Genomic DNA, 123130 nt, shown 5'->3' with positions numbered 1-123130 from the left:
TGAATAACCAACAAATCATAGAAGAAATCAAAAAAGAAATCAAAATATGAATAGAAATGAATGAAAATGAAAACACAACAACCCAAAACCTATGGGACACTGTAAAAGCAGTGCTAAGGGGAAGGTTCATAGCATTACAGGCTTACATCAAGAAACAAGAAAAAAGCCAAATAAATAACCTAACTCCACACCTAAAGCAATTAGAGAAAGAAGAAATGAAGAACCCCAGGGTTAGTAGAAGAAAAGAAATCTTAAATATTAGGGCAGAAATAAATGCAAAAGAAACTAAAGAGACCATAGCAAAAATCAACAAAACTAAAAGCTGGTTTTTTGAAAAAATAAACAAAATTGACAAACCATTAGCAAGACTCATTAAGAAACAAAGGGAGAAGAACCAAATTAACAAAATTAGAACAAAAATGGAGAGATCACAACAGACAACGCTGAAATACAAAGGATCATAAGAGACTACTACCAGCAGCTCTATGCCAATAAAATGGACAACTTGGATGAAATGGACAAGTTCTTAGAGAAGTATAACTTTCCAAAACTGAACCACGAAGAAATAGAAGATCTTAACAGAGCCATCACAAGCAAGGAAATCGAAACTGTAATCAGAAATCTTCCAGCAAACACAAGCCCAGGACCAGATGGCTTCACAGCTGAATTCTACCAAAAATTTAGAGAAGAGCTAACACCTATCTTACTCAAACTCTTCCAGAAAATTGCAGAAGAAGGTAAACTTCCAAACTCATTCTATGAGGCCACCATCACCCTAATTCCAAAACCAGACAAAGATGCCACAAAAAAAGAAAACTACAGGCCAATATCACTGATGAACATAGATGCAAAAATCCTTAACAAAATTCTAGCAAACAGAATCCAACAACATATTAAAAAGATCATACACCATGACCAAGTGGGCTTTATCCCAGGAATGCAAGGATTCTTTAATATATGCAAATCAATCAATGTAATACACCACATTAACAAATTGAAAGATAAAAACCATATGATTATCTCAAAAGATGCAGAGAAAGCCTTTGACAAAATTCAACACTCATTTATGATTAAAAGTCTCCAGAAAGCAGGAATAGAAGGAACTTGCCTCAACATAATAAAAGCTATATATGACAAACCCACAGCAAGCATCACCCTCAATGGTGAAAAATTGAAAGCATTTCCCCTGAAATCAGGAACAAGACAAGGGTGCCCACTCTCACCACTACTATTCAACATAGTTTTGGAAGTTTTGGCCTCAGCAATCAGAGCAGAAAAAGAAGTAAAAGGAATCCAGATAGGAAAAGAAGTGAAACTCTCGCTGTTTGCAGATGACATGATCCTCTACATAGAAAACCCTAAAGACTCTACCAGAAAATTACTAGAGCTAATCAATGAATATAGTAAAGTTGCAGGATATAAAATTAACACACAGAAACCCCTTGCATTCCTATACACTAACAATGAGAAAACAGAAAGAGAAATTAAGGAAACAATACCATTCACCATGGCAACAAAAAGAATAAAATACTTAGGAGTATATCTACCTAAAGAAATGAGAGACCTATACATAGAAAACTATAAAACAATGATGAAAGAAATCAAAGAAGACACAAACAGATGGAGAAACATACCATGTTCATGGATTGGAAGAATCAATATTGTCAAAATGGCTATTCTACCCAAAGCAATCTATAGATTCAATGCAATCCCTATCAAGCTACCAATGGTATTTTTCACAGAACTAGAACAAATAATTTCACAATTTGTATGGAAATACAAAAAACCTCAAATAGTCAAAGTAATCTTGAGAAAGAAGAATGGAACTGGAGTAATCAATCTGCCTGACTTCAGACTATACTACAAAGCCACAGTCATCTAGACAGTATGGTACTGGCACAAAGACAGAAATATAGATCAATGGAACAGAATAGAAAGCCCAGAGATAAATCCACGAACCTATGGTCACCTTATCTTCGACAAAGGAGGCAAGGATATACAATGGAAAAAAGATACCTCTTTAACAAGTGGTGCTGGGAAAACTAGTCAACCACTTGTAAAAGAATGAAACTAGAACACTTTCTAACACCATACACAGAAATAAACTCAAAATGGATTAAAGATCTAAATGTAAGACCAGAAACTATCAAACTCCTAGAGGAGAACATAGGCAAAACACTCTCTGACAGAAATCACAGCAGGATCCTCTGTGACCCACCTCCCAGAATATTGGAAATAAAAGCAAGAATAAACAAATGGGACCTAATGAAACTTAAAAGCTTTTTCACAACAAAGGAAACTATAAGTAAAGTGAAAAGACAGCCCTCAGATTGGGAGAAAATAATAGCAAACGAAGCAACAGACAAAGGATTAATCTCAAAAATATATAAGCAACTCCTGCAGCTCAATTCCAGAAAAATAAATGACCCAGTCAAAAATGGGCCAAAGAACTAAACAGACATTTCTCCAAAGAAGACATACAGATGGCTAACAAACACATGAAAAGATGCTCAACATCACTCATTATCAGAGAAATGCAAATCAAAACCACAATGAGGTACCATTATACGCCAGTCAGAATGGCTGCTATCCAAAAGTCTACAAGCAATAAATATGGGAGTGGGTGTGGAGAAAAGGGAACCCTCTTACACTGTTGGTGGGAATGCAAACTAGTACAGCCACTATGGAAAACAGGGTGGAGATTTCTTAAAAAACTGGAAATAGAACTGCCATATGACCCAGCAATCCCACATCTGGGCATACACACTGAGGAAACCAGATCTGAAAGAGACACGTGCACCCCAATGTTCACTGGAGCACTGTTTATAATAGCCAGGACATGGAAGCAACCTAGATGCCCATCAGCAGACGAATGGATAAGGAAGCTGTGGTACATATACACCATGGAATATTACTCAGCCATTAAAAAGAATTCATTTGAATCAGTTCTAATGAGGTGAATGAAACTGGAGCCCATTATACAGAGTGAAGTAAGCCAGAAAGATAAAGATCATTACAGCGTACTAACACATATATATGGAATTTAGAAAGATGGTAATGATAACCCTATATGCAAAACAGAAAAAGAGACACAGATGTACAGAACAGACTTTTGGACTCTGTGGGAGAAGGCGAGGGTGGGATGTTTCGAGAGAACAGCATGTATATTATCTATAGTGAACCAGATCACCAGCCCAGGTGGGATGCATGAGACAAGTGCTCGGGCCTGGTGCACTGGGAAGACCCAGAGGGATCGAGTGGAGAGGGAGGTGGGAGGGGGGATCGGGATGGGGAATACATGTAACTCCATGGCTGATTCATGTCAATGTATGACAAAACCCACTGCAATGTTGTGAAGTAATTAGCCTCCAACTAATAAAAATAAATGGAAAAAAAAAGGATTAAACCTGGTCATAGGGTCTGCATGGGGGCCCATTGTTAAAATGGCTCATTGTGCTACCTTGCAAACAAACGATAAAGTCACAGTGACCGGTGAAACTGACCACATTGCTTAAGCGACATCCTGTTTTTCCTTCTGGCACTTACTTTCTCAACATTATGCGACCACCCTGCCATGGGACACTTGAAGCTCTCTCGAGACTACATGATGGCCAGACTCCAGTTGCAGGCTAAACTAACCACCCCGCTTCAGGGGACCCGATTTCCCATCTACGGGGTTTAAGAGGGATCCATCAGAAGGGTGGGCTGCTGGTTCTTCTCAAGGACCATTCTCCCTTTCATTCTCTTTAATAAATTTCCTTTTCTTTGCCTGACTCCTGGGCTTGTTCTGTTTTTCTCCGCACTCTCCTTACAGTGGGGTGCCCTACATTGCAGGCACATTCTTTACCAACTGAGCCACCAGGGAAGCCCATGGTGTCAGGCACCTAGGGGCCCAAGTTCCCTTCTAAGCCACCTACTGCCTGGCCTCAGAGAAATGCTTAAGCTCTCCACCTTCCCATTTCCTCCCATGTATAATTTGCCTACTAAAAGAAATAATGAATTTTAATTAATTGGATGCATACAAAGCACCCATTACTGTGCCTGGCCTATTTTATACACTTGCAAATATTAATTCTTTTTAAAATTTTATTTTTGAAAAATCTAAATTAGTGAAAAAATCAACTATGTTCATAGACTGCAACACTCAGTATTATTAAGATGTCAGTTCTCACCAAGTTCATTGATAGATTCAATCCAATCTCAATCAAAATTTTATACAAACTGACAGGCTATTTCTAAAATTCAATGGAAATACAAAGAACCTAGAATAGCCAAAGCAATATATTAAAATAAGGGCAAAATTGGAAGACTTGCCTTACCTGGTTTCAAGACTTATTATAAAGCTCTATAAGCATGACAGCTTGGAGTTTATGAAAAAAGACACATAAAAATAAAACAGAATGGAACAGACTATCGATTCCAGAAACAGATTCCTATGCATATAGTCAACTGATTTTTAACAAAGGTGCTAAAACAATGTAAAGGGGGAAATTAAGCTTTTGCAATCAACATAGTGATATTATTGGCTCACAGCAATATATACTATACAATATATACTGATGGTGGTGGTTTAGTCTCTTAAGAGGTGTCTGACTCTTGTGACCACGTGAACCTTAGCCCTCCAGGCTCCTCTGCCAGTGGGATTTCCCAGGCAAGAATATTGGCACATTTGCCGTTTCCTTCAGGGGAATCTTCTCAACCTAGGGACCAAACCAGCACGTCTTGCATTGACAGGCTCTTTCTTTACTGCCAAGCCAGCAAGAACAGTACCGACGTCAAGTCTACAAGAAGACAGGAAATATTTACATATAGAGTCAAAAATTAAGGTCAGAATTTCTGGAAGCACGTCAGGAGCATATTAGAAAGGTTAATATCTAAGCAGTCTTCTTGCTTGTAACTGTTGTCATATTTTAAACTGTATTCCTGGCTTTGCTGTTGAGCACTTCTTACAAATAACAAATAGTAATATGCTTAATATATACATTATATAATTAATGTTTTATATATGTATCTAATTAATAGTTTATATGTATAAAATACAAAAATGTGCTAATCCAGTGGATGGTATTTCGAGAAAGAACATTTTGCAAGCAAAATAACTTCATAAATTGGTGATTTCAACATATTTATATGTAATACTATTGCTCTTGCTAGGAAATCCCAGTGTTACATGGTTTGAATATTATCTAATCGTGTTTGCTGCATTTTTCAGAGTTTGAATATTCACTAAAAGATACAGTTCTTTGTAAAACAGACCAAATATTTTCATAGTGAAAAAAGTAATTGAAAAAAAAAAAAAAAAGTAATTGAGCTTATAAATGCCCAATATGGGCTTATATAATGCCCAATCTGATAATACTTTTGGAAGCACTTTTAACCTCTGAACCAACATCAAACACAGAATAAGAGGAATTTTCTCTCACCTGGAACATTTGTCACAAAACAAAGATCAAATCTATTGGATAAGGCAGTTAATGTTCATGTGTTTTAAGTTGTCACTTGAAGACTAAGTTTTTAAATATTAATTTTTTTACCTTTTATCTATAAAAGTTATTTTTATTTAGAATTTATTTTTCATTAATGCTTACCTCTTTTAATGATTTTATTATGAAATATCTATAACAGGTAGCATACAGCTGAAATATACCATCTTGTCCAATATATTGGTTCATTGTAATAATAAAAGACACTTTTATTATTTTTTTTTAAACAGAAGGAAATCTCTGGAACTTTTAGTATAACTCTATCACAGTAAAATAGTTGCTTATTATCATAGTTACCATTATATTTTAAAAACATGTGAAAAAGGGTTATGAAAAATATAAAATAGGTTATTATTTCAGGAGTTGGTTTTTGCTCTTGTTATGTCTGAATGTCAAAGATTGATTTCTTTGGGGAATTTGGAAACACTACTGCAATAACCAGTGAATCCCCTATAGCCTTCTTGGTAACTGACACATGGAAAAGAGCTTTTTTCTCAACTTGATCTTCTTCTCAGAAATCCTGTCTGTTTCAGAGTAACTTAGGTCAGCTGAGAGCCTTAGGAAGCATGAGTGATAGTCATGCATAGTGACGTGGAGGTTGCTCAGTCGTGTCCAACTCTTTACAACCCCGTGGACTGTACGGCCCATGAATTCTCCAGGCCAGAGTACTGAAGTGGGTAGCTGTCCCCTTCTCCAGTGCATCTTCCCAACCCAGGGATCCAACCCAGGTCTCCCACCTTGTGGGTGGATTCTTTACCAGCTGAGCCACCAGGAAAGTCCAGGTCATGCATAGTCCATCCAAAATATTTCCTACTTTTCTATCTGCACTACTCATCTTATTTACCTCTTAGTTCCTTATCCTTTTTAAAATTAAAATGTTTATTTATACAATACATATATTCAAGTATATCTTGAGAATTCTAAATTCTAGTAAGAGTATTAGGTACTATGGATAGGAATATGAATAAAACATAGTTCCAGCTCTTAAAGATCTTACAGTCTAGAAGACAAATTTTTTTAATTGAGAAAAATTTAAATACCGAAAAGTACAAAAAAACACATTAATCTCAATATTCACAACCTCAAATGCAACAAATTTTACATTTCATTTCATTTCCAGTCTTTTTATCTAATGAGAAATAAAGCATTGTAAAATTAACAATCCCTCCCAAAATGGAACTTTTCTGTCATGAATGGGTATGAATCATCTCAATAGTTCACTTGTAATACTTTTATCAAATACATGTGCCCATAATAAACAGAAATAGCTTGTGCATGTTTTTGTCAATAATGGCATTGTTCTGTACGTAAGTCTTCAACATTCACCTCACCATTTTGGCTCTGAGTTATATGCATACAAGTTTATTTATTTTAGCAGTTTTATGGCAATTTATTAACTGTACCATAGCATTCTATCCATTTCCCTACTAATGGACATTTAGGTTATTTCCATCTTTTACCATTACAAAAATTTTACATTGAACATATATGAACCATTTCTTCACGTGTAAGAATTCCTCTAGGGTAAATATCCAGGAGTGGAATTGCTGGATTATAGGATATATACATTTTCAGTTTTACTAGATACTGCCAAATAACTCCCCAAAGTGGTTGTTCCAGATCATTTAATGAACATTAGATGGTGTACCTTCTATATGACAAACAGATTCCGGCACTGGGGATGCAGCAGTAAAAAAGACAAAATCTTCGGCCCTTATAGAGTTCACAATTCAGTGGCAAAGAGAGGCAACAAGTATAATAAGGAATTTATAGAGTGTTTTGAGTGCATGTGTGCTCGGTCACTTGAGTAGTGTCCAACTCTTTGCAACCCTATGGACTGTAGCCTGGCAGGCTCCTCTGTCCATGGGATTCTCCAGGCAAGAATACTGGAGTGGGTTGCCATGCACTCCTCCAAGGGATCTTCTCGACCCAGGGATCAAACTTGTGTCTCTGTCTCCTGCACTGACACACAGGTTCCTTACTACTAGCACCACCTGGGAAGCCCATAGAGTGTTTTAGAAGGTGATAAATATTGTCAGAGGAAAATCAAGCAGAGAATGGGGAGGGAAGAGTATTGAGAAGTTGCCGTTTTAAATTTGGTGGGGGTAGGCCCAACTGATGGAGAAGGATATGGCAACCCACTCCAGTATTCTTGCCTGGAGAGTCTCATGGACAGAGAAGCCTGGCAGGCTACAGTCCATGGGGTCGAAAGAGTCAGACACAACTTAGCAACTAAATCACCACCAGGCCTAATTGAGAAGTTAGCATTTTGGCAAAAACATGAAGGAGATCTGGTTTAAGTGCTCCGGTCAGAAGGAATAGCTAGTGCAGAGCAGGACCATGCCTGGTATGTTCGAGTAACCCCAAGGAGGCCAGTGTGTCTGCAGAGACATGAGCCACAGGGAAGAACGGTAGGAAATGAGACTAGTAACAGGGGCCAGGTTAAGCTGGACCTTGTAGGTCATCGTGAGAACTTTGTACTTCGGCTTTTACACAGAGTGAAATGAGAGCCTTTGGAGAGATTTGAATAGATGACTGGTATGATATGACCTGTGTTTTACAAGTGCATCCCTCTGATTGCCATGTCGAAAATACATCCCAAAAGGGTGAAGGTTGGAAGCAAAGGCCTCAGAGGATGACTCTTGGATCTTTGCTTAAATAACTATAAAGATGGAGTGGCCATCACTTGAGGTGAAGACTGCAGGATGAGCAGGTAGTTCATCAGTTCAGCAGAGAATCAGGAGTTCAGTTTTGAACATGTGTTTGAGATGTCAGTTAAGTGCTTTTCTTTCTTTTTTTTTCCATTTATTTTTTATTAGTTGGCGAATTACCTTACAATATTGTAGTGGTTTTTGTCATACATTGACATGAATCAGCCATGGATTTACATGTGTTCCCCACCCTGATCCCCCCTCCCACCTCCCTCTCCACCAGATCCCTCTGGGTCTTCCCAGTGCACCAGGCCCGAGCACTTGTCTCATGCATCCAACCTGGGCTGATGATCTGTTTCACCCTAGATAATATACATGTTTCGATGCTGTTCTCTCGAAACATCCCACCCTCGCCTTCTCCCACAGAGTCCAAAAGTCTGTTCTGTACATCTGTGTCTCTTTTTCTGTTTTGCTTTTCAAACTATCTGTTGGAGATAACGTGACTTGGTTTTGTTTCCATTTCTCTCACAGACTGATATTTCTGTGAAATACAATACAAATATATTCCTAGAAAATGGAATAAAGACACTTAGAGTACAAACCAATTTTTTTTTTCATATGTGATAAAAAGCAGTAACTCTATCAAAATGCTAGAAGGCTTTTAGGCAACTTCGATTTCAGTACTTCTTTTTTTGTAGATTGTTAACAAATATTTCCTGGACTGGTAACAAACATTTCCCGACTGATTATGATCTGAGGGTCACACTTTGGATAACCCTGTATTAGACATCCAAATGGAAATGTCTAGTAGAGAGTTGAATATTCACATCTACCTTCAACTGTCTGAACAGACACTGAACAGAGTTTCAAATTAATTTTGATTCAACAATCACCACTGAGTATATACCATGTTTTTTTTTAATTTTATATTGTATATGATTTTTTTTATTTTAATTGGAAGCTAATTACTTTACAATATTGTGGTGGTTTTGAGCATATGCCACATCTGAGGCACTATGTTGGCCTTTTTAATGGCAATGCTATGAGGAAGGGACAGATTAAGATCTGTGGGTAATCTGGACAGGGTAGTAATCTGGTATCCCTTTATACTAATATTCTTTAAAATTTTATCTTTACTATATATTTAGTGGGAATAGGGAAAAACTGATTTCTGCTAACAAACATGTATATGGTTTCTTTAAACTGAAAAAAAATGTATTAAACACAATTTTCTAAACTAGTTACTTCTGAATAGATTCTTATTGAGGACATACCTAACTGTTCAAAATTTAAATATGAAAACTGGCTAAACTCAGGAATGGGAACTTTACCCTTTTTTAAAAAACTTTGTGATTCATACCCTCATATGGCAAAAATATTAACATGATTTTGTTTCAAATCTGAAGCTACTTGGCTGAGAGAAGAATCAATTTTATCTCTCTCCTGGTATGTAAGAAGTCCCCTGTGGAAACCTGAACTAACTGACTGCCTATTTCCAATTCATACTGTGAAGAGTTATCTTTTTTGAAGAAAGCCATTTTCAGCAGCAGTGTGGGCGTTCTCACCCTTTATGTGACTTGGCTCCGAGGAAAGCATTTTTATCCCAGATTTTGCAGAAGTAAAACTAAGTTAGAGGAAGTTCGACAGCTTATCTGAGGTCATTTATCCAGAAAGTTACAAATTCAGGCTCCAACATAATTTTTTAGCTTTATTTAATGTATTATTTGAACGATCCATTTAAAAAAGTAAAATTTAAAGTACCTAGATAGCACTAATAAGTATACATGTAGAATTGGTTCCTGATGTCTGTTGATACTGTAGGACTATCACCTCTGTACAACTCTCTCACTCAGCAACTGTTTCTGGTGTAAAGAGTGGACCCTCACCTATACTCACAAGTAAGTCCACTTTGCTACCAATGGCTCTGTTCTCCTCCTCGACTCCTGCATTGGTCCCTCTGGAGACACAGGTTGCCCACAGCCTACAGACAGTCCATAGGCCCCTACCTTCCTTTGTGGGAAGTACCAACAGTCTTTTTTTTTTTTTCCATTTATTTTTATTAGTACCAACAGTTTTGATGGGAGTGAGGGCTGTGCTCTCTTTAGTCACCATTAGACTCAAGCCATTCTGTGCAGAAGTCATAAGAAAGCCCATCATCTCACTTTAGTGTTGTACATATTCTCATTTCTTATAGAAGTTTCAGTTCATTTTTTCCTCCTAGAATTGCCACAATTGGTCTTCTCCCCAGTAGATAAAGCTTTGTTCCCAGGCCAGATTTTTTTTTTTTTTTTTTTGGTCTTTTCTCATTTCTGAATCTGAGTACTCTTTTGGGATACTCCTCAGTTCCTCAGGTAATAGATTATGATAGTTTTCCCAAGCACTGTGCAAACGTGTTAGAATCCCAGCAACTTGGGGCTCAAGTAGAGACACTTCCCTCTCTCCCAGTCTTTCTCTCTCCCATGCATACTGATGCAGACAGACAGAATACTGGAGTGGATAGCCATTCCCATCTCCAGAGCATTTTCCTGACCCAGGGATGGAACCTGAGTCTCCCACATTACAGGTGGATTCTTTACCATCTGAACCACCACGGAAGCCCAACAAAACACATAATGACTCCTATTAAGGGTATTCAAGCTCTAGTTGCTGAACTAACTCTTAAGCAAAATTCTGAAAAGGGGCTTGAGGAAATCAAGCCTTAAAGTAACAATAACTTAACTCATATCTAATTTGTCAAAGTGAAAGTGAAACTGTTATTCACTCAGTCATGTCTGACTTTTTGAGACCTCATGGACTGTAGCCTGCCAGGCTCCTCTGTCCTCGACATTTTCCAGGCAAGAATACTAGAGTGGGTTGCCACTCCCTTCTCCAAGGGTTCTTCCCCTCCCAGGGATCGAACCTGGATCTCCCTCACTGTGGGGAGATTCTTTACTCTCTGAGCCACCAAGGGAATACCCCCTGTAAATCTAAAATCTGAAGTTATCAAGATGTCCTTAAACCATCAGAGAAGTATTTTTAGTAACAGCTTCTTGACTCATTACATTGTCACTCAACTAATAAGTTTAGTCGCTCAGTCATGTCTGACTCTTTATGATTCCATGAACTGTAGCCCTCCAGACTCCTCTGTCCATGGGATTCTCCAGGCAAGAATACTGGAGTGGGCTGCCATTTCCTTCTCCAAGTGATCTTCCCAACCCAGAGATCGAATCTGGATCTTCTGCATTGCAGGCAGCTTCTTTACCATCTGAGCCACCAGGGAAGCAACTAATTAAACTAATTTTTAAATATCTTCAAATTGCTGGCAAATTTCACTCAGCATCCCCTGGGAGAGAACAGAAGTGTTCACTAGTCACCATGGGGACTACACCCATGAAAGAACATTCATTTATAATTTGAATTTGTAACATGAAGAAATTACTAAACATTTTCCATTTGATTTCTAGCCTTCTTGGTATTGGGATCTATGACTCATTCCTCCAAATGAGCATCCCTTTGGGATGTCTGTAAAGATGACACAAAGGCTTGATGTGTCATCCAAATCACAAGGTTATAATATTTACTTCCTTAAATCTGACCGCAATGAAGTATGAATTTTTTTAAGAAAATAAAACTCTTTGGAAGAATACAAAGAAACTTTTGTTAGAGAGCTTTATCTAGATTTCATCTCAAGAATAATCAATTAAATGATTCAACATATATTAAATACCCATGTCAGATATTGTGCTAAACAACAGCAATATAATGGAATAAGACACCGTCCCAGCCCTAAAGTCTAACGGGGGAGATATCCATACAAACAAGCCATTGGCACACAATGTGATAGTTGCTATAAAGAAAAAACAGAAGAAGCAGTGACTAATTCTGTTGGGTGTCTGGGTGTCTTTCAGGGAATATAGTATTTAAGTTGGTCTTGAAAAATAGTTTACTGAATAATGCAGATGAAGGAAGGCATGAGAGGTTGAGTAGAGGTAGAAATGGATGCACAGTTATTAAAGGGCAAGGCGTGTTTAGGGAGCAGTCCAGGGCTCTGTATAACCAGAGCTCTGCCTCTCATCCTGGGGCACACAGACTGCCGGGCCTGTGCAGCGGTGTGCCAGGAGCTGTGGAAACCCCCAGGGTGAGCATGTCACAGCTGCCCAGGGCTTCTTTGAGTTTATTCAATCATATGTCCATTTTAGTTAATAGTGTGATTTGGGGCACTTTTCCCAGTTTATTGAAATGTAAGTGAATAAGGATTTTAGGCATATTAAAAAACAAAAGCAAGCATGAACACATTGTGGAGCAGAATGCTAAAACCTCATGAATTCTTTGTGTGAAACAAACATATCTCAGTTGCAGAAGTTCATTTCAAGCTGTAACCCCTCTACCTATCAGTCTGTGACCAAGCCCCAACCTTTATGGTTCCATGCCTCTCAGCTCTTAAAGGGGTTCAACCGGGAAAAAACTGCACTAAAATGTGGATTGAATTAAGGTGAGAGGCAGAAAGTGAGGTTAAAAACATAACTCATTATCCTCTGGATATCTTTAAGGTATCCTTCAGAACCTTATTTGTACAGGGTTTCATATGCCAGATTGAGAATATGTAAGCAGGGTGCTAACAGGATTGAATTTCTGTTTCAGAATACTCTGCAGCACCGTGGCAAATAAATTAGAGAGCAAGAGACAGAACAAGTCAACAGACCATTATTACCACCTAAAATAAGTTAGAGGCAGTGAAAAAGAAGAGATAGATTATTTGAGAGATAATTTAGAAAAGGAAAATGACAGGATTTACTGATATTGACTGTGGGAGGTAGGAGTCAGGGGTGACTCGGATTTCTTGCTTTGCAAACTAATAGACAGTAAAGAAGTAAAAAAATAAAGTTTCTGAAGATACCTGAAAGATATATGAAAGATAATAATTGATTTTTGCTTCTGCTAAAATGTGATGCCTCTGGTACAGTAATTATTCATTATCTTTATTCAGCAACCACTAAACACCATGAACTAAGCTAGATATACTTGGAAATATCCAAGAGGTAGTGGAAATTCAGGTCTGGAATTTAAGAGATGTGTTAGGCTTAGAGTATAAAAATGGAAGTCACTGATGTGTTTGGAGGGACGGTTGAAGCTAAGCAGCATGGTTATGATGCCACTAGGAGAGTGCAAAGAGTAGGAAAAGATTTTTCAGGACTGAGTCCAGGGGAGAACTAACCTTTCAGTGTGAGAAAGTGGAAGAGCCTGGGAAAAGGTTTTTGCAAAGTCACAATGATAAGACGTCCTCCTAGTTTTATTTTTTAATGACTGATTTAGTAAAATTTATTTGCATTTTGCAAAACATAAATTCTTCAGATACTTGAAAGAATGTACATGGTCTTCCTACACACCATATAAAGTATTTTGTTCAGGGTTACTAAATTTCAGATATGTTATGAATCTATAAGCTCTTGCCAAATATTTTCGTTTAATTGGGTGTAAAATAGTAATTTAGACCAATTACAAAAATCAATTGAATTACTTTATTAAATTCCGCCATCTTAGAAATTAGGCAGTTTTAATTATTTTTCTAAAGGAAGGGAGGGCGGGTAACAAATGAGCTTTACTGTAGGGATCCATAGGAGCCATAATTATAGATAAAATGAACCTTGGTGTTGCTGAGGGATTTAATTCACATCCCCTGGAGATTCGTACTTTCATTTTGGCTCACAGTCTGTACAAAAGTTATTTTGGCAAGAAGTAAATGTAAAACGTGAAAAGTTTCAGGACACCGCGAAACCCAATCAAGCCGTATTTTCTTTCCTTCAGACAGAAATCTAGGCAGGTTCGTTCCTAGGAGGGCCCCAGGTCGCAGCTGGGAGGCAGACCAGCAGCCCTAAATCTTCACATCGTCCTTCGTTCCCTGATGCTAGAGACGTCAGCCTAGAACGGTTCTCCTTTGGGTACGGCTGCCCTGGGCACAACGAGGCATGGATCAAGCCTGGCAGTCCTGGAGTCAGGCCAGGTTGCAGCTCTCAACACTTTCATACTGCACATCTCCTTCCTTACTGCTGGGAAACCTGCGGGGCTCCCTTCGGCTCCGGTTAGTGACGTCATCACCATAGCAACCAATCACAAATCTGCTCTGAAAGAGACCGGAGGGATCGGGCATTGTATTGGTGATGCCGTTTTGTCAATCTCAGCAGAGGACCAGCCTCTTTTCTCTTAGCAACGGGTGCGTCAGGGTAACAGTTTGCAGGAGGAACTAGACTTTGTGTTTTGGGGACTTGTTTTTCTGAGAGAGGAGAGTCAAACTCTCATCTCCAGCTCCCGAAGGAATTTTTTCTCCAGGGTATTGCGAAGAGGCTTCTTTTCCCTTCAGTTTATCAGTATCAGGTAAGGGAAGCTCTGAGTGGGAAAGGAGGTTTGGAAAATAAGTCAGTATTTTACTCACTCTTTCAAGGGCATTAGGAACAATCGCTGTGCCAGCGATGTACCAGACATGGTGAAGACTACATAAATCTACAAAACTTTCTCTGCTTTCAAAGAACTTCCAGTCTAGCCAGGGGACAAAAATAATAATGATAGAGCAGTTAACGACACTCTGAGAACTTTGAGGGCCGGTACCTGTACACAGATTTTATATTCCCAGTGCTTTCACATTGCCTGGAACATAGTAGACACCCAGTAATTACTGGATGGATAGATAGATGGATGAAAAGGAAAACAGCATGATCCTGGTATAGGAGATCAAAGAAGAAATGATTAATGTGGATTGAAGTGAATAGATGTCTTCAGGACTTAAGAAAGGGCTTTAGTAGATGGCATGAAGAAGGTAAATAGAGGAACATTAGCTCTTTGAAAGTAAGGGTCTTGTCTTATTCCTCTGTTGACTTCCAGAACCTGATTGATGTTCAATAATTTCTCTTTCCCCACGGTGTATTCTGAATGCTGAATGAATTACAGCAGTCCTTCCGGCAGCTCTGAGTTTGAGGCTCTTGGTTTTGCGGAAGCCTGGCATAATTAACTAGGCTGCAGCATGATTAGAAAGTATCAAGGAAAACAGGATTGTATTATCCTGAGTAAGAAAATTGCAGAGGCTTCAGAGAGAAGGTTGAATTGAGCCTTTGAGAATGAGTAAAATTTCAGCAAGCAGAGATGTGCATCATATGGAAGATGGGGGGTGGAGAGGGCAGGGCATTTTCACTCTCTGTTTAGAGAATGGATAGTAATTCTAGAGGCCAGAGAAGAACTAGAAGAATAGACGTAGTGAGGCTGACTGTGAAGGGTGTTAAAAGTGATGCTCAATCCAACTGCTGGGCACACACACCGAGGAAACCAGACCTGAAAGAGACACGTGTACCCAGTGTTCATCGCAGCACTGTTTATAATAGCCAGGACATGGAAGCAACCTAGATGCCCATCCACAGACGAATGGATAAGAAAGCTGTGGTACGTATACACAATGGAATATTACTCAGCCATTAAAAAGAATACATTTGAATCAGTTCTAATGAGGTGGATGAAACTGGAGCCTATTATACAGAGTGAAGTAAGCCAGAAAGGAAAAACACCAATACAGTATACTAATGCATATATATAGAATTTAGATAGATGGTAACAATAACCCAGTATGTGAGACAGCAAGAGAGACACAGATGTATTGAACAGTCTTTTGGACTCTGTGGGAGAGGGCGAGGGCAGGATGATATGGGAGAATGGCATTGAAACATGTAAGTTATCATATGTGAAATGAATTGCCAGTCCAGGTTTGATGCATGATACAGGATGCTCGGGGCTGGTACACTGGGATGACCCAGAGGGATGGGATGGGGAGGGAGTTGGGAGGGGGATTCAGGATGGGGAACACATGTACACCCATGGCGGATTCAAGTCAATGTATGGCAAAACCAATACAATGTTGTAAAGTAAAATAAATAAATAATTTAAACAAAATAAATAAATAAAAAGATTTAAAAAATAAATAAAAGTGACGCTTAAAGTTTGGACTCCCTCCTGTTTTGCTAAATCTGGTCTTCAGACGAGTGTAAGACTGCCTTATAGTAATTTTAAAAATGCGGAGTCCCAGGCTCACCCAGATCTTCAGAATCACAGTGGGAGTCCAGGAAACTTGCATTTCAAATGAATTATATTTCTATACTACTGGAGGAGAATTGGAGAAGGAAATGGCAACCCACTCCAGTATTCTTGCCTGGAAAATCCCATGGACGGAGGAGCCTGGTAGGCTACAGTCCATGGGGTTGCAAAGAGTCAGACACAACTGAGTGACTTCACTTTCACTGAAGGAGAATGCCTCTGTGGCTGATAGAAACCCACTTTATATTCCCTAGTATACAGGGAAGTGGCTTGTTAAGATCTGCATTTTAGAAAGAGCACACTGAAGGCTGCCCTGTGGGACTGTTCTGGTTGGAACAGAGGCGGGGAGTAAGTTAAATGTTCATAATCTACTTGGTCTAGTGGCAGGGTAGACCTGCCACTAGACAGGTCTAGTGGACAGAAAAAAAAAAATTGCATGTTTATTTTGACTAACCACTAACTGAAATGCATTCATTGGTAACAAACCACAGTAGTATTCACGGGACCTGTGACTTTGTTATCAAAAGATATTATACGCCTTTTCAAATAATATCATGGATGTTATATTATTTGTGCTCACCACTTCTTCAAAATTAAGGCAGTCATTAGAACCACTGCTAGGGCTTATTTAATATATTAATAAAGAAGCACATAAGTTATTATACCATAATTTTTAAAATAGTTTGATAACTGTATTTAAGTATAATGTATTCCTTGTAATCCCATGTTTTTGTTTGATGTATGGGCTTCACCAGGCTGCCAAAGGGGTTTATGGCACGAGACAGGGACTCCTGATATAGGAGGACTTTTTTTTTTTCATTTATTTTTATTAGTTGGAGGCCAATTACTTTACAATATTGTAGTGGGTTTTTGCCATACATTGATATGAATCAGCCATGGATTTACATGTGTTCCCCATCCTGAACACCCCTCCCACCTCCCTCCCCATCCCATCCCTCTGGGTCATCCCAGTGCACCAGCCCTGAGCACTTGTCTCATGAATCCAACCTGGACTGGTGATCTGTTTCACACTTGATAACACACATGTTTCAATGCTATTCTCTCAGATTTTCCCACCCTCGCCTTTTCCCATAGAGTCCAAAAGTCTGTTGTATTTATATGTGTCTCTTTTTCTGTCTTGCATATAGGGTTATCATTACCATCTTTCTAAATCCCATATATATGCGTTAGTATACTGTATTGGTGTTTATCTTTCTGGCTTACTTCGCTCTGTATAATGGGCTCCAGTTTCATCCATCTCATTAGAACTGGTTCAAATATATTCTTTTTAATGGCTGAGTAATATTCCATTGTGTATATGTACCATAGCTTTCTTATCCATTTGTCTGCTGATGGGCATCTAGGTTGCTTCCATGTCCTGGCAATTATAAACAGTGCTGCGATGAACTTGCAGCAGTTACCTTCCTGAAGTCTCATAGAAAAACAGTCCCAGGCAAGTCTTTAGTTTGGAACCAAGTCATGGACGGCTCTGAATGCAAAGCCCCTCATTATCAGTGGAGTACCATCACAGGTTTTGAACGTGAACAGTTGCACAGAGCATTTACCCAGTACAGTTGTCCCTCAGTATCTATGGCAGGGTTTTTTTTTTTTCCAGGCTCCCCCATAGATACCAAAATCCAAGGGTGCTTTTATAAAATGGTGTATTATTTGCAAAACCTAAGCACATCCTCCTGTATACTTTAAATCATCTCTAAATTACTTTTAATACCTAATATAATGTAAATAATAGTGCATGGCAAATTCAAGTTTTGCTTTTTGGAACTTTCTGGAATTTCTTTCCTCAATATTGTTGATCTGAGTTGGGTTGAATCCAAGATTGTGGAACGCGCAGCTGTGGAGGAGGGTCCACTGTACTCACTTCTTTTGTCACTCCCAATTGTCTTTTGCTGTCATTATGGAAGGTAGAAAATATGTCCTTTGGTACACTGGTAGCAAAAAGGCATTCTGGAATGAGTGAGTTAATTTACAAAGAAAATTGATAGTTTTAATATCAAAAATACTTAAATGGAATTCTTAAATATTTGTAAGTATTATCTTTCATAAATTGTTTTTAAATTCAATCATCTATGGTGGCTTTGAAAACCAATTGTAGTACATAATTGTACTGGGGTAGACATAACCTTTATTTTAAAAATAGATGAATATCTTTTCTGCTACTCTTAATCATGAAGAATTTACTTTTGTTGGGAACAGGAAGAATATGGTAAGCATTTCAGAGTAATTTTAATAAAGTGATATCTGTATTGAAAGTTTTTCGTGACCTTGAAGTAGTCAATTTAATGAGAGAATTTTGGAAAATATAATATGGCACATTCACTATACAAAATATGCTGTTAGTTTTATGAAAAAATTCAGTAAGACCTGCTGTAATTTAGGGCTTCCCAGGTGGCTCCGTGGTAAAGAACCCACCTGCCAATGCAGGAGATACAAGAGACCAGGATTCCCTTTCCTACCAAGGATGCAAGGGGTCAACAGACTAGCTAAAAATGTTTCCTAAGACCCTAACAGGCTTCTCTGGTGGCTCAGACAGTAAAGAATCTGCTTACAGTGCAGAAGACACGGGGTTCAGTTCCTGGTTCAGGAAAATCCCCTGGACAAGGAAACGGCAACCCACTCCAGTATTCTTGCCTGGAAAGTCCCAGGGACAGACGAGCCTGGAGGGCTACAGTCCATGGAGTCACAAAGAGTTGGACTTGACTGAGCGACTGAGCACACCCATGCACATTTAATAGCAACATTTGAAAAGAACTGGGCACATATAATTGATTTGATGTTTCTTGGGATGGTTTATGTTAAGCTGAGACCTATACATTCAAGTAGCACCTACTTGGAACCTGTGATTATTTTACTACATGTGGCAAAGAATAATTAAATTTGTAGGTAAAATTAAAATTGCTAGTCAGTTGACCTTAAAAGAGAGAGATCATCCTTTATTATTGAGGTGAGTCCAAGGAAATCACCAGGGTTCTTAAAAGTGGAAGGAGGAGGAGGAAGAGAAGGTCTGAATAATCTATGCGAGTAGGACTTAACCCACCATTGCTGGTTTTGAAGATTGAGAAAGAGGGCCCACAAGCCAAGGAATGCTGGGGTCCTCCAACAGTAGGAAAAGGCAAGGAGAATGAATTCTCCCCTAGAACCTCTAGAAAGGATGGAAATGTTGATTCATTTCCTTGTTGACACATTGATTTTGGCCAGTCTCTGAAACTACAGAACTGTGAGATAAATTTTTTTGTTTTAAGACACTAAGTTTCTGATAACTTTTAGCAGCAATAGAACACTAATACAGCATGCATACAGCTTATTCACAGAAAAAAAAAGAGTGAAACCATTAGTAATTCAGCCATGTCCACCCCATTGACAGTAGCCCGAGAGGCTCCTCTGTCCATGGGATTCTCCAGGCAAGAATATTGGAGTGGGTAGCTATTCCCTTCTCCAAGGGATCTTCCCAAGCATGGGTCTCCTGCTTTGCAAGCAGATTCTTTACCATCTGAGCCACCAGGGAAGTTATTCACAGTTTAGGCAAAAGCCTTCTTTTAGACTGGAATTACATAAGCTAAGAATAGAAGAAGGGAAGGAAGGACCAAGGAATCATTAACAATTTTTCTTGGTACATATACTGTGCCAGTTACAGAGGTCACAGTAATAGGAAATAAAATGAACCTCCATCCTCCCAGTATATAGTCTATTTCACATGCCCCAAATTGAACTCTCAATCTTCCCTTTCAAAACTATTCTTCCTGGGTAATCCCCATCTCAATAAACAGCATAGGCTTTCAGTTCTTGAGGCAAAACTCACTAAATTCATCCTTGATCTCTTTCTTTCTCTCAGAACCTGCTTCCAAGTCATCAGCAAATACTATGGGTTCTACAAAATCTATCCTGAAACCAGTCACTTTTTCCATCCCACTCTTACCTCCCTGATCTAAACTGTCCCCATCTCTTTCTTGGATAATTGACTGTCTTTTAATTGGATTCTCTACTTCAGTTCTTTCCTTGCTATGGTCTTGGCATCAGAGCAGCCACGGTGATTCTCAAAATGTGAGTCAAATCAAGTGAAGTAACTCCCCAGCTCAAAACCGTCCAAAGCTCCACACCTCATTCACAGTGAAACCCAAAGTCCTTCTCCATGACCTAGCCCTCTTGTGGTACATTATATAATTGCCCCCAACTATCACTCATTCCTAGGCAAGCATGCATTCTTACTCCCTTATCAGGGTTGACTGTGTGATTTGCTTGAGCCAATGGAATGTAAGCAGAAAAAAGGACAGTGTAGCAGTGCCAAGGAGAAGAGTTGGAAGCATTACTCGATTTTATTAGCTCTCACTTTTTCTTCTGCTGCAAAAGTAGTATGTGTCAAATAGGCACTGCTCCTTCAGCCTGTGTCCCAGAAAAAGACTTGATGCAACATCTCACCCACAGCCATAATACAGAACATGGGAAGAAAGAAACGTTTGCTGTTGCATGGGCCTTTGTTTCTACAGCAAAACTGACTGTTAATATAGCTCCGTTACCTTCCAACCAACTTCAGGTCCTCGTCTTCCCCTCAGTCTCTCTGCTCCAACCATCATGACCTTCTTATGTTTTCCTAAAGTTTCCCACGCAAACACTTGCCCCAGAACCATTACACCTACCATTCCCTCTGCCTGGAAATACCCTTTCTTCCCTAGATACCTGCATTTCTGGCTCCCTCCCTTCTCTTGGGACTTTGCTCCAATGTTACTTAAGTGAGTTACTTCCTGAGTTGCTTCCCTGAGTGCACCCCCTCTCCTCCTGCACTCCCCCTCTGCTTTTCTTTTTCTCCTTAATAGTTATCATCATTTGAGGTACTGATTATTTTGTTCCTTTGCTGATTCTTTCCCCGCTAGAACATAAGCTCTATCAGGGCAGGAGTTTTGCCTATTTTTTCACAGCTGTATTCCTAATACTTAGGAAAGCATCTGGCACATTATATTCACTCAGTAAATATTTGTGAAATAAATAGTGTGTGTGTGTGTGTGTGTGTGTGTGTGTGTGCACATGTCAGGTGAGTTTGGGTGACCTTCACAAGGTTTCTGTGTATTTTAAGTCAAATATAGCTGGGTTAGAATATAGAGATGGGTACATTGATAAGAATCTTCTGAGAAAAAGACTAGGTCCAAGATGTGAAATTATACTAAGGCTGGGAAGTAGGATGGAGGAGACTCAACAGACTGAAACAGTGAGTCAGAGCCATCCATTGCACAATAATTTGCCTAAGGCCACTAAGCTGGTAGAAGGGTCTGTTTTTAAACCCTGCTGGTCAGAATCCTGAAATCACATCTTACCCATCTAACAAGATGGGTCAGAGTTGATCATTGAGATGACAGGGATTTAGTGTCATGACAATGACCTTGGACATGTAATATCCTGTCAAAATTGTTGAGTAATTCCACAGAAAACTTTTGGAGGTATTCTCTGAGAGTGCAAATAAAGACACAGTGGTTACATGTACACATTCTAGGACAAAAGTACTGTTTAAATTTTGTTGTTGTTCAGTCTAAGTGGTGTCTGCACTTTGCAACCCCATAGACTGCAGCACGCCAGCCTTTACCATCTCCTAGAGTTTGCTCAGTCTCACATCCATTGAGTCAATGATGCCATCCAACGATCTCATCCTCTGTCACCCCTTTCTCCTCCTGCCCACAATCTTTCCCAGCATCAGAGTTTTCTCCCAATGAGTTGGCTCTTCGCATCAGGTGGCCAAAGTATTGGAGCTTCAGTTTTAACATCAGTCCTTCCAATGAATATTCAGGGTTGATTTCCTTTAGGATTAACTGGCTTTCTCTCCTTGCAGTTCAAGGGACTCTCAAGAGTCTTCTCCAAGACCACGATTGAAAAGTATCAAATCTTCAGTGCTCAGCCTTCTTTATGGTTCATCTCTTACATTCATACTTGACTATTGGAAAAAATCATAGCTTTGACTATATGGATCTTTGTCAGCAAAGTGACATCTCTGCTTTTTAATATGCTGTCTAGGTTTATTTATATTATTCAAAAATCATGCATATATACACATTGTGAGTCTGTGCCTGCCTATGGACTTTAAGCCTGTGTTTGTAGCTGGGACACCTGCCAAGCACAGGGCAGCACAGAGCAGCTTCGGGAAATGGAAACAGGGGCAGGAGGCAGGGGATCCAGTGTCCTCTTTTGTGCTTCCATGGCAGGGTCTGTGGCAGAAACCTTGAAGTGTCTCTTGCCAAAACTTCAGCTTCAGCTGAATGGCTCCCCTGGAATGGCAAGATCTCACTAGGAAGACTATTGTTGCAATAAACTTTTGGTCACAAAACACCCATCTGTGAAGATACATGTTGATTTGCTGTTGTTTAGTCACTAAGTCATGTCCAATTCTTGTGACCCCATGGACTGTAGCACCAGGATCCTCTGTCCTTGGAATCCTCCAAGCAAGAATACTACAGTGGGTTGACATTTCTTTCTCCAGGGTATCTTCCCCACCCAGAGATTGAATCTGTGTCTCCTGCACCGGCAGGCGATTCTTTACTAGTGAACCACTAGGGAAACCCACATGATGATTTAGGCAAAGACAAAACTTAGGAAATATATTCTTATGTTTATTAGATGATAATACTTATTGTTTAAAACTATAAATGATGCTAATGATATCCTCTCTTTACGCAGCTGAAAATCTGAGCCATGGCTCCAAAACCTCAAAAACGAAAGAGAGCTAAACATGCCAAAACCAAAATGCCATTACCTGGTAGGACTTTTTTTTCATTTATGGGATTTTTATGGATTTAGTATTTGTACATCTATAGGCAGCCAAAGCAATCATGGTATTATCTCTAAAACATGTTTTGCTGTCATAAAGTCAAACGCAAGTGGAATTCAAAATATGGGGATTTATTATTATTTTTATTCATATCATTATAATATCAACTAAATATCATGTAATAAATGACATAAATGTTATAGCAAATATATCATTATGAGATTATTCTGTGAGAAAGACAATTATTCAGTTTCTATTTGATTATTAATAAACAGCTTAAGTCTTCATTGTGTATTTGCTTTTGTGTTTTATGTTTTAAGACTTGGTAGAAGACTAAGATACATATCTGATTCAAAAATGTAAATTTAACATCATTTTATTATATTCTAGTTGGTGAAGAAGCAGAACCCTTGAATATGGAGAGCATGGGTAAGTGGAAATACAATTCAGAATCCATGTCCCCAGTTCTGCAACATTTTAATATGCAATAAGCAAGGGAGAATACTATAAATTGAGATGATTGAGCAAAATGTGCATATACTAAAAGTATATCATGTTATTTAGAATATAAAATAAAATTTTTGAAGAAAGATTAAAAGAGTAGAAGAGAGAATTTCAAACTGAACAGTCTCTTAAATTTCTAACATCCTATGATTATTGAGAGAAATTTTGTAACTATAGAGTGTGTTGTTTATTTTGTAACAATAAAGTTGCTTTTTTATAATGTTTTTCAAATTCTGGCTCATGGGCAACATATATCTGTACATCATGTTAGGGTTCTATTTTTTCAAGGAAAGAAGCTGATTTTTAAGCAAATAAACTAGAACTTAAACAACCAAACTGATGTTGTTCCTACTTTTACAGGCTAAATAATCTTATTCTAACAACTTTTATTTTTGTCGTTGTTGAAACTTTCTCTTAGAGTTTTCTTAGATGATGCAGTTCATGTTTAGAAACAGGGAAACACATATATTGTTGATTCACTAACACTGAACTCACAGCCAACAACACTGTAATTCAAGCCTGACTGATGTTTATCTAATAATACACGTGTTTTCTTATAAAGTACATCATAGCCTTCTTGCACTTAGGAACACTAGACAGCACTTTAGCTGTAAGCTCAGGGACCATTTTAAACAGGCAAATTATCAATACAAAGCACAAAAAATGTGGCACTACATCAACAGTAGAAAGAACACTGCAGTTTGAGAGCAAGTAGAAGATGGTAGAGCATCCTTGGCCACATGCACATTGGGTAACTCACATTTTTTGCCACCTTAAAGCATGTCCACTAGTGAATGTGAAAGTGCCACAACTATTGATCTTGGGTTACAAATGCATTTTAGAAAGTGAATTTGCAAGTACACAATTTGTGAATAATGAGGATGGAGCATATTTATTTGTTTGTGCATTTATATCCTACTCACACACACACCCATGCTGACTCGCCCTTGTGTGTGCACACGGCCTCTCACCCTCTCTCGTCTCTCTCCCTCCTACTCTTCTCTCCTGCATCTCTCCCTCTCTCTCTGTGTTTCTTTCTTGCACACACACAAGCTTCCGAGGGACAGCAACTCTTGTTTACCACTGTACCCCAATGCCTATCTTGATACAGAATAAACACTCAATAAATATTTGTTGATTGAGTGAATGAATAAATGGCTTTCCCTGTTCTTCCTTTCTAAATAGACCACCAGCACGACTACCCTCCTTAGTTCTATGTTCTATGTCTTACCCAGTTTTCTCCTAGGTAGCACCTGTCACCATTTGTCCTCATTTGTTTCTGAGTGTATTTATATACTGAACATCTGTGTCCCCCTCTAGATTGTATACCCTAACACCAGCACCATGGTTTTCACATAGTAGGTGCTCAGTAAATATTTTCTGACTAAATAATTAACTAGTAAGCAGATCCATGACTTAGCATGCATGCATGCATGTTTCTTTAAGGAAGAAAAAAGAGATTTCAGCATTTGGTAGCAAGAGTTGAGGGGTTTGATTTAGCATCCCTTTGTCCTACAACCTCTCTGTCTACTTTCTACTCCCAGACCCCCTTGCTGTGGGCTCCTGTAATTGCCAACCGTCACTCAAGGCTTGGGGCTGTCATGCTGCTTGAGAGTAGGATTCCCTTTCCTACCAAGGACCAAGGGATCAACAGACTAGCTAAAAAATGTCTCCTAAAGCTCTAACAGTCTTCCTTGGTGGCTCAGACAGTAAAGAATCTGCTTGCAGTGCAGGAGACACAGGTTCAGTCCCTGGGTGGGGAAGATGCCCTGAAGGAAATGACAAGCCACTCCAGTACTCTTGCCTGGAGAATCTCATGGACATAGGAGCTTGCCAGGCTACAATCCATGGGGTTGCAAGAGTTGGACACTACTTAACAACTAAATCACCACCACCAAGGCCCTCACAGGCAATGTCTGGAGGTTTCTACAGATGATGTGTGATTTTCCCACATAATTAACATTTATTGAGCTTTGTGTCAGGAATACTTCTCTCATACCCTTAGCCCTAGGAAGTTAGCGTTACTGTGGCATTAGAAGATGGAGGTGCTGTGACTCCCAAAAGTTAAGTAATTTACCCAAATTATGTGTCACCCTTTAATACAGGTTAGAGCGTCCATGGTATATTAATGGCATATGGCCACTGTAACAAGTCACCACAAACTTATCATTGTACAGTTTTGGAAATTAGGAACCTGAAATTGCTTTCCCTGGGGTAAAATCAGCTTGTCGGTAGGGCTGGTTCTTCTGGAGTCTCTGAAGGGATAGTCTGTTCTCTTGCCTTTCCCACCTAAAGGCTCCCAGTGTTAACTGACTCTCGGCCCCTTCCTCTGTCTTCAAAACCAGCAGCGTATCATCTTCTGATTTTTCTCTGACTTTGACCTCTGCCTCCCTGTCACTTCTCCTCCTTAATATTGACCCTCCAGGCTTCCTCTTATAAGGACCCTTGTGATTTCACGTGACCCACCTCAGAAACCAAATAACCTTCTCACCTCAAGAGCCTTAACTTAATCACACCTGCAAATCTCTTTTGTCACATAAGACAACATGTTCACAGGTTTCAGGAATTAGGATATGGCTGTCTTTGGGGGAAGCATTATTCTGTTTACCACAAGAGATTAATAGCACCGCTTTTGGAATTAGACAGATGTAGTTTGAGTCATGATTCTGCCACTTAATGACTGTGTGGCCACAAATGACTTCACCTTTTTGAGCTTCCTCCCCATCTGAAGAATGAGGTAGTGACACTCATCTCATGAGCGTGAGGCAGAAGGGAAATTAGGTAGTACATGCATGCTTTCTTACACAGGGCGGTCACAGAGAAGGTTTGCATTAACTGTTGTTACTATAACGGTAGGGAAATAGATTAATGAATGAGAATGAAGAGTCCAAAAATAAACTCACATATATATATGGTCAATTGATTTTCAACAAAAGTACAAAGGCAATTCAGTGGAGAAGAGAGTCTTTTCAATAAATAATTTTGGAACAACTGGATATCTACAGGCAAAGTGAACTTCAACCAATACTGCTCATCACATACAAAAATTATCTCAAGATGGATCATAGACCTAAATGTAAAACCAGATAGTATAACACTTCTGGAAGAACACATAGGAGAAAAATATTTGTGACCTTGGATTAGGCAAAAATTTCCTAGGAAAAAAACACCAAAAACTATAAATCCTAAGAAGTCTTTGCCTAACTGGTTTTTTCTTTTATGAAATTCTCGTCAGAATGAGCTAAAGGAATGAGCTCTTGCTATGTACAACAACATAAATGAATCTCAAAATAATCATGCTAAGCAAAAGAAGACAAACAAAAAGCATATAATGTGCATTTATAAATAGTCCATAAAAAACAAACTACTGATCCATAGAAATGCAAAGCAGATCACTGATTGCCTGGGAATGAGGAGGGGTGCTGGGACAAGGGGCAGAAAGAAATTTTTGTGTATTATGGTTGTGTTCTTTATCTCGATTGTGGTGATAGTTTCATGGGTCAATGCATATATTTATCAATTTGTACACTTTAAACATCTATGGTTTATTATTTATCAGTTATATATCAATAGAACAGTTTTTTAAAAGTAAACCAAAATGTTAAAAGAAAGATACAGATTAAAAAAAAGAAAGAAAGATATGGGTGAAATGCATCTGACTTCTGTAAATACTGGTTCAGTATGCAGGATTGGCCTGATTGCCGTGTGGCCTCTGATTTGCACTGCGCAGCCTGCATCCTTGTGCACATAGGATTCCGAGTGCATTGGCTGTGGAGAGCTTGAGTCTGTCTTGGGCCCCTGCTCTACCAAGCCACTAGGTGAACAACTCCACTCACGGCATCCTGCGCAGTGTATCTTTGTTACCTCCCTGCTCCACTCACGGCATCCCGCACGGTGTATCTTTGTTACCTCCCTGCTCCACTCACAGCATCCCGCGCGGTGTATCTTTGTTACCTCCCTGCTCCACTCACGGCATCCTGCGCAGTGTATCTTTGTTACCTTCCTGGCTGTGTGTGAAGGGGAGCAGGACCCTCACCTGTGCTCTGCTGTGTTCACACATTTGAGAGAAAGTACAGCATGCTAGATACAGTGCAGGGAATTTGGTTTGGAACCTAGGTCCCCTATTTCTAATTCCCAGCCCCTGACCTTGGATACTTTGCTTGTACTCTGAGGGCCTCAGTTTTCTCAGCTAAAAAATGCAGGCAGTTAGAGTAATAGTTTCAGAATGTTGTTATAAAGAGTAAATAAATTAATAATCTGTGTAATGTACTTGGAACAGTGCCTGGCAGTAGGTGCTTCCCAGAAGCTTCTATATAGTAGGCTGTTTTTCATTCACACTGTCATTCACTCACTGCACTGGCCTGGCAAAATGTCCAGCAGGTCATGCCCTCATGGAAGCACTTCTGACCTCTGCAAGTTTCAGGAGGCCCTGCAGGCCTGTTCCTCAGCTCCAGCATCTTTCTCACCCTCGGGACCAACCAATATCCCACTCTGCTAGAGGCGCAGTGGAGCCCAGAGCCCATCTCACCACAAATCACCAGAGCCTCATTGTTATACACTTAGAGTGCTGTCTTCAGTGCAGGCCTCAAAGCCTAAATAACAACAATTCTTTCATTAAATTTAGCCAGAGATCCTTGGGGTGGCCAGAAGTGTCAGACCTTGCTCTGTTTAGTTTGGCCGTTGTTCAGATAGGGCATGGAGTTACTGGACTATTTTAATTCTGTGTGGTCAACTGGCTACTAGTTGCCTACAGTTATTACTGATTGTAGATCCCAGCCAGAAACATGCTACTACTACTACTACTAGCTTCTAGATAAAGAATGTAAGATCCTATATTAAAGTTGCTTTGAAGAAGCCCAGTTAGTGACTTCCCTGGGGGTCCAGTGGCTAAGACTCTGCACTCCCGTGCAGAGGAGCCCGGGTTCAATCCCTGGTCAGGGTACTAGATCCCATATGCTGCAACTAAGACCCAGTGCAGCCAAATAAATATTTTTTTAATGCTCAGTTAGTGTGAAAGGATTATTTTTATGACAAATATCTAGCCAGTAGGATTTGAAGTATGTTTAGTGGGAGTGGGTGACATAGAACACCATCTTGGTCCCTGCCCTTCCAGTTTCTTGGATGGTAGGAAGCTTTCTGGTCTTTGTGAGCACCTCTGTTCATGAAGAACTGTCACCAGCCAGATCTAGCTCTGTGTGGGTCCCACAGTTCCACCTAGTGGTTTTCCATGGCAAAACTGCAAGAACTCACTATACATTGGACAATGCAAATTACAGCTAGCAGTATGGTTTTAAAGGATAACTTGTATGTGAATCAAGTCAACAGTTGTTTTTTGAGCACCTCCTGTATGCCGGGTGTTAGGATTAGTATTTTTCAGGAGATAAAAATGGGCAGTTTGTTTCTAATTTATCAACTTACATTCCAAATGTTTTCTTATTATGCCAACTGATTGTACTTTGCAATATATTTTCATATATAATCAGTGTTACACCTATAGAGACTAAAAACCCCCAATCACCTAATAATTATATCATTGAGCCACTAGGTTAGAAGTCAGTGTTTCTGTGGGAAAATAAGCTCACAATTCCTACTTGGAAGGCCACATGCACTTCTCCCCTCGATGATGCTCTTGTTGAGCAGTGGAGGGACCGTGTCAGACACCCAGATGTGGGGCCTGGAGAGGATAAGAGTGGGTTCTGGGACTCTGGGAGCATGTAGTTAGGGGACAGAGTTCTGGGGGTAAATGCAGAACTGAGACTGGGGTGGTATAAGCTAATGATGATAAAAAAAAAAAAAGGAAAATGAGAAGGAGGCTTGAGAGAGGAGATGGCAACAGGCAAAATGATACCTTGTCCCCTTCCATCCACTGTCCTAGGGCTTGGCGCTGCCCAGCGCTGACCTGGGGTGGGGGCAAAGGGACAAGAAGAAGAGGAGTGGAAGCCTCCTGAGCCTCCCCTCCTCCTCTTCTGAGGGCCGTTCTGGGATTGGGGAACCAGAGGAGGGAAAAGGGACTCCCTATCCCACCTTCCTCCTCACTGCCTGCTTACCAATATGACCTAATTGGCAAGTCGGTAGCTTTAAGATGTGAAGAACTGAATAACAAGTTTGACTGTGAAAAAGAGCCCTGGGGAGCAGAGGTACCTATTGAAGGGCGTACTAAGGGCAAACAGCACAGAGGTAGGAATGTGGGTAGGGAGGAAGCACTGATGGGCTGAGAAGGGCAAAGAGGGCCAGGCAGGTCTTCAGACTGGAGGGAAAGGCAGAAAGTCAGGGCTTGTGCTGATCAGCTGGTGGGCAGGGCTGCAGACTGTTGCAGGATTCTTTGCTGTACAGACAGAATTTTCTCTGTGAGGGGAAACGAGGTCACCTGGTGAGAGAGAGCCGCAGGTGAACAGTGAAGGAGGGGGTGTTGTAGGAAGGCAATACAGGTTTGTTAGAGCCTAAAAGGGCAATAATACCTTCAAACCAAAATTTCACTTTTAAAACCTATCCTAAGAAAAGAATTTGAAATGTGATAAAACTTTGTAAACTAGATATTTGCTTGTAGAGTTGCTTATAATCATTAGAAACAAATTAGAAAAATAAAAGTAATGCTTGCCAACAACAGTGATTAAAAACTATGCTACAGAATTATGCTAGTTTAAAATGATGCATTAGAAAAATTATATAATGTCATAGTAAAATTCTACTGGCATAATGATAAGTACGAAAGGTAGGATTTAGAATTTCATTTAAGATACAATTAATATGTATGGAGTGACTGGAAAGAAACAAACAATGAAGATAGGTTCTCTCTTGAGAGATAGTATTATGGGTAATTGTTATTTCTGCCTTTTTATCTTTTTGACATTTAAAAAATTTTATTTCATTTTGGAGTATAGTTGATTTACAATGTTGCGTTAGTTTCTTGTGTACAAAGAAGTGATTCAGTTACACACATACATATATCTATTCTTTTACAGATTTTCTCCCATTTAGGTTATTACAGAATATTGAGTAGTGTCCCCTGTGTTAATCAGTAGGTCCTTGTTTGTTATCTGTTTTAAACATAGTAGTGAGTATATGTCAATCCCAAACTCCCACTTTATCCCTCTCCCCCACCACGTTTCCCCTTCGGTTACCATGTTTCTTTTCTAAGTCTGTGAGTCTGTTTCTGTTTTATAAATAAATTCATTTGCTGACATTTTTTATAATGGACAAACTTACTTTTAAAACATGAACAATGATTTTAAAGTCTTTTAAATTTTAACCAAGACAGTTATTTAGAGCAAACAACTGCATATTTCCTAGTGTTTATATTTTAAATGGTTATATTTAATGTCTAAATTCACTTTGCCTTTCCCAGGTCATCCAGAAATTTATCCTTTAGTGCTAACTACCAAGACCCAGGAAATATTTAATTGCAGAGTAGATGAAGATGTCACAGAAGAACAACCTTACAAACTTATCAAAAAAGAAGATATTTTTGCAGACTTTGCGAACAGAGCGGCAGTATCTGATTTCTATCCAGTCAAAAAAATTGTTCAGGTCAGCGTGTCATCCGTCTTTATTTTTCAGCCTTACCGCAAGAGGTTCCTGATACATAATTGCAAAAGTTGGAGAGATTCTTGAGCTCAAATCTGGCATTTCCCATTACCCTGGGCAAATGCCACCTTGCCCATGTCTCTTTGGGAATCCTTCTCAATGACCCTTTGTGAAAAACAAACTCCTATCAATGACAGATTGTCTTATTCCACAACCAGAAAAGCTCGTTCTTGCCCAATTTTAACTAGAAAGGGAACCTACTCTATTTTCCCATACTGTTTTGATTGTAAACATTCATAAATTTTGTCCTAATTTGTTTGCAAACATGCTAGAGAGTACACCACCAGGTAAAAGGAATGCTTCTTTTTTTTCCTTGTTAGAAATAAAATTGCATGGTAAATTTCCCTGAACCCACTGTGGTTTTTATTTTTTTCCTTTCTTTCTTAAACTCTTTATTTTGCATTGGGTTATAGCCAATTAACAGTGTTGTGATAGTTTCTGGTGAACAGTGAAGGGACTCAGTCATACATATTATCCACCCATTGTGTTTCAAGAGCTTTTGTGAGTTAATAAAATAACTTTGCAATTTGGGGTTATTAACGATAGATTAGCACTCTGGTTATCTTCTATGATTGATTGATTAAAGAAATATTAATTTTGTGTCAATATCTGAATAAACTGAATGACTGCTGAACATTAACCTTCTCTTTTGATTATATTTTTGTAGGAATATCCTGGAGATGAGCTTCTCCTTGTTTACGATAGAGACTTCAAGTATGGACTTAACTTTTATCTTATTGGAACTGAAGAGGGCAAGGAAAACTATTTAAATGTAAGCACACCCTAAGTCAGTGCAACCTGTTGATTGTCAGAAAGAAGCACTACCTCTGGGGGTGGGGAGCAGACATGTTCGTGATTATTCTTGTCCGGCCCTGATTCCCTGGGACCTAGAGGAGGTGAGCAGTAAGTGTGGAGTGAGGTGGCTAAGACGTCTCCTTCTTTGCCCTTCACTTACCCAGTGAGAGTGGAAACAGCGAATCTGCTCTCAGCCATTCGTTGGCCTGTATTCCTGGTTCTTCTCCTGCCATCTCCCTGACTTCAGGTAAGTTACTGAACCTGTCACCTGCAAAATGGTGGTACCAGTAGAGCTGTCGTGAAGATTAAATAAGCCAAAACAGGAAAAGCCCTTTGTACAGTGCCTGACACAAAGCTGGGGCTTCAGACGTGTTTGCTATGATTATTCAAAAGCAAAAATTTGAAAGGACAACTTGGTCAGTGGGCAGTTGAAGGGAACTGGGTGTCAAAGATAAGCAAAAAATAAAAGAATGGTAGTTTCCAAGGAAAAGAAGTCAGTTCACCTTTGGGGTGTTGCATTCAAAGTGGTCATGAACGGTAACAAGTTGCCTTCCAATCTAGTATCCTCATGAGGAAATGTAGTCCAAGTGAGGGAAACTGAGGAGTTTGCATGGTTGCCCAGTAGCAAAAAAAATAAAGGAAAGCCATAGGGTTTTAAAATACCTAAGACTTTTTAAATTTGATATATTTGTTAGTCAACATTTTCAATTTCATTTTTATGGTTGTTTTTCTCTGTGTTTTAGTTTTTTATTATGGTGGAACGAAAGGTATACATGATGAAACAAATATCTACACAGAATTAATAAATGTTAATATTGATATTTTATCATATTTACTTTAAATTCTTTTGAAACAAAATATAACAGATAACATTTCACTCCCTCTTACATCCTTCTAAATTCAATTTTTCAAACATCTCTATAAGGAACTATTGTTCCAAGGTTGTTATCGTCTTTTGTTCATGGTTTCATACTGTCACCATGTATATATGTTCTACAGATAATATATCTTATTGCTTAAAATTTACACAAAATTATACTACTTGTTTTGCAGCTTGTTTTTCACTGAATTGTAAAACTCTAGGATCTATTCATTTTGACACATTTAGACATCATATACATTCAGATTGAGTTTGTTCATTCCAATTGTTTTATGAGATTTTGTTTTCTGATTATTCCACAGTGTATCAACCCTTGCCCTACTGACATTCATTTAATTGCCCACTTTTTTCACTGTTATGAATAAGGTAGCAATGACCATCTATATATCTATATCTGTATTTATATCCTTATCTGTTTCTCTCTGCTCCTCTTCCTTGTGCACATCTTGGTTTAAAAAAATTCACTCTTTATAATTTAGTGGATATCATGTTTATTCATACATGTAATCCTCTTATCAAAAAGCATTATTAAATCAGAGAAAATTAGTTTTTTATTTTATCAAGTTTTAACATTCCATACTCTTCAACACTTTTTTCTTATCACACACCTTGTTTTCTGGTAATACATTTTAGAATGCTATTTATTTTATTCCAGCCCCCAGAACTACCAGAAGAACAAGAAGAATATAAAGATCATATTCCTGAAGAAACATATATTTATAAGCCACCTATTTCTAAACCATGGGTTTCTTTGGGCAGTGAAAAAGAAATCGAAGAAGAATCAGTTAAGGAATCTACAAAACAGGTCAGCAGCTTGAATATGATCTCCAGTCATCACCTCCCTAGAGCTGAGCAACACTTATTCCTGAGGAATCCATATGCTTTGCTATGTTTGCTGTGGGGTTATGGTTTTTCTTTTGATAGAAGAATGGTCGTTGTCTTAGGTGGGTGTTATGGGTTGAACTGTATCTCCTCCTGAAAGATAAGTCCAAGTCCTACCCTCCAGAACTTCAGAAAGGAAATAAGGGGAGTTTTATCCAATATGGCAGGGGTCTTTGTAAGAAGATGGGGTTGTGAAGACAGAGACACCAGGAGAACACCATGGAAGATGGGGGCAGAGGTTGGAGTGATGGATCTGCCCCCAGGGAACACCTAGGATTGCTGGCCATGACAGCAGAAGCAAGGGAAGAGGCAGGGAACACATTTACCCACAGAGTCTTCAGAAGGAACCCACCTTCTAACAGCTCTTGTCCTTTTTTTTTAAGTCGGGGTATAGTTGCTTTACCATATTGCATTGGTTTCTGCTGTACAAGGAAATGAATCAGCTATATATACACACATCCATCCTTATTACTGACTTCTAGCCTCCACAAATGAGTGAGAATAAATTCCTGTTGTTTTAAGCCACCTAGTCTGTGGTATGTGATTACAGCAGCCCTAGGAAACTAGGGCATTCCCAGAGCAGCCCCTGCGAGGAGCAATTGTGTACAAGTGATTAAAGTGTCTCAGAAAAGAATGGGGGGAGCAGCAGAACAGAGACATGGCAGAAGCCCTGCAAGGGCACACTCTTAGGCAGAAGTCTAGCAGAGGGAAGGCTTCAGCCTGCACCCCTAGGGAACTCTGGAGTGTAAGTTACACCTCAAGAGTTGTCCCAAACAGAAGCAAAAGAGATGGGCTTACCTGTGTCTCCTACCGTCTGTCCCTGGTCAGGATATAAACTTCAGTCACTTCCTGTTCCTTGTACCATCAGGCAAAGTGGCCTGGTAGCCCTAGAGCATCCTCCGTGGAGGAGCAATAGGTGGCGGCTTTGGGAACCGAGAGCGCATGACCTGGAAAGGTGCACAGAAATTACATCCAAGAGGATGTGGGCAGAGCACCAGTGCTGTCGACCACACATCCGTTCTTCTCCAGAGACTTTTGTCTCCTTTACTGCTCACCTGTGTTGCAGATTACATACATGATTTCTCGAAAACGAAGTGAATTTGGCGCCCCCATTAAGTTCAGTGACCAGAACGCTTCCAGTGTGAAAGATGCCTATATCGAATGTACAGCCTACCCAGATAAAAATTTCACTCTTAAGCAACTTGAGAGAGATGTTGGCATGCAAGTAGTCCCCCAAATCAAGGAAACAAGTACTCAGACAAGATGGTAAGTATGAAATGAATATATATATATATTTTTTTCAAAAGCAACTATGGAAAAACCTAGCAGTATCTGATTATTGTGAGAGAGCTTTATAATAGAAACTAATTGAGAGTGATGCCACAGAGTAATCCAGCTTAAAAAAAAAACCTAATTATAATCACTGATGCTTTTTAAAAATCTTACTAGGAAAATGAAATACAAGTGTATATATGACTGTGTAAAGGGGTTTCCTCAGTGGTTCAGCAGTAAACAATGAGCCTGTAAAGCAGGAGACGCGAGTTCAATCCCTGGGTTAGGACGATCCCCTAGAGTAGGATATGGAAACCCACTCCAGTATTCTTGCCTAGAGAATCGCACGGACAGGGGACCCTGGCAGGCTACAGTCCATGGGCTTGCAAAGAGTCAGACACGACTAAAGCAACTTAGCACACACACAGGCTTATTTTTAGGATTAAAAAACTTTTATTTTGAAATAATTTTAGATCTATAGAAGATAAACCACAAACGTTGGATATGATTTTGAGACCTAGAGAAAGGGAAAACTGCCCAGAATTTTTTTTAATGACCTGAACAGTTCCAGGGGGTGGTATAAGCAGAGTTCCCAGAGGACTAGCCCAGGTTGGGTGGAAGGAGTAGCAGAGGCAGAAGACAAGCAGATTCTCTGTGGCAGGCGGGAAGGAATTTTTTCAAGTTCTGAAGCAAAGAAGAGGAAAGATTAGAGCTATTAAATAAATTGAGCCAGATTAATTTTTGAGAGTTCAGTACTGAAACTCCAACTAAAAATCTTTATTTATGTACTTTAAAAAAATTGGAATATATAGTGGAACTATATGTAACCTTATCCTGTATTTTCCAAGTCACCTGTAAATGTGTTATCATACTTTCATAATTTAAAAATTTTTAAATTAAAAAAAAATAATAAGATGAGCCAGGCAGTATGTATTGGAGTACAGAGGGGGAAAAAAGCCTGTAGTTGAGGAGACTAGCCAGAGTCTGTGTGTGTGTGTGTGTGTGTAAGTCACTTAGTCATATCTGACTCTTTGCGACCCTATGGACTGTAGCCTGCCAGGCAGGTCTGTCCATGGGATTCTCTAGGCAAGAATACTGGAGTGAGTTGCCATGCCTCCCTCCAGGGGATCTTCCTGACCCAGGGATCAAGCTCATGTCTCCTGCATTGCAGACAGATTCTTTACCCACTGAGCCACCTGAGAAGCCCAGAGAAGTCTTCTATAATTAAACCTGGTCACAGGTAAAATGTGACCAGCGTCTAAAATAAAGTGGTGGCAGTAAACCATGAAAGAGTGAAAAGGAGACATGTGTAAATACAAAATCCTAAAACTCCCATCATTAGAACCAACAAACAATTAGTTAATTTCTCTGCTTTATTTCTTCTTAACAACAAAACTTCACAGAAGTTTTCCACATTTTCTAATTCTACCTTCTCTTCTTCCATTCTGTCTTAAGCCCATTCTAGTCTTAATGAGATCACCAAAGACCTGCAATGGTCTGATTGCCTAATCCAGTTTTCAGATACCCTCTCTCTCCATTTCTCAGCAGTATGTAACATGGTTGACTGTCTCTTCTTCTTGGCTTATGAGCGATATTCAATGTGCTCTTTCTAACTCACGGGCAGCTCCTTCTCAGTCTCTTTTACTGGATCCTTGTCCTCCCAACTTCTAAACATTAAAGGACCCCCAAAGCTAACTCCTTTTGATGTTTTTTTCTAACTACACTTAATCCTTGGGTGAATTTTTTAAGTTAGAGCACATGTACGTAGATACCAGGGGTCAGGACAAGACATGAGTCAGAAGCCAGGGAGGCATATGGACAGACAGGCCAAACCAGAAGAGAGGAAGAGGGTTGGTAGACAGGACTGGTAGTCAAGTCTTGGCAGAGAATTAGGACATCAAAAATCATTGAACACTGACAAGTAAGGGTAAGACCAGAAGGAGAGTGGTGATTCATTAGTACAAAAGAAACTTGGATTTTGAGACAAAGTTCTTACTCAAGCCAGCTAGAGATTTCTGTTTACTCAGCCATAAAAAGGAATGAAATTGGGTCATTTGTAGAGATGTGAATGGACCTAGAATCTGTCATACAGAGTAAAATAAGTCAGAAATAGAAAAACAAATACTGTATATTAACGCATGTATGTGGAATCTAGAAAAATGGTACAGATGAACCTATTTCCAGAGCAGCAATAAAGATGCAGACATAGAAAATGGACTTGTGGACAGAGCTGGAGAGGGAAGGAAGGGAGGAGTTGGGAGATTAGGATTGACATATAGATACTACTATATGTAAAATAGATAAATAGTGGGACCTTGCTATAAAGTACAGGAAGCTCATCTTGGTGCCCTGTGATGACCTAGATGGGTGGGATGTGGGTGGAGTGAGAGGAGGTCCAAAAGGGAGGGGATATATGTATACATATAGCTGATTCACGTCATTGTACAGAGGAAACGAATGCAGCATTGTAAAATAATTATACTCCAAAAAAATAAAAAGAATGAGTCAGCCAGGGTAGACTCAGGAAGGAACTTATGACAGCAGGGACCCTAACCACAAGACTTTAGAGTTAGTAGGCTCTCCATGCATGTTGAGTGATTATGATGGACAGTTGTTTCTATGTAGATGGACAGAAAAAATGAGAAATAGCTGCAGATCTTGATCCACAAAGTGGAGTAAAGTGTGAGGGAATGAATCAAAAGGAATTCAAACAGTTCACATCCATGTAACTTGGGAGAATGCTGGTACCATTTACTAAGATCAGAAATTAGGTGGAAAAGATGGGATATATGATTGTGATGGAAGAAATAAAAAAAAAAATCAGAGATGAGGTTCAAAGATTAATGACTGTGAAAACAAATGTTTACAATGTTCTTACGACATACCAGGCATTCTTCTAAGTACTTTGCCCACACAACTCAGTTAATTCTCACAACTGCCATCTGAGGTAGACACTATTTTCATTTTACAAATAAAGAAACTAAAGCAAAGAGGGTAAAAACGAAAGCACAATGTTTAGAACATAATTTAAATTTTAAGCAGTAATGAATAGATTTGCTGAGAAACAACAAAACAAATCACATTTTAAAAAGTGAGAGTGACTCAGTCATGTTGCTACTTTGATGAAGCCACCAGGCGCCGCATAATTTCTTGCTTAATCCTACCCAGAGGGTACTAGTGTGGATAGAAACCAAAAGGTAAGGCTAAGATCTGAACCCAAGTCTCTGGTTCCAACACTAACATTCTTTCTTTCCATCAGCCTGTCTTCTGCTGTGGACACTGATCTAGGCAGGGAAAAAAGAAGTTACTGTTCAATTAAATATAAACAAAACTCTCTTTAGCACTCTTTTTGATTATTGTCCATTAGTATACTTGCCTTTCAGAGACATGTTACTGACGTTTGTTCAACAAACACAGATTAAATACAACCTAAATTTTTGGAGCACATAAAATGTGCTAGGCACTGTTTTAAAAGCTTTGCATCTATTAACACATTCAATCCTTACCATGACACTGTGAGCTAGGGGACATTAAGAACTTCAGTTAGAGATTAAAAAACAGACACAGAGAGGTTCAATATTGGGTTGGCAAGAAAGTTCATTCGGGTTTTTCCATATGATGTAACAGAAAAACCCAAACAAACTTTTCAGCCAACATGTAATTAATTAGCTCAGGGTCACATAGCTAGTAAATGACAGAACCCGGCTTCAAAGCCAGGCAGCCTGTCACCAGAGTCCACTCTCTTAAGGACGGTATCATATGATCTTTCTACAGCCCCATACCCTAAAATCAAGGAGCTCACCCAGTCTAGTGGGTGAAACTGACAAAGCCCAGAGGTATAATACAATGTATAATATCCAAGGGTAGAGGTGAATACTGAGAGCAAACTGGGTGGAATAACTTCTCCCAGAATCCTGCTGTTATTACTGCCAAAATGTAAATTATTTCTGGTTTTGTATATTTAGAGCAGAGTTTCTCAACCTCAACACCACTGTCTGGATAATTCTCTGTTGTGGGGTGTCGGGGGGGTGGGGTGCTGTCTGTACTCTCTAGGTGTTTAACAACATCTCTGGGCTCTATGCACGAGGTGCCAAAAGCACTTCCAGTTGTGACAACCAAAATTGTTTCCAGACATTACCAAATGTTCCTGGATTGAGAGGATGGGATAGGATCTCACTGGTTTAGAAACTCTGATTCAATGAAATGAAGAAAGAATGAAAAACAAATGTAACAAAATGTTAATAATTGAGGACAGACTTGTGGACACAGCATGGGAAGGAGAGAGTGGGACTAATTGAGAGAGTGGCACTGACATATATACACCAGCATGTGTGAAATAAATAGCTACTGGGAAGCTGCCATTAATACATAGTGTGGGGACCCAGCCTGACAGCTCTGTTATGACCTAGAGAGGCAGGATGGGGAGGCAGTGGGAGGGAGGGGATATATATATATATATATATATATATATACTTATGACTGATTCACATTGTTGTATGGCAAAAACCAGCACAACGTTGTGAAGCAATTATCTTCCAATTAAAAATTTTTAGAAATGTTAATAATTGATGAATCTGGGTGAAGAGTGTATGGGAATCTCTTATACCCTTCTTAAAAGTTTTCTGTAAGTTTAAAATGGTATCTAAATTTTTTTAAATAAAGAACTTGCTGATTACATCAGAGAGAAATTCACAAATACTTTGAATGGCAGCTGGTATCTAAGGTAAAGAAAAAATTCAATATATAGAATTTAAGTATAAAATAATATCCTAATATGGTCACAGAGAAATATCTTTGACCTGCCATGACTTATATTTGTCTTTGATCTAATTTTTGGTATTCGATTTCTTTTAATATATTAGGACATGTCCCAAAAATGCTACTACACAATATTATCCAAGAGAATTTTTGGAAGAAGAAAAAGAGGCATTGGGACAATCAAAGACTTTGACCGAGTTTCTTAACGGTGTGTGCACAAGGTAAAAATTGTATATTAAATTAAAAAACATAAAATGTGTTTGTTTACTTATAATAAGAGACCTTAAAAAACAACTCCATACCTGATGTACAGGTAGAAGGTGTGAAGTCACTTCTTAGACACCCATGAACATGTGATACTTTCTACAGATTCTGTCTTCTTTTCCCTTCTATTGCTAAGCAACATTCTAGACCTTCCAAGCTAGGGCCACACCAAACGGTGTGAACCTGGAAGGTATATACTGTCGAACATGTTTTCCTAAAGGCAAATTACCATTTATTTACCATAGTTTCTATTATTTAAGTCTCTTTCTTGATTTTTTATAGGATTACAAAGATGGGGATGTTGTAGATGTTGAGGATGATCATCACTATGATAGGAATTTACAAAAATTTATTTTAAATGAGAATCTTAATTCAGCTCAGATATAATTTTGGATGTGTCCTCCTTACCTCTAATTCCTCTGTTGCTGCACTCTTCTTGGCTCTGAAAGAGGAGTGTCTTCAGAATGCCCCCTTCACTCATACCAGGACCCTGGGCAGACCCTGAGGACTTCTAAACCAGAGAAGAAGTTTGAAGGTCTCATCAAGTTGATATCAGAGTTCAAATGAGTGGAGCCAACGGTGGGCAAGTCTGCCAGCTGTGCCAATAGGTTGGGTTCCATTTTTTCCCAAAATTAAAGATTTGGTAGACAAATTCATACATAGCCCAAGTTAATCTTTTTTATTTTTAAGGAAACATTTTAAGAGTAAATGTTTTGAAAATTCCAACAACTGTCAAGAAGTTGTTACCTAGAGAGAATCTGGTTCAAATTTTCGGTTATAATTATTCAGAAAGAGTTTATTAACTATTTGCCACTCACTCACAACAAGTATGCTATAGCTTTTCCTATGTGGACAATTAGAAAGAAACCAGAATATCTGAGGTTTCTTTTGCTTTCCACACAAAAATTCAGTAATTAATGAAAATTTTCCTAAGAACATTAAAAATGAGAACTGTCTATATACAATCAATTTTTGATGGAATATATGCTCCATAGCCAATTCTCAATTATCTTCACTGTGTATTATCTTTGGACTTGGACTTTTATTCTTCCCTTTCAGTTGCCATACTTATAAAGAGAGGGATAGTGAAGAGCTTCATAATTGCTTCCTTGAGATGTGGGATGGAGGAGCCAGAACTATAAGAAGAAAGAGGGGAAACTGGTACAGGAATTTTAACAGCCCTGGCCAAGAATAAAAAAGAAACCACATAACCATCACAGCCATGCTTCCCACTCTAGAACTGTTTTAAGGTTTGCTTAATTTTTAAAAATTAAAATAAACCTTGTTTTGTTCTGGAAGAGAACTCTATTAGAAATGAGTTCCTTCCTTCTCATAGAATTTTTGTCTAGAACAAACTAAAGCGAGCATTATTTGCAAAAGAAGAAAATGATCTGAGAGGAACGTGAGAAACTTCAAGGGAATTCAAAGCAACTGAGAAACATTCATCTTGAGGTTAAGAAAAAAAAACGATACCCATGGGCTTTCACTCAGACTACAAGCTTTGCAAGCCTCAAATTCATCATGCTCAGGAACCACACAGTACAGTGCAGGGAAATAAACAGGAAACCAGAGAAAAGATGTTGTCTTCACTTCTCCGTTGTGAATTACTTCCCAGTGCAGGCTGAAACAGAAAGAAATGATTTTGAAAATGCTATTAATAACAAATGCTTCTACTTGAAACTGAGTTTAAACCTTGAAGCTCTGGGTGTGAACCTGCCCTACACAGGGTAATTAAAACTTTATTGTGCATATGAACCACGTGGGCATCTTGTTAAAATGCAGGTTCTGACTCAGTAGATATGGGGTGGAGCTTGTCTCTCTGCATTTCTAGTAGCTCCAGGTCTTGCTGATGCTGCTGGTCCAAGGAAATGCATCTAGTTTGAAAGATGAAGTACAAAAAGAATTTAGCCCAGAATATTCAATTATGAAGTGAATGGTTGTTTTTTAGTTGCTAAATCCTGTCTGACTCTTTTGTGGGAACTATAGCCTGCCAGGCTCCTTTGTCCATGGGATTTCCCAGGCAAGAATATTGAAGTGAGTTACCATTTTCTTCTCCGGGATATCTTCTCAACCCAGGGATCAAACCCACATCTCCTGTGTTGGCCGGCGGATTCTTTACCAGTGTGCTACCAGGGAAGCCCTCAGTGAACAGGAATGAATGATTAATGACAAATGGTACCCTTGTTTAATGTGCTAGGAATATCTATTATGATACTTACTGCTTATATTTAATCATCTAACTAAAGGGTTTTTTTTCTTTAGGAAATTCATAATTGAAAATCACTCTTTCAACTTATTGTATTTATTTTAAAAAATCAAGTTATTTGGACTTTCAACCATTAGGGTGAAACCTCGGGTGGCATTCTAATTGTGGGAAAGCTCCTAGAGGCCTTGGGAGTGATCTGAGTTTTCAAGCCTAAGCACATAAAGCGACAGTAGACATTATAGCAACTTATAAAACAGGAACTTGTCAAGCTGAGTTTCTTAAACTAAGAAGAGGACTCAAATTGTTTTTCAAAGGAGCAATATTAGTACTTTTAACAGGATCATTTTTCATTTTTAGGGACTGTCTCATGCACTGTGGGAAGATTAGAAATAGAATTAAACACACTAGCACTTGCCAGACACTGTGACAGCTAAAACCACCACACAAACACACACATATACACACATTTCTAAACTCCAAATCTTCCCTTGAGAAACTCTTATTTGTTGTTTTGAATTATATATATAGTATAATTATTATATATACTAGTATTATAATTATGTATGATACAATAATTTTATACATGATCATTTGGTACTGAATATGGCTAAAAGAATTTGCTCTATCAACTGGAGTTTTCAAAAAGCAAATGAGATCAAGTTCAAAGTTGACATTTACTGAGAAGTTCACTGTGAAAAATAAAGGAAGAGGAAGCATGCTTGAGCAGGGAGAGCTTCAGACAAAGTCTCGGCCAACCCGACAGGGAGCTGCAGAGGAAGACGGCCTGTTGGAGGAGTCCCGCCTGGGGCAGAATCAGCCCTGGAGTCTGCAGCCGCCGTGGTCAGTATTGACCCACAGAGAGCATGGCCTTGGCCGGGAAGCTGAGGCAGAGTGTGATGCTGTTAGAGGCTATTGTGGGTTCCCCCGTTGGCTCAGTGTTAAGAATCTGCCTACCATGCCGGAGACGTGAGCTGGAGCCCTGGGTTGGGAAATCCCCTGGAGAAGGGCATGGCATCCACTTCAGTATTCTTGCCTGAGGAACCCATGGACAGAGGAGCCTGGTGGGCTACAGTCCATGGGGTTGTAAAGAGTCAGGCATGCCTGAAGCAACTGAGCATGCAGAGGCTGTCGGCTAACAGTATCCTGGCATTAGAAGTTCTGAGTAGCACACTGCCATGAATTTTTTTTCTCTTAAGTCATTTAATATTTCACACAGGGTTAATCATTAGTTACCATATACAACAGAGAACATTTTTTTCTTTCAGTATAAATGAAGCAGGAGGAGCTGCTGAAAGACGTATCATTGAATACTAAAATCCAACCTCTTAATTCTTCTTTTCTCTTTTACAAAATAGTGTGGAAATAGCCTTACAGCAAAATGAAATCATGAATACATTTATTCATGACTGGAAATGCCTGGCAGCAGAAGAAGGCACCTTTGGGGATAAGACAGATACCCACCTAAAAGAGTACCAGTCCTTTACTGACCTTCACAGCCTAACCGAGAAGATGATCACCTGCGTCTCCTGGCATCCTGTCATTTACGGTGAGGCAGAGTCTTGACTGGGATTCCCTCCTGGGATGACATCAGAATAACCAGTTGCTATTATATATAAAGTTGCAAACTGGCTCACTTTCAATAAGACAGTCTCTATTCCTGAGTGCCTGCACCTGCCAAGAGCTTTCTTCACCCTCTCTTCATCTCTCCTCCCAGCTACCTTTCAGGACCACACTGTGGTCTGTAGTTCATAAGGAGAGGACCAGAGCGCCCACGTTGCCCAGCTGGTGTAATGCCAAATCTGGACTTGACCAGGACTTGTTGGGCTCCTAAGGCTAGCTTCACTCCCTGCAACACTCCACCTCTCTGATTACTGGGCATAATAGGAGACACATCTTTAAAGCGCTCAGCAGCTAAGAGGGTAGGAATGTGCGAGGACGGAACGATGGACAGAGCCAGCCTTGCTCTCTTTCTTCCTCCTTCCCGCCCAGTGTTGGTCCTCTCCTCACAAAAACAAAGCTCTTTTGTTCTTACTAAGTCTTCAAAGTGCACCATTGATTTTATATCAACAGTCCATCTCAATTTGGACCAGCCACAGTCAAGTGCTAATAAGCAACAGTGGCTACTGGCAACCAGTGTACTATTAGACAGTACAGCTCTAACAATACTCTTGGTCTCCTGTAGAATATTTTTACAGAGGCTTCATTCAAATGGAAGTGAACAGTGACTATGTAGAAAAACAAAACCTACAAACACTTCTCTGTGCACAATGGCTGCAGACTTTAATTCCCAGTTGTGTTCCAAACAGGGCTAATAGCTGTGTCGGTGGCTGTACGGCTGTCCTTTGAAGAGAGGGTCCACTTTTCTGGTAAATTACTGCTGCAACCATCACTGATTCTTTTCTGGAGTTTCTCTGATCCCATACATCCTCAGGTAATAAAGGAGAGTCATCCATATGGTCTTTAGCAGTTTTAATTGCAAAACATTTTATAATCATTTAAGGTTGTAAACCCCTATAAAGCTAGGCTTTCTTCAGAATTTTTTGTCATTCAATTTGAGCAAAACTCAAGTTTACACTTAGATTATTGAAAAAGTTTTATTGAGAAAATCAACATATTATTTTAAAAAATATTATAAGAGAAATGGTCAATTGATTTTAAAAGAGTAAACCCTTTTATGGGCTTTATTTCAATACTAATTGTTCAAATGCAGACATTAGTTTCCCATGAACTTCGGCAATTCCAAGGATCACCAGGAGGAGGTGTAATGAGTAAAGATGCCTGTGTGGGAGAGGGTGGGGACCGTGGCTCTGGAGAGAACACAGCCCATCTGTGGAGACAGTACTCTTCAGCTGTTGCTGTCAAGTGGTCCCGCTTGTCGAGGGAATTCTGTGGGAGATCTCCCAAGTTTAAAATACCTCAACTAAAACTAAACCAAAACACACGGCAATCCAAATAAAATAGGCTGAAGGCTGGGTTTACCCGCCACAGTGTTCAGTTTCCAGTGTCTGCATAAGATGAGTTCTGTTTAGGGGGAGGGAGTTTAGAGTGTTAGATTAAGTTTTTCCAACATACTTAAATATATTAATATTTTGTTTCTATAAAGCATTGTATAACTAAAGTTTCCCTAATAAGCCTTCAGTTCAGTTCAGTTGCTCAGTTGTGTCCGACTCGTTGCGACCCCATGAACCGCAGCTCGCCAGGCCTCCCTGTCCGTCACCAACTCCCAGAGTTTACCCAAACTCATGTCCATTGAGTCGGTGATGCCATCCAGCCATCTCATCCTCTGTCCTCCCCTTCTCCTGCCTTCAATCTTTCTCAGCATCAGGGTCTTTTCAAATGAGTCAGCTCTTCACATGAGGTGGCCAGAGTAGTGGAGTTTCAGCTTCAACATCAGTCCTTCCAACGAACATCCAGGACTGATCTCCTTTAGGATGGATTGGTTGGATCTCCTTGCAGTCCAAGGGACTCTCAAGAGTCTTCTCCAACACCACAGTTCAAGAGCATCAATTCTTCAGCGCTCAGCTTTCTTTACAGTCCAACTCTCACGTCCATACATGACCACTGGAAAAACCATAGCCTTGACCAGACGGACCTTTGCTGACAAAGTAATGTCTGCTTTTTAATATGCTACCTAGGTTGGTCATAACTTTCCTTCCAAGGAGTAAGCGTCTTTTAATTTCCTGGCTGCAATCACCATCTACAGTGATTTTGGAGCCCCGAAAAATAAAGTCAGCCACTATTTTCACTGTTTCCCCATCTGTTTCCCATGAAGTGATGGGACCAGGTGCCATGATCTTAGTTTTCTGAATGTTGAGCTTAAATACAACTTTTTCACTCTCCTTTTTCACTTTGATCAAGAGGCCCTTTAGTTCTTCTTCACTTTCTGCCGTAAGGGTGGTGTCATCTGTGTATCTGAGGTTATTGATATTTCTCCTGGAAATCTTGATTCCAGGTTGTGCTTCATCCAGCCCAGCATTCTCATGACATATTCTGCATATAAGTTAAATAAGCAGGGTGACAATATACAGCTTTGATGTACTCCTTTTCCTATTTGGAACCAGTCTGTTCTTCCATGTCCTGTTCTAACTGTTGCTCCCTGACCTGCATACAGGTTTCTCAAGAGGTAGGTCAGGTGGTCTGGTATTCCCACTTCTTTCAGAATTTTGCAGCCTTATCCTCCCCTATTCCTTCTTCCTTCATCTAAATAAAGACAATTTCTACTGCTAGAGAGGGTAGATGCTTTAATTATTATAGATACTGAGATCAAAATGACCATTCTGTTGTTCTTCCTCCTTGGCCTGCTCACCACGAGAATGGTGCCATCTCTCACTGGGGTTTTTCAGTGAAACCCTCTCCAGTCCATGCCATGGAAGTGTGGCTGAACCTCCTGGCAAATAGGAAGAGCAAAGAAATGCTCTCCTTTCCTCTATTTTGAAGAATAGTTTTAAAAAAATATGCAAAATAATTTCCTAAAGATATAATGCAAGTGATTTTTGTCTTTGTTCTAATCAAAACTATAAGAAAGTATTAAACGATTTTATTTTCAAAAGTAGAGTTTTCTCTAGAATTCACAAAATACAAAATAAACCAAGATAATCCATCCCAGTTCCAATTTGAAATCTTTAGCTCAGTGCTGGTAAACCAGTGACCTTTGGAACCTATATTTTTGGTCATTAATGTTTAAAGAAGAATGATAACCATGCGAGTGTTGAGCTTGGTGGTGACACAGTAACACAGATGCTAACTATGGTTAGTATACCTATTTCCTTACACTGTTGTATTCCTTGCAGAGCTTCCTCCCTACCCCCGAGGCACTTGATTTTGTTTATGGGTTCTGTATTATTTTAAAATTTGAAATAATATCACCGGCAACTCCATCATCTTTTTTTGTTCACACGTTTTATTGTTGAGTGCTCATTCTGTGCCATGCTTGTATATACAGGTGGAAATAAATCATACAAATATCCTGACCTCCCATAGCTTGCTCTCCACACTTTTCAGAAACACTGATTTAATAGTCTTTTTATTTATTAAAAAAAAAAGTATAACACTGACCCATGGAGGGTAGAGGAGGGGAGACCAGGTCCCCTTAAGAACCCTGCTCTCATGTGCATGATCAACGTCCAGAATAAAATTCAGCAAAAGCAGCTTCTGCTCCAGAGGTAGAATTTTCAGCATGGACTCCATGTGCATGTTTTTATAAATAACTATAAAATTAGACCTTTGACTTTATTAATATTATTTTCTTGCTGTGATCATAATAGTTTTTCTCATTCTCTCTTGAATTTGGGGATTTACCTTAGTTAATGCTGGAAAGCCCCGATGACATCTTCTGCTTCCAGTTCTGTCCGACTGACCCTAATATCATTGCTGGCGGCTGCATAAATGGGCAGGTATATCTGGGGTTTTCTTTCAGCTTTTTATTAATTTATAGCATTCTGTTATACATTTTGACTGGTTATTTTTTTTTAACTTAAGGGTTCAATTCAGCAGAGGAAAGGCATGCCAATTGCATGTGAATCACCATACCAGGAACTGGGGTATAAAAATGTGGTAGACATGGCATCTGGGCTCAAGATGTCCACAGGGTAATCCAGTTATATGGTAACTGGAAGAAAACCAGGTCAGATCTATTTGTGTTGCTGAACTAGAACCATGCACTGTGTAAGATTCCAGGGAAGAACAAAGACCATAAGCATAATACCTCTTGGCCAGGAGGCCTCTTCTGAAATTTCCCTAGTGATAGGAGTTAGGGAATGATCCAGGATTTAAACAGAATTCTTTGAAAAAGTTACCTATATCACTGAATTTTTGTGTGTATAATTTGACACCTTTTTACAATTATGTAATTTGTATAAAACTTAGATTCTCTCTTCCAATTGCCTGTTTCTCCAACAAAACAAAACAAAAAGCTTATAGCTATTTTATGATCAAAGTTTAAGTTCTTTGTGATATAGTGAATTTGACCATTACAAGGGTATAATGATCTTTTATCGTGTGGCTAGGAAAGCTTTCTTCTGGTTGAAATGTAAATGACTGCATCATCCATGCTCACATATCCAGAACCAAAACATCCAAGTAAACTAATTTTCTTCCATGGTTTTGTTCAACAATAACTGGTGTTTATAATGAGGATCCAGAGCACATCCTCCAAGCCCCGCGAATACTGCCCTCTTTACTGATTGAGAAGGTGACACAACTTTTCAGAATATTTTTTTTTCAGAATATTTAAGAAAAGCAAATGATGAAAATGAAATCAGCCACAACTTTGTAACCCTGATATTTTAGTGTATAGGAATGACTTTTAATCATTGAAGATTATCCTAGCATTGCACATTCTACTTTATTCTGATTTTTCAAAAAATGACCATCAATGTATATGCAAATTCATAGCTGGCCATGCTGCTGCTACTGCTGTATAGTTGTTAAGTTGTGTTCAACTCTGCAACCCCATGGACTGTAGCCCACCAGGCTCCTCTGTCCATGGAATTCTCCAGGCAAGAATACTAGAGTAGGTAACCATTTCCTTCTTCAGGGGATCTTCCCAACCTAGGGATCAAACCCAGGTCTCCAGCTTGGCAGGTGGATTCTTTACTACTGAACCACCTGGGAAGCCCTGGAATTGACCATGATATTCAGTGAAATAGAAATCATCATTTCCTAGCCTTTCAGACAATTTTGGGTGTTTGTACTTAATTCTGGAGAACAGACTTTTCTCCTGGGTCTAAAGCAGTTCTCCCCACAATCAGTACCTTCCTCCAAACAAGGAAGAGCTGTTCCCAAAGCAGAGAGAATTGCATGATGTGTGTCTTGGATTAAAAAATTTTGGCATTCATTAACACAAGCACAAAAAAGAGCTAAAAATGCTTTTATAGAAAACAAAACTTCTTTATATTACCTTTAAATGTTGCTGACTTAGGATATAGGCTATTTTTTTTTATTATCCTCCCAAGGTGATTGATTTATCAGAGTGCATACAATACCAATAGACTTTTTTAAATGTTCAAGACTCAATTTGCTAATTCCTAAAAATATGTTATAATAACATTTATTTCTCTTTTAGATTGTCATGTGGGATATTACTGCACATGCAGATCGAATAGAAAATATCAAGGCAGGTGGTAGTAGAAGTAAAAAAGTCACTCTCAAGGTTAGTTTTTATAACTTTTCACCTGCAAGTTTATGCCATCAGAGTTTATCAAAAAGTATATGACAAGGTTGTCAAGCTAAACAAAGACTCAACAGAAAAAAAAAAGTATTATTTCCTGTCTTCACATCTGCTGCACACATTTTGAGTTGCTTTTATGTAGGCCCTTGAAACAATAGAGTGGGAAAGACTAGAGATCTCTTCAAGAAAATTAGAGGTACCAAGGGAACATTTCATGCAGAAATGGGCACAATAAAGGACAGAAATGGTATGGACCTAACAGAGGCAGGAGATTAAGAAGAGTTGGCAAGAATACACAGAACTTACAAAAAAGGTCTTCATGACCCAGATAATCACAATGGTGTGACCACTCACCTAGAGCCAGACATCCTGGAATGTGAAATCAAGTGGGCCTTAGAAAGCATCACTACGAACAAAGCTGGTGGAGGTGATGGAATTCCAGTTGAGCTATTTCAAATCCTAAAAGATGATGCTGTGAAAGTGCTGCACTCAATATGCCAGCAAATTTGGGAAACTCAGCAGTGGCCACAGGACTGGAAAAGGTCAGTTTTCATTCCAATCCCAAAGAAAAGCATTGCCAAAGAATGCTCAAACTACCGTACAATTGCACTCATCTCACACGCTAGTAAAGTAATGCTCAAAATTCTCCAAGCCAGGCTTCAACAGTACGTGAACCGTGAACTTCCAGATGTTCAAGCTGGATTTAGACAAGGCAGAGGAACCAGAGATCAAACTGCCAACATCCGTTGGATCATCAAAAAAGCAAGAGAGTTCTAGAAAAAATCTGCTTTACTGACTATGCCAAAGCCTTTGACTGTGTGGATTACAATAAACTGTGGAAAATTCTGAAGGAGATGGGAATACCAGACCACCAGACCTGCCTCCTGAGAAATCTGTATGCAGGTCAAGAAGTAACAGCTAGAATTGGACATGGAACAACAGACTGGTTCCAAATAGGGAAAGGAATACGTCAAGGCTGTATATTGTCACCCTGCTTATTTAACTTATATGCAGAATACATCATGAGAAATGCTGGGCTGGATGAAGCACAATCTGGAATCAAGATTTCCAGGAGAAATATCAGTAACCTCGACATGCAGATGATACCACCCTTATGGCAGAAAGCGAAGAAGAGCTAAAAAGCCTCTTGATGAATGTGAAAGAGGAGAGTGAAGAAGTTGGCTTAAAGCTCAATATTCAGAAAACTAAGATCATGGCATCCGGTCCCATCAGTTCAGTTCAGTCACTCAGTCGTGTCTGACTCTTTGTGACCCCATGAATTGCAGCACGCCAGGCCTCCCTGTCCATCACAAACTCCCGAGGTTTACTCAATTCCATGCCCATTGAGTCGGTGATGCCATCCAACCATCTCATCCTCTGTAATCCCCTTCTCCTCCTGCCCCCAATCCCTCCCAGCATCAGGGTCTTTTCCAATGAGTCAACTCTTCACATGAGGTGGCCAAAGTATTGAAGTTTCAACTTGAGCATCAGTCCTTCCAATGAACACCCAGGACTTATCTCTTTCAGGATGGACTGGTTGGATCTCCTTGCAGTCCAAGGGACTCTCAAGAGTCTTCTCATTTCATGGCAAATAGATGGGGAAACAATGGAAACAGTGACAGACTTAATTTTTGGGGGGTTCCAAAATCATTGCAGATGGTGATTACAGCCGTGAAATTAAAAAATGCTTACTTCTTGGAAGAAAAGTTATGACCAACCTAGATAGCATATTAAAAAGCAGAGACATTACTTTGTCAACAAAGGTCCCTCTAGTCAAGGCTATGGTTTTTCCAGTAGTCATGTATGGATGTGAGCTGCTGCTGCTGCTAAGTCGCATCAGTTGTGTCCGACTCTGTGCGACTCCATAGACAGCAGTCTACCAGGCTCCGCTGTCTCTGGGATTCTGCAGGCAAGAACACTGAAGTGGGTTGCCATTTCCTTCTCTGATATGGATGTGAGAGTTAGACTCTAAAGAAAGCTGAGCACAGAACAATTGATGTTTTTCAACTGTAGAGTTGGAAAAGACTCTTGAGAGTCCCTTGGACTGCAAGGAGATCCAGCCAGTCCATCCTAAAGGGAATCAGTCTTGAGTATTCATTGGAAGGACTGATGTTGAAGCTGAAACTCCAATACTTTGGCCACCTGATGCGAAGAACTGACTCACTGTAAGAGACCCTGATGTTGGGAAAGATTGAAGGTGGGAGGAGGAGGGGATGACAGAGGATTAGATGGTTGGATGGCATCACCAACTCTATGGACATGAGTTTGAGTAAGTTCCAGAAGCTGGTGATGGACAAGGAAGCCTGGCATGCTGCAGTTGATGGGTTGCAAAGAGTCAGACATGACTGAGCAACTGAACTGAACTGAGGCCCTTGATTAAAAACACCACACAACAGATTGTACTGTCTATCCCAGGAGTTCTTTTTTGTGGTCACTGTTGTTAAATAAAGGAGCCAAGGGGTTCTCTAAAGTGATGCTGTTGAAAAAGCACTGGAGAGAAACTCCACGTATCCAGGCTCTAGATCACAGTTTCACGAGTTTGGGTATGTTCCCCTAACCCCAAATACCCCCAAGCATTGATTTTCTTGCATATAAAATGAGTTACAATCCTTTCTGGTAATAATATGCTCTGACCTGTGAAGCCGTGGATTCTGCCAAGAGGTCTGGGAAGAGATGCCTTAGGTCCCAGCTCAGTACTCACCTACCATTTGTACATTCCCATCCCCAGTCCTTCAACCTGAGCATCATGGATCTCCAACCAAGAAACCATGGGATGTGGTCTTGTGTGCACTTAAAAAAAAATACTCCTTCAAAAATGGAGTCTCATTGGTTCTTTTGGGTATGGGTCAGTCATTCTTGTAAAAAGTTTAGAGGTAAAATCTTAGACTAAACTGAAGTGGAAAGAAGATAATCTAATTAGGGGCTTCCCAGGTAGGGCAGTGGTAAAGAACCCACCTGCCAATGCAGGAGATGCCAGAGATGATCCCTGGGTTGGAAAAATCTCCTGGAGTAGGAAATGGCAAACTGCTACAGTATTCTTTTGTGTGTGTGTATGTGCACTTTAAAACAACCCTTGATTATGCTCATGGATTCAGTGGGTAGGCTTTTAGAATGGGCTTAATGGGTTGGCTTGTTTATGTTCCACTCTCTTTGGTGCCTTATCTGGGGAGACTGGCATCTTGAAGAAGGGGGTTACTTGATAACTTGGGGTGGGATCATCCGAAGGCATGTTCACTCACTTACTTGAGGGGCGGGGCGATGCTGGCTTTTGACCCAGACTTCCCTAGGCAGTTGACTGGTCGAGGCGCACCTCCACATGGCGTGTCCTAGTGGTGTCTTCACATGACTACTTCAGGCTTTCTTCTAGAACATCACAGAGCATCACTTCCACTGCCCGCTCCAATATTTTTGCCTGGGAAAGCTCCCTGGGAACTGAAGCAGAAAAAGATAATCTAATTACCTAACTATATAATACAGAGAAATACTAATTTATGTTTTTCCTTGAACTGGTATTTCTTCAAATTATTGATTTTAATTGGAATGATACATCAAGTATGAGTTCCTTCATCAGCTCTCTGAAATTAGTACATAACTTTCATGTAACATTTTACAGCCTATGTTCCTCCTTGAACCAGAGAGTAATAAAGAAGAAATGTATATCAGACACTGTGCAGTTTCCTCAATAGAAAGTGGACATAGGAAAGTAATTACAGATATACATTGGCTGCCTGATACATTTGAGGTGAGTCTTGATGACTTCAAACTTTTCTCCTGCTGACTTGTAGGTTTTTGAACATTTTTATTCAAAGAGGATGTTTCAAGTAAACAATTTATCTGCATTTAAATTGTGAATTACCAGGAACTAAACATCACACCCTGTGTCACTGTTGACAAACCAAGATCTGACTTGGGGGTGAGAAGAAGGCCAGGGTTTCAACTTCCATGGTTTATAAGCCACTAAAAAATGTAGGTAGTGTCAACACTGATATAATACAATAGTGGAGAAAATGAAGGTTGTAAAAATAGAAACAAATATTTTACACCTTTGTGAATTTAAATTTTATGATTTTAGCTGTTTAGAGCAGACAACTCTGAAGATCTGTGACATGTGATAATGAGTCACTTTGCAAGGTGGTCTTGAATTGAGTGCATCGTGAGGCTGATAGGTGAAAACTCTAGACGCTTGTGCCGTGAGTGAGCCCGGCTGACTGCCCAGCATTTGTGCTGCAGTTTCACTTTGTAGTTCTGTGCTTTACCTGCAAAGTCTGGTGTTTGTGAATTTGAAAACTAATAAACCTCCCAAATGTTTCCCTCAAGGAACTAGGGGTCTACTATGTACTTTGAAAAATTAAAAGATAAGAATATTGAAGATTCTAAAAACTTAGAGTTAAGAAGGGTGATTAGCCCTTCAGGGTATTCAAGTGGATTATGCAAAAATACAATTACTTTTGAAAGTTCTAATGAGCCAAAATAAATACAATGAATTAGAATATCATAATCCTGGATTCTACAGTTTTCTAAGCTAAATAATATTGAAAGAAATTTAAAATATGCACATGTAAATTTTTAAATTAAAAAATAAAGAACAAGTAGCAAAATGAAGAAAAACATTTGCCCCAAATATGGTAAATAGAAATTTTCCAGTAAATAAGCTAAAGACATATACTGAAAAACAATTAGCAGATAAACAGGAAAATCATTCAGACTTTCTAATAATCAAAGAAATTAATCATAAAGCAAAACTAATGTATTATTTTGGACCTATTTAATTCTTACGTGAGACTTTCAATTATTATCTTGTGTTAGAAAGGATGAAATGGTGAAATCAATAAACTCTAACATTACTGGTAACAACATAAAAGTTTTAGAATACAATTAGCCAATGTGGTTCTTAAATCATTCACATTTTCAAAGTTTTTGACCATTAATACAAAATTTGGGAAATTTATACAAAGAAATAATCCAATTTGTGTCCAAAGATACACAGTCACATGCATATCTTGACAAATAATGTCAAAGTGTATCCATGAAAAAGATTGGAAAAGGATATAAGGTAGAACTATATTTGATTTTAAAAACTTCTATTTCCCAAACTTTCATAATATGATTTTGTTTTCCCAGTTATTAACGCATAAAGCGCCAGAGTAAGTGCGAGTCTGGAGTGTTGAGCTTCCTATAAGAGGGAAGCCTTATTGCTAAATCACTTCAGTCGTGTCCGACTCTATGAAACTCCATAGACGGCAGCCCACCAGGCTCCCCCATCCCTGGGATTCTCCAGGCAAGAACACTGGAGTGGGTTGCCATTTCCTTCTCCAATGCATGAAAGTGAAAAGTGACACACGCTCAGTCGTGTCCGACTCTTAGCGACCCCAGGGACTGCAGCCTACCAGGCTCCTCCGTCCATGGGATTTTCCAGGCAAGAGTGCTGGAGTGGGGTGCCATTGCCTTCTCCAGGAAGCCTTATTAGAGGGAAAGGAAACATGGGTTCCTGATTGTTTTTCAATCACAGTGGAAGGTAACAGCTGTAACTGAAGCTGACTGGGCTAAGGCCACAGCAGAGTCAGCAGGTGTCCAGGGTCCTCGCTCCTGTGACGCCAACAGGTCTTACCACTGCAGCCCCTGTATTCTTCTCCCACCCCTACTTTTACTGTTTATTTGCTGCTGGAACCCTCCACCTTTGCCGTTTTGCTCATCAGTTCTATTGGGTAGGTAGGGTATTGGTAAAAGTCATTTTTCCTGTTGACTTGAGAGTAGCGCTGTCATAGGTTGCCACAAAAAATCTTTCACCTCCTTTGAGAGCTGGCTGGTTGGAAACGTGGACCTTCAGGATTCTAAGGAGCCACTAACCCTCCTTGGACTCCTCTGTGTGCTAGCAGAGTTGTGCCACTAGTTACTGAAAGAATGTAGGTGCCCAGCATTCACTGCATGCTGTGTCTAATTTAACACCAAGCCTCTTATCTATTGATCTTACCTGCTTAACAATCTCATAAAAGCACCTATGTTCAGCTCCATAATTAGCAGTGAAAAACAGAATGCGTTTCTATTTTTCTATTACATTTTGCATTTCTAATGTATTTCTAATAATAATAGTAATGAGGTTATAGCACATTATCTATATATTAAAAACCAGAATGGTTTATGACTACATAGGTAAGTTTTAAAAGTGCAGTAACTGAAAAATCTTAGGATAGAAATTTATGTTCATACTAATTAAAACTAATTTTAAAATGTAAAAATGTTTCTGTGAAAAAGGACTGCAAAAGATGTATGTCAGAATTATACTTGATTTCAAAACCTTCCAGTTTCCAAATTCTGTGTTTGTTTTATGTTCTTTTAAAAAATGTTAAAGAAGAAAAAATTTTAACGTAAAAAGCTTTGAGAAAAAAGTCGTCACTGTTCTAGGTACACAGAACTTATTTCTAGCATTTTTAAAAATAGATTAACAGATTGGGAAATGTCTTTGAAAATCGAAGTGGAATATCCTGTCAACTTGTCACTTGTTCGGCAGACTGGTATGTCTTATTTTAATCATTACCTATTTGTTTTCAAACAATATATTTTTTATCTGATGCTTATAAGATTGTTGTGCTCTTCTGTTCCTTAAATAATCTTTGTTGCAGCAATTAAGCCTAATTAATTAGAGGACAGAATTTTACATTGTTGCTGGTATTAAAAAAATCTTTTTTTTAATATGGATATATTGTAAAAAGAAGAATGAACTAGATTTCATGGTTGGTAATACTGTATAAACATCCATAATTATTCTGGTTCTTCATAGTCCCATACTTGTACTTTTGCAATGTTTGTTTATATTCAATTTTATCTCACAATTATGAAGATGACAACATTTAATTGGGAAAGTTTCTTTTAGAAGGTGGAAGAGTCTTGCATCTTTTATTGTATATTTATTACAAGTATTTTTATAAATAAGTCAGTGACTATGTTGAAGAATGTTTATTTTTAAACTTGTATCCCTCAATTTATAAAATTAATAATGAAGTAGGACATATGAATGGGAATAGTATTATCTACATCCAGATACTAGCAAAACTTTACAATTCCAAATAGCTTTGACCCCCGTAGAAATCACAACACCTTAAGCTTTAGGCACTGATTGCAGCAGAAGCCGGAGAAGGCAATGGCAGCCCACTCCAGTGCTCTTGCCTGGAAAATCCCGTGGACGGAGGAGCCTGGTGGGCTGCAGTCCATGGGGTCGCTGAGGGTCGAACATGACTGAGCGACTTCACTTTCACTTTTCACTTTTATGCATTGGAGAAGGAAATAGCAACACACTCCAGCGTTCTTGCCTGGAGAATCCCAGGGACGGGGGAGCCTGGTGGGCTGCTGTCTACGGGGTCACACAGAGTCGGACATGACTGAAGTGACTTAGCAGCAGCAGAAGCAGCTGTGAAATGGCAGATGAAGGTATAAATAACTTTAATTAATTAATCCTTTGTGCATGTATTGGGTAAGTTTCTGTGATTACAAGAAACAGAAATTGACTATAGTTACCTTAAGTGGACAAAATTAATTTATTGGAAGTTTATGCCAATACTGTAATACATGCTTTAGCAGGTTAACTCTTTTTATATTGTCAATAACCCTGAAAAAATACTTACGGACTGAGGAAATGAGACTTTGAAGGAAATATATCATCTATCTATAGCTCACTATGTATATAGTGAATAGCCAGAATGAATGGCCAACCTCTTCCATCTGATGGGATTGGTCCAACCATTGTATCACTGTTCAGGATTCAGAGAAGAGATAAACCCAGAAATAAACCCATACATCTGTGATTAACTGATTTTCAACAAGGGTACCAAGGCAATTTAGTGGAGAAAAATAGTGTTTCAACAAATGGTGCTAGGACAAATAGCTATTCACGTGCAAAAGAATTACCTCACACTCTATACAAAATTAATTGAAAATGAAATAAAGAGCTAAATGTAAGAGTTAAAACTAAACAGCTCTTAGAAGAAAACATGGACACACATAAATATAAGTGTTTATGGCCTTGTATTAGGTAATGATTCCCTAGATATTACACCAACAAAGGAAGAGCAAATCAGAATCACTTTTGATTAGATACCACTTCACACACATTAGATAGCCAAAATAACAAGACCAAAAAATAGTAAGTGTTGTTGAGAATGGAGAGAAATTGGGATCTTCAAGACAAAAGAAATAATACATTTGGTGATGATGTAGAGAAATTGGAATTCTCAAAAATGATTCAGTTGTTTTGGAAAACAATCTTAACATTTCCTCAGAAGATTAAACATAGATGCAACCATGTAACTCAGCAATTCAAGTCCTTAATATATATCCAGGAGAGATGAAAACCTACACCCACACAAAACTTATCAACAAATGTTCATAGAAGGATTATTCATAATAGCAAAAAGGGGAAGTAACCCAGTTTCATTTATTCATTCGTCAGTCCATCAAATGATGAAGGGGTAAATAAAGTGTAGGATAGTTATACAATGGAATATTATTTGACAATAAAAAGGAATGATATACTGATATATACTACAACATGAATGACCTTCAAAAACATGCTAAGTGAAATAAGTCAGTCACAAAAGACTACATATTGTATGATTCCATTTATATGAAACGTCCAAAATAGACAAATTTGTAGAGACAGTGAGTAGATTAGTGGTTGCTCAGGGCTGGTGGGAGGGACTGAAGGAAATGGGGAATGACTGGTAATCTGTACACAAATTCTTGGGGGAGAGGTGATATGAAATCTTCTATTGGTAATGTTTTGCACAATTCAATGAATGTATTAAAAACCACTTAATTCTATACTTTAAGTGAAAGAAAGTGAAGTGAAAGTATTAGTCACTCAGTCGTGTCCAACTCCTTGCGACCCCATGGACTATAGCCCACTTTGGATTCTCCAGACAAGAATACTAGAGTGGGTTGCCATTCCCTTCTCCAGGGAATCTTCCCCACCCAGGGATCAAACCCACATCTCTTGCATTATAGGCAGATTCTTTACCACTGAGCCATCAGGGACGCACTTTAAGTGTACTATAAGTGGGTGGATTTTGTGGCATATGAGTTATATTTCAATAAAATTGTTAAGTTTTTTCAAAAAAGATTATATCACAAAAGATTGTCAGTTGCCAAATTCAATTGCCATGTATGATAATATTAGTCTCAATACTAGCAAAATCATTAAATAATCCTATAAACTTTATAATTCTCTAAAATATGAAATGCAAAATAGTCCCATTTCATTAAAATCTTAATTTTGGAGATATCACATATACCATAATCACAATGTTAATGTATAGCAGCGAGAATGGTAGTCTTGAGGTTATACCTTTTCTTTGTACTTAGTTAAAAAATAAACTGTAAACTTTTTTTAAAGCACAATATGCTTTTGGGATATCAGACCACAGAAAGCCGTAACCCCTCAACCACAGGCAGAGAAAAAGAAAGAAGAAAGTATTGAAATTCCTTTTGATATACCATCTACTTTTTTGCATCTAGATCTCAGCTGGAAACCTCTCTCAAAGGTAAGTAACATGGGATTTAGTCCATTTTATTTGCTTATATACACTATATAGTTTACATGCATAGATATACATATATTTATATTTATACATATACACACTTTAAAAGTAGAGCAGCTCAGATTAACACAGGACATTACAACTCATGTATTCATTCAACCGATAAATTCTTTCATTGAGAGGTATTATAATGTCTGTCTAGGTCAAGACAGAAATCACAGATGAATATTTGTTCATGTATAAGGAAGCAGCAACTTACCAATGTTTTTTTTAACAATTACTCATTATTACATAGCAGTTGCTTAAAAATTAGTGAGCTCTTAGGTTAGCCCAGAAAAGCTTATTTTAGCTGTCTTATAGCCAAAATTCTACATGTTTTACCCATCAACAGTAGAAGTGTATCACAACACCTATGATGAAATAAAACTGACGGTAGCTGAAAGAAGAATTAATTGTAGTTGTCTTCAATGGCAGAGCTTGAAGAAAAGTAATTTTAATTTAAGAAAAGTCGGGCCGTGAATGAGATGTATGTGAGAAATATGAATAAACTTCTGACATTGAAGGCTTTTTTTCTTTGAAATGTCTATTTCCAAATTTAATATTTTTATTTTCCTTTGATTTCATGCATTTGTTCCCAGTAGAAGGGAAAGCACAGAGGGGTGAGAATATTCATGAAGTAACTAGGATTAGAAATTAGAGGATTAGAAATTTTCTGGGCAGAATTTATAGATCTGTAGATAGTTTTAAAAGGAACAAGTAAACAAAATTCACCTGAGACTAGTTGTATAGCATGTGGACAAAATTTCTAATGGAGAAAAGTGGGGAGGGAGCCATGGGGGAAAACGTTGTGTGTGATGGTTTCCCATTCCGGAGCAGACCCGGGCCACTGCCGGAACTCAAGGGCTCGTATGTCCCTGAAGGGACTTGACAGTTCCAGTGAGGTGCAAGGTCCCTGCACAACTGTTCAGAGCTTTCTTTAACTGAAAGATTTAGGGAACAGGGAAACAGGCCATTATTTTATATTAAAACCAATAATAAGATATTATGAAATCGAAGACAAAACAGTTTGAGAAATTTAACAACATATGAGACTTTGGGGTTTGGAAATGAGCCCCCAGACAAGCTCCCCTCAGTAGCCTGGTTTTAGAAACTGTGGTTTAGGTGCTTTCTGTGGGGAAAAGCAACCAGACTCTGAGGAAGAATGGAGAAGGGAGGAAGAGAGGGAAGTAGGGACATAGCCATGTGGGGACAGAGAGAAAGGCAAGAATAAACCAGCCATGGACAGTTTAAGGACAGTTTAAGGATATATATATATAAGAGGGAAAGGCAAGAATAAACCAGCCATGGACAGTTTAAGGACAGTTTAAGGATATATATATATAAGAGGGAAAGGCAAGAATAAATCAGCCATGGACAGTTTAAGGACAGTTTAAGGATATATATATATATATAAGAGGGAAAGGCAAGAATAAATCAGCCATGGACAGTTTAAGGTAATAATCATTCGTATATGTTCTCTCAAAAGATAAGGCTGTCTAAAGGTGAAACAACTTTAGACCACTGCCCAACCAAGTTAAGCCTGAGCGAAGACAATCTCCTTTACAAAGCACAAGGTAACTGCCTTTGCTTATTATAAAGGCATTTAATAAGATTCCAGAGTTAGTGGTTTCTTATGTCTAAGGTGACTACTTGCTGGGATAGTCTAATTTGTTAAAACAATACAGAAAAGCCAGCCGTCCAGTATGGAATTTACAATGGCTGTGACAGTTACAGCAAGCACATTAAGACTGCCCCTATACACCAAAAGCCTTGGCAGAGCTCAGTTCAGCCCAGTTTCATAGTTATTGAGCACATTCATATATTTTTGAAAGCTCATTATACTAAAAAATTTAATGAAGATCACTTAATGAATATGTATGTGCTCAAAGAATAATTCTACAGAATGGAATGCATCTCAAGTCCAGCAAACTAAATTATGAAGTACTCAGAAACAAACTACCATTCTCAATCAGAATAGAAAAAATTAGTGTTTATACAGCACCATAATAAAACTGAGTAAAGAAAGAATAATTGATTTTTAAATATATCTCAACCTGTATGCCCTTTTGGAAGTAATTGAAGGGTATGCTTGTAAGCTGTCAAAACTTAAAGGTATGGATTAATATCCCACCTGTAGAGCAATGTATAATGAAAGTATACTGGAATCACTAGCATCTGAAGTATTTTCCAAACATTTGCCTTATCAAAAAGATTTACATTTATAAATTGTTCAGTGTTAAGTAATAAGACACAGAAGACAAACATATCAAATAACTAATATCAAGCTTGGGCAAAATTCACCTTGAAGGTGTATTTTTCATAGAAACAACCCAGTACCTCATGCTGAAAATAAAAAAATGGAATCACAGAATTTTTAGAGACATTTCAAAGCAATATTAACACATTGCATGTGTTTTATGTATCCGGGCCTCCTTCATTGCAGAGGGTGAGCAAGGAGAGCTCCGTCCTCCAGCTCTTCTCTGTATTCCATTCTTGGTTCCTATGTGTTGAATTCCAGCCATGGGTCAGATACTGTACTAAAATTACACATGCTTTTATTCATGTAACAGATATTTATGAAGTGTTTATTTTATGCTAGGCCCTGGGAGTGCAATGGTGAGTAAAATAGACACTAGTAATCAGAACAGTCCTACAAGCTGGGAGTTATCATTATCAATGTAAAATTAAGGAAACCAAGACTGTAACTTGTAAAAAGTTATTGATGTCCTAGTCTTATTTTTTTAACCTAATGAAAAAAAAGATGATCATCAGGGTATTAGTTCTTTTATCCAGTTTATAGTAAGGGTACGATTATGGCCTTTAAAGTGGGGGCTTTTTTTCCTTTTAACCACTTTATTGAGGTGTAGTCAACATACAATAAAATGCACGTGTTAAAATGTGCATAAAATCTGATATATTCTGAAATATTAAAAACCCGTGAAACCATCATTGTAATCAAGATAATGAGCTTAACCATCACTTCCAAAAGTTAACTCCTGTAGGGACTCTTTGCAATCCCTTCCTCCAGGACCTCTCCCACCTCCACTCCCAAGCCACCACCAATCTGCTTTACGTCACTAAGAGTTTGCATTTTCTAGAGTTTTATGTAAATCACACAGTTATACTTTTCGGGTCTGTCTTCTCACAATCAGCTCAGTAGTTGGGGATTCATCCATGTTGTTGTGCATATCAGTAGTTTATTCCTTTTTATTCCAGAGTAGTATTTCATTGCATGGATATACCACAGATGTTTATTCATTCCACTGTTGATGGGCATTTGGCTTGTTTTCAGCTAGGACATAAATAAAGCTTCTGTGAATGTTCATATACAAGTCTTTGTATGGACATATGCTTTCATTTGTCTTGGGTAAATATCTAGGAATGGACTGATTAGATCATATGGCAGATGTATGTTTAACTTTTAAATAAACCACCAGTGTTTTCCAAAGTACTTGTACCCTTTTACATTTCCCCCTGGCAGTATATGAGTTTCCTGTTCTCCTACATCCTCACAAACAGTTGGTGTGATTGGTCCTTTTAATTTAATCATTCTGAAATATGGTGTGTGTGTGTTCTTTGCCAACTCAGTTGTGTCCAACTCTTTGCAACCCCATGGTCTGTAGCCCGCTAGGCTCCTCTGCCCATGGAATTTTCCAGGCAAGAATACTAAAATATGTTATTGATATCTTAGTCTTTATCTTAAAGATGTTGACCATATTTTCATGTATTTATTTGCCACCTGTCTGTATACCTTCTCTGGGGAAGTGTCCAAACTGTCAATTTTTCAGTTGTATTGTTTGATTTCTTATTATTGAGCCTTATGAGTTCCTAATATAATCTGCAAACTAGTCCTTTATCAAATACATGATTTGCAAATATTTTCTCCCAGCCTGTGATTTATACTCTAATAACTTGTTGTTATTCTCCTAACATTTCCTTTGAAAAGCAGAAGTTTTTAATTTTAATAAAGCTAATTTATGCTCCTTCTTGACCCAAAGCAGAGGTCTTCTAAAGTGTACTTTTTAAAATGCATTATGAGATATGACTACTTACTTTAAAAAAAAAAAACAGATGAGTTGTAACTTTAACATTCAAGTGAGTATAATTTCTATTGATCCTTCATTTCTTTACATTAGACTTTCTTTCTGAAGATTGCCTAAATATGTTATCATCTCAGGAGACAGAAACCTTTTTTTCCTTAGAGAATAGCATATTTCATTTTAGTGTAGGCACAGCTAACAATAGGGAATGGGCACATAAAGCTCAATGTGGTAACAGCATTATTTAGAAATACTATCATCCTTTAACTCTTAAAGGATAATTTTCTCATTGTTATTATCTTCATATCTGTGTCTATTCAAAACATTTATTAAATTCCTATAAAGTGCCAGTGTCCAAGGATATATCTGTGCATAGACAAGTCCCTACTTTCAAGGAGCTTACATTCTGGTGGAACATACACTAAAATAAATGACAAATGCATATCTGCATCTGCTTAAGGAAGGGTCTATATAAAATAAAACTTGAATCATGCCCCAAATGCCATCAAACAGGAGCTTTATCAAATGAATGTTCTCTTTCCAGACAAAATCATTTTGTTGAGATTTTTTTGGTTGAGTCACTAAGTTGTGTCTGACTTATGATCCCATGAACTGCAGCCTACCAGGCTCTTCTATCCATGGGATTTTCCAGGCAAGAATACTGGAGTGGGTTGCCATTTCCTTCTCCAGGGGATCTTCCTGACCCAGGGATCAAACCCAGGTCTCCTGTGTTGTAGGCAGACTCCTCACCGACTGAGCCACCAGGGAAGCCCAAATCACTCAGTCGTGTTTGACTTTCAGATACCGTAGTTAGATCTCCAGCTCCTGACAGCTGACCAGTGACAGGAGGCAGGACACAGTCATAGTAGTGCCTTTAGAGGTAAGAGGCATGTGTTAGAAAGATCCAGGGGATCACCAAGTTAAGTCTTTCACTTGATCCCCTGGATCTGTCTAACACATACTTAGGGCCCTTGGGGATTTCTTAGAAAAAGGCATATTTGACTAAATCAGCTCAGAAAGGAGATATGGACATATGTTTTTAATTCTCACCTGAGACTATAGTTGGCCATGTCCTCTTACCTGTATTAAGTTGATATGTTAACAGAACCGTAAATCAGAAAAAGACTTAACTTTCACTTGGTGATCCCCTGGATCTTTCTAACATATGCCTCTTATCTCTAAAGGTATGACCATGTCCTGACTCCTGTCGCCGGTCACCTTTCAGGAGTTGGAGATCTAACTATGGTATTCTGAGATCTTCCTTGCACTCACTGCCGTCTATCCACCTACTCTGGCCAGATTTGGACCTGCCGCCTAGAACACACTCATAGGCTTCTCTGTCACATTTTGCTTGTTCTGTTAGGTTCACGCTGTTTTACCATCATTTTCCTGAGTACTCCTTCAGTTTGTGTCTGCTACTCTGTTGCCATCTGGTGGCCACGGGCCTGCCATGTTAGAGCCAGAAAAGTCAGTGCTCTTCTAAATAGTGACTTTTTGGTAAGGGTTTTTAATTTTTGCAATCAGTCTGAATCTCCTTTCTTAAAAAAAGAATTCTTTCTATGTTTCTTAAAACTTCTCTTGCTATTGTGAATGGGGATTCTTTTTTAAAATTATAATTTTGAATGTATATTAAGTATAAGACAATGCTGATTTCAAAGCAACTAACTTGCCTTAATCTTTTAGTTTATCTAGAGATTCTCTTGAATTTTCTTTGAAAGCAACTCTGTGAATCTTACTCACTTTGTCCTTTCTATCCATTTCTTTCATGGTAAATTTTTTCTAGTGTTCTTTTAACAAATAGTGATCTTCAGAGAGATTTTTTCAGGAGCCAATTTTATGAGCCCAATTGTTGTTATCTCCTCTTATCAAGAAAAGCACTAAAGTCCTTCATGGTGATGACAATTCCTCATGATACCAAAAGCTTCACAGGACTAGTAGAAACCTTCCGGAAAAATATGTGCTTAATTGCATATATTCCCTTTTCACCAAAATCACATATACAGTCACTTTTCCCCCCTGCCTCTTTGGGAGTAATTTTTCAGAGCTTTTTGAGGTGCTGTCTTTATATTCTTATAAGCAATAGGATGTGGATTTTGGAGGCTGGGTTTAAATCCAAAAGCCACAATTTATTATTTGAACAGATCTCTCTGTGCCTTTTCCCCCCCCATGTGTTTGAAAGGAGAGAGATTAAAATAAGGAGAGTAAATAATAGCAGTAACTACCTCCTAGAGTGCTATGAAGATAAAATGAGCTAATACATGTAAGCTGTAAGAACTGCCTATCACCAACTCACAGTCAGCATTAGCTACCATCTGTGAGACCTTGGGCAAGCTACTTAATCTCTCTGACCCTCAGTTTACTCACCCTTGAAGGAGGATTAACACTTCAGCACCTTGGGAGTTATTGTGATAATGGAATGATATGGTTTAGTGCACACAGCTTAGTGCCTGATATGTAGTCAGCACTCAGTAAATGTTAGCAACTATTAGCAACTGCTGATGGAAAATTCATGACCTATGTGGATGATTTGAATTCAATACATATTCAAGTTATTCCAGGCAAGTCTGAATAAATGCAGCTGATGATAACATTTTCCTCAGGCCTCATCCTCTTTGACCATCACACCAAACACTATTGACTAAGCCCGTCTTCTTGGAGCTCCCAGCTTGGATTCTGAGATTTTCCTGATCCCTCTTTAGTTTCCCTCCTCTGATCTTTTTCCTGGCTCCATCTCACCTGGCTGCCCTCCCATCAGGAATTTACCCCAAGTTGTAACTTCAGCTGTGTGTTTTCCCTGTTGCACACTCCCCTTTTGATAACATAGAGTACTCCTCACCTGTGCTGAGAATCCTTAAATCTTGTCTCTCACTGTCTCTTTATACTGAACCCACCCTACCCATACAGCATCAGTGCATCTGGAATAGAGCTCATCACATGCGTCATCCCTGCCTCTCTCCTCAGGCCCCATGCCCAGTCTCTCACAGAGGATAACTAAATCTGTCCACAATGCCTTTTCCTTTTCACACATTTCCCTTGCCTTTGCATTATCAGCAGTGACCCTTGGATGAGGCACTTGGTCCCTTTGTTAGACCAGGGGAGCCCTCCCTCAGGAAACATTTTTTTTTTTTGAGGGTATTAAATCTTTTATTGATTACACATGATAATGGATGATACACAAGCTTCATTCCCATCTATAACTTTAACTGGTACTATAATTCAATTTAGATATATTGCATAGGATTTGCCAACAATCATTAATAACCAAAAAAAAAAAAAAAAAACCCTCCATGACTTTGCTTGGGTGACCCTTTAAATGGTGAACTCCAGGTCACAACACAGTAACTGTCAGTTCAACTACACCAAGGTTCTGAAGACAATAGCTTCTTCACCAAAGCAGGTTGTAAATAAATTTCAAATGGAACCTGGCGTCACCCTGAAGGAATTCTAATTTCACACTGTTGGGGTAGTTTACCAAAATGGCTTCATAGTAGACTAACTTTACACAGCACATTAAAAAAAAAAAAAAAAAGAAAAGACATTTATTCTACATCATGATCAGACTGTTATATTTAGAAATCAACAGCATGGGTGCAAAAAAAAAAAAAATCTACATTAAAACCTTTCGTTTGAATGGTTTATACTTTCCACAGAACAGAAACTAAAATAACCTGCTATACAATTAGTCACAAGTACAGTCTTTGAGTTTTTGCCCATGAGTATTGTCTAAAACATGTCTTCTTTGTAGCAGCTAGGCCCTGCCACCACTGTGCTTGGCTGAGTTCACACATCTCTTGTAACCTGTAGCTTCCCTGTCACTTCTCTGGCTCTCCTCTCCTGCTAAGCTTTGTTTCCTGGCAGTAATTAAAACCTTCCGCCACTGCCATAGCTACTGCTGCTGCTGGAACCACCATAGCCACCTTGGTTTCGTGGTTTAGCAAAGTATTGGCCTCCACCACCATAGGGGCCAGAACTTCTGCCTCCAAAGTTTCCTCCTTTCATGGGTCCAAAATTTGAAGATTGTTGTAATTGTCAAAATCATTGTAGCTTCTGCCACCTCCAAAATTGCTTCCATCATTACCAAATCCATTATAACCATCCCCACTGCCGCCATATCCGCCACCACCACGGCTGCCACCAAAGCCACCTCGGTCACTGCAGTTTCCTCCACGACCAAAGTTGTCACTCCCACCCAACCCACCTCCGCGACCGCCACCGGTTTCCAGAACCACTTCGACCTCTCTGGCTGGATGAAGCTCTAGCCGAATCTTGCTTAGACAGGGCTTTTCTCACTTCACAGCTGTGGCCATTCACTGTGTGGTATTTCTGAATGACAGTCTTGTCTATGGAGTCGTGGTCATCAAAGGTTACAAAAGCCAAGCCTCTCTTTTTGCCACTGCCTTGGTCAGTCATGATTTCAATCACTTCAATTTTCCCATACTGTTCAAATAATCTCTCAGGTGATGTTCTTCAGTGTCTTCTTTAATGCCAGCAATAAAAACCTTTTTCACAGGTAAGTGGGCACCAGGTCTTTGAGAATGCTCTCTTAGGAAGGCCCTCTTTGGTTCCACAACTCTTCCATCCACCTTGTGTGGCCTTCCATTCACCTCCTCCGCCGCGGCGTATGTGACAAACCCGAAACCTCTGGAGCACTTAGTGTTGGGATCCCTCATTACCACACAGTCTGTGAGCGTTCCCCATTGCTCAGAATGGCTCCTCAGACCCTCATCAGTTGTTTCAAAGCTCAATCCTCTGATGAAGAGCTTCCGCAGCTGTTTCAGCTCTTTGGGAGACTCTGATTTAGACATGATGGCAGTGGAGCGGGGAAAGACTTCAATGATGCTTTCTCGGCAGCATCCATGGGCAGAAAGGAGTAACCTAACGAACGTATCTCAGGAAACATTTTTAAAGTACATATTCCCAATGAACATGTATTTATTTACAATGTATTTATGTATGTTCTACTCTGGTAATATATTTATGTACATTATTTTAAAAAGAGAAAAACAGACATAAAAATGAGAGTGAAGAATTTGAAATAAATATTTTAATGATTTTAATTTTATGTATTAAATAGATATGAAATGCCTTTTTTGCTCTTTCTAAATGCATTGTGAATAATATCTTTTAGTGAGAGCAATGTGGTTGAATGTGTCTAGTTATTTCTTGAAATGCTGATGACACTATGTAATATGGCTAAAGATTCCACGTTTGGCTTACTTTGGTACTTGTTTTTAATGTCTTACCCAGTATGAAAAGGATTGCTCAAAGTGTGCAGATCCCAAACGAAGGAAGTGTTGGTTGACTATGCTTACTAAGTCATGATGATTATCTTTTACTTTTGTCTGAAACTATGGCAAAGTGTTTTTGAAATGCAAAATGTATTTTTAGTATAGTTGAAGTTTTCTTCTCCTATTTAGTTTTCATTTATACTTTTGTTGGTTTTTCCATGGTTGATATAACCCAGAGGATATATTAAGGGTGTGTGTGATGAGTAAAGTATTGTGAGCTTACATTTCTTTATGATCTCTCCCAGAAATATAATATCACATTAAAAAATAAGTGATTTGGAAAAATTCTCAAGATATATCTTTAAGAGAATAGAAAAGAAGGATGAAAAGCTGGAAAACCCACTTAAAAAATAAATTGTCTACATATAATCACCAAAAAGTAATAGAGGAAAATAGACCAATATTTTAATAATGATACCTCTGGGAAATGTGATAATGAATGATTTTTGCTCTTTCATTCATGCTTTTCTCTCTTTTTGAAAGCTTCAATTAACATTTATTAATTTAAGATCTAAAAAAATGGCATTTATTAATTTTAGATTAATTAAAATTAATCAGATGCTTTTAAAAATATAAAAGTTACAGATGACATTTGAATTTCACCCCTTAGTTTAGCTGTGCTCTTACTGTTTGCATGGAGAGCTATGGTATAGTATAATCACTGATGTTCATAAACAATAAACCTGAAATAATCGGCCAGCATTAAATAATGTTCAACATGCTGTGTTTATGACAAACACAAATAACACATTAAATGGATTTAGTTTTTAGCAGTTAAAAAAATTGACATGTAAAAGGCTAACCTTGAATTATTTTTAAAAATTTCTATATGAGGCCAACTGTATAAAAATGATGTGAATTGCTCATTAGAGATTGTCAAGGGTGTTAATTCAAGGGAAATATCAATGATATCTCTTATTGAGAAAATTGAAGGGTGTTATATAACCTAGAGGATGTATTTTGTGTCCAGTATACTGTCAATAATTCTGAGATGATATAGATACTGTAGAAGTGGCTTTTGGACTGTGCCATGGAAACTTTTAGAGCCCCTGAAAAGTGGGCAGAGGAGTCTTCCCTTTCCCACCCAGGAAACACTTCAACCAGAGCAGTGTAGCTTTGATCAGGTTTACAGGCAAGAGATTCCATATAGACTTTGGCTTGAAAAAGGCATTCTATGCAAATCAAAACCACAATGAGGTACCATTACATGCCAGTCAGAATGGCTGCTGTCCAAAAGTCTACAAGCAGTAAATGCTGGAGAGGGTGTGGAGAAAAGGGAACCCTCTTACACTGTTGGTGGGAATGCAAACTAGTACAGCCGCTATGGAGAACAGTGTGGAGATTCCTTGAAAAACTGGAAATAGAACTGCCATATGACCCAGCAATCCTACTCCTGAGCATACAACCGAGGAAACCAGATCTGAAAGAGACACATGCACCCCAGTGTTCATCGCAGCACTGTTTATAATAGCCAGGACATGGAAGCAACCTAGATGCCCATCAGCAGATGAATGGATAAGGAAGCTGTGGTACATATACACAATGGAATATTACTCAGCCATTAAAAAGAACACATTTGAATCAGTTCTAATGAGATGGATAAAACTGGAGCCCATTATACAGAGTGAAGTAAGCCAGAAAGATAAATACCAATACAGTATACTAACGCATATATATGGAATTTAGAAAGATGGTAACGATAACCCTATATGCAAGACAGAAAAAGAGACGCAGATGTATAGAACAGACTTTTGGACCCTGTGGGAGAAGGTGAGGGTGGGATGATCTGAGAGAACAGCATCAAAACATGTATATTATCTAGGGTGAAACAGATCACCAGCCCAGGTTGGATGCATGAGACAAGTGCTCGGACCTGGTGCACTGGGAAGACCCAGAGGGATGGGATGGAGAGGGAGGTGGGAGGGGGGTTCAGGATGGGGAACACATGTAAATCCATGGTTGATTCATGTCAATGTATGGCGAAAACCACTACAATATTGTAAAGTAATTAGCCTCCAACTAATAAAATAAATGAAAAAAAAAAAAGAAAAAGGCATTCTACTGCTAAATTAGAAGTCTAAAAATTCTTGGACTTATGCCCACCACACTGGGGAGGAAGTAGGGTGGATATGTGTGACAAAGGGCAGAGAATATAAACTAATCATATTTTAGAAGATCTTTCAATGTAAATATGTGCTTCTTCTATCCAAATGTCTCTAAAAGAAAAAATATTAGCCCAGAGCAAAGCAGTGAAGGCAGGAGAAATGAACCCATACCAGAATCTGGAGAATGCATTGAGCAATATTCTCAAGCCAATAGATGACTTCTGCACCAAGTTCTTTGTGGGAACAGAGGTGAGTAGGAATTACCTGCTTCTAAAATTAGCATTTAAATTACATTTAAATGTATGATTATGGCCTCTATAGTATGTTTGTCTTATGAGGGGTTACAATACTTATTTTAGTCTTCTAACTTTTAGCTTACAATATTAATCCTGTTTTCATATTTTTATATGCCTGCTTACATTTAAAAGTTTTAACCTCAATGTCTCATAGATTCATATTTGAATAGTCTGTCAAGTTCTTAGATGTCTTTAAATTCATAAATGTGAGCAGTCAATAAAATTAGATATAACTTTTTACTAATAAAAGTCTATAAAATGAGGTATGACTTTTTAATAATAAAAGACTATAAAAGTAGGTATGACTCTTTTTACTAATAAATTATCAACTTGCAAATATTTATCAAACACCTATACTGTATGAAAAAACCATGCTAGGTGTTTCAGATTTACTAAGAAAATATATTGCTTTGTTAGGCCAGTACAATCTAGTATGAGAGTGAAAAACTCACTCAATTCAAAAGGTAAATAGCAACTGGACATAGTAACAATAATGACAAAATATGCATAAACATGAAATTTACCATCTTAACCATTTTTGTGTGTACCATTCAGTGGTACTAAGAACATTCATATCGTTGAGTAACTCTTACCACCATTCGTTTTGAGAACTATTTCATTATCCCAAATTAAAGTTTTGTCCCAGTTAAAGCAGTAACTGCATTCCCTACTGATTCCAGCTCCTGGCAACTACATTTCTACTTACTTTCTCAATGGATTTGACTATTTTAGTAGTCAAATGTAAGTGGAATCATATAATATTTGTCTCTGTGCACACCGAAGTTTTATAAGCCAGAGATGACAGCTTTAGAAAGAAAACCTTTAAGATGAACTATGGACGGAGTTTCCTGACATTGTAGAGGAGACAGGGATCAAGACCATCCCCAAGAAAAAGAAATGCAAGAAAGCAAAATGGCTGTCTGAGGAGGCCTTACAAATAGCTGTGAAAAGAAGAGAAGCAAAAAGAAAAGGAAAAAAGGAAAGATATAGCCATTTGAATGCAGAGTTCCAAAGAATAGGAGAGATAAGAAAGCCTTCCTCAGTGATCAATGCAAAGAAATAGAGGAAAACAATAGAATAGGAAAAACTAGAGATCTCTTCAAGAAAATCAGAGATACCAAGGGAACATTTCATGCAAAGATGGGATCAATAAAGGACAGAAATGGTATGGACCTAACAGAAGCAGAAAATATTAAGAAGAGGTAGCAAGAATACACAAAAGAACTGTACAAAAAAGATCTTCACAACCCAGATAATCACGATGGTGTGATCACTCACCTAGAGCCAGACATCCTGGAATGTGAAGTCAAGTGGGCCTTAGAAAGCATCACTACGAACAAAGCTAGTGGAGGTGATGGAATTCCAGTTGAGCTATTTCAAATCCTGAAAGATGATGCTGTGAAAGTGCTGCACTCAATATGCCAGCAAATTTGGAAAACTCAGCAGTGGCCACAGGACTGGAAAAGATCAGTTTTCATTCCAATCCGAAAGAAAGGCAATGCCAAAGAATGCTCAAACTACCACACAATTGCACTCACCTCACACGCTAGTAAAGTAATGCTTAAAATTCTCCATCCAGGCTTCAGTAATACATGAACCGTGAACTTCCAGATGTTCAAACTGGTTTTAGAAAAGGCAGAGGAACCAGAGATCAAATTGCCAACATCCACTGGGTCATTGAAAAAGCAAGACAGTTCCAGAAAAACATCTATTTCTGCTTTATTGACTATGCCAAAGCTTTTGACTGTGTGGATCACAATAAACTGTGGAAAATTCTGAAAGAGATGGGAATACCAGACCACCTGACCTACCTCTTGAGAAACCTGTATGCAGGTCAGGAAGCAACAGTTAGAACTGGACATGGAACAACAGACTGGTTCCAAATAGGAAAAGGATTACGTCAAGGCTGTATATTGTCACCCTGCTTATTTAACTTCTATGCAGAGTACATCATGAGAAACGCTGGCCTTGAAGAAGCACAAGCTGGAATCAAGATTGCCGGGAGAAATATCAATAACCTCAGATATGCAGATGACACCACCGTTATGGCAGAAAGTGAAGAAGAACTAAAGAGCCTCTTGATGAAAGTGAAGAGGAGGGTGAAAAAGTTGGCTTAAAGCTCAACATTCAGAAAACTAAGATCATGGCATCTGGTCCCATCACTTCATGGCAAATAGATGGGGAAACAGTGGAAACAGTGTCAAACTTTATTTTTGGGGGGCTACCAAATCACTGCAGATTGTGACTGCAGCCATGAAATTAAATTACTCCTTGGAAGGAAAGTTATGACCAACCTAGATAGCATATTAAAAAGCAGAGACATTACTTTGTCAATAAAGGTCCATCTAGTCAAGGCTATGGTTTTTCCAGTGGTCATGTATGGATGTGAGAGTTGGACTATAAAGAAAGCTGAGTGCAGAAGAATTGATGCTTTTGAACTGTGGTGTTGGAGAAGACTCTTGAGAGTCCCTTGGACTTCAAGGAGATCCAACCAGTCCATCCTAAAGGAAATCAACCCTGAGTATTCATTGGAAGGAGTGATGTTGAAGCTGAAACTCCAATAATTTGGCCATCTGATGTGGAGAGCTGACTCATTTGAAAAGACCCTGATGCTGGGAAAGATTGAGGGCAGGAGGAGAAGGGGACGACAGAGGATGAGATGGTTGGATGGCATCACTGACTCAATGGACATGAGTTTAGGTAAGCTCCAGGAGCTGGTGATGACAGGGAGGCTTGGCGTGCTGCAGTTCATGGAGTCACAAAGAGTCAGAATCAACTGAGCGACTGAACTGAACTCACTGAAAGCATGATACCCTTGGTTTTAACTCCTTTTCAGTGACTTCTTCATGATACAGGAAAAATCCAAACTTCTTACACCAAGGCCTGTATGTTCCTGTGTAAGTTGCCTCCTTTCTCTCTCTCTACCTCATCTGTATCAATTTCCTCACTCTGTCTGCTCTGATTTTTTTCTCTCTCTTTCCTGCCTTTCAGGTCCCTGCACTCCTTGGAATGAATGACATTCATCATTCAGCAGTTATTTATTGATCATTTAATATATGCTGGGCACTGTTCTTTGCCCAGGGAACATAGCAGTGAACAGAACAGCTAGAATTCCCTGCCCTCTAGGGGCTGACATTCCAGTGGGACACTCTTCTACCAGCCCTTGATGTGGCTGACTGATCCTTCTACTTTGGACAGAGAATTTAAGGGAGTTTAAGGGGGGCAGAGGGCTGAATCAGGAGGGAGTAGAACCTTGGAAGCAGAGAGGCCAGGTTGACGGTGATCTCTGGTGGGCCCACCCAGGGGTGAAGAGAGCCTGAGCAGTGGGGACAAGAATGTCACACAGGTGTAGGGGGAGTGGAAGTGTCAGAACTAAGTAACCAGATGGAGAGGGTTATGAAGGTTTCTAGCCAGGTAGCTGGTGATATAATGGGTGTATGTGTATGTGTGCTAAGTCACTTCAGTCCTATCCAACTCCTTGTGACCCTATGGACTGAAGCCCACCAGGTTCCTCTGTCCATGGGATTCTCCAGGCCAGAATACTGGAGTGGGTTGCCATGCCCTCCTCCAGAGGATGCCCACCGCCCCCGCCCGCCAGGAATCAAACTCATGTCTGCCTGTGTATCCTGATTTGCAGGTAGATTCTTCACCCACCGAACCACCTGGGAAGCCCAATATAGTGGGTTCTCAACAAATATTTATTAACTGGGTGCAAACTATTCCTTTGACTCAGTTCAATGTCAAAGTTCCTCATTTCAGCTATGAGAGCCAGGAAACTCTTAGAGGACTTTGGTAAAGGCTGAGGTCACATACGTAAAGCTCCTGACAACTCCAACAAGCACTGTCAGTTCAGTTAAGTTCAGTTCAGTTGCTCAGTTGTGTCTGACTCTTTGTGACCCCATGGACTGCAGCATGCCAGGTCTCCCTGTCCATCACCAACTCCCGGAGTTTAGTCAAACTCGTGTCCATTGAGTCGGTGATGCCATCCAGCCATCTCATCCTCCGTTGTCCCCTTCTCCTCCTGCCTTCAATCTTTCCCAGTATCAGGGTCTTTTCCAATGAGTCAGTTCTTTGAATTAGGTGGCCAAAGTATTGGAGTTTCAGCTTCAGCATCAGTCCTTCCAATGACTATTCAGGATTGATTTCCTTTAGGATGGACTGGTTGGATCTCTTTGCTGTCCAATGGACTCTCCAGAGTCTTCAACACCACAGTTTATGGTGTTGGAGTAAATCATAGCCCCAAGGGTGATGTGTACAGTAGACATATCCCAGGTGCCTGTTCCCTTAGATTGTGTACCAAGAGGGGAGGGAAGACTTGTGCTCAGACTCTGAATTTCCAGCACCAAACACAGTCCTTGTCTGTCAAGTGAGTTGACGTGGATGAATAAAAGCACAGATGAGTGAAAGAGTGGCCTCAATTGCTTGAGATTGCCCTACAGTTTGTATAAATCAAATGTTTTTCCATCTCCCCACCCTCACCTATAATCCCAATCCATCCCCTTCTCTGAGTCCTCTTAACTCACTTTTTGATATACCCTTCTCTGTGTTTTCCTCTTACTATTTGGTGAAAAAAAATGAGACTAGGAGATTATGTCTGGGTTTTGCATCTATAGGATAGTGGCATGAGACTAAATTTTTTCTCTAAACCTTTCCCCATCTCTGTCATTCACTGGTTCTCTCTGTCTTTCTCCTCTGAGTGGTAATTTCTGCCTTTTATTTACACCAGGTCCCTTTGTCTTCTCTTCTCCTTAAAATGGCCATAAATAGAAGTGGAATACATATTACTTGTTATGTTGTTTGGTTGGAACTCTGTTTCCTGTTCTCAGCATTCAAAGATGATGAGTACTATATGATGAATACATATTTCCTCTTTCTCTCTTATTGCACGATTATTTTGTAACATGCTGAGAACAAATCACTGAATAAACCAGATGAGATCCCTCCCCTTCTGGAGCTTTCCGTCCATTGGGACAATTTTCTGTTAACAACAGACTCTGGAAACCCAGCAGTTGGACTTTGTGTAGCTAGATTATCTTCATAATTGCCTGTGTTCTCCCAATCACTATGTGCAAATAAAACTCAACAAATTCATTTGTTTGTTTAATATAAAATCAAGTAATCATTTTTGAACCTTTCCCCATCACCCTCACTGCACCAAATTGTCATTTGATTAAATCAACCTGCTGCTTTGTGTTTGGTTTGCAATCAGTCTTAGCACATGAATGTGAGGTTTATTGTCTCTTAAGTTGTCAGTGTACTCATCGGGAACCTGTCGTGTTTTTAGGAAGGTGAAGTGATATACACAGATTGGAAAATGGAAAGAGACCCTGAAACTGGCCGATTTATGGGTAAGGTTTTTTTCTTCTTTGTTGTTTCTATGTTTCCTATAATTTTTCAATAATTCAATTCATTTATTTTTAATTGAAAGACAATTTTTAATTGAAAGATATTGGTCAACAACATTGTGTTGGTTTCTGCCAAACATCAACATGAATCAGCCATAGGTATACTTATGTCCCTTCCCTCTCAAACCTCTCTCCCACCTCCCTCCCATCCCTCTCATGTAGGTTGTTAAAGAGTCACACAGCAAATTCTCATTGGCTACCTGTTTTACATATGGAAATGTACATGTTTCCATGTTATTCTCTCCAAACATCCCACCCTCTTCTTCCTCCCCTCACCATGTCCATAAGTCTGTTCTCTATGTCTGTGTCTCCATTGCTGCTCTGCAAATAGGTTGATCAGTACTATCTTTCTAGATTCCATATATATGCATTAATATACAATATTTGTTTCTGACAGTTTCACTCTGTATAATATGTTCTAGGTTTATCCTATGAGTAAGTTTTGATGATTGCTCCATTATTAATAAGCTATTTCTTTTTTCCGAAGCACTGAGGAGCCCTGGCCTGCCTTACGGGAGGGAAGGCATGTGAGGTTCTGACCCTACACTTGCTATTAAAGTGAGGGCTTCAGATAAGCCACACCATTGTCACCTAGGAGCTTGTTAGAAAAACAGGATGCTACCCCAGGCCTACTGAATCTAAATACAGATTTTAATAAAATTCTCCAGGTGATTTGTTTCCACACCAGAATTTGAGGAGCACTAATCTGTTGGTGCTTAAATTATGGAGACGCTTGGACAATTCAATATTAAAACAACAATGCTGTTTCAATACTTCAACAACCCAGTAGCTCAGCAGTGTGGAAAACCTGAGTCAAGGTGAAATTATAAGCTAAATTCACCATGATCGTGAAGACCTCAGCACTGTAAGGGAGAAGTAACTCTAGGGGCTGGGACTAGTGTTGTCCATGTGTACCCCTGATCCTAGGCCTGGACTCTGGGCAGCTGAACAGAGGTATGAGGGTCACACCCAGGTATGAACAAGAATCAGAGTCAATGATTCAGGCTTCCCTGCTGGCTCAAGAATCCGCCTACCAAATGCAGGAGACGCAAGAGACTCGTTCAATCCCTGGGTTGGGAAGATCCCCTGGAGAAGGAAATGGCAACCCACTCCAGTATTCTTGCCTGGGAAATCCTATGGACCAAGGAGCATGGCAGGCTACAGTCCATGGGGTTGCAACGGTTGGACATGGCTTAGCGATTAAACCACCACCACTAATAAGCAAAGTTCCCCCATCAAAGTTCAGAGCCTTGGGGCACACTACAATTACAACCACTTGCTTTAATGCTTTGGATTTTATCATGGCATGAGCATACATTTGACCTACTTTTCAGAGTATGGAATAACCATGAGATAAGGAAGAGGCAGCTCCTGGAACCACATGAACCCTGTGGAGCAGTGAGAAGAAGCAATGAGGCTTGGTTTGCAGAAGGGAGTCTAGTCAGTCCTGTGGGTGGTTGGAGCAGGTGGACCTATGTGCGAGTGATTGAGGTCCAGAGGTCAGAGCTACTGCTTGCAGGGGACAGCTGTTGGGGCTCAGATCCCCACCTTAATCTTCACTTCTGAGTCTGGTTCTACAGGCTAGTGTCTGCCTTAGACCTGCGAAATCAGCTTCATCAGCATTGCCTCCAGGGCGGTCATTTTCATCTGGAAACAAAGGCATTCCTACTTTTCTTACAGAAGTCTCCTGCCTAGAGACCTAAATATGTGTTATTAATAAGAGTGGGGCATTGAGAGAGGATTGGATATGACTTAAAAAAGAGTCAAGTGCATGTAGAACCGAGACTGATTTCCCCTTTTCCAGTCATTTTCAAGTCCATGATTTAAGGTTGAATTCAACATTATATACTGAGTATAATATAACATAGTGAATTACATTCAACTACTTTTAGGCTGATTCTGTTTCTATTTATTTACTAATTCATGAATGTTAGTAGTGCATGTGCTGCAGGCCAGGCACACTAGTACATGATAACAGTCTCCTCCACACCCCTGGGATACAAGCTGAGGCAGTGACTCATTTTGTGACACCATGACTTGGTTGTACACAGATGGACATGGGTTCCTCCTGGTCTCAGATTTTCTTGGAGGCTTACCCTAAACTGCTTTTAAGGTAGCCCATGGCAAACAGGTTGAGCTATTTATTTTAAATGAATCATATTCCATCTACAGAGCCAGTGACAATAAACTTAAAAACCAAAAGCTTTATGTTTATACCTCTTTGATGTTTGTTCTTACTTTCATTCATTCATCACATCATTACTGAGAATCTACTATGTGCCAGGCATTAGGGATACAAAGATAAACAAGATAATCTCTCCCCCAAAGGAGATCGCTGATTTATTGGAAGTCAAGCACATAAACAAACGATGACATTACCCTGTCATTGGTGCTGTGGCTGGCAGCAAACACAGAGTGACATGGAATCCCACAAAGGGACCAACTGTCTTGGGTGGTTAAGAAAAGGCCCTACAGGGAGCTTAGGGGGAGAACAGATATATGTGTATGTATGGCTGGATCCCTTCACTGTTCACTAAAACTGTTGCAACACTGTTTGTTAACTGGCTATGCATGCTCAGTCACTTCAGTCGTGTCCGACTCTTGTGACCCCTTGGACCACAGCCTGCCAGGCTCCTCTGACCATGGAATTTTCCTGGCAAGAATACTAGAGTAGCTTGCCATTTCCTTCTACAGGGGAGCTTCCCAAGCTCCCAGGGATGAAACCCGCATCACCTGTATCTCCTGCATTGCAGGCAGATTCTTTTCCGCCGAGCCGCTGGGGAAGCCCTAATTTGTTATACCAGAATACAAAATAAAAAGCTTGAAGAAAAAAAGAAAAGGCCCCACCATAGAGAGATACAGTTGAGCTGGGTCTTAAAGGGTAGATTTCAAATTTTCAGATGGAGAAAGACATTCCAGGTAGAAAGAAGAACAAATGCAAAAACACAGAAACTCAGAAGAGCAGTGGACAAGTAGGAAACAGGGAGCCCTCCTAGCCGAAGCATAGCAGTAGACAGGACGACAGCAGCAGAAAAGGCTCCAGGAAGGACGTTTGGGTCTAGATGGCAAAGAGCCTACAGTGCCTCACTAAGCCATGGACCTCGTCCTAGTACCATCAATATGATCAGAAAGTCACTCTGTCAGGAGAGCAGGGGTTGGATTAATTTATTGGTGGGTCTTCTAATGGAAGCAGGATGACCAGTTGCAATAGCCTAGATGAGGAATGGAGAGTACTGATGGGCAGGTAGGGTGATAAGGATGGACAGAAAAAGAAATTCAAGAGGGAGAGATTTAGAGATAAACATGCCAGGGCTTTGGGACCAGTGGGATATGAGTGGAAAAGTAAAAGAGAAATTGCTTTTAATTTCTTGGCATTTAGTTCATTCCCCCCAAAAAGAGAGAAATAGAGCTCTAATCACCTACTTAAACGGCATTTTAAAATCATCTTCTTACTTTAATACTTTAAAATTACCAATCAAGGATTTTGCAACATGGAAAGTCAAATGACACTTATTCCCATTAGATAATGGTTGAAGTTCAGGCACTGTCAATGTGTAGAGGTGCTGAACTGTAAATTGCATGCCTTACATTCTATGAACTGGCAGTGTTTTCCTTGGGAGTTACCAGCCCAATGGCATTCATAAAGAGCATGGACATTTCCTGAGTAAAGATGAGGCAATTACTAGGACCCATTTTCTCTTGATCTGCCCTAAGTTCAAATATGCAAGGCAAGAAGGAGTGTTTCTTCTTCTGAGAAGAAACTTCTGAAAGATGGATTACCCTGCCTGAGCTATGTGTGATGAAGAAGTCATAATCAAACAAGGCTTCCAGATGACCCAAGAAATACAGGCTGATGTATTTGATGATGATGACAGTTGACATAATCATCTCATGTACTCAACTCACAAGTTGGCACATGTCATGTGTCAGACACTCTTCCCAGTACTTTCCATGGATTAACTCATTTAATTATCACAGCAACACTGTGGATTTGAACCCCTTAACCTGTCTGTGCTTACCCCCATCAGGATGCTAAATCCTTCTTTAGATAATGACTCTGGGAACTACTGTTTTATTTGTTTAAGTTTCTTACGTGACTGGGGCCTCTGGCATTTCATTGAATAACTTAAGGCCAGCTCCATTTACTGCTGATGGCACTAAGGTCTTTCAAAGGACAAAAGGAAGGAAAAGCTATATGGGCTGAGAACATTCAACATGTTAAAGCACCAACCTTCATGTCAATGTATGGCAAAAACCACTACAATATTGTAAAGTAATTAGCCTTCAACTAATAAAAATAAATGAAAGAAAAAAACTGTAATAAAAAAACTGGAAAAAAAAAAAAAAGCACCAACCTTGATGGTTATCTATATTCCTATCACTGGTGATCATTAAATTTTGCAGAGGGCTTCTAGACTCCTGGATAGCCCTGTTCATAGAGTGAGATGGTATAGGAAATCCCAGCTCAACAAGGACAAAACCAGGATCTGAGAAATACAGCATCAGCAAGAAGAAAGCTGCTGGTTTCCAGGGATCTCCTGCCTTCCCAGGAATCTTCCAGATCACTTCAAGATGCCTTAGAAATAAGTCTTCTCTGCTGTCTTCAAGATGGAGCTTTGGTTAGAGGAAAACTGGCCTGTTTGTTTGTTTTTAACTTAGAAGAGCTACAGTTAAATTTATACTTTATAAGATTTTTTCAAATAATTTTTAAATTGAGATAAAATTATACATAAACAAGAAATTTAACATGTTAACCATTTTTTCAGTATAGTTCCATGGTGTCAAGTATATATACACTGTTGTGCAGCTGGTCTCCAGGCTCTTTTCATCTTGTGGAACTGAAACTCTGTTCTGGTTAAACACTAGTTCCCACTCCTCTTTCCTCTCAGCCCCTGGCCACCACCTTTATGCTTTCTATCCCTATGAATGTGACTGTCATAAGTACCTCATGTCAGTGGAATCATACGTTATTTGCCTCTTTGTGACTGGCTTATTTCCCTTAAAATAATATAGTCAATTTTCATTCATGTTGCAACATATGTCAGAATTCCCTTGCTTTTAAAGGATGAATAATACTCCATTGTATGGGTATACCACATTCTGCTTATCCATTCATCCATTAATGGACATTTGGGTTGCTTCTACCTTTTCAGTATTGCAAATAATGCTTCTGTGAACATGAATGGACAAAAATCTCTTTGACATTGTGTCAGCTTTTTGAAAGATTATTATTATCTTTTTTCTGCTTAATGTTACGTTGGTGTTCTGAAAGAAAAAAAGTCCAACCTTCACGTAGTTATTAATATGTTGAGATTCAGAGTAAGTTGGTGGTTTTAGTACAAAGCAGCCACACACTGTAGTTTGACCTGGACAGGCACATATTTTTAGGGCCATCCCTGGGACTTGTGGGTGTGGGCAGCAAGGCAGGAGGAGCAGCCGGCTCCAAAGCCAGGCCGGGGGAGAGGAAACCAAGCCACAGCGGAGTAGACAGACCAGGGGAGCAGGAGTACCCCGGTGCCCAGGACAGAGATAAAGAGGAGGTCATCATTTAATATCCAAACCAGCTCACCCTTTAGTCTTCCCAGTGGCAATAAATGGAAAGTACAATGAGCCTGTTGCTCTTACCAGAAACCTGGCTGTCATTCTCAGCTCTTTCACACCTCCTGTCAACTCTAGCTCACAAATATTTCTTGATTATCCACTCCTCCCTTGCATCTTCATTCAAGTCACCATCCTTTCTCACCATAACTGCAGCAATCACCTCCCATAGTGTCCCCTCTTTGCTTTTATCTCCTCTGCTCTATTCTTCCCACAGCAGTCAGAGAATCATTTCATATATCAATCAGATCATCTTCTAGCCCTAAAGGACTCATTAAATCACATTATACTTAGAATGTAATCTAAATGCTTTTCCTAATAAGGCTCTGGGCAGCACCTGGACTCACCAGGTCTTCATTTGCTTCCTATGTTTCACCCTGGGATTATCAATTGTTGTTCAGTTGCTCAGTTGTGTCCAACTCTTTGTGACCCTATGGACTGTAGCATGCCAGGCTTCCCTATTCTTCACTGTCTCCTGGAGTTCGCTCAAACTCATGTCCATTGAGTTGGTGATACCATCCAACCATCTCATCCTCTGACACCCTCTTTTCCTCCTGCTTTCAATCTTTCCCAGCATCAGAGTCTTTTCCGTGAGTCAGCTCTTCACATCAGGTGGCCAAAGTACTGGAGCTTTAGCTTCAGAATTAGTCCTTCCAACAAATATTCAGGATTGATTTCCTTTAGGACTGACTGGTTTGATCTCCTTGCTGTCCAAGGGACTCTCAAAAGTCTTCTCTAGCACCACAGTTTGAAAGCATCAATTCTTCAGTGTTCAGCCTTCTTTATGGTCCAACTCTCACATCCGTACATGACTAATGGCAAAATCATAGCTTTGATTAGACGGACCTTTATCAGCAAAGTGATGTCTCCGTTTTTTAATATACTGTCTATGTTTGTCATAGCTTTCCTTCCAAAGAGCAAGTGTCTTTTAATTTCACGGCCACAGTAATTGTCTGCAGTGACTTTGTAACCCAAGAAAAAGTCTGTCACTGTTTCCATTTTTTCCCTATCTATTTGCCATGAAGTGATGGGACTGAATGCCATGATCTTCGTTTTTTGAATGTTGAGTTTTAAGCCAGCCTTTTCACTCTCCTCTTTCACCTTCATCAAGAGGCTCTTTAGTTTCTCTTCACTTTCTGGATTATCAGACTCCAGTTCTATTGCCTTCCTCAAGATTATAGATGCTCTAAACACTTCCCAGGACTCTGTTGTGTATTATTCCTTCTGTCTGGAATGCTACTTCACACCAAAATCTTCCCGTGCCGAACTCAGGCCTAAATGACTCACCTTCAGAGAATCCTTTCCTGACCATTCAGTCTAAATTACAAATGTCCCTTGTTATTTTTTCTTGTGATACTTTTTCCTTCATAATACATTTCACATTTTCTTATTATATACCTTGGGATTTGTTTGTGGAGTATCTGCCTTTCCACTGGATTTTAAGTTATGAGAGGGCAGATCATGTTTGTTTATTAACCATTGTTTACCCAGCCATCCATAGTACCTGGTACTTACAAACAATCCACAAATATTTATTGACTAAAAATCTATAACACTAAGTGATGGATTAATAAATGAGTAGATGAAGAAGAACGGAAAGTGTTCCTTTGAGCCTGCAAAGTGACTTTGATGGGAATTTCCCTGGACTTTCCATAAAAAGAGGAGGAGCTGTCCCTTGACAGATTAATTCACCCCAACTGACCTCTGGTTCTCCACTCTCTGACCTCATTAATCGGGACCTATCTGTCCATCGGAGATCTGCCCATTCTTCATTGTAGGAATGTAAACAGTGTTATGAAAGATGAAATGGCCTTTTCCACTCCAACAGCAAAGAAGCCCGTGAGCCTCTACACAGTCCATGATGGAGCTGTCCACACCGTTCAGAGGTCACCTTTCTATAAGGACATTATCCTCACTGTTGGGGGTTGGAACGTGGCCATCTGGAAAGAAGGTATTACGGTAAGTTGCCTGCAAAATGGAGGAGTAGGTGTGTGGTCCTTTATTATTGAGAAAAACAATTGGAACAACAGACTGTTCTGACATAAAATGCCTTTGGGATGCTTTTAGAAATATTGGAACAGATGGCCTGGGCCCCAGCCTGTCAGCAGAACCAATACAAGCCTTTGGAAAACACAACCAGTTGCTTTTCTTCCCTGAGGGCAGGAAACATTTACAAGTCTTTTGTTCTCTGAAACCAGTGTTTTCTTCTAAATATACGTTGTGAGCTGTTCGCTTGGTTTATGTTTTTCCCCTCCCCTTAAAATACCAGATGGGATACTGATTACTGTATGAAGCCCAAGAAGAAACAATGGGTCTGTCATCTTTGCTGCTGCACTAGGCAACTTGTCACCAGAAAGTGGAAGTAAGAAATCTAAGGGATCTATCACCAGGCAGACAGAGACATGCAGAGGTCAGGATGAGGCAGTGCCAAGAATGTGATGGTCAGGATTTAGGACAGGGCCTGGATCCAGATAGTCAGAAGCTAAACTGCCAAAACCTAGAAAGATTGGTAAAATTGAGTGAAGCAGGAGTGTGGGAAAATCAGTATGATGTGTCCTTTTCATGAGCTACTTAAGAGAATTATCAAAATCTGGAGGAAAAAAAAAAAAAAAAAAAATATATATATATATATATATATATATATATGAGTTTCACATCTGTAACAAATATATTCTTTGACCTAACGCTTTTCCCTTTTATTTCTGGGACTCTCACTTACATGAATACTCAAAAAAATTGTGTGTGATATATGTACAAGTTTGTCATTGAAAAAAGTTGGGATCTCCTTAAGTGTCCCTCCAGAAAAGGACTTCTACTTCATACCAATGTACTTTGGCATGATTTTTTTTTTCTTTACAACAAGCAACTATTAGTTTTTCAGTTAAAGAAAAAAGAAATTAAGCCAAGATTGTCCAAAGACTTGGGTCAAGAGCCTGGTTATCCACAAAAACTGAAGTAACTGAGTAAGAACAGATTGGAGTGTCTCCTGTAAGGAGTCCATGAATTAGGGATGTTTGTTCCCCACAAGAAGCCTTTGTTTGCATGTTTGGGAGGGTAGGAGGCAGCTCCATAGCTTAGGTTAGTCCCGGAAGATATAAGTAGGTAAAGGGGTCCACCTGGTTGCCAGGTAGAGCATGATGGTGGGAAGAGAATGCATTTTGATCTTCTGTCTCTATGAAAACCCCCCAAAGAAGGCAAAGTTCCCCACAGCAGAGAAGAGAAATGATCTTATTATGTTGCATTGGTGGTCTGAAATCTCTCCCCCAAAATATTCATAAACTACTGGATGCAGCTCACATAACTGACTGTTCACTCCTTTTCCTGAATATCAGAGCTGTTTCCACGGTGAGTAGGCACCTGACAGGAAAATAAGATATAAGCAAAATTTATAATCTTACAATCTGTAATTTATAATCTTATAATCTTTACTCATCCAGTATCCACCAGTCTCCAAACAAATAGCAATGGGCTTTAGGAACAGTTGAGTTAGAACCATCAGTAGCTCAATTAGAAAATTTGATCTTTTTAAAAAAGTCACTAAAATAAGAAAAAACTGCTGTAAAAATATACAAGAAAGAAGAGCCCACACATATAAAAACCCTATAGGGAAAACAAAGAAGACTTCTGAGTAGGCATAACTCTGCTGTTATATGCTCATAGCCATCTGAGTTTTATTCTAAAAACAAAAAACCTTGTGAATATCCCTCAGATAATAACAAAAACTTTTGTTTTTAATTTTAGACCGGACCCCTCCTTCAGTCATGCTGTGCACCAAAAAGGTACACCTCAGGGCACTGGTCCCTGACCAGGCCTGGAGTCTTCTACATTGGCCGAGAAGATGGGTACATCGATATCTGGGACCTTCTTGAGAAAACTCATGAACCAGCCCAGTCCCAAAACATCTGTATAACCATGATCATGTACATCAAACCCTGGACCTTTTCTGGTATGTTGACTCCGATTAAAGAAGCAAAGTCATTTTGCCTTTTTGGGCGAGGGACATTTTGACGTTCATCTGGAAAGCCTCTGGTGTTGCTTCTCAAGTTTTTTCTCCCCATCCCACCACCTCCCTTCCCATCACGGCACTTCCTTTCCCTTCCCTCTTCTACTCAAATTTTGGTTACAACCTAAGTTTCACTAGTTTCTTCATCACTTATTTCTGAGACATATTTTAGTATGTTAAGCAGGGGCTGATTTTGAACCGCACAATGAAAAGCATCTTTGTCACCCTCTCTGGGTCCCTAAATCACAGGGTGAACCCTAAATCTTTGCTACCTTTTGCTGCTTCTTTTTCAAATAGAGTAAGTTCTGTATCTTTAATCTTCTTTTATGTCACAAAGTTTCGATATTTTATCACTTTTATGGCTTTCCCCTGGATAATATCAAGCAGTTCTTTTCATGAAATCTCAGTGACTCTGTGAGGTCATATATCTGTTTAAACTATAACTTTTGAACTAACTGTGAGGAAAAAATAATGTATAACAGAACAAGCAGAAATTCAAGAACATGTCGATAGAAAAGTAATTTACATCCTTTATCTCAGTTTCTCTATTTCACCCAAGTAATACTTTCTACCCAGACTAAGTATATACTTAAATTCTTTTTATATATATAGTATATATACTTATATAAATACTATATATAAGTATACTTTATACTTATATAAAGTATATAATTTGCCTCATTTAAAAGAAGTTTCCCTTTGTTTCCAGAGATGCACAGGAATAAAATTGTCATTTTCTCAGGAGAAACATGAGGTTTAGAAACACAGTCTTCAGGATTTCTAGGGTGTCAGAGTCTGGCTACTACCTGAGTGTATGTGTCATGAAAATGTGTTTTCCCATATTTGCTGCAAAACATTGTTTTTGCATACCTACAGGGACTACAATTCTAGGATTTAGCAATGTGAACCAGACCTTCTGAAAAGGAGGAGAAAAAAGTTGAGATAAGAAATTAAAATTCTCAAATACGCTTGTGTTTTATATCCATTCAAAATGACCAAAAGGAGGAATTTGTTTCTGTAATGAGAAAACTGGTTTTGGCTGTATTTGAAATTCATCTGGATAATGGCATCCTTTAGCCCTTACTGTCTGGTGAAAATTGGCATCATGATTTTTCTGTGAAAATCTTCCATGTATTGTACCTGTTTCCTTCTCAAATCTGCCATGGATCCAGTCAGAGAGGGTCAACCTCGCCTGGGAGTCACAGTCCTGAAGTAGAGGCTAAGAAAACATGATTGGGGATGTGCAGGGTGGCTGAGAAAGGCTCAGGGTCTCAGCCTTCATTTCACCAACTGGAAAAATGTCTTTCGTGTGTTATTATGATCTCCAGTTGTGAAGGTCTGATGAAGATACCAAGATTATTGTAACCACAACAGGTTCTTTGGGAAACCACAAAGCAAAAATGCAGCATGTATTTAACCTCTAAGATGACTTTCTGATTGCAGAGCTGTTTTTTCTCCCCATTTTTTGAAACTTTCAGCTAAGCAGCAATTTATAGCTATAGCTGATTATTATGGAACACTGCATATATTGGAAATTCCTTGGACATTAAGTCACCCTTCAACCAATGAGGTTAGTAACTTTTGGCTTTGAGGATTTATGTGATCAGATACTGCTGAGACATGTTTTAGAAGTATGTTCAGAAATGACAGCATTTTTGCTCCATAAGAAAATAAAAGAATCATGCAGTCAAAAATAAGGGGATGTTAACCTAAATGGGAAAAGAATTTGGAAAAGAATAGATATATGTATACGTGTAGCTGAATCACTTTGCTATGCATCTGAAAGTAACATGACATTGTTAATCAACTATGCTCCAATATAAAATAAAATAATGAGGGGATGTATTCCTGTTGTATGAGATAAATGACTTAAAGCTAGAGGGGAAAAAAAGCATGTGATGAAAGAAAGGCCAAGTAAATGAAGCCCAGATTCAGAGAAGAATTGATCTGGGGATTCATAATCATAAGAAGTTATTTTCAGATTGTAAGCCAAAAGCATGGGACCCTTATTTTGGTGATACCCTTCCCAGAGGACCCAGCTGACATTTTTATGCATCTCTCCATTGCCAGCCTCCATCCATCCTTCCTCAGCTTGGTGTACTGCAGGTCTGAAGTGGCAGTGTTCTGCCCCCCCATGCATCCCACCCAGGGGTTTTGTTTTAAGCAGTGTTAATAGTTATGTTATAAAAAGAAGATCAATAAATAGTACATAAATATGGATACAGTAAACATTAAATATATGATTGCAATCTGTTGCAAGTTCCAACAACATCAACCTAGTTACTTGCAGGCAAAAAACTCTCCCTTCTTTGGTCACCTTGCCCAAGGTCTCTGATGCCTTCCTGCTTCTGTTCTTCTGCCCACACATGCTAAGCTCTCCAGGGGACCAGGAACTCAACTCTGCTTCCAGCCCCTTCAGGTTTCCACTGACATCCTCATCTGGGTTTTCCAAGTTTGACTGATGATGCAAAACTTCCCTCAGTCTTAAAAGTGAGGAGGAGAGAAAGGAGGGAAAAGAGGATATTTCTCTTACAAACTCACAATTTTTTGCAGCTCTCTCCTTCCAGTCCCACTCCTTTTCTGCCATCCCCCAATTCGCAGGTCCCTAAACCTTAGCCCAGTAGCCCACAAGTTAGCTCTTCTGGTAATGGGCTTTGGGCCTTATCCCAAAGCAGGCAATCTAGCTAATAACTTACAAGCAGCAGACATTCTTTCTGAGCCATGTCAAGAACATGGGGCCTTCTGTGTGAGCCCCCCTCTCATGGGCCTGTATTTCTAACAGGTATCAAGTATAAGCCACTACTTTGAAAGAGAAGTCAAACATTTGGAATATGTAGAACAGCGCAAAAATATTCGTGAACAGGAAAGGAGAGAAATGGAGCTGGAACTGGAGAAGAAAAAAGTTGTAAGTTAAATTTCAGAAACCAAAATTGCTTTCCTCCAAAACTAGTAGTATTATATTTGTTTGGCTTATTCCACAGATTCAAAAGAAAAAATATACCTTTTATTTTTTTTTTATTATTTTTATTTTTTTATTTTTTTCTTATTAGTTGGAGGCTAATTACTTCACAACATTTCAGTGGGTTTTGTCATACATTGACATGAATCAGTCATGGAGTTACATGTATTCCCCATCCCGGTCCCCCCTCCCACCTCCCTCTCCACCTGATTCCTCTGGGTCTTCCCAGTGCACCAGGCCTGAGCACTTGTCTCATGCATCCCACCTGGGCTGGTGATCTGTTTCACTATAGATAATATACATGCTGTTCTTTCGAAACATCCCACCCTCGCCTTCTCCCACAGAGTCCAAAAGTCTGTTCTATACATCTGCGTCTCTTTTTCTGTTTTACATATAGGGCTGTCATTACCATCTTTCTAAATTCCATATATATGTGTTAGTATGCTGTAATGTTCTTTATCTTTCTGGCTTACTTCACTCTGTATAATGGGCTCCAGTTTCATCCATCTCATTAGAACTGATTCAAATGAATTCTTTTTAATGGCTGAGTAATATTCCATGGTGTATATGTACCACAGCTTCCTCATCCATTCGTCTGCTGAAGCATCTAGGTTGCTTCCATGTCCTGGCTATTATAAACAGTGCTGCAATGAACATTGGGGTGCACATGTCTCTTTCAGATCTGGTTTTCTCAGTGTGTATGCCCAGAAGTGGTATTGCTGGGTCATATGGCAGTTCTATTTCCAGTTTTTTAAGAAATCTCCACACTGTTCTCCATAGTGGCTGTACTAGTTTGCATTCCTACCAACAGTGTAAGAGGGTTCCCTTTTCTCCACACCCTCTCCAGCATTTATTGCTTGTAGACTTTTGGATGGCAGCCATCTGGACTGGCATGTAATGGTACATCATTGTGGTTTTGATTTGCATTTCTCTGATAATGAGTGATGTTGAGCATCTTTTCATCTGTTTGTTAGCCATCTGTATGCCTTCTTCGGAGAAATGTCTGTTTAGTTCTTTGGCCCATTTTTTGATTGGGTCATTTATTTTTCTGGAGTTGAGCTGGAGGAGTTGCTTGTATATTTTTGAGATTAATCCTTCGTCTGTTGCTTCATTTGTTATTATTTTCTCCCAATCTGAGGGCTGTCTTTTCACCTTACTTATAGTTTCCTTTGTTGTGCAAAAGCTTTTAAGTTTCATTAGGTCCCATTTGTTTATTTTTGCTTTTATTTCCAATATTCTGGGAGGTGGGTCACAGAGGATCCTGCTGTGATTTCTGTCAGAGAGTGTTTTTCCTATGTTCTCCTCTAGGAGTTTTATAGTTTCTGGTCTTACATTTAGATCTTTAATCCATTTTGAGTTTATTTGTGTGTATGGTGTTAGAAAGTGTTCTAGTTTCATTCTTTTACAAGTGGTTGACCAGTTTTCCCAGCACCACTTGTTAAAGAGGTTGTCTTTTTTCCATTGTATATCCTTGCCTCCTTTGTCGAAGATAAGGTGTCCACAGGTTCGTGGATTTATCTCTGGGCTTTCTATTCTGTTCCATTGATCTCTATTTCTGTCTTTGTGCCAATACCATACTGTCTTGATGACTGTGGCTTTGTAGTAGAGTCTGAAGTCAGGCAGGTTGATTCCTCCAGTTCCATTCTTCTTTCTCAAGACTACTTTGGCTATTCAAGGTTTTTTGTATTTCCATACAAATTGTGAAATTATTTGTTCTAGTTCTGTGAAAAATACCATTGGTAGCTTGATAGGGATTGCATTGAATCTATAGATTGCTTTGGGTAGAATAGCCATTTTGACAATATTGATTCTTCCAATCCATGAACACGGTATATTTCTCCATCTGTTTGTGTCCTCTTTGATTTCTTTCATCAGTGTTTTATAGTTTTCTATGTATAGGTCTTTCATTTCTTTAGGTAGATATACTCCTAAGTATTTTATTCTTTTTGTTGCCATGGTGAATGGTATTGTTTCCTTAATTTCTCTTTCTGTTTTCTCATTGTTAGTGTATAGGAATGCAAGGGATTTCTGTGTGTTAATTTTATATCCTGCAACTTTACTATATTCATTGATTAGCTCTAGTAATTTTCTGGTAGAGTCTTTAGGGTTTTCTATGTAGAGGATCATGTCATCTGCAAACAGCGAGAGTTTCACTTCTTCTTTTCCTATCTGGATTCCTTTTACTTCTTTTTCTGCTCTGATTGCTGTGGCCAAAACTTCCAACACTATGTTGAATAGTAGTGGTGAGAGTGGGCACCCTTGTCTTGTTCCTGATTTCAGGGGAAATGCTTTCAATTTTTCACCATTGAGGGTGATGCTTGCTGTGGGTTTGTCATATATAGCTTTTATTATGTTGAGGCATGTTCCTTCTATTCCTGCTTTCTAGAGAGTTTTAATCATAAATGAATGTTGAATTTTGTCAAAGGCTTTCTCTGCATCTTTTGAGATAATCATATGGTTTTTATCTTTCAATTTGTTAATGTGGTGTATCACATTGATTGATTTGTGGATATTAAAGAATCCTTGCATTCCTGGGATAAAGCCCACTTGGTCATGGTGTATGATTTTTTTAATATGTTGTTGGATTCTGTTTGCTAGAATTTTGTTAAGGATTTTTGCAGCTATGTTCATCAGTGATATTGGCCTGTAGTTTTCTTTTTTTGTGGCATCTTTGTCTGGTTTTGGAATTAGGGTGATGGTGGCCTCATAGAATGAGTTTGGAAGTTTACCTTCTTCTGCAATTTTCTGGAAGAGTTTGAGTAAGATAGGTGTTAGCTCTTCTCTAAATTTTTGGTAGAATTCAGCTGTGAAGCCATCTGGTTCTGGGCTTTTGTTTGCTGGAAGATTTCTGATTACAGTTTCGATTTCCTTGCTTGTGATGGCTCTGTTAAGATCTTCTATTTCTTCCTGGTTCAGTTTTGGAAAGTTATACTTCTCTAAGAACTTGTCCATTTCATCCAAGTTGTCCATTTTATTGGCATAGAGCTGCTGGTAGTAGTCTCTTATGATCCTTTGTATTTCAGTGTTGTCTGTTGTGATCTCCCCATTTTCATTTCTAATTTTGTTAATTTGGTTCTTCTCCCTTTGTTTCTTAATGAGTCTTGCTAATGGTTTGTCAATTTTGTTTATTTTTTCAAAAAACCAGCTTTTAGCTTTGTTGATTTTTGCTATGGTCTCTTTAGTTTCTTTTGCATTTATTTCTGCCCTAATTTTTTAAGATTTCTTTCCTTCTACTAACCCTGGGGTTCTTCATTTCTTCTTTCTCTAATTGCTTTAGATGTAGAGTTAGGTTATTTATTTGGCTTTTTTCTTGTTTCTTGATGTAAGCCTGTAATGCTATGAACCTTCCCCTTAGCACTGCTTTTACAGTGTCCCATAGGTTTTGGGTTGTTGTGTTTTCATTTTCATTCATTTCTATGCATATTTTGATTTCTTTTTTGATTTCTTCTATGATTAGTTGGTTATTCATAAGCGTGTTATTTAGCCTCCATATGTTTGAATTTTTAACAAGTTTTTTCCTGTAATTGAGATCTAATCTTACTGCACTGTGGTCAGAAAAGATGACCGGAATGATTTCAATTTTTTTGAATTTTCCAAGACCAGATTTATGGCCCAGGATGTGATCTATTCTGGAGAAGGTTCCGTGTGCACTTGAGAAAAAGGTGAAGTTGATTGTTTTGGGGTGAAATGTCCTATAGATATCAATTAGGTCTAGCTGGACCATTGTGTCATTTAAGGTTTGTGTTTCCTTGTTAATTTTCTGTTTAGTTGATCTATCCATAGTGGTGAGTGGGGTATTAAAGTCTCCCACTATTATTGTGGAACTATTAAATTCCTCTTTCATACTCGTTAGCGTTTGCCGTACATATTGCGGTGCTCCTATGTTGGGTGCGTATATATTTATAATTGTTATATCTTCTTCTTGGATTGATCCTTTGATCATTATGTAGTATCCTTCTTTGTCTCTTTTCACAGCCTTTATTTGAAAGTCTATTTTATCTGATATGAGTATTGTGACTCCTGCTTTCTTTTGGTCTCCGTTTGCATGAAATATTTTTTTCCAGCCCTTCACTTTTAGTCTGCATGTATCTCTTGTTTTGAGGTGGGTCTCTTGTAGACAGCATATATAGGGGTCTTGTTTTTGTATCCATTCAGCCAATCCTTATCTTTTGGTTGGGGCATTCAACCCATTTACATTTAAGGTAATTATTGATAGGTGTGGTCCCATTGCCATTTACTTTGTTGTTTTGTGTTCACGTTTATACAACCTTTCTGCATTTCCTGTCTATAGAAGATCCTTTAGCATTTGTTGAAGAGCTGGTTTGGTGGTGCTGAATTCTCTCAGCTTTTGCTTGTCTGTAAAGCTTTTGAATTCTCCTTCATATCTGAATGAGATCCTTGCTGGGTACAGTAATCTAGGTTGTAGGTTATTCTCTTTCATTGCTTTAAGTATGTCCTGCCATTCCCTTCTGGCCTGGAGGGTTTCTATTGATAGATCAGCAGTTATCCTTATGGGAATCCCTTTGTGTGTTATTTATTGTTTCTCCCTTGCTGCTTTTAATATTTGTTCTTTGTGTTTGATCTTTTTTAATTTGATTAATATGTGTCTTGAGGTGTTTCACCTTGAGTTTATCCTGTTTGGGACTCTCTGGGTTTCTTGGACTTGGGTGGCTATTTCCTTTCCCATTTTAGGGAAGTTTTCAGCTGTTATCTCCTCGAGTAACTTCTTTTTGCCTTTCTTTTTGTCTTCTTCTTCTGGGACTCCTATGATTCGAATGTTGGGGTGTTTCACATTGTCCTAGAGGTCCCTGAGGTTGTTCTCATTTCTTTTGAGTCTTTTTTCTTTTTTCCTCTCTGCTTCATTTATTTCCACCATTTTATCTTCTACCTCACCTATCCTATCTTCTGTCTCCATTATTGTACTGTTGGTTCCCTCCAGAGTGTTTTTGATCTCATTTATTGCATTATTCATTTTTAATTGACTCTTTTTTATTTCTTCTAGGTCTTTATTAAACATTTCTTGCATCTTTTCAATCTTTGTCTCCAGGCTATTTATCTGTAACTCCATTTTGTTTTCAAGATTTTGGATCATTTTTATTATCATTATTCTAAATTCTTTTTCAGGTAGATTTCCTATCTCCTCCTCTTTTGTTTCACTTGGTGGGCATTTTTCATGTTCCTTTACCTGTTGGGTATTTCTCTGCCTTTTCATCTTGTTTAGATTGCTGTATCTGGAGTGGGCTTTCTGTATTCTGGAGGTCTGTGGTTCCTTTTTATTGTGGAGGTTTTACCCAGTAGGTGGGGTTGGACGATTGGCTTGTCAAGGTTTCCTGGTTGGGGAAGCTTGCGTTGGTGTTCTAGTGCATGGAACTTGATTTCTTCTCTCTGGAGTGCAATGGAGTGCCCAGTAATGAGTTTTGCGATGGGTCTATGTGTTAGGTGTGACCTTGGGCAGCCTGTATGTTGACATTCAGGGTTATGTTCCTGCGTTGCTGGAGAATTTGCGTGGTATGTCTTGCTCTAAAACTTATTGGCTCTTGGGTGGTGGTTGGTTTCAGTGTAGGTATGGAGGCTTTTGGACGGTCTCTTATTACTTAAAGTTCCATGTAGTCAGGAGTTTTCTGGTGTTCTCAGGTTTTGGGCTTAAGTCTCCTGCCTGTGGATTTCAGTTTTATTCTTCCAGTAGTCTCAAGACTTCTCCAACTATACAGCACTGATAATAAAACTTCTAGGTTAATGGTGAAAAGATTCTCCCCCGTTAGGGACACCCAGAGAGGTTCACAGAGTTACATGAAGAAGAGGAGAGGGAGGAGGGAGATAGAGATGAGCAGGAGGAGAAAAAGGGGGACTCAAGAGGAGAGAGACAGATCTACACAATAGTCTGTTCCCAGAGTGTTCTCCATAGCCCAGACACCCACAAAGATTCATAGAATTGGATTGGGAAGAGAAAGGGAAAGGAGGAAATAGAGGTGTTCTGAGGTAGAAAACAGAGAGTCAAGATTGGGAGAGAATAATCAACACACTCCTGAGTAAAAATGGGAACTGAATATTGGATTCTTAAATGTCCACAATTTATATCATATATTGAAAAACAAAGATTAAAAATCTAGAGTAGAGGTTAGACTCTTAAAAATACTATATTAAAAACAAAAAAAAACACACCAAAAAATTTTAGAAATATATATGAAGTTCGGTTTAAAAATAGGGCTTCTCTTTTTTTTTTTTGTAAGGTTATAGTGTAATGAAAATGAAAATTAAGGAGTAGTAGAGGAGTAATAGAGGGCTTTAAAAGGAAATAAAAGAAAAATAGAAAATAGAAGAGAAAAAGTAAAAAAAGAAAAAGAAAAAAAACAAGAAAAAAAATTTTATTCCTAATTAAAAAAATCGTAAAAATCTATGAAAATGAAAGTTAAGGAGTAATGGGGGAGTAATAGGGAATTTTAAAAGAAAATAAAAGAGAAAAAAGAAAAAAGAAGAAAAAAAATTTTTCTTTTATTTTACTTAAAAAAAAAAAGCAAAAATATATCTAGGAATTTCTCTTGAGCTGTTGCGGTCAGTGTGGGTTCGGTTCAGTTTCAGATAGCTCCTCAGTTCCAGCTTACATTTCTCGATATCTACAGGCCCCTTCCGGTGTAGTCGGTGTTATCTACAGGGATTTTAATCTGTTGGACCGGTCCCTTCTGAAGCGGTTCCCTTTGTTTATTTGGCTTCTGTTTGCCCATCTCTTCAGTGCCTAATTTCTGCCCTGACACAGGCGGGCAGAGGTGGTCTCTTATTCAGGTTGCTAGTTCCGTCGCCCTGTGGGGAGGGGCTGGTGCTGCTTTCCCCGTCTACGCTGTTAAGGCTCCCGGCTGTTCTATATGGAGTGTGCCCTGCGCTGCGCGCGATTCCAGCCCTCGGGTGTTCCACAAAAGCGCGGAACAAAAAGCTGCGCCTGCTTTTTGTGCCTTCCCCGTCAGAGCAGCTCAGGCAGCCAGGAGCTTGACGGGCGCACCCTCCCCAGCTGCGGCGCGCCTTCTCCCCTCCGCAATCCCAGTCTCAGTTTCTGCCCGCGCCAGTCGGGTGCATGCGCCTTCTGCCCTCCGCGTCCCCAGCCCCAGTCCCCGCCCGCACAGGTCGGGTGCCTGCGCCCTGTGTCTCGCCTGCCCCTTTCCCCTCCCCCCTACCTCCGGCGGCCCCTGCGAGCTCTTCTCTGGACTTGCTCGATCCCTTTGTTCTGCAAACGGCCGGCAGTGTGTTCGGGCCGGTTAATTTTCTCTCTCTCTTTTACTGTCCCACAGTTTAAATTGGTAACTCACAAAAGCTCCCTCCAGTTATCCTCAGGGCACTCAGGCCAGGTCCTTACCCTAAGCAATGCCGCCCGCTCCTCTCCATTCCGCCCCCACTTGCTGGTGGCGGATGCGGGCGTCTGGGGTACTTTTCTGCTGGGAGTTCCTTTTAGGCACATAATCTGTGGGTTTTATTTATTGTTCCCCTCCCAGTCAGGTTGCCCTCTGAGATTCAAAAACTTCCCCCAGACCCGCCAGTGCGAGGGTCTCCTGGTGTTTGGAAACTTCCTCTATTGAGACTCCCTTCCCGGACGGATCTCCGTCCTTAGCTCTTTTGTCTCTCTTTTTATCTTTTATATTTTGTCCTACCTCCTTTCGAAGACAATGGGTTGCTTTTCTGGGCGCCTGATGACCTCAGCTAGCGATTAGAAGTTGTTTTGTGAAGTTTGCTCTGCGTTCAGTTATTCTTTTGATGAATTTGTAGGAGAGAAAGTGGTCTCCCCGTCCTATTCCTCTGCCATCTTGGCTCCTCCCCCCAAAAATATACCTTTTAAAATTCTTCTCTATTTCTCATGGGAGTCAAGAAGGCAGTTCTCTGATTTCCTAGCTTAGTGTGAGTCAAACTACCAATTGGACACCTAGTGAGATTCTATCCAATTTAGTTTCTGAAATTTTCTATATTTCAAAGTCCTTTAGATTTGGTGGTATCTAAATACCAATATGGATACAGAGATTCAAAATTTGAATGCTTTCATTTCATAGAAACTTAACATTTAGTGAATAATGCATTAAAACAGTATAAAAAAGAGTGGAATGTGAATTAGAACATGTGGACTCACATCTCATGTCTACCTCTTACTAGCTATGAGGTCTAGAGCAAGGTTTGCATCTTTGCTGAGTTTTGGTTCTCTTGTTTTTAAAATGGGAATACTAGTAACAACCTTTTAAGATTACTGTGGGGATTTCAGTTAGGTAACCTGACAAATAATAAACTGTCATTAAGTGGGAGCTAGTATATAGAGGGCATAGTGGCTACTAGTTGTTGCTCAGCCCCATCCAACTCTTAGTGACTCCATGGACTGTAGCCCACCAGGTCTCTCTGTCCATGGGATTCTCCAGGCAAGAATACTGGAGTGGGTTGTCATTTCCTCCTCCAGGGGATCTTCCCAGCCCAGAGGTTGAATCTTCGTCTCCTAAGTCTCCTAAATTGCAGGTGGATTCTTTTCCCCTGAGCCATTGGGGCTCAGAACCCACCTGCCAGTGCAGGAGAGGTAAGGGACATGGGCTCTATCCCTGGATCTGGAAGATCCCCTGAAAGAGGGCATGGCAAGCCACTCTAGTATTCTTGGTGTGTTACAGTCTCCTGGTGGGATATGGTCCATAGGGTCACAAAGATTCAGACAGGACTGAAGCAGTTTAGCACAGCACAGCACAATATATAGAGACAGATGAGTGAATAGATATAAATATTACTGTAATAGACTAGAACTGTGAAATTTGTGATTGAGGATAATTTGGTATAGGACATATCCTTCTTAAACTCTACCAAAAAGGAACCTAAAGCTCTGAAGCCCATACCCTCCTCTTTCTCAATCTCTCTGATGTGATTTTACTTTGTTGGTCTTCCCTTGACAAGTGGAATTGGGAGCTTTAAATAGTCTGTGAATTCAGCTCTTCTTTCTTTCTCACTTGAGGTCATCTCAGTCCATATTTCTTCTTGTCTCTTGCTCATTCCCTTCCTTGCCCTTTTGGCACCAATGGTTTCATCACTGCCTGCTGTTTCCTTATAGCCAAATATATAGCCTCCCCCAATGTAATTACTCATGTGAGACCCTAGGTCTCAATTAAAAACACAGGCATATGGAAATATTTTCAAGTATTGCATTAGCAAATAGATTAACATTATCATACTGTTAGATACAAATTAGTGTAACAAAAGCAGATGAAGCATCATTTCAAAACATCATTTAGTGGTGATGAGGTATTAAAAAAGCCAATTAATTCACCTTGTTTACTACAAAAAAAAATGGTCTTGATCTGTTCTTTTACACGATCACAAACATTGGATGAACTTCTGCTGTGGGAGATTACCTGCCACCTTTCCCCAGACCAGCAATCATCCACAATTACTAGGAGTGTTTACTTATTTATTTTTTATAATTTTACTTTATTTATTTTTTAAAAATTTTAATTAATATTAAAATTAAAATTAACATATTTATTTTTAAATATTTAAATTTTTAAATTTTAATATTTATTTAATATTTAGGTTTTGATTATTTTTATAATTTTTATAATTTTACTTTATTTTTTAAAATTTTAATTAATATTAAAAATTAAAATCAACATATTTATTTTTAAATATTTAAATTTTCAATTTTAATATTTATTTAATATTTAAATTTTAATTGTTTAATTTTAAATATTAAAATTAACATATTTATTTTAATTAATATTAATATTAACATATTTATTTTAAAAACTGGGGGAGGGCTATGCTCGGTCTTCATTGTTGCTCAGGCTTTTCTCTAATTGCAGAGAGCAGGGGTTACTCTCTAGTTGCAGTGTGTGGGCTTCTCATTGCAGTGACTTCTCTTGTTGTGGAGCATAGGCTCTAGGGCACCAGGGCTTCAGTAGTAGAGGTTCCTGGGCTCCAGAGCGCAGGCTCCATAATTGTGGCACACAGGTTTAGTTGCTCCGCAGCATCTGGGATCTTCCTGGATTAGGGATGAACCCGTGTCTCTGGCATTGGCTGGAAGATTCTTTACCACTGAGCCACCAAGGAAGCCCCTAGGAGTGCTTAAATAGCATAGTGACAGCTAATTATCCATATGAGATAATAATAATTTGCATGTGAAGTACTTTTAAAACACTCAAATATTGTAATAATCATATCTTGGAACTGAGTTTCCAAAACTTTTCCACCTCCTTCTTGTAACTTCATTTCCATCTGACATAGTATCATCCTTAAAGTAAAACATCCATGTCTCAAGTTTTCTCTGAAACTAGACTGTGGATAAATGCATGCATTTAAAGGGGCTCGTCTGTTACATTTAGAACGTGAATAGAGTCACCAAGGAAAAACAGCTAATGTTCATCAGAAGTATCTCCTTATAAGCAATGGCTGATGATAGGAGAAACGGGAACAAACTGTAACAGCCTCAGACAATTGCCGTGGGGATTAAATGAGTTAAATATTTACAGCACTTAGCCAGTAACTGACAGATGGGATGTGCTAAAGTGTCCATTATTAGTATTATTACAGAGGGCAGGGGATAATCACACACCCGTTCAGCAAGGCCAGTCTTCATGAGCGCCCCCCTCAGCTGGCAGAGATTAGGCTATGCACTTCAACCCACAAATATGAGGGTAATCATATACCTGTCTCTTGGCAAACATTGAATCTGGATACCACTCACTTATTGAAAAATAATAGTAATTACAGCTCTAACAGCACACAAAATGGGAATTTTTTTAACTGGAATTTCAGCTGGAGACCCAAAGCAGAAAACAAGCAGTAGTTTCCATGTGATTCATTCAGAATTCAAAACAATTCTGCAGCCCTTAGGCAATGACCCACACTCCAGGCTGCACAAGAGAGGCAAGAGTTATGGGGAAAGAGGTTGGAAGAGAGGACTTTTTTTTTTTGTAGAGAAGCATTGGAGGGCTGTGTATCCCCCATTCCTACTCCTGCAATACCACCCAGACTCTGGGAGGAGACCTTCAAGGGAAGGTCTGCTGGAGACAGGTTGCTGGTGAGGATGGACAATTGGCCTCATACCCCTGGCAGGAGGCTCGCTGAGCCACAGAAATCCAAGGGCCAGGAACTGCCTAGGGGCCAGAGCAGACTGTCCAGGGAAAATACAGGAAACCCAGGGACAGAGACCTGGCTCATGGCTGGAAAGTCTGCAAGCAGGAGGTTGGCTCTGATAGACTAGTGGAGAGAGGACCAGTGAGCAAAGAACTTGTACTGATGGCAGAGTGAGGGGGGTGAGTTGTCCTGGGGTCAGGTGGAAACTTGAAAGTGGCTAGGCTCAAATCAGATGCCTCAAAGGACTTTCTAAACGAAGTGCTGCAACCTGTGGAGGCAACCAATGGAAGTGTGCAGGGGGCATTGCAGTGCGGGCATTGCAGTTCTTCACTTAAATACTGGGCTGGGCTGGATCTTCAAATAATCTGAAAATAACACTATTCCTAACACCTAAAAGTGGTAGGAAATGCTACTCAATCTGTCACGAATGTGGCAAAGGACAAAAGTTAGGAGAATAACTTCTTTCTACTCTCACCCTATCAAGTCCTGCTTTTTGTGAACTGGTTATTGCGGTTAACACCTAGTAAGTGCTTACTGTGTGCCATGTACCATTCTGAGGACCTGGCATGTTTAATAATTCATTTAGTACTCACAGTGGTATAATGTGGTTACAGTGATTAGACATGAGGAATCTGAGGAAGCAGAGCTATAAACAGAGGTGAAAAGCAAACGTATGGCACAAATACAGCAGGGGAAGTCGAAGGGAACTTCAGGCACGGTGAACACTGAAAAGAAGAAAATGCCTCTGGCAAATGATTCTCAGGAAACTAGAATAAAATATGGTGGTGGCGCCCTCAACAGAATCCTCATAGACAGAGTTTTGTGGCAGGAGATGAGAAGGCACAGGAAGACATTAGGGTGGGGAGAGGCCAGGAGGTGGAGAAGCAGAACCAACACAGGGGGATTCTGTGGTGGCTCCGTGGTAAAGCGTCCGCCTGCCAGCGCAGGAGACACGGGCACGGCCCCTGGTCAGGGGAGATCCCACGTGTCACCGAGCGACTGAGCCCTGCACCGCAGCTATTGAGCCTGTGCTCTAGGGCCCCAGCGCCACAACTACTGAGCCTGCACACCACAACTACTGAAGCCCATATGTCCTAGAGCCCGTGCTCTGCAACAAGAGAAGCCACCGCAACTAGAAAATAGCACCCACTTGCCACAAGTAGAGAAAAACCTGGGTAGCAATGAAGACCCGGCACAGCCAAAAAGAAATAAATAAGATTATTTTTTTAAAAAATCACAGGATGACATACCAATATGAAGTAATCATAAATTCATCTGAAAGGAGACACAGATGAGAAGAAACAAAATCTTAAAAATCATAATAACTGCCCTAGCAGATACTACAATAAATTTAATTAACTAATTAAATTAAAATACTAACTAAGCCAGAACAGTACTCATGTAAACATTGACAGATCAAAGAACAAAACAGATGACTCAGATTATTCAGCAAGTGGTGTTGAGTAAATTAGCAGAATAAATGCTCTTTGTCGTTTTTCCCCTCCCCTCTCAACATGCTCTTCCCTCTACCGGTGGCAGGAGCTCATAGGCCAGCCTGGATTCCCTCTGCCCCTGAGAGCCCACATCCAGTCCATCACAAAATTTGATCAGCTCCACCACTAGGAGATACCTTGAGTCTGCACACACTGCTGACGTGTGCCCCTCATGTTCAGGGTCAGCAGCCCCTCTCCCTGACTATGCAAGAGATCCCCTCCTGCCCCCTGCCCCCACAAAGCCCCTCTGGAGAAAAGCAGCCAGTCCAGCCCTTCGGAAATAACGGAAGTCCCTTCTGTGGGGCTTCCCTGGTGGTCCAGTGGTTAAGACTTTGCCTTCCAATGGAGGGAGGTGTGGGGTTCTATCTCTAATTGGGGAGCTAGATCTCACACGCCCCACAGCCAAAAAAACCAAAACACAAAACACCAGCAACATTGTCACAACTTCAATAAGGGCTTTAAAAGTCCACATCAAAATCTTAAAAGGAAATCGTCTCCTCTAGCCTTTGGTATCTCTAGCTGTCAGAGTTTTATACAAATGACTTGCTTTTTCCCCCCTAGAAAACATTTCAGAAGTCAAAAGAACAATTGGAGGCTGAGTTGAAAATGGACTACGAGAGTTATTTGGAACTGGAGAAGAACATCCTCAGCAATCTAGGTCTAACCAAAGTGAAAGATTCAAAGTCATACATGGAATTAATATAGAAAAGTTTTCTGTAGAGGTGTTTGGGGGGTCTGTGGGACTTTTCTTTTTGCTCATTATTGTTTATGTAAGGTGAACTAGCAAACTAAACATTAAAAAGATTTGCTTTCGCATATTAAGTTTTTATCTCAGTACAATTAAAACTTTTAAATGAAGCAATAAGATCTGTTTCAGTTTGGGGACTGAATATGTATTAAACTTTGTACTGAATATAAAAGGTGTTGATAATGAAGCTTTCATTTTCCTGTAGTAATACAGAGCTTAAGACATCCACACTCAGTCCTCAGCCAGCATCTATTCAGAACCCCTGATCCCAGACCAGAAGTGGAAATCAAACTTTGCTTCTAATTATCAGGTTGCTTTTGGTCCCATCTCCACAAAGTACTCCCACTGGGCCACTGCACAGATTATCAGGCCATGAGCTAAACAAAATATTAGTAAATCGAATCCTGAAATAGACACTGAAAAAGGGTAATGTATGAAGGTCACATTAAGCTTATCTAGGAAATAAAAGGTTAGTGTAACTAGTAGTGTTCAGTCACTTTATTCGTGTCTGACAAGAATACTGGAGTGGGTTACCATACCGTTCTCCAGGAGATCTTCCTGACCCAGGGATCAAACCTGCTTCTCTTACATCTCTTGCTTTGGCAGGTGGGTTCTTTACTGCTAGCGCCACCTGGAAAGCCCAATATGACAGTAGAAAATAAATCAACAATTGACTGAAGGAGAGAATTTATGATACCAAATAAACACAGTAAAACATTCACTAAAATTCAGCAGACACTCATGATGAAACAGTAAATTCTTTGCAACTACAAAAAGAAGGAAACCTCCTTAATTGGATCCTGGGTATCTAAAACAATCTACAACAAATGTTATACTTAATAGTGAAAAGTTGAAAGTTTCCCTCAAAAGTGTGGAATGAGATGGTGCGCACTGTCCTGTCTTCTAATCAATATCTGGTTAAACTGAAGGTTAACCAGTGTGGGCACACAAAGGCAACAGCATGTGAAACTGAGTTGTGAAAGAGCTTAATGTGTCTCAATAAGAGATTCAGCACACACACACACACACACACACACACACACACACACACACGGTATTTCCCTTGTGGTCCAGGGCTTCCCAGGTGGCACTAGTGGTAAAAAAAAAAAAAAAAAAAAAAATCCACCTGCCAATCCTGGAGACACAAGAGATGCAGGTTCAGTCCCTGAGTGGGAAAGATCTCCTGGAGGAGGAAATGGCAACCTACTTCAGTATTCTTGCCTGGAGAATCCCATGGACAGAGGAGCCTAGTGAGTTATAGTTAAGGGGTCACAAAGATTTGGACACAACCGAGCGACTAAGCACACCAGTGGTTAAGACTCCACAGTTCCACTGCAAGGGGCACGGGTTTGATAACTGGTCAGGGAACTAAGATTCCCATATGCAGAGTGCCCTCCCCCTGCAAAAAAAAAAAAAAGAGGTTCAACATCACAGGGAAGTGACCAGCGTGGGAGGTGGGTTGAGGGAAGAACAGCAGGAGATGCGAGTGGAGCTGAGACTTGGAGCCAGATGGTGAAAGTTCCCTTAAACTAGGCAAAGGAAGTTGGATTAGAGTTTGCAAATAATGGGGAATTAATGGAAAGGCTAAGCAGGAAGGTGACATGATCAGCTTTATATTCAGGAAGATAAGGAACAGGTTAGAGTGGGAGAGACTTGAGGCAGGAAATCCTATCGAGATAGTCATAATAGTTCAAGGTAAAAGATTAGGACACCCTGTCCCAAAGCTTAAAATAAAAATGGGAGGCTAATTGGATGGGGTAGGGAAGACAAAGGGTACTGCCAAGGTTTATAAGTTAAATTGCTAGAGGAAGTAAAACTCAAAGTTATTTACCAAAAGTCAGGTAAGTAGTGGCATATGTCTGAGTGCCTTTGGCCAGATGACTTACTGCTATGAAACGTTCTCCTTCTGTGGAGTAACATTTTATAAGAGCAAATGAATACCTGCATATAAGTGGTGGTGTCCAGCACATGTTAGTGTCATTATTGGAAAGTCCCGGGGACTCATCTTTGTGCCTGAATTTTTTTCTTTCTTTTTTTTTTTTTAAATCCACACCCATGTCTTAGCTGAATCTATCCAATTTCATAGCTTTACATACAACCTCCATACCTGGCTGGGACTTTTCCCATAAAATCGAGCTGTATATTCACTTGAGTACTTAATGTCTCTACTTAGGTGTATAATGCGTACATGGTCATTTGCTCAGTCATGTTCAACTCTTGGTGACTCCACAGACTGTAGCCCAGCAGGCTCCTCTGTCCTTGGGATTTTCCAGGTAAGAATTCGGGTGTGGATTGCTATTTCCTCCTCCAGGGGATCTTCTCTACCCATGTCTCCTGCATTGCAGGCAGATTCTTTACCTTTGAGCCACTGGGGAAGTCTGGAGGTATAGTGAGCATCTCGTATTTAAACATGTCCAAAATTGAGTCCCTGAATTTTCCTCCAAAACCCATGCTTCCTTCCCAGAGTCCTCTAGTCACCTTGCTTCTAGTTGCTTGGGCAAAAGTCTTGATGTCATCCTTCATTTCTCTCTTTTCTCTCACAATTCATGGCCAATCTACAAGCAAATTCTTTTGACCACACCTTCAAAATACACCCAGAACCTGATCACCCCTCTCCTTCCCCACTGTCCCACCATGGTCCAAGCCACCTTCATCGCTGGCGGAATTGTCGCACTGCTCTCCTAACAGTTCTGTCTTCAGTCTCTCTCTCAACAGCAGTCACGTGGTGGTTTTAAGTGGAAGCCAGTGGCTGTCATTCTTTTGTTCAGAACTCCTCCTCAGCTTCCCAGCTAACTCAGGGTAGGAGCCAAAGGCTTTCCTGGACCTGCCAGTGCTCATGTAGTCAGACTTTCTGTTGTCATCTTGGTTTCATCTCTCCTTCTCCTCCCCTCATCACCCCACCATCATGGCAGCCTCCTTCCACCCAACGTGTGAGGCCTGGTCCTGTCCCAGGTATTTGTGCTCAATAGTCTGTGTTTTCTGTAGTAATTTTCCCTGTTTTATTTTCGTATGCTCTCTCAAAGGGAAAAAAAACATATTTTGAGTACTTGCTATATACCAGGCTCTACATTTATAAAAAAATTTTTAAATTGAAGTATATAGTTGAAAGGGGCTTCCCAGGAGGCTCAGTGGTAAAGAATCTGCCTGCCAATGCAGGAGATGTGAGTTTGATCCCTAGGTCAGGAAGGTCTCCTGGAGAAGGAAATGACAATCTACTCCAGTATTCTTGCCTGGGAAATTCCATGGACAGAGGAGCAGGCAGGTTACATATTCCATGGGGTTGCAAAAGAGTCTGACACAACTTAGTGACTAAACAACATATACAGTTGAACAGAGTGTTCAGGGTAAATCTTACTGGGAAGGCGGCATTGGAGCAAGGATCTGAAGAAGGTGAAGGGCTTTGCCCTGCAGGCTTCTAGACTGTGTTTGCTAACCCAGCCCCCTCTTCAACCCCAGATGACTTCTGCTTTAGGTTCCTGGACAGAGGTGTGCTCACCTCTTAGTACAAAAGAAGAAAGTGGGGCTACAGAGAAAACAGGAGTGTCATGGTTACATGACAAAATCCATTACCTGGAGCTGGCACATTGTTGTCTCAAACAAAAGTGGGGTTTTCTTAGCACAGGAGATACTGAATAAGCATCTCCTTTAGGGTTATCAAGTAAAGAGTTTAGCATGGTAGGGCATACAGCAAGCAGTAAATGTTTTGCTACTGTTTTATCTAATGTTTAAATGCAGTATGGTTGTAATATTCATGCTATTGAAACTAAACATGGTGTTCATCTTGCCTATGAAAGCAGTTATTATCAGTTCAGTGTGAAATTTTTATTGTGTGTTTATAACCTCAGTTTTTCCAGATCTCGTCATCTCACCAGTGTATGGCCTCCAATGGAGTCACATAAACAGCAATAGTGCACTTTTAATGGGATTCTGCCCCACCTGCTTATCAGGTATTTCATCCTTCTTTGAAGCCCCTCCAGGTGTGTTCTGTAGTCCCTGGGAAGAAGGTAGAGTCGTGTGTTTAAAAACAAGCCCACAACCACCAGGCCCTCAAAGGTTCCCTTCTCCCAATATGCTAGAGAAGCTAATGGCCTGTGACAGAGGGGAAAATGCTGGCTCAATGCCTATTGTTAGTTCAGGTTACTGACCTATGTGTTAATTTAGGTCCGGCAAGAAATGAACACCAAGGCAGAGGGGAGCAGGACTAGATGTGCAAGAGATTTACTGGGAGGCTGAGCAGGAGACGCGGGGGAGAGCCTTCAGAGCTCCATGCCGGTCTGGTACCCATGGAAGAGGAGAGGAAGGGAAAGAGGATGCATGGGTGAGTCTCAGACCACCCAGCAAGCACTTCCTTTTGCCTCCGAGACTTTGGAGTTTGCGCAGACTCGCTGTGCTGCCTCCTTCGTTTTGGGGATGCCGTTCTCTCCAAAACTCCTCAACTTCTCCAACAGATGCTTTTTTCTCTGGCTCAGACTCTCCACGTAGCAGACAAGTTCAGACCTGCTGAATCATCAGAGAATACAGTTGGGACTCAGTTCCCAGGCTGGGAACTCTGACTGAATGTGTAGAAATATTGAGTGTGAATGAAAATAGAGTTCCCTGCTGTAGCTCTTTCCAGTTCTTAGGGCTCTAGCCCTTTCCCCTACTGCCCCTTCCTTCCCCACTGTGGGTCAACCCAGTCTTCTTCTGCACTTAGATCTTTTGATCCAGTGTACAGTGTAGTGAAAAGAAAGGGGGTCTTGAAATCCTAGCAAAATTGAGTCCTAAACTCAGTTTTATCACCCAGCTGTTCTGTCTGCAAAGAGTGGGTTACATTATCTGTAAAACTGGGCTAATAATCATACCTACCTTCTACAAAGACCATGTATGTAAAATATCTGGCATATAGTTAGTGATTAATAAATGCTGCTTCTTTTTCTTGCTTTGTCTCAAGTGCATACACTCATGTGCCAGAGAAGCCATAGTGTTTCCTCTTTGTCCTAGGTAATACTCTCTGATTTTAACATTTTTGTTATTAATTGAAATGAAAATGTCTCTCACTCTCAAGTATGACTTAAGTGGGGGCTCTGCATGCCTAGTTTAATATTAGCCTTTGATCATATTAGTAAGAGACCAGACATATTGGATGTAGTATTTAAAATTTGAAAGTAGCTTTTTTTTGCAGAGCTTAAAATGCTTATGACTACTCTGAAAATTAATCATTTGAATAAGGATTGATTTATTAGATTAAATTTAATTATCATTCAGCTGTATAAACTGCTTTTTACCCACCAAGAAATGTTGCATAATTAAGCCAGTGTATTTTCAGGTCCTCAGATAAACATGCCGTCTGGGTGCGCATGAAAAGGCCGTTGGCTCCAGCAGACCATGGCCCAGGCCCGCTTCCGCAACCTCAGTAGTAATCCACCACTGTAAATAATTAACTCCCTGTGCCCTGCATCCAAAGCCTGCATGTGGGTAGGCTGTCTCCACCTGGTTGCTAAGCTGCCATTGCCAGGTCAGATACTATGTGACTGAGCAAGGCCCCTGCGACGGAAATTGAATATCTCAGTGAAGGGCAAATTAAACCCTGTGTGATGAATTCACTCCTTCCACAGCTGCTGAGCTCTTTGAGGGTCACAGGCTCATGTAAAACCACTTCGCACCATCAGAGTAGAGCCCCAGACATCAAAGAAACCAGCCATGGAAGTATATGGAGACAATAATGATTTTTAAAAATTGCGTAATTGCTTCCAAATGCTTTCTGGTTCACAAATACGACATTAAAAACATATGCAGCGTGGGTGGTAAATAATATAGGTTGAGTTTTTCTGAAACAATGCCAGTGTTCCAAAGGGCAAAAAATAAGATTTCTCTGTCGCCTGTACATGTGATATTCTAAACTGTTTTTAATCTTTTATTAAAGAGGGGAAGGAAAAAAAAAATAAAGAGGGGAAGGAAAGAAGATGTGAAAGAGATTTCATATTATTCCTTGTCAACTAAGATACATTTCCAGTCCTTTTGTGGAATCATATTTTTAAGAAAAACAATTATCTTAAAAAAACCACTAGAAAAAAAAAAACAACTCTAAATCAAATATAATATATGGCAAGTGCCCACTTTATGTCAGCCTGAATAAAGAAGCTAAATTAACCTTTGAGATTGACAATAATTTTTCAGTTTTCATGAAGTTTCTTGACTGTATGGATCTAAATGTAATAAATTAAGAAAACAGAATAAACTCAGTTATCGAGAATCCTAACAACCCTTAACTAGAACTTCAGTGCATTCTAGTTCTGCAGTGAACACTTTTGACAACAAAAGACCAAAAAAGTCTTGCTATTAGAGATTTATTATTAGAGATTTATTAGGGACCATTTTCAAGGTCCATTCGAATATCAGTAGGATACAGCCTGCAGGTTGTCTCTCTAGGACTGAACAGTAATTTCTGATTGTCATTAGGTATAGAGACAGCTATGTAGAGTTTAAGCTCAGCCACACTCAAGCTTTGTAATATTGGGCAAATAGCCTTTCTGATCCTCCATTTCTTCATCTATTAAATGAGGATGATAATACCCATTGCACAGAATGATCATAAAGATTATAGTCAGATAAAACATATGAAAGTTCCTTATAAAATTTAAGTGCCTTGAACATGAGTATGTAGATCAATAATAATAATAGATGGTGAGCTATTTTGGGATTCTAAAGTGATTTTTGAATCATCAAAACAAGTTTACTTATGCTTACCATAGTGTATTTTATTGCATTATAACTCCTTACAGTGTTTAATTAACATTCAACTAGCCAATATATTCCATTCTGTTACCTCACCAGATGTAAACAATTTATCTATGTTAGTAGCCAATTAATTTGGTTTAACAGTCCACTGACTCAATGGACATGAGTTTGAGCAAACTCCAGGAGATAGTGGACAGGGAAGCCTGCAGTTCATGGGGTCACATAGAGTCAGACATTACTTAGTGACTGAACAACAGCATTAAATGGGTCTTAAAGTCTGAAACTTAGGAAAAAGAGGAAAATTAGACTTTATCTTGGGAAAGAGAGCTACCCGTTTGATAGGTCAAAAGACATTTCATATGTTCCTCTCACCCCCATCCACATCAACCAAATCTGGACTCCATCACTTCCTGACTTAAAATATTTTGATGGTTGGCACTCATCAGCTTCAGGACAGGGTCTAAATTCTTTGCCTGCTTATGGCACAGCCCTGCTTACTTTTTAAGCCCATCCCTCACAGATCTGCCTTCCCGTCTTCTCCAGACATTGCCGTCTATGCTATTCTCCACTGTGCTGGGTTCTCTCTGATGTCTGCTTCCTGGAAAACACTATTCCCTTTCCATGGATTAAAAACCACCAAAGGGCTTCCCTGGTGGTCCAGTGGCTAAGGCTCTGCACTCTCAAGGCAGGGGGCCTGGGTTTGATCCCTGGTCAGGAAACTCGATCCCACATGCTGCAACTAAGAGTTCACAGGCTGCCACTAAAGATCCCACAGCTGCAACGAGGATGAAAGATCCCATGTGCTGCAACTAAGACTGGCACTGCTAAATTAAAAAAAAAAAGTTACCAAGAATTCAAAAATGCTCTAAAATGAATCACTACCTAATGCAGCACAATAGTGAGTATCTGCATGCGTGTAGCCCACCAGCCTCCTCTGTCCATGGGATTCTCCAGGCAAGGATACTGGAGTGGGTTGCCATGCCCTCCTCCAGGGGATCTTCCTGACCCAAGGATAGGACCTGTGTCTCATGCATTGCAGGCAGATTCTTTACCACTGAGTCACTGGGGAAGCCACAATAGTATCTACATACCTTTTAAAGTTAGTAGTTCACTGTGGTCTTCCTACAGGAAAATGAACAGTGCTTATAAGAACTTGTTTAGAGACTAAAAAGGAATTGACAATGTGCTGTTAATAGTTTTCAGTCACAGAGTAAGAGGAATATCTGGATCAGAGTCAGGGATTTGGAGTCAGAAGGAATTCTGAACCACTTACAAGCTTTAGAGATTTAACCATGACAAGCTTCTGCTGTGGTTGAATAAATTTTCCAAAATGGCCACAGCAATATATCTGGTCCCACGAGCTCTTCAAAACCCTTGCCACATGCCCTCAAAAGATAGACTCTATTTCCCCTCCCCTTGAAATTGAGTGGGTCTCTGTGGTTGCCTCAAAGAACAGAATGCAGCCAAAATGGCACTGCATGACTTTTTTTTAGAGAAAATTGAAGGTGTCCCCTCTTTCTCCTGCATTGCAGGAGGACTTTTTACCGGTTGAGCTATCAGGGAAGCTCGCAGATCAATGCAACAGAATAGAGAACTCAGAAATTCATCCACACAAATATGTCCAACAGATTTCTTACAAAGATGCAAAAGCAGTTCAGTGAAGGAATGGTCAACAACTTCTGTTCAACAGTTAACACCCATAAAGAAAAATATAAAACTCAATCTAAATCTCACATTGTATATACTGTTTTCATTTTTTTAATGTATTTTTTTTTATTGAAGGATAATAGCTTTACAGAATTTTGTTGTTTTCTGTCAAACCTCAACATGAATCAGCCATAGGGATACATATATCCTCTCCCTTTTGAACCTCCCTCCCATCTGCCTCCCCATCCCACCCATCTACGTTGATACAGAGCCCCTGTTTAAGTTTCCTGAGGCATACAGCAAATTCCTGTTGGCTATCTATTTTACATAGGGTAATTTAAGTTTCCATATTACTCTTTCCATACATCTCACCCTCTCCTTCCCTCTCCCCATGTCCAAAAGTCTGTCCTCTATGTCTGTTTCTCCATTGCTGCCCTGTAAATAAATTCTTCAGTACCATTTTTCTAGGTTCCATATATATGTGCTAGAAGATGATATTTATCTTTCTCTTTCTGACTTATTTCACTCTGTATAATAGGTTCTAGGTTCATCCACCTCATCAGGACTGATTCACATGTGTTCCTTTTTATGACAGAGTAATATTCTATTGTGTATATGTACTACAACTTCTTTATCCATTCATCTGTCAGTGGACATCTAGGTTGCTTCCAGGTTCTAGATATTGTAAATAGTGCTGCGGTGAACAATGGGATACACGTGTCTTTTTCAATTTTGTTTTCCTCAGGGTATATGCCTAGGAGTGAGATTGCCAGGTCATGTGGTGGTTTTATTCCTAGTCTTTTAAGGAATCTCCATATGTCTTCCATAGTGGCTGTATCAATTTACATTCCCACCAACAGTGCAAGAGTATTCCCTTTTCTCCACACCCTCTCTAGCATTTATTGTTTGTAGACTTTTTGATGATGGCCATTCTGACCAGTGTGAGGTGATATCTCATTGTGGTTTTGATTTGCATGTCTCTAATAATGAGCGATGTTGAGCATCTTTTCATGTGTTTGTTAGCCGTCTGTATGTCTTCTTTGGAGAAATGTCTGTTTAGGTCTTTTTCACACTTTTTAATTGGGTTGTTTGTTTTTCTGGCATTGAGTTGTATGAACTGCTTGTATATTTTGGAAATTAATCCTTTGTCAGTTTCAGTTGCTATTATTTTCTCCCATTCTTGGGGCTGTCTTTTCACCTTGCTTGTAGTTTCCTTTGCTGTGCAAGAGCATTTAAGTTTAATCAGGTCCCATTTGTTTACTTTTCTTTTTATTTCTGTTACTCAGGAGGTGGGTCATAGAGGATCTTGCTTTGATTTATGTAATCAAGTGTTCTGCCTATGTTTTCCTCTAAGAGTTTCCTGGTTTCTGGTCTTACATTTAGGTCTTTAAGCCATTTTGAGTTTATCTTTGTGTATAGTGTTAGGAAGTGTTCTAATTTCATTCTTTTACATGTAACTGTCCAGTTTTCCCAGCACCATTTATTGATCAGGCTGTCTTTGCCCTATTGTATTTTCTTGCCTCCTTTGTCAAAAATAAGGTACTCATAGGTGCATGGGTTTATTTCTGGGCTTTCTATCTTGTTCCACTGGTCTATATTTCTGTTTTTGTGCCAGTGCCATACTATCTTGATGACTGTAGGTTTGTAGTGTAATGTGAATTCAGGAAGGTTCCTTAGCTCCATTTTTTATTTTTAAGATTACTTGGCTATTCAGGGTCTTTTGTGTTTCCATATGAATTGTGAAATTTTTTTTTCTAGTTCTATGAAAAATGCCATTGGTAATTTGATAGGGATCACATTGAATCTGTAGATCGTGTTTGGTAGTATAGTCATTTTCACAGTATTGAGTCTTCCTACCCAGGAACATGGATTATCTCTCCATCTGTTTATGTCATCTTTGATTTCTTTCATCAGTGTCTTATAATTTTCTGTGCACAGTTCTTTTGTCTCCTTAGGTAAGTCTATTCCTAGATATTTAATTCTTTTTGTTGCAATGGTGAATGGGATTGATTCTTTAATTTCTCTTTCTGATTTTTCATTGTTAGTATATAGAAATACAAGTGACTTCTGTGTATTGATTATGTATCCTGCAACTTTGCTAAATTCACTGGTTAGCTCTAGTAATTTCTGATACTATCTTTAGGGTTTTCTATGTACAGTATCATGTCATCTGCAAACAGTGAGAGCTTTACTTCTTTTTTGATCTGGATTCCTTTTATTTCTTTTTCTTCTCTGATTGCTGTAGCTAGGACTTCCAGAACTATGTTGAGTAATAGTGGTGAAAGTGGACACCCTTGTCTTGTTCCTGATATTAGGGGAATGCTTTCAGTTTTTCACCTTTGAGAATGTTTGCTGTAGGCTTATCATACTATGTTGAGGTAGGTTCCTTCTATGCCCATTTTTTGAAGAGTTTTAATCATAAATGGGTGCTGGATTTTATCAAAGGCTTTTACTGCTTCTATTGACATTATCATATGGTTTTTATCTTTCAATTTGTGAATATGGTGTATCACATTGATTGATTTGCATATATTGAAGAATCCTTGCAACCCTGGAATAAAGCCAACTTGATCATGGTATATGAGCTTTTTGATGTGTTGCTGAATTCTGTTTGCTAAAATTTTGTTGAGGATTTTTGCGTCTATGTTCATCAGTGATATTGGCCTATAGTTTTCTTTTTTTGTGTTGTCTTTGTCTGGTTTTGGTATCAGGGTGATGGTGACCATGCATCACTACAAACAAAGCTAGTGGGGGTGATGGAATTCCAGTTGAGCTATTTCAAATCCTAAAAGATGATGCTGTGAAAGTGCTGCACTCTTCCCAGTGCACCAGGCCCGGGCACTTGTCTCATGCACTTCCCCACTGGGAAGACCCAGAGGGATCGGGTGGAGAGGGAGGTGGGAGGGGGGAACGGGATGGGGAATACATGTAAATCCATGGCTAATTCATTTCAATGTATGACAAAAACCACTGCAATGATGTAAAGTAATTAGCCTCCAACTAATAAAAATAAATGGAAAAAAAAAAAAAAAAACAAATAAGCGAGATGTCATCCACCAAAAAAAAAAAAAAAAGAAAGTGCTGCACTCAATATGCCAGCAAATTTGGAAAACTCAGCAGTGGCCACAGGACTGGAAAAGGTCAGTTTTCATTCCAGTCTCAAAAAAAGGCAATGCCAAAGAATGCTCAAACTACCACACAGTTGCACTCATCTCACACGCTAGTAAAGTAATGTTCAAAATTCTCCAAGCCAGGCTTCAACAATACGTGAACCATGAACTTCCAGATGTTCAAGCTGGTTTTAGAAAAGGCAGAGGAACCAGAGATCAAATTGCCAATATCCACTGGATCATTGAAAAAGCAAGAGAGTTCTAGAAAACATCTACTTCTGCTTTATTGTCTATGCCAAAGCCCTTGACTATGTGCATCACAACAAAGTGTGGAAAATTCTGAAAGAGATGGGAATACCAGACCACCTGACCTGCCTCTTGAGAAACCTATATGCAGGTCAGGAAGCAACAGTTAGAACTGGACATGGAAAAACAGACTGGTTCCAACTAGGGAAAGGAGTATGTCTTGACTGTATATGTCACCCTGCTTATTTAACCTCTATGCAGAGTACATCGTGAGAAATGCTGGGCTGGATGAAGCACAAGCTGGAATCAGGATTGCTGGGAGAAATATCAATAACCTCAGGTATGCAGATGATACCACCCTTATGGAAGAAAGTGAAGAAAAACTAAAGAGCTTCTTGATGAAAGTGAAAAAGGAGAGTGAAAAAGTTGGCTTAAAGCTCAACATTCAGAAAACTAAGATCATGGCATCTGGTCCCATCACTTCATGGCAAATAGATGGGGAAACAGTGGAAACAGTGGCTGAGTTTATTTTTTTTTGGACTCCAAATCACTGCAGATGGTTACTGCAGCCATGAAATTGAAAGATGCTTCCTCCTTGGAAGAAAAGTTATGACCAACCTAGACAGCATATTAAAAAGCAGAGGCATTACTTTGCCAACACAGGTCCATCTAGTCAAAGCTATGGTTTTTCCAATAGTCATGTATGGATGTGAGAATTGGACCATAAAGAAAGCTGAGCACAGAAGAATTGATGCTTTTGAACTCTGGTGTTGGAGGACTCTTGAGAGTCCCTTGGACTGCAAGGAGATCCAACCAGTCCATCCTAAAAGAAATCAGTCCTGATTATTCATTGGGAGCACTGATGCTGAAGCTGAAACTCCAATACTTTGGCCACTTGATGTGAAGAACTGACTCATTGGAAAAGACCCTGATGCTGGGAAAGATTGAAGGTGGGAGGAATAGGGGACAACAGAGGATGAGATGGTTGGATGGCATCACTGACTCAATGGACATGAGTTTGAGTAAACTCTGGGAGTTGCTGATGAACAGGGAGGCCTTGTGTGCTGCATCCATGTGGTCTCAAAGAGTTGGACACAACTGAGCAACTGAACTGAACTGAACTGAGTAGAGTTTTTTGTGCTATAGCGTAGGTTCTCATTAGTTACCTATTTTATACATAGCAGTGTGTAAATGTCAATGCCAGTCTCCCAATTTGTCCCTCCCCCGTGCATCCCGAGTGAACTTCCTGGTGGCTCAGACAGTAAAGCGTCTGCCTACAATGCGGGAGACCTAGGATCAATCCCTGGGTTGGGAAGATCCCCAGGAGGAGGAAATGGCAACCCACTCCAGTATTCTTGCCTGGAAAATCCCATGGATGGAGGAGCCTGGTAGGCTACAGTCCATGGGGTCGCAAAGAATCAGACATGACTGAACGACTTCACTGTCACTCACTAGCTCATGCATCTCCATGCTCTCAAATCTTAAAAAGCCTCTCTGTGCTCAAGATTGTTCATACCCATACTGCTTATAACAGTGGAGCATTGGAAATAGCCTCCACATCCATCAATGAGGACTGATTATGTAAATCATTCATGTGTGCATGCTTGGTTGCTTAGTCATGTCCGATACTTTGCAACCCCATGGACTGTAGCCTGCCAGGCTCCTCTGGCCATAGAATTTACCAAGCAAGAATACTGGAGTGGGTTGCCATTTCCTACTCTGGGGATCTTCCCAGCCCAGGAATCAAACCTGTTTGTCCTGCATCTCCCACATTGGCAGGTGGATTCTTTAGTCCCAAGCCACCTGGGAAGCCCATGTACATCACTGAGAAGCTATAAAAAGTAATACTATAAATTTGCTAAAATGATGATGTATAACTTTATTTATTGACCATGAAAGATCTAGAATATGATATTGACTTTAAAAAGCAAGTTGTAGAACAGTACACATGCAGTCCCATCTTTGTAAAATTTCATACAAAAACTACATAAATATTATATAGACTCTGAGATGTCTGAAAGGATAGCTACTGATATGTTACCAAACCACTTTTTGAATGTTCAGAGTTTTGATGATTTTTATTTCCATCTTTGTATCTTCCATATTATTTGAATTTTTAAAAACAAACTGTCTCATTTAAAAGAAATAAAGCCAACTTTAAAAAATCTATTGGCTTTAAACAAATGTATAAGAATAAAAGATATTGGAGAAATATTTCTGATGGCTTTGAATACTTTATTTTGTAGGATCAAAATTCTTGCTCAAGTAAATGTGTCTTAGAAAGGAACGAAGACCTGCGAGCATTTGCAAAACAGTCTTCTAAGCTTGGATATGCCCAGGTTGGGCTTCCCAGGTAGCACTAGTGGTAAGGAACCTACCTGTCAATACAGGAGACATAAGAGACGAGGGTTCAGTCCCTGGGTTGGGAAGATCCCCTGGAGGAGGTCATGGCAACCTACTCAAGTGCTCTTGCCTGGAGAATCCCCTGGACAGAGGAGCCTGGTAGGCTACAATCCAAAGGATCACAAAGAGTCTGACATGACTGAAGCAACTGAGCGTGCATGCGCACACGCCCAGATTGCTCTATTCTTACTATCAACTAGTCTGAAGAACCCAGTCTAGAGCAGTGGTTCTCACTCTGGCTTGCATGTCACAATGACCTGCGATGATTGTGAAAGATCAGATGCACAGCCAGGGTGAAGAATCACAGGTCAAAAGCAGCAAACATAGGGCAGGAGGGCATCTATTCTAGCTGCTTCTGAGCAAGCACCTTTTGAATTGAGGCCTGAAGATTTAGACAGGTTAAGTTGAGGAGCTAAAGAGGGTTTCTCAAATTTAGCAGCTTAAAAAAAAAAAGAAAATGTGTTCTTTTACAGGTCAGGATGATCCTCTGGAGAAGGAAATGGCAACCTGGTATTCTTGCCTGGAAAATCCCATGGACAGAGGAGCCTGGTGGACTAGAGTCCATGGTAACATGGTAACAAAGAATCAGACACGACTTGGCAACTCAATAAAAGAAAGAAGAAGAGGCCAGAAGTCAGAACTGAGTCTTGTGGTCTGAAATCCAGGCAGGGCTGCTTCCTCATGGATGCAGTGGAGATCCTGCCCCTCTTTCCCCTGGGGGCTGCGGGCATCCCTCTTTCACAGCACGTCACTCATCTCCTCTCCCACCTTTGCTGTGCTGTGTGCTCAGCGGCTTCAGCTGTGTCCAACTCTGTGCGACCCCGTGGACCACAGCTCGAAACACTCCTCTGTCCATGGGATTCCCCAGGCATGAACTGGTGTGGGTTGCCATTTCCTTCTGCAGGGAATCTTCCTGACCGAGGGATCCAACCCACATCTCCTGGGTCTCCTCCATTGGCAGGTAGATTCTTTACGGCTGAGACACAGGGAACGCCCCACCTACCCTCACTGCCCTTCACTAATTCTGCAGTCAAACCTCCCTTGACCTTTTATAAGGACACTTGTGATTATATTTAGGGACCATCTGGATAATCTAAGAAAATCTCCCCATTCCAAATCCTTTTCAGGAGTGGAATAGGAGACAAGAAGTGAGGTAGCATTCTACTTTAATGAAGATCATGCTGTGTGCTAAGTTGCTTCAGTTGTGTCTGACTCTGTATAACACCATGGGCTGTACCCCACCAGGCTTCTCTGTCCATGGGATTCTCTAGGCATGAGTACTGGGGTGGGTTGCCATTTCCTTCTCCAGGGGATCTTCCCGACCCAGGGATCGAACCAGCACCTTCGTGTCTTCTATATTGGCAGGAAGATTACCACTAGCGCCACCTGGGAAGCCCTTAATGAAGATCACTACATGGCTAATCCCCTTGAATCTATTACACTCATCACTTGAGATTTTTTTTTGAAGCAAAGGGACATTCATTTGTAAGAGGTCTGTATTACTTGAGTATTCTATAATGGGCCTTTATGACTGACAGTGATTATATTTACTGCTGAAAACTGTAAACTGATGCCACACTACTAATAATGATGGCTAACATTTCATGAGCTCTTACTCAGCATCAGGTACTCTCCTAAATAATATATTTTAATCCCATCAGCAATTCTGTGAGGTAGTGGGTACCATCCCCATATTACAGTTAAGAAAACTGAGACAGAAAAGTCAGGTTACTAGCCCAAGAAATGTAGTGACACAAACCAAGACTGGCTTCAGAGTTCCTGCTCTCACAGGCAATGTTATACTGTGAATCTTAGAACACTGTGCTACATGAGTCTCATAGTTACAATACACAGTTGCACATGTACACAGTTAAGGGTGTTACTAAGGTATAATTTACATGAAATACACTGTATATATTTTATTCTTTTAAAGATTGATTTTTTTATTTTTGGCTGCGCTGGATCTTCCATGCATTGTGGTGAGTGCAGACTCAGTCACTTCAACTGTGTCCGACTCTTTGTGACCCCATGGACTGTAGCCTGCCAGGCTCCTCTGTCCACGGGATTTTCCAGGCAAGAATGCTGGAGTGGGTTGCCATACCCTCCTCCAAGGGATCTTCCGGACCCAGGGATCCAACCTACATCTTCTGAGGCCCACGCACTGCAGGTGGATTCTTTACCACGGAGCCACCAGGAAGCTCCTAGTTCCAGTGAGCGGGCCAGTCTTGGTGGCAGTGACCAGGCTGCTCACTGTGGAAGCTCCTAGTTGCGGTGAGTGGGCCAGTCTTGGAGGCAGTGACCAGGCTGCTCAATGTGGAAGCTCCTAGTTCCGGTGAGCAGGCCAGTCTTGGTGGCAGTGACCAGGCTGCTCACTGTGGAAGCTCCTAGTTTTCCGGTGAGCGGGCCAGTCTTGGAGGCAGTGACCAGGCTGCTCACTGTGGAAGCTCCTAGTTCCGGTGAGTGGGCCAGTCTTGGAGGCAGTGACCAGGCTGCTCACTGTGGAAGCTCCTAGTTCCGGTGAGTGGGCCAGTCTTGGTGGCAGTGACCAGGCTGCTCACTGTGGAAGCTCCTAGTTGCGGTGAGCGGGCCAGTCTTGGAGGCAGTGACCAGGCTGCTCACTGAGGTGGTCTCTCTCGTTGTGGAGCACAGGCTCTACGGCTTGTGGGCTACAGGAGCTGCAGCAGGAGGACTCCAGAGCACCGGCTCAGTAGCTGTGTGGCGAGAGCTTCAGCTACTCCATAGCATGTGGCATCTTCCCGGACCAGGGATCCAGCCCATGTCCCCTGCGTTTGTGGGCAGATTCTTATCCACTGTACCAGCAGGGAAGTCTTGTATATAGTCTAATACACAAATTTTTAGGTCTTGACGTATGTATATGTGCATGTCAAGTCAAGAAATAAACATATCCATCACCCCCAAATTTTCCTCATGCTGTTTTTCAATAGTTCCCTTAAGCATTTCCCCTCAATTCCCAATCACTGATCTGCTATTTCCATTACAATAGGTAAGCTTGTATTTTTCTAGAATTTTATATAAATGAAATCATATGATATGTATTTATTTTTGTCTTATTCTTTCACTTTTGACATACATCCATGTTGAGGGTATCAATAGTCCATTACTTTTTATTGCTGAGATATATTCCATTGTATGGATATATCACAATTTGTTCATGAACACTTGAATTGGTTATTTCCTGTTTGAGTTCATAACAAATTCATCTCCTATGATCATTCTTGTGCAAGACTTTTAATGGACTTAAGCTTTTATTTCTCTTTGATAAATACCCAGGAGTAGAACGGCTGGATCATGTGGTGTGGGTATGTTTGACTTTCTAAGATATTGCCAAATGTTTACAAACCATTTTACACATCACCAGCAGTGATGGCTGCCCTATTTCCTATACATTCTCACCAGTAGGGTCAGCCTTTTTTGGGGTGGGTCTTCATGGCTGCACACAGGCTTTCTCTCGTTACAGTGAGCGGGGGCTCCTCTCTAGTTGCAACGTGAAGTCTTCTCATTGCAGTGGCTTCTCTTGTTGCAGAGCACAGGCTCTAGTTGCCTGGGCTTCAGTAGTTGTGCCTCTTGGGCTCTAAAGGTCAGGCTCAGCAGTTGTGAAGGGCTTAGTTGCTCCATGCCATGTGGAATCTTCTCGGACCAGGGATCAAACTCGTGTCCCCTGCATTGGCACATGGATTCTTAACCAGTGGACCACCAGGGTCAGTCTTTTAAAATTAGCCATTCTAATTAGGATGTAGTAGTGTCTTACTATAGTTTTAATTTGCATTCCCCTAATGAGCAACACTGTTGAGCTTATTTTCCATCCACATATCTTCTTTCATGAAAATATGTGTTTGTTCACATATTTTACTCATTATTTTGGAAGGTTTTGTTGTTTAATATTCAGAGTTGTGAGTTTTCCAGATACAAGCCCTTTACCAGATACATACAAACATTTAGTCCCACTCTAGATTATCTTATTATTCTCTCAACAGTGTTTTTCAAAGGGCAGAAGCTTTTAATTTTGACAAACTTCAGTTAAGCAATTTGTTTTTTTATGGATCACATTTTTGGTGACCTGAGAAATTTTTGCATAACCCAAGGTTTTTGGTTTTTTTCTGGAAGTTTTGTACTTTTATGCTTTACATTTAGATCTATGATCCATTTCTAGTTGATTTTTGTATGGTGTAAGATATATTATTGAAGGTTTTTTTCCAAATGAATATCCTATTGTTTCAGCAACATTTGTTGAAAAAAACTATTCTTTCTCCCCTGGATTGCCTTTGTCAAAAATCAGTTGTCCGTATATGTATGAGTCTTTCTCTGAACCCTCTATTATGTTTCATGGATGTTTTGTCTATCCTTGTGCCAATACCATACTGTCTAAATTATATCATTTTATAAGTCACCTTAAAATCAGGTAGTATTGGTTCTCCAGTGTTACTCTTTTTTCAATGTTGTTTTGGCTAGCCTAGGCTTTTCATATGCAATTAATTTACATATGCAATTTTGACTTTCATAAAATTTCCATCAAGTGATTTGCTAGAAGCTCAGCCCCTTTATGACTTGGGCCTTGCGTAAGAGCATGAAGAACAGAGCTGATGATGGCTTAAGTATTGTTCCGCAGTGGCTGAGGATGTAAGTAGATATGGGAAGTGGAGAGGGCTCATACCACCGCGACAAGCTCCCAGAAGCGCACGCGACCTTGCAAGGTAGCAGCAGCATCAAGGGAGCCCACAGTCAACAGAAAGAACCGAGAGAATCTTATAGAGTTCCCCTGATATTTTCTTTGCATATTCTTTCAAAGAGGCTTAATTTTTAAGTAGAGGCTCTCATTTTAAAATAAAGTACAGATAGCCCTGCCATCAACACCATAGCATTTTAATCAGACGCGAGGACTACACACTTTCCCGTGACACTGGAGGATCAAATAAAAGGTGAGTTTTCCCTGGAGGCAGAGCAGGAGGAGGCAGATTGTGCTGGGCATGGGAGGGGAGGGCAAGACTGGTTGGGCCCCTGAGGCTTGAGGAACCAGAGCTGGCACATGGCCTGAGAGGCTTGAGGAGAAGAGGACTGATCAAGAGAGGCAAGAATATGCCCAGCTTTGGCCACTGTGCAGATTAACCAGGGTGCCGGATGACAATGATTTCCTAGCAATTACCTGGAAAATCTTTGCATATTGTTGTTGGCTGCCAGCATGCCATTCAGCATTTCTATTTCCTGCTGCATTTGATGAAGGGTCCCCAAGTTCATCCTGTGACATTTGGTCACTAGAGGAGGAAGCAATAGGAGGTAATTGTTGGGCGATAACATCCTGTTCTTCTCCTGTTTCCAGGAAAGGGAGGGAACTTCCCCACCTCTCAAGGGAACAGGGCAGGAGAGGAACGCTTCAGCTTCTCTCTACCCCTAATTTACTGTTCAAGTCACAAGAAGACAGACTCACCTGAGTGGGATTGAGCAGGACATGAGCCTGCTGGCTGGGTGCCTTCTCTGCTCCCTCACTCACACAGCCAGCCTGTGTGTACTAGGTAATATGCAGATGTTTTTATGTCTCTGGCAGCTTCCACCTCTGCCAGGAGAGGCTTGTTTTTTTTTTTTTTTTTTTTTTACCAATGCTGCCAGTGACTGACTGAGGGGATCAGATCACAGGGATGTAGAAAGAAGCCCAGTTCACTACAGACCAAAGTCACATTCTCCAGTTTACTAATGCTAGAATATATGTGTGTGTGTGTGTGTGTGTATACATTAAGATTTTAAAAAACATTACTTATTTTTAACTGTGTTGGGTCTTTGTTGCTCTGCGTGAGCTTTCTCTTGCTGAGGTGCATGGGCTCCTCATTGCAGTGGCTTCCCTTGTGGCAAAGCACAGTGGTTGTAGCACATGGGCTTAGTTGCCCTGCAGCATATTCAATCTTCCCAGACCAGGGCCTGAACTTGTGTTCTCTGCACTGGCAGGCAGATGTTTAACCACTGGACCACCAGGGAGGTCCTCCAGCTTACCTTATCTGCTATTTTTATCTCCATGTGTCTGCTTCCTGTAATAGGCTCTAATTTCAGGAGGGAAAGACGGGTGTGGTGGCGGTCTCCTACCACACATGCTAGCACAGACGTAGTTGGGAAGGAGACGCTGGCAGGAGAGGGTAAAAGAGGAAACGACATGAAAACTGTGGTTGTGGCCAGGGCCACAGCCCTGAGAAGACCCTAAAGTGGGAACCCCAGCTGCAAGGGTTGCCTTTGGTTCTGTTCCTGCCAGTGTGGGGCCTGCAGGGCCACTGGAGTTGGCAGCATAGGGCTCATGAAGAATGGACCCCACCTGGGACATATCTCAGACAGGCTGCTGACAGACCCTTCCTAGCGCTGCTAGGAAACCCTTCAGCTTTCTCCATCTTCAAGATGAGACTTTCACAAATCTGGATGTGATGTTTTTGTCCCTCCCTGGTGTTATCCATGAGTCCAACTTTCAAGGCAGCTTTGATTTTGCTTGTGTCCCCATATTTCTGGTAGGAAAATTGGAAAGAACAGGGACTGTCATTCAGCATTTCCCCAAGTGTGGTATGCATGCCAAGGTGTACATTACGAATCTGTTTTAATGCATTGAAAAAAATAGATGAGGTTAACTTGTTTAAGATAAATGATTACTGGTTTTCCTTTTATGGTAACAACATGAAGTTTATAATAATAATAAATTTTAATTTTATTTTATAATAAAATTATAAAATTAATAAATAATTTAGTAGAGAAAATGTTTAGAGAAAATAAGAAAATAATATTACACATGGTACTTGAATATGGCAGAAATTGTAAAGGTTGTCTGTATGATGGAGGTCTGGGATAGCTAAAAGTACTGTGGAAAGGAACACAAGATACCCAAAATATGCATTAATTTTCAGAGGATTTTCATAGCAATGGATCTTTCTAACGATGACCTAGGATTTATGGTGAATTCACATATAACTCTTAGAGGTTAATTATAATCACACAAAGTTTATCTCCAACTCAATTTTTGTGGTGTCCAAAATGACACATTATAACATGTACTGGAAATCTGCAACTTACTTTAAAATATACCAAGAATTAAGACAAAAGAGTGGATACATAAATACATGATCAAGCAAATACAGCAAAATGCTTACAATGATAGAAGATAGGTGGTAAATAT

General features: G+C 39.7%; 1 protein-coding gene across 1 annotated transcript; it reads left to right on the top strand.

Moving 5' to 3' along the window:
* Nucleotides 1-14262: 14262 nt before the first annotated feature.
* On the top strand, nucleotides 14263-102031 carry DNAI3 (dynein axonemal intermediate chain 3). Its single transcript, XM_070467818.1, has 23 exons — nucleotides 14263-14485; nucleotides 22862-22940; nucleotides 23343-23381; nucleotides 30802-30983; nucleotides 31708-31812; nucleotides 33371-33520; nucleotides 34664-34863; nucleotides 39732-39848; nucleotides 43453-43643; nucleotides 44404-44528; nucleotides 47401-47490; nucleotides 49161-49247; nucleotides 52879-53007; nucleotides 55704-55777; nucleotides 58651-58798; nucleotides 60321-60408; nucleotides 70386-70516; nucleotides 75848-75911; nucleotides 83395-83525; nucleotides 85308-85512; nucleotides 87048-87139; nucleotides 88352-88474; nucleotides 101662-102031. The coding sequence occupies exons 2-23, from the start codon at nucleotides 22877-22879 to the stop codon at nucleotides 101803-101805; spliced, it is 2679 nt and encodes an 892-aa protein (XP_070323919.1). The 5' UTR covers nucleotides 14263-14485; nucleotides 22862-22876; the 3' UTR covers nucleotides 101806-102031.
* The last annotated feature ends 21099 nt before the right edge of the window (nucleotides 102032-123130 follow it).

The sequence above is a fragment of the Odocoileus virginianus genome, chromosome 5 (assembly GCF_023699985.2).
Source record: "Odocoileus virginianus isolate 20LAN1187 ecotype Illinois chromosome 5, Ovbor_1.2, whole genome shotgun sequence".
In the NCBI taxonomy this organism is placed as follows: Eukaryota; Metazoa; Chordata; class Mammalia; order Artiodactyla; family Cervidae; genus Odocoileus; species Odocoileus virginianus.
This window is presented reverse-complemented; position numbering and strand designations above follow the sequence as displayed.

Excerpts from the sequence above, each read along its gene's own strand:
- DNAI3 (XM_070467818.1), top strand. The coding sequence starts at position 22,877 with ATGGCTCCAAAACCTCAAAAACGAAAGAGAGCTAAACATGCCAAAACC. Across the intron at positions 43,644-44,403 it reads CTGGCATCCTGTCATTTACG|GGCTAATAGCTGTGTCGGTG; the intron begins GTGAGGCAGAGT and ends TGTTCCAAACAG. Across the intron at positions 49,248-52,878 it reads GTAAAAAAGTCACTCTCAAG|CCTATGTTCCTCCTTGAACC; the intron begins GTTAGTTTTTAT and ends AACATTTTACAG.